At 42.3% G+C, this 144179-nt stretch overlaps 1 protein-coding gene and 2 long non-coding RNA genes across 3 annotated transcripts; all 3 read right to left on the reverse strand.

Annotated features, from left to right (window-relative positions):
• Positions 1-19668: 19668 nt before the first annotated feature.
• On the reverse strand, positions 19669-70823 carry ptar1 (protein prenyltransferase alpha subunit repeat containing 1). Its single transcript, XM_080004500.1, has 7 exons — positions 70732-70823; positions 64837-65006; positions 53629-53695; positions 42062-42166; positions 28112-28361; positions 23576-23901; positions 19669-21784 (listed from the first exon to the last, which is right to left on the reverse strand). The coding sequence occupies exons 1-7, from the start codon at positions 70815-70817 to the stop codon at positions 21391-21393; spliced, it is 1398 nt and encodes a 465-aa protein (XP_079860626.1). The 5' UTR covers positions 70818-70823; the 3' UTR covers positions 19669-21390.
• On the reverse strand, positions 50059-52769 carry LOC307232505. Its single transcript, XR_013844238.1, has 4 exons — positions 52584-52769; positions 51467-51867; positions 51118-51261; positions 50059-50629 (listed from the first exon to the last, which is right to left on the reverse strand). It is a non-coding gene; the product is annotated as an uncharacterized lncRNA (long non-coding RNA).
• On the reverse strand, positions 56034-56722 carry LOC307232403. The gene is made up of 3 exons (XR_013844232.1): positions 56618-56722; positions 56222-56500; positions 56034-56112 (listed from the first exon to the last, which is right to left on the reverse strand). It is a non-coding gene; the product is annotated as an uncharacterized lncRNA (long non-coding RNA).
• Positions 70824-144179: the final 73356 nt, after the last annotated feature.

Raw genomic sequence — 144179 nt, forward strand, 5'->3', positions numbered from 1 at the left:
CAACAGAGGACTATGCTGTGGTAGTATGAATAGATATTGAACGGTTTGAACTGTTGGATTGGGTTTAGAGAGATGATTGTGTTGTTGATAATAGTGATGATTGTGATTAAAGCAGGTTTTAATTTGCTGGAAAGTGTCTTTGGTTCATACAATGCGACTTGGGTAAGGTTAGGAGTATGGTGTTTTTTGTTTTTTTCTTTGGAACTATAGTTTGTGCTTTGTAAATAGATTTTATCGCAAAGCATTCCAAATTGATACAATTAAATTGCTCAATATAAATAAAAGTTAATAAAAGAAATAGCTTCCAATATATGTTTTAAGACATTGCGGAGATGTGAGAGATATGATGCATACTAGCAGCAGAAATGAATTAGTTTTCGGTTTATAAAGAGTTATTCTTTTATAGATCTACTTTATTTTTTCCCTTTTGTGTTCTTGTAATCTGCTGGTTGAAATAAGATAATCCTTTATCTATCCCACAGAGAGATAGGCAGTATAACAGCAGTAACAAATTGGCACAGTGGCACAAAGCATTAGTAAATTGATAATTCTAAATCAAAGGATATGATAAATAACTAAATAGTATAGATTAAACACTATACATTAAATCATGATATTGCATGAGTGAATTGTTAGTTTTGGTGTGATATACAACTGTGTTTGTATGTTTCAAATCCTAACCGGTTACTTTTTGTTTTTCTCAGTAAGGCTGGTGATTGTTTAAGTATAATTAAACAACATTATTAATATTATTAATTTTTATTTTTGTCTTACTCTAGAAGTAATCTCGATTTGGCATTGAATAAGGTAGATGTTAATATACAGTATAAAACTTAACAAGTAGTTTAACAAAGAGGAATAATTGTTTTGTTTTGAATACAAGAGAGGTAATGAAGAAGAAGAAGAACAATCTTTAATCGTCACACCAGTCACATCGCAGTCACATCTACACACCAGTGTAGAGATGTGACTGCATCTGATTGGGAAGACCTGGAGGACTGACAAAGAGACCAGATCAAAGAGAATTGCTCTACAAGACCTTGATTGAATTTAGCTCTATATCCCATATTGAGCTCCATCGTTAAATTTTATAAAAGATATTATGGAGTGCATTATAGAACCAGAATAATTCCTGATTAGTTCTTATTTTAATATGACATTCTAGTTGTCTAGTCTAGTTGTTGAAGCAATGTTCAGAAGCTGAGTTTAGGATTACTGTGTTAACACTCAGGGACACTGTTGTCAGAGCACCCTCGGGTGATCATCTCTATGATACTGCTTCTTACAGTGGTATACCTCTCCTTTCATTTTATGATAATGTATGAGAACATTACATTAAGCACCTTAGGGAACATTCCTACTTTCCTGATATCCTGCTGTGAGACATGCCTACTCCTGCATTTCCGAGAAGCTCTGTGAAAACCTTGTGTACGAGATCCAGTTTGGCCAACATCAGGCTGAATAACTTGGGACATTTTCTGAACAACGAACAAAGTTCTGTTATGGGAAATCAAATGCAAGCGTTGCCTCCTGCTGATCCTTCCCTCCACCAACGAACATGAAGTGTTTGGCCTCCAAGTACAGCAAATGCACAATTGAAAAAGATGTTGTGCACAGGTGAGGAGCCTAATCAACTGTGCTCCTTTGGAACTGCATCCGGTGATGTCACTGTATCAGACAAAACACCAAACTGAATGACTGCAATTGGAATTTCTACCCCAACTGAGAGCTGTGGAATGGCTGACCACCTGAAGTCCTGCTGGAAATGATATCTGTGTGATTACCATGGGGGCTGCTTCTGTGTTTTCTCAGCCATTGTTTTATCAATGCTATCCTGGTAGTACACAGATTATAGATGAAAGTGATTGCTTCATTGATTAAAAAATATGTTATTTATAGCCCTTCTAGGTTTTAGATGGTGTCAATTTGAATGCTTGCTATGTTATTGTCATTATACATATAAATTTGTTTTAAAAAGGTGTTAACTTGATTGGAATGCCAAATAACCTCTCCATTTTTTCTCTAATCAGACTGCAGAATGATGGGACTTATAGTTGAATACTCCCTGTCCAAAGGGTAAGACGAGCAGTTCAAAGCTTAGCACATAATATATTACATTTTTAGGAGTTGAATAACGTAAATTGACCTTGAGATAATCGATAGTTGATAAAATGTTATTTATCAACGCCAGTTAGGCTCCTATTAGATTGATGACTTTAGGGTTCTATTAGATTGGTGACTGCTGACATCTCAGGCTTATTGTTTTCAGTTATTAATTGTACCTTTAAGGGTATAAGTAAGAATAATACAAATAAATAAATAAATAATAAATAAATAATAAACAAATAAATAAATAAATAATAAATACATTATAATAAATAAATAATAAATAAATTTATTTTGACTGATTTTGAATTTATCAATGGATGCACACTTATTAGAATATTGTTGTTTATTGATATGCTTGTGTCGTGGATACACAGGAATTCCTAAAATACTGAGAACAAAATGTTTACAGTTTTTTTTTTCCCTTAAATCTCCAGCCGGCACAAAAGAACGTTCATTATTTGAGTCACAACATTTATTTTATTTTAAATTTGTGTCCTCAGGGTCGCATCCTGGCATGGCCTTTCTAGGCTGCTGTGGTTATTGTTGTTTTTGGATGATGGAATGAGGCAATGCTTGCCTAGCCATTAGACGGAAGAACATTTTGTTGCTTTTCGAGCAAGCTTTTTGCACCAGCTCCATGTTGGTTTGCTGGATTACTTTAACCGTGGATGAATGAGATGGTTTAATGTTAGGCTGTGTTGTTGCAATCTTATGGAGATGAATTACGTCTTGTTGCATACTATGCTCGGTAACTTGGTGCCAGGGTCCTTGGGTTGATTACATGCTGTAGCATTTATTTTGCTACCAAGCAAACTGGCTCGTTTCTCTCAGACATCACCTCTCCATCATCAACATGTGCAACTTTCACATTGCTCACTCCAACTTCTCTTCTTCACTCTTATGGAGATTTATATGATTGCTTGACAGCGATAGCCGTTGTGGCTTTGTCGTGCCCAGATCTTGCTACTGAAGTTCTTGAAAAGTTCAACAACAACGATTTAAACTCATGAGTACAACAAAAGGAGGATTTTTGTTTGGTTTGTTTGTCTGTCTGTCTGTTTTTGTATAGAACAGTGTGTGTCTATCTTTGTACAACCGGTTGTGTTTGTGTTTCTATCTGTGGTAAACTGTTTTTTGTTTGAATTTTTTATTGCATGAAATTGTACAGGCAAGTGTAATACGGTGCGGTGTAGCTGATTTGTGAGACATACAGAACATCTGTTTAATGTTTTGATGTCATAACCCCCCCATTTTGATCTTCCTATTTGTGTTGTTTACATTAATGTACTTGACCCCATCTCTATAGGAAATGTTGGAGCCAATACAGCCAACAAAGCTGCCGTACCCAATATTGCTCTTGTCTAATGATGGTTGTCTCCTCCACAGATGAGGACACAGGCTCACTAATATTGTTCTTTCCTCTAATCAAAGGCATCCTGCAATGAATTATTGTAGTGGCAGAGCCACTTGGTACTGTATATACTGAGCTGTTTTCTCTCCTGCTAGTTTTTTTTTTCCATTGTTTTACTTCTTTGACATATGGTAGGTACCATTTGTCAAAAAAGGTGGGATAGTTAGAGAATTAAGTAAACATAATCATTGTGCTGAGAACAATGCAGGGGACTCATAATGGACTTATGAAGCTGACACTTTGTCATGGTTAAAATATTGTTTAGTGATAATTGACATGTTTTTTCTCAATGGAATCCCAGTAAAGGTAAGCTCTACTGAGTTTCATTCCTGTCATTAGTGATGACAGGAATGCGAGGATGATCACATGGTGTGACAGGGCTGTCCCAGCATGAAGTGATGACCGAGAGACCAATGCCGTAAAGGTCTGTCTTCTGTCGACAAAAGCCACATATGAATTACATCACGTTAACCAGAAGTGATCAGATTGTCCAGTTTAGTATTTATAATTTTTAGATTTACTTTATTAATGGATTGTGAAGATGTGATTATATTGAGGCAACATTCAAGAAATGCGTTCTCGGAAAATTTGAAAAGGATTGCATAATTTACACACTGTCGATTGTTTTGTAGCCTAATCGATATTCTGTGGACATTGTCTCCTACGTATCAGACATTGTGATAATATTATTGTTGTTACACTAGGGTGCATACATACATTTTTGTGCTGAGTCTGTAGACGGTTGTTCAACATAACTGTTTGGGAAATTACAGATTTATTCCACGTACCCTATTTTACATTCATGGACCTAGACCAAACAATGTTTTCAAAATGTGTGTCACTCACCCAAGTTTTTAAGTCTATGTGCCCAGGTCAAAGCAGCCCTACCCATCCCACTTGAAGGACCACTACACCACCTCTGACCCTGGACTGGGTGGCGACATCCGGAGGAAAAGCTGGAAATCTGCCAGATTCCTTGGACCGCTCCAGATCCTCCTCACCATCACAGCAGTAGTTAAGGTGGCAGAACGACCAACGTGGGTACACGCATCTCATTGCAAGAAAGTCTGCAACCTTCAAGAGGACCAGATAAACGACAACAACGGAGAATCATCGGACGTGAACTGAGATCAGGATCCTGGCTGGATATGTGCTAGTAACCTTGGTCTCCGCGAAGAGGATATGCCAGTACAGTATTTCTACTTGAAAAGGATGAGGCCCCATCAACAGGAAAAGATTGGTCACGTCTGTGTGATCATCCTTCTCATCATCATTGCTATCGTTCTGTTAATCATCCAACCCTGGAACACAGTTCCGCAGCGAGACTTAAAAAATAGCAGCTCCCCCGCCCCACTCTCTCTCACATCAGATCCAGAAGAAGAGTCCCAAGCGAGAAATTAACGTTCTGTCACTAATGTAGTCCACCCATGGTTAAATGTTGACTCCACTGCAAATGCATTTCAATAAAATATGTGGTGGAGATTTTCGAATCATTCAGTTAAAGAAGAGTATGGTGTGGATCATTCATGTTATGTATGTAGTAAAATGCCTCACTCAGTGCAAGCACCATTCGCCCTCTCACCTATGTCAACATCATGGGAAGAATCTAGATGTTTAGCAAGGGCTACAAATTTTCCAGCTTATATTAATATGACTGAACCAATATATAATCATATTGATGGAGGTACGACACATTCTGTTGAGATGAAGCAAAACGGTGAACTGATAAAGGTATTCCACTATAATCTTTCTGTAGGACAATTGAATTGCACTAATGTATGGAGAAGATTGATTAGAACTGTAACTGTTGCTCTAGCCTCCTCAACTATAGTCCATTCTCCTGCTGGAATTATTCACCCCTTTTGTTTTCAATCCATTTGTTCGAAGAAGTAACTGTTACCCTGGAGTTCCAGTGGGGATAAAAACTGCATGTAACCAAACTCAGATAATTTATACAATGGGACAAACAACAATTCCTGACATCTATTGGTTATGTGGGCGTATGTAGATCTGCCCAAGAACTGGACTGGCATTTGCACACCAGTTATGTTAGATATGCCAATTTACATCTGTAATCTGACCAAGATCCATTAAGATGTGCGTGTAAGACGATCAGGAATTTGGTATTAGAGGACTGCAGTTGAGGAGAGCCACTAAGAACATTCTTGAGGCCGCAGAAAAGGCCTCACGGTGGCTGTGTATCAGTAGGGGGGATCCGTGGTGCGCGCTACTTGCACACAAGCCGGGGGGTTGATCGCCCCTGGTTGGGTCGCCTGGTGGAGGGTGTCCGATGATTAAAGACCCGAAACACCCTGAGAATCCAGGTCTATCGCTGAAGATGTGTGTCCAAGTATAACCGTAAGGTGTATTAAAGTTCAGGAACATATATGTCCGTGACAGCGGTTCCAGCTGAGTATAGGATTGTAGGTGGAGCAGAACATTTTTTTTTACGTCTGTATTAGCGCCCATAGGTACTTCTACAGCTTTTAAGTGGCTAAATAGTCGAGCTCTAGTGCTGAGGTTGCTGTGTAGTGTATCACTGCTCGTATTGTAGTATTGCAACTTGGACTACTGGATTGACTCTGCACATTTCACTGCTATTTGCTGATCTGCCAACAAGCTTGTGTTCCAGACACACCCTCTATTCAGGTAAGTCCTCTCTTATGTGGGCGTGCTCTTAGCCAGGTGCAACCCTAATCACATGAGCAGCTGTATTCTATCACCTATTTATGGTCCTGCCCTTGAAGCGTTAGCTTCAAGCGTTGGCCCATTTGTAGTCGCTCTCGTGTGAAGACGCTCTGTGTAAAGACGCACGTCTACCTCTGCACGTCAACCGAAGCAAGGACACTGAACAAGGCAAACCTGCCTTCTTTCTCTAACTCCATACAAAATGTGCTACTACCGCATCACTACAACTTCAAGGTCACCCAGAAAGCCTCGTTATACCATACACCGATGCAATCCGGGTAACCTCAGGTCCCTGCAGCAAACATCTTCTGCAAAGACCTCCTTCTCTGTTGGCTTGTGGAATTGTCGATCTGCAGTTAACAAGGCAGACTTCATTTCTGGTCATGCCAACCACCTCTCCTTGGAGCTCCTTGCTCTCACTGAGACATGGATTAAACCGGAAGATAGCGCAACCCTGGCTGCACTCTCCACTAACTACACATTCTCCCACACATCCAGACCATCTGGCTGTTGTGGTGGGACTGGCCTGCTAATTTCCAACACATGGAAATTTAATCCACTGCTGCCTTTAAACAACTTTACCTCCTTTGAATATCACGCCGTCTTGGTGACTGCTCCGGTGAAAGCCTATGTGGTCGTCATCTACCGTCCACCAGGACAACTAGGTGACTTCCTACATGAGCTTGACACCCTGCTGTCATCAATTCCTGAGCATGAGTGTCCCATGCTTGTCCTCGGAGACATGAACATCCACTTGGACAGTGCGAGCTCGGCTGACTTCCTGTCTTTGGTTCGCTCGTTCGACCTAAGACAGGTCCCGACTCCACCGACTCACAAGGCTGGCAAAGAGCTTGATCTCATTCTTGCTCGGAGCTGTACCACGGACAACCTATGGGTCACTTATCTTCATCTCTCTGACCACTTCTTCATCCACTTCAATGTCCAGCTACCAAAACAACCCCCCACCTCCCCACCCATGGTTACTATCCGCAGCAATCTCCGCAACTTGTCTCCCACCCACTTCTCCTCTGTGCTCTCCTCTTCTCTTCCACCCCACAGCACTTTCTCCTCTCTGCAGGTTAATGATGCCACTGACTCCCTCTGCTCCACCTTGACACCCTGTGTCCACTATCCACCAGACCTGCTCAATCAACCCAGTCACACTCTTGGCTGACTGACACCCTCCGGACAACGCGCACTGACCTCAGAGCAGCCGAGAGGAAATGGCACAAATCCAAAACAATTGAGGATCTTGCAAGCTACCAGACACTGCTGTCCTCCTTCTCTTCCAGCATCACTGCTGCCAAGAAGGCCTTCTTCAACAATAGGATCAACGGTGCCACAGACACACGTAAGTTATTCGCCACCTTCAAGTCTCTGCTTTACCCTCCACCACCTCCCCCAGCTACTAACCTCACTGCTGACTGCCTTGCCTCCTTTTTTACAAACAAATTGGCAGCCATCAGCAGCCAATTCACTAAACAACTTACTCACAACCTGTCTTCTCCAGCCCTAGGCTCATCGTTCCCTGGTTTCACCCCCCTCGCTGAAAGTGAGGTATCTAAACTACTAACATGTAGCCGTCCTACTACCTGTCCGCTAGATCCGATCCCATCTAACCTCCTTCAAGCCATATCACCGACTATCACCCCGGCAATCACACATGTGATTAATTCTTCCCTAACTTCCGGCACTTTCCCTTCCGCTTTCAAAGCGGCTCGGGTCGCACCACTGCTCAAAAAACCCTCACTCGATCCCAATTAAGTAGAAAACTATCGGCCGGTCTCTCCTCCCATTCCTCTCCAAAACCTTAGAGAGGGCGGTCTCTAGACAGGTTACAGAGTACCTGTCAAGAAACAACCTTCTTGATACACTTCAATCTGGCTTCAAAAGTGGTCACTCCACCGAAACAGCCCTGTTGTCTGTGACAGAGCCTTAAAAACTGCTAGAGCTGCTGCCAAATCCTCGGTTCTCATTCTGCTAGACTTATCAGCTGCTTTTGACACTGTCAATCATTGCATACTCCTGTCCATACTCTCAAGCATGGGCATAACGGGCAGTGCACTTTCCTGGTTCGAATCTTACCTTACTGGGCGCTCGATCAGTGTGACATGGCGAGGCCAGCTGTCTGTGCCTCACAACCTCACCACAGGGGTGCCCCAAGGCTCGGTGCTAGGACCCCTCCTCTTTGCCATATACACCACCTCACTGGGCCCGATCATCCGCTCACATGGCTTTTCATATCACTGCTATGCGGATGATACTCAACTCTATCTGTCCTTCCCGCCCGACGACCCCACTGTCTCGACGCGGATCTCGGATTGTCTCGCTGACATATCCACATGGATGAAGGATTATCATCTTCAACTAAATCTGGCGAAAACGGAACTGCTGGTCTTCCCGGCCAAACAAGGTATTTATCACAACATTGACATTAAAATCGACTCTCTATCTCTTGTTCCTACCAAGGCTGCAAGGAATCTTGGTGTCATTATTGATGACCAACTGACATTCTCGGACCATGTTGCCGCCGTCTCCCGGTCCTGCCGCTTCGCACTACTCAACATCCGAAAAGTCAGGCCGTACCTGACCCAATATGCCACTCAACTGCTGGTACAAACCTTGGTGATGTCCCGTCTCGACTACTGCAACGCCCTCTTAACAGGCTTGCCGGCCTGTGCGGTGAAGCCACTACAGATGATACAGAATGCGGCGGCGCGATTGGTGTTCAACCAGCCAAAGAGGGCACATGTCACTCCGCTGCTCATCGAGCTCCACTGGTTACCTGTAGCCGCCCGCATCAAGTTCAAGTCTCTTATGCTGGCCTACAGAGTGATTGCTGGGAATGCTCCCGCCTACTTAAATGCTCTTGTAAGAGCACATGTTGCCCCCCGGATGCTGCGCTCGTCAAATGAGCGTTGCCTGGCTCTGCCGGCCATACAGCCACGGCAATCCAGGCTATTCTCATTTGTAGTTCCACGTTGGTGGAACGAGCTGCCAAAAATGACCAGAGCGGGGACCTCCCTCTCTGTCTTTAAGAAGCACTTGAAGACCCAGCTCTTCAGTGAGTACCTCCTGTCCTAACCTACAATTACTTAGCACCACCTTGCAGTATTTATTGTTACACGAATGTTGTTGTTACACTAATCTCTGTCGCAATGTAGCTTGAATGTTATTCTCCCTTGTAAGTCGCTTTGGATAAAAGCGTCTGCTAAATGACTAAATGTAATGTAATGTAAATATCATTCATTATAAGTTGTTACTGTTCATTAATGCAACTATCCGAGCAGAAGAAGCGTTTAAACAAGAATTAACTTCGATCCGTTTAATGGTTCTCCAGAATCGTATGGTACTAGACATAATGAGTGCGGCTCAAGGAGGTGTATGTGCTATGATAGGTGGGTCATGTTGTACATATGTTCCTGACAATGATGTCGAATCAGGAAATTTGTCTTTAGCCATACAAGCTATGAAAGTTCAAGCTGACACTTGAGACCCATTTGCTGGGCTCAGAAATGCACTGGGGCATGGATTTCTAAATTCATAAAGATATTGATACCTGTAGTGATAATGTGTTTAATGATATGTTGCTGTCTAGCATGTATAGTACCTATCCTTCATAAGATGATTACTAATATGGTGATGGGACATTTTGTCTCCATACCAGTAGATGATTTGAAACCACCTTATGATGATGACGGAGATTTTGAGACACTGAAATGTTGAAATATGAAGATGTTTGTCTAATTATGTTAATCCCTACTTATAGGATGTGTAAGTCATTACGTGTACAATGAATTTTGCTGTTGTCATTATTAAGTGATAACCATGGATTAATCTGCATAACATTATGTATTAGTGGAATCTCTATGTTTATTTTGTTTATTTCATAATGTGATTCATCATTTTTTTTGTTTTCTAGTTGGAATTGTAAGATGGCTTCACACAGGATTTTCCTCTGTACGACTAGGGGTTTTTTGTTCTGTGCGTTGTCATAGTATAGTGTAGATAACCCTTACTGGTCTTTTACTCTTCTCTAGCCAAATGTGAGAAGAGAGGTTTGGCCAATTTGAGGTGGAGATATCCTTGAATTATATCTGGAATATTTGGTTATGAGTTTATATAGTTAAATTTAGTATTAGATGTGTGTTTTTCCAGTAGATTCCAATAAGATAGAATTGAAGGATATCTCTGCAGTGTAATTGTATTGTATCCAATTTACATTAAATTTTAGCATAATTGCATTTTTCCTTAAAGTGTTGTTCCGGTAGGAACATAAGGAGGAAAGGTGAGAGAAAAATGCATACGATCAACAATTTGAATGTGGAGAAAAGCCTCAATTCTAAAATGGAAGAACCAGATCACATTTTGTCCTGTTTACCTCTTATGGAGATGAAGAATAACCACAGGGGCGCTTGGAGGTGCATTGTTATTGTAATCCGCGTCTGCCAGGTCAAGTTTACAAGTTCCTGTGAATTCACTGTCTGAGGGTAACATCCAGGGACCAGCTCTCAGTGGCCGATTTCTGAACTTGTCATCATATCTCAAACTACAAGATCAATCAAAGCCACTGGAAAATATCGGGATGTCTGGGATGACTCAAAAACTGGCTTACATTGCATCTCTGTGTTGTTCAGACGTAACAATGGTCAGTGGTAGGTGCCCCCAGCGATTGGGATCCGATAAAGAGATTTGGTTGCTGATATCAAGAACTTGTCTAGAACAGCTAATGCCCTGTACAGACGATACGACTTTCTTCAGGATTTTGCTGTAAACAACATATTTCTGAGATGGATGACAGAAAGCCGTCATCAGTGCCTCATCACAAGTGTGAAAATATTGAAATTGAAAATATCGGGACGTCTGCAATAACCAGCAGCCAATGAGAATGTGAGAGGAAACCAGGGGGAGGAGTAATATATAACTGTATAAGGAATGCATGTAATGCATATTAAAATAATGGAATGAGGTATTTTCGTTACACTAAACTATTTAGGACTTATCGTTTACCTCCAACTCAACAGCCAATGCAGTCTGTGCCTCCCCAATGACTCTCTCCTTCAAATTCTGCATAATGTCCTCTTTTCTTTTGGCACCAAAAAACAACAGCAACTACAACAGCAAGACTTTCTTCATTGTAAAGCCCAGTTATTAAATTTTTTTTTTTATTACTTTTGGCAAAGTTACATGGAAAATTACCTTACCTAAAAAGTTTGTAAAATCTCACGTGTGTTTGCGGGCGAAGGCAGCTGTCTCCTGTCTCTCACAAGTCTGCACACTCTCTTCATCTTGGAAAGCGACATGCAATTTGCTGCGTTTTTGTAACCGGAAGGATTGCTGGATGAAAAAGGACGATGAATTTATTAATCCCGGTGGCAAACATTGGCCTCTGCATTTAAATAGAAACAGTAACAGCATCAGGGGGAAGTGTACCTAACATGTCTTTTGGTGTTGGAACATGGGGAGAACATACAAATTTCAAAGAGAAACGCCCCAGTTGGGTTCAAACAGAGAACCTTCTTAAGCCACCAGGCCACAACCATGTGATAATCTCATTTCTAGTTGCTGAAACGTTAAAAACATCTGATGACTAATTCTACCTTCTACTTTATTTGCATTATATCTCAGCAATAAGGTGCAAAGTTGTCTTATTTGGTGGAATGGGCCTCGGCTCTCCGTGTTGCTCTCCACCATCGGCGCGCATGGAGAGCCATGTTCACGTCTGTGTCCGGGTTCCGATGAGTCACAACATAATGAAATATATATAACATTGAAATGTTATCCCTGTGCATGTTGTAAGTTTAAATATGTTTTATATTGTTATTAAATGGACACTGACTGAAAAAAAATTATCTCAATTGACTGACGGCTTTATGACTGATGATTCGACTCGTCGACTTTCAGAGAGCAGCCATATTTGATAGCAATGCCTTGCTTGTAAATTCAAAGAAATGGAGATAACTTCAGGTTGTTAATAATGACCATCCAACATTTTCAAAGATCATAGGTCATAATCAGAAGTATTCCTGTGAATGGCATGGATCTGAAAAAGCTCTATACAGCATCCATTTATACAAAAAAGATGCAAATGAATGTAAAAGACCAACTCAGCAAGCATCAGGATGCTCTGTGTATTTCATAATTGAAGCATCTGAATTTGTAATAGGATGAATATATAGAAAATAATGATCTGGCATCCACAAAACATGTGTGGGAGAACACAAAAGGTAACAGGTCTGAGTTTGAAGCACTGATTATGTGTCATCTGAGGCGCACCTTGCACATTGTTGCAAATTTCACATCTTGCCTTTTTACGTATGCATTAAAGGGAGAATCATAGACTTATTCTAAAATGGTCCTTTGATGGTGGCATGAGGCTCGAGTTGTTGAAACACTCATTAAAGCTAATTCATTATGCTGTATTTTGTTTTAATATTCTAAATGTATGTGTTTCAAGTTAATTATACAAGCAAAAGTCACTACTTGCATTGCAAATAAGCTGTCACAACAATGCTTCATTCGATTTGGAACGGTTCGACGACACCACTGATCAAGACCTGCTACCAATTTTGAGGAGGTCGATGGGGAAAAAAGATGTCTACAGAGACTGAGAGAGAAAGTGCGTGTCAGATCCCTTCAGAATCCATGATATTAACTTAATCCCAAAGTTAAATCTCACAGGAATGGTTAACTTGAGACACAGCGAGATCATACGTCTGCAGATAGTGGACTTCATGCTGAGGGCTTCACAACATCATGCCACGAGACAGATCTTGTGTATTACATAATATACAGTATGTATGTACTATCATCCAGCATATAGCTTTGAGCTACTTCCCTACAGTACTTTGACGATGGCAACACTGAATAGAAACTTATAAATGTTAAATATTAAATATGGCATTCTGTTTGTTAGGTTTTTTGCATATCATTTCGGCATACTATTGTTCCAGACACACTAAACACTAATTTTCCATACTAAATAGTATACTAGTACACCCTTTTGGATCCAGCCAGTGACTGTGCTTTGAGTGGAAACGGCAGGGGGTCAGACTCAGATTTACACAGCTGTCATCTGAGTAATAAAGCTCATCAGTTGTTCTGTCTTATTTGTATGCAGTTGATGCAATAATAAAAATTTCAAGCTTATGGTCAAAACGTGAAGCAAATCAGCAACCAGACAAAAGAGGAAATAATATTAGCCGACCAGCCAGCAAAGCATATCGTAACACATCCAAATGGCTGCCGAAAATGCATCCTGGTCCGAGTGGTCTTGGTGGAGGAGGAGTGCCGCCGCATCCCAGTAAACGCACCGTAGATGCTCACAACGTGCATGCAGCATGCATACAGCATCCTACGCCATAAGGATGAGGAAACCAACGACTAAACAAATGAGCCACTTGGTTTTAGGTTTTAGTGCTGCAATTAGGCTTAAACAATGGGACATATACTGTTTGATTCGCGTCAAACGAGTAGGCGTCTGCAAAAACCGTCAAAATAACGTAACATATCGCTTTTTTAAAAATAATCATTATTTCTCAAGGGTCACTCCAAAAAAATAATGCATAAAAACTGAAAACCCGACGTTTGATATGAAGCAGACCACCCACAGGAGAATAATAACTCGCAGTTAATTAAAATAAAAGGTTGATTATGATGATGATGACGATGATGACGATGATAACACATGATGACATGGTTTCTGTAAAAAAAAGAAAAAGAAAATACAAAGAATTTCTTACCTGGGTTTTGTAGACGGTGATTTGTGAGCTTGCGATGAGCTGCTGCACCACTCCTCGCAGATCCACCCCCCCGTCTGTCTGCCCCGCCTCGCGACATTAACAGGTAAAAAAGAAAGGTCCGTCTGGACAGACGGATCTATCTGTTTGTTAAAAATATAAAAATACATACACATACATACAAATAATATTATATTATATGATTATTAATTTATTATTATAAGAATATTAATTTAGGAACTATGTGCAGCAACAATCGATATATATATATATATATATATATATATCGATTGTTGTATATATATACACACACACACACACAAACACACACACACACACATATATGTATATTAAAATAAAGAGAAAAAGTTATAATATGATAGATATACAGTACTTTATTGATGGCTGATGATAGCTGATGGCAGTGCCAACCATTATACAGTACTTGACCGGATGGAGGCAGGTTGAACAGTTATAGTTCTTGTGGTATGTATAAAGCCGCTCAAAATCTCAACATTAATTCAAATGTCTTCTAAAAACTATGTATAACAGCACCAACACCAATTCTTCGCCAAGATAAAGTGGCATTCTTAGGGCTGATGTCAGTTCAGTTCACAGTACACTCATAAAGGCGTGATAAAAAGGACCATAATGAAAATACTGAAATGGAAAGCTATAATAAGAGGTCAATTCCATCCCATATTGACATCTCCGGTGGATTTTGATAAAAACTAAAACGTACTATCCAAAACTCAAAAGTCGATTACCAGACTACCATTACCATAATACTGAGGAGAGCCTCAGTATTTACCAGCCACTGGTAAATAACAGGCCTTGTCCTCTAAAAAATAGTCCTGAGACCTTTGACTTAATTTGACTCCCCCTATAGGTGGAGTATATACTCCCCATAAGCCTCTTCGTGGGGTGGCAGAGACTGTGGGGGAGATCTTGGGGGTCATAGAAGATTCCCATATGTGGCATTGTGGGTGCCCAAGATGGTGCTTTCCTTGAGGTAAGGGCACTACAAAGGAGGTGTTCACCTTTTGGATGATAACGAACAGACACACAGCTCCCCTTTCCATGTTTAACGGACAATAGTTTTTGATCTGATCAGTATTTGGATGTGCTGCAAAAATTACAACAAAAAGTGTAATCCGGTTCTTCTGAAAAAGTGGAGACGATCTGGGTGAAGCTGGATCATCTAGAGCCCTATCTATCCCAGACCCTCTCAGGGGGGCCTCTTCCCGTCCCCCATAGGAGCCTTCACTCTCCAAGGACACGAGTCTGGGCGGCAGGCAGATTGTCTCTCACACATAGTGAGACTCTCTAAAGGGGTAAAAAACGATTACAAAAAGACAAAAATACAAAATTTATGTCAGGCCTAATAAACCTAAACCTAAACCTTAACCTAATAAGCTGAAGAGATCTTAAATTGTGTTTGGTTTGTGTTTGACAATCCCATTTAGTTGAAATTGAAGGAAGAGCTGATGGTCATCCTCAGTTAATGTACATGAAAATAATTATCATTATCTTAATCATTGTCTATTGTATTACTATTTAACTAAAATGGAAGCAAGCAAAGCAATACTGGATAAATGCTCTGTCTGATACTCCCTGGACAGGCTGGCGGTCTTCTATAGGTGATGAGGAGCCAGTATTTTGATTCTGTTCTGACCGTCTTTGTGCTGTCAGGATATGTTGATAGGTGGCATGTACTGTATGGCTATACCAGTTGCTGACTGGGATGCTCCCCAAGGCATCACTGGCGGTCACAATAAGTTTCAGAACTGTTCTGAAAGAACAAACTAAAAATTAAAAGGCGATAACGAGAGGTGCACCAACAATCATGCCTCCAACAATCACTCCACGTCACATTTCTTCCCTGTAATGTTTGGCTGAACAACAACTAATCCTATTGACCATATCTGCATGATTTTATGCATTTTGCTGCCACATGATGGCTGATTAGATACTTACATTAAAATAAAGTGGCCACTACATGAGTGTATTCTATTACTGTATATATAGTTCTTGCCAATGGTATGAGCTCCCTTACATTCATACATACATACTTTCACACACTAATATATATATATATATAAATATATATATATTACTCACAAAAAGTTATTTGGCTTTTGGGTGAAATTTATGGAAAATGTCAAAAGTTTACGCTACAATGATATTATATCATGAAAGTAGGGCATTTAAGTAGAAGCATGCAATGGTGATTTCCTCATCTCAAACAATTGATTGAAACAAAAGCCAACAACAGTGGTGGGTATACCACAACAAAAAATGTCAATGTCTCCATAACTTGTCATGTGCCCTCAAGCATCAATCACAGCTTGACGACGACGGCTCATGCTGTTCACAAGTCGACTTATTGTCTGCTGAGGCATGGTACCCAACTCTTCTTGAAGGGCGGCCCTCAGGTCATTGAGGTTCTGGGGTACAGAGTGACGAGCCTCTACGGTGACTCAGCTGATCCCATAGGTTTTCTATGGGATTCAGGTCTGGCGAAAGTGCAGGCCACTCCATTTGAGGTACCCCAGTCTCCAGCAGCCGTTCCCTAATGATGCGACCTCGATGAGCTGGAGCATTGTCGTCCATGAAGATGAAATGAGGCCCGTGTTGTTCATGCATGGGCACAATGACTGGATTAATGATGTTATTCAGGTAGTATGGGCTTGTCACTGTACCATTCACAAAGTGTAGGGCAGTTCTGTATTGACTAGACACACCTGCCCACACTGTAACACCACCACCAGCAAAGGCTCGTCTGGTGACAACAGTGGCTGATGCATAGCACTCTCCTTGACGTCTCCAACATCGTTGGCGGCCATCATTTCTGCTCAACGTGAATCGACTTTCATCAGGGAACAGCACTGAGGCCCAACGGTGCCTCATCCAGCGTAAATGCTTCCTGGCCCATGCAAGACGATGATGCCTGTGCCTGGTGGTGTGGTCAGGTACCTGTGCAGGTCGTCTAGCACGCAGACCACACTGATGTCAACGGTTTCGAATGGTCTGACGTGACACTTGGGTGCCTCTCATCTCCATTAAATGTGCCTGGAGTGGAGTGGCATTCATCATCCGGTACCGCAAGGCACTGTTCACAATGAAGCGGTCATCAGTGTGGGATGTGGCCAAAGGACGTCCACTTCTATGCCTTTCTGTGACTCTCCCAGTCTCTCTGTATCTCTGTTGCAAGATGCCGATGACACTCTGACACTCTAAGCTCAGTGGCCACTTCCCTCCGAGAACATCCTGTTTGAAGGTTAAGAAACTAAAAGGTTGGCGAGGTACTGTTGATCAATTGTTAGGTGTCATCGTGTACTCATGATGTCAAAATGTGAACAGCATGATGAAGAGGACTGTTTAAATACCAATTCTAATTGAACCAGGAAATGTATTGGTCGATTCATGGAACGGTTGGAATGGTTCTGTTGTGAATTTTGTATGCGTTCAAGTTTAGAGAAGGTCAAATTAAGTTCACCTGTAAAAGTTATATTGCATTTTAGGTTCATCCTGAAGTTTCACCCGAAAGCCGAATATCCCTAACTTTTTGTGTTTGTGTGTGTGTGTGTGTATGTATGTATATATATATATATATATATATATATATATAGACACACATCTCTCTCTCTCTAATGTACAATTTCTTCATAAATAATTGGAAATGTAACAACTTTTGGTCATCAGAACATTTTTATTGGATTTTCAAAGAATTAGAAGAAAAATAAATGTTAAATTTTTATTTTTTTTCCCTCTGAAGAAAAAGGGAAAAATTACCTGGACAGTACTAATGCCACCCATTTCTAACACTAAGTTGCACAAGCCTTGGCAATGATAACATGGTGGTGGTGGTATAACCACATCATTGTGGTTATATGAATATGTTGCAAACTGTGGAAAAGGGAGTTGCCAAGGTCTTTGGAGACCACCTTGGAGTCTTTTGAATTTTTATGTTTGATTATAGATTTTTCTGATGTCCTCAGAGAGCTCTTCTCTTCACCATTGTCACAAAGGAACACAGAATCAGAATAGACTGCTTTCGGTCTTTAAATTAACCCTTAGTTAATTTGCATCACGTGAGCACCTGCAATCCACCATAAGCAAGTCTAATTACACTGCACACGAGAATGTAGTTCCTCTAACCAGACTGATTTGAAATGTTCCAAAGGGTGTCAATAATTGTGTCACAGCAACTTTTCAGTTTTTATGCCATTACAACTATCACCGATTTTTTTATTCTCATTGTTTTTATGCGGTGCTATTGTGTATCAAGCAGATTAATGTGTGAAGACCAAAGTTGTTTTTCTAAATATATTCTACATCCTTAAATGCAAGGGTACCATCCATTCATCCACATATACAGTATATAAATGAAATACAGTACCAGTGAAAAGTTTGGACACACATACTCAAAATTATAATATTCAAAACTATAACATGTGGCATGATGGAGTAACCAAAAAAAGTGTTATCCAAATATATTTTATATTCTTCAAAGTAGTAGTAGGTGTGTACAAACGTTTGGCTGGTGTGTGTCAATATATACCACACACACACACACACACACACACACACACACACACACACACACACACACACACACACACACACACACACACACACACACACACACACACACGTCAGTTTTATTCAGTAGGTACATTTACATATACTCGGAATTTGTTCTGGTGAGGTTTGGTGAATCACAGTGCAATCAATTAGCATTGATAAATAAGTGAAGTAAAAATGTAAATAAAAATTACATTTTTAGATATACAAATTTCCCAAAAATACAAAAGAAAAACAGTAAGTCAGATATATAAAGATATACAAAACCAAAACGCAATACTATGAACAGGATAAATTACTATGTGCTAACTAGCTATAACTAGCTGTAACTATTATCCAGTAATGAAAATATACTGTAATATGCTAATAAACACTAAACTACATAATAAACACAGTTTACCTACAGTGCAAAAATGTTACAATTAATGTCTAAATAAACTCAAACTGACCTCCAAACCATATCAACTTAAACACCTTTCTTCAAAGTTTAAAGTAAGATTTATTTATTTATTTATTTTTTTTAAAGGATAGTATCTCTCATAAAAGAATGGAAAAAAAATCCCTTTGAAAAAGTCTGGGAACCTTTTTCTGTATAATTCATTGCGGTGGCATGGTGGCTCAGTTCTTACAGTTAGCACTATTCACACACCTCCCAAGAAGCAGGTTCTGGGTTTGAACCTGCCTGGGGCCTTTTCATGTGGAGTTTGCATGTTCATGTCAGTTTCCTTCTGAAAGGAGGCCAAGAAATTAGAGGTGCGCTCCAAGGAAGAATGGGAAAAAAATCCCCCAAGAATGGGGTGTCCAAATCTTTGCACTACCACAGTATTTACAGTGCAGTCTGAAAGCGGAGATTCAAATATTTTCAGTCCTGGTGCATCACTATTTTAGCCATTTTATGATTCCTTATTCCAATGAAGTAGATAACGTTCTAGTGGATAAAAACATCCACTTTCTTATACAACATTATTGTAAAAGAGCAAGATAAGAAAAACAATCCCAATACAAAGAAGAAATTCTGTATGTAACATGAGGACACAAATATTCCTGATGATTTGGGGAAACTTTCCCCAAACTTTGTTGCTTCATCCCCAATTAAAAATAAACAAACTTCAAAAACCCAATTAATTATAATAATAAAAGAAAAACCCACATTTATTGGCAGGAGTATTTAACAATACAGTGTTTACAGAAAAGGCAGTTTCTTAGTGTTTACTTGGCTAGGTGCAAAATGGCATTCAATACAAGTGTTAAAAAAAAATAAAAAATGTGTATCTACAATTACTAAGGAACACCCTCACAAAACAATAGTCTCAAAATAGCCTGAAGCATTTAGATTTCTTTAACCTGTTGCTACACACTATTAACCGGTACACATCATTACAATAATATTAAAATATTAACGTTAGCGCATAGCACCAGTGAATGTAAATCTCCTACCAAAAATGCCTAAAGAACCTTCACTATTACAATTGTACTGCCCTAAAGAACCTTCACTATTGCAATTGCTGACCCGACTTTGTTTCAAACTACAAAAGGGCACTCAAATCAGCTACTAAATATTTATTGTTCACGAGTAGAACGTTTTGCCTAAAACATTGTTTTTTAATACAAGTTTGAAGGAAAGAAACTGCTGGAAACCCCGGGTAAGTGGTAAAAATCCACTTGAAACAAAATCCCTTTGTAAGGGCAAATTAATATTCTTCATGTCATCTCTGTCCATGTTTCGTTATCACTGTAACAATACTCTGACAGATGTTTTCTGAATTATATTTCATTCAACAGCACTAGCTAGAAAAAAAGTGATTCAGTCTTCATTCAGGTACTATGGGTCTACTCGGAAACCAATCAGCTGCATGACAAATATATGGGCGTACATACTGTATATAGAAACTCCTTGCAATGTGCATGCTCTTCTGTAGTTGGAAGAGATTTGCAAACAAATTGTATCTTTCTCAGATTTATCTGTGTTATTTGTACGACAGCACCTAAATATACAACAAATGGATCAAATGACAGCCTCAAGATATAATGTTGAAATTAAAATAAAAAAAATCTAAATGGGAGAATTGCAATCAAAACTGAGACAAGAACAATGAAAATATAGAGAAAACTACAAGGTTACCAATTTATTGACCTCTGATGATGCTGAAGCTTCATTAAATGAATAGAACACAAACTGAGATATCAATGCAGCATCTATCTTACTTCAAAATTATGTTCCCCATCATCTCCACTGTGGTACATGGAGTTGCACATTATATTCTACTATACAAATATACATTTTTCACACATAGCAACTTTATTGCTAAAATAAAGAGGGAAAACACTTAACAAGCAAGTTAACCTGAACGCCATACTGGTGGAAGTTGAAAACCACAAAGACATAAGGTGGGATATATTGATTACAGAATGCATACGGACCGATTTCAACATGTCAAATATCCTGTCATTTGCCTTCCTACTTAAACCAATATGTGTTGAGTACATCTTTATATTGTTGAAGCATTTGTTGTAGCAGGATTAGCCAAATTAAGACTCTACTGCTGGACACATTTAGTCAAACAAATACATTTCTTGTTAAAAAAAAATAATAATAATAAAAAAAAAATGCTAATATTTATTTTGAAATGTCAGCGGTATCGTTCTGGACAATAAATAGGAATTTGCAAGTTTTTGGGACAATGTCTTAAGGAGAGGCATCGAACCATGTTGAACTTCTGACAATTTAACTGTCAGCAAATGTGTCATTGTATAGAGGCTAGCAATAAGGGAGGAGTAATCAGATCCTGTGTCCTGTGTCCAAAGGCAACTGCATTGCTGAGAAAGGAGACAAGTCCGGCTAATTGTCCTTTAAAACTACTGAATAATGACTGTTTCCAACCACTTCTTGTACGCGAGTGCAAAGCGTCTCTGCTCCAAGCAGCAGCCCTCCAGTATACTGAATATGAAGTTGTGCTCAGATTGCAGGGCAGGTGAGCAAGATATCAGGAAACCTCTCTTCAGACGTTTGATGTCATGGGAGTTTGGCGAGGTCACCCCGTCTACTTCCATGACCTCGCCAACTTGCGGCTGTCCATTAACAGTGTCCCCGCCGCAGCTTTGTTCAGTACTCTTAGACAGACCTGTGCACGGGCCGGAGCTCAGATCCGTGCAGGCGTATTGAGAGTGAGGTGACTTAGTGTCTGTGTTGTTACAGTGGGAATGCTGATGATCCTGCTTCCAGTGGTGCCACAGGAAGAAGATGTGCCTCCTGAATGAGATGAAAAATGACTAGAAGATTATTGTTTAAAAAATAGAAAAAAAAAAGATATCGTTCGACTTAGTTGAAATATTTTTAATCAAGTTTGAATGGAAACAAATTATCACTGAAGATGATTTCTCTATTCTTTCAACATTAAATATGCAAAGACAATTAATTTAAAGCATAAACCTTTTGATATGCATTTTTGTTTTTTCTCTATTTCATCTTTCTGTCTTATATAGTTTGAAGTGAAATACAACATATTTGTGACCCACCGCATACTTTAGGGTCATTTGGCGGCATTTTGTCCACATCGCTTGAAAGAGGAGAATCAGAGCTTCCAAACAAGCAAATATTTTTAAAGCTATGACTAGTTAATGACAAGGGTGTAGCAAACTGTGTTTCTGAGATAATCACCCTTGAAGGTTTGGCCGAGACTTGCCCTCATTCACCTAGCTCCCATAATGCAAATTTGGTAGCCAAAGCCACATGGCAACTTAACATACTGCGAAATGGGCCTTTGTTCTTGTGTTTTGAGGGAACGTTGAATGCATTTTTGTTTTGAAAAAAGCTTATTTAACACTAAGAATATACATGTTTGGAATTGTTTGGAATTTATTTTCCAGTGGTTCTTGAAAATATTTTGTTTGATAGTCACACTTGGGTTGAAATCCGCTGTTTGAAATGTTCTACAAGTCCAGAGTAATCTCATATTTAAGCATCGCTGTCGGAGAACTGACTATCATCACGGAAAATGAAGTCCAGTTTGCGCTGCTTAAACTGACTTGGATCTATCGCACTCAACTCAACACGAAATGATTTAGATCTTCCTCCACCCGCTTCTCCTAATCAACCGGAGTTTTCACAGACAAGTGAAACCGGAGCCTCGTCTTGTTTACGGAAGTGACGGTGACGTCAGTGACACTGTGTCTGTATAAAACACGTAACATTTAAAGGCTGAACTCTATCAAAACGGTTTCACATTGTGACTTCACATCACATGGAAAATGGATCTTCACCTGGACAGTCGCATTAAAGGAAACGATCGATCTGCGTCGTTCAGTGTTGTTTAGCGTCTCAGTAAGTGAACTGCGTTTCCCCATGCAATCTAACGGGAATATTTAACTACACGGTTTAACATTTTCTACTATTTATAAATCAAACTATGTTTTGAAAATACGTTGAGAGATAAAAAAAACACAAAGGAACACGACTCTGGAAAAATCGAATTTTCCTTTGAGAAAGGTTTTTCAACTTATTTGGCTGCTCCTGGCGATTTTAGAAATGCACGAGATGGTGGCTTTTGCTGTGGTGAGTCACATTTTATTAAATAAATTCTTAAATAAAAAAAAAGAAAATTCTAATGTTTTGCATTATATCTTTTGGCCACTGACTCATTGCAGGAAATGGAGCTGTAAAATAATTTGAGCTGTTTGGTCTTCGGCCAATTTAATAGCCAACATCAACAATTGGAGCTTTTCTTCCATTTCAATCTCACAGCTGTCCATTTTCCTGCTGCTTTCATATAACTCTACAGCTGTTAAGCACTACATATCTAACAACAGTGTGAAGTATGGTGCTAACATCAATGCTGATCAAGCAAAACTGGATTAGCGATTCTGCCCCCTAGTATGTATGTATGTATGTATGTGTGTATATATATATATATATATATATATATATATATATATATATATATATATATATACACACACACACACATACATACATACATACATACATACATACATACATACATACACTATTTAATTCTCAAAACTCTGGTGTGAGCAGTCTTACCTGTGACACCACAGTGTCTCATGGCCAGGGAAGGACTGGATCAGGTCTGAGCATAGTTCCATTTCCTGGTGGAAGAGCTGGAGCATAGTCACGAGACCAGACTGCTGTGTCTTCTTATTCCCGTCCTCAGAGACAGAGGTCTCCCTGGAAGCCTGGAGGTGCAGACTTTGGGTTTGGGGTAGGGTATTCATGGCGGTCGACTCTTGACCTTGACAGAGCTCTTTTATTATTGCCTTGAGCAGGAACTGACGGAAGTGAAAGCCACTGTGGTCTGACACATGCATTGACACCCATAGGCGCATGGACGATAACTCGTCAAGGTAAACCTGGGTTGGAGCAACATTGTAGAATAAATTAACAGCAGCGTAATGGATAAATAACAATATAATTTAAATAGCATCATTCAAAACCAAGTTACAAAGTGATCAGACAATAAAAAACAGAAAGCAATAAATACATGTAACAAGCAGATAGAAACAGTAAAATCACACACACATGCAACAAATGGATACAGTACAAATAAGAAAATAACAGGGCCTGATGGCAAAGGCTCTCCCCTGGGCTGAGCCTGGACCTTGGAACTTAAAACGAGGACCTACCAGAAGACCTCCGGCTCATTGGTGGTTACATGGTCTGTGATAGAACTGGAATACAACCAATACAAGCCTTATAATTGATCAATAAAATATTAAAATCATTTCCAAAAGGGAACAGGAATTCAATGCTGAGGTGCAAGGAGTCTGGCCGCTGTATTTTGAATTAACTGAAGTTTAGATATGTTGTGCTGGCTAAGATAGGTGTGCAGTGAATTGCAGGAGTCTTAACATGATGTGATTAAGCCAAGAATATCCATTTCCAGAATCTTGACAGATAAAATTGATTTAATTTGAAAATTTCTTCAAAGCTACAGTGAAATGTTGGCTGTCAAAAATGATGCCAAGAGCTCTACAGTTGGCACTGATCTTCGTTGTGTAGAAAGCAGTATGGGCTAAAAGAACAATAATTAAGGAGAAACTGGTATTGGCTTCTAATAAAAAAACATTAAGAAGCTCAAGGAGCGCAGTCTCCATGCTATGGCCACCTCTTAAACTGGAGTGTAATTTTTTCAAACACAGCATTGACAGGTTATCGCCAGAAAGGAGATAACCTGTACAAACAGACTATTAACTGTGTATCACGCCATTCCACTGGGGAACTCCGACCACCTTCTAATCCACCGGATCATTGCTGACAGGCAAAAAAATCAAACTGTCAAAACCGATTGGAGGTGATCTATAACACCTATATACTGTGGGGCCCACAACACAACTTTTGTGTTAGAAACGGACCATTGGTATTTTGGCTTTTAGCCTACAATGTTAACCTGTCAGAAGGACACTCTCCCACATCCTGGCAGTATTTGATAAGGTGATTCTCACAAGATGGGAAACCTCTTAGTGACCCAGGGCATGGTAAAGGACAACACTTTGAATCTGTGCATGGACATCCAATATACATAATTTCCCCATGAGAGGCAATGTTTAATAAAGACAAGGGACATTTCTTACTTCCCTCTGTGTAGACTTTTCTCCTTAACTTTGCTCAAAAACATACACACCTTTCTCAGAGCTAAACCATCACTTTTCGGAAGCACATACTTTTAGAACGTTTCCACACTGCATTGCATGTTTAAGAACACAACTGTATCCATATGAGTTATTTATTATATCATCCAGTAATCTATTCCGTAATACCCAATTATTTTTACTCATTACTGAAAATGTGAAGGCTCTACGACACCAGACAGAGTTGTCATGGAATTGTGGTGTCATGTATTTTTGCCATGGATCTTTACCACCATCAAGTGGTGGGGATAAGAGGCCCCTTTCACTACCAAGGGCACATTGATAGAATGTGTTTGTTTTACTCAAATTAAGTGTTTTAATACGCTTTCTTTTCACAGGTATGAATTTGTTACATCACATAGTCAAATGTTTGTGTGGATTTATCACAAATTACATGTTAAAATGTGTAAGCGTGTCAGGACGTTTTATTTTATCATATGTTTTTCCTGATAACACTGTTAAAAGTTCATATATGTTGTTTTCAGTCCATGAATTGAAGGTGATGGGAGCTTACATGAGTCTTCTGTGTAAACTATCAAATTAAGTATTTGTATAAAATAAGGATGAACCGCTATAAGCCAGATCAGAAGAACACAACGTCACAGGGCTGCTTCTGAGCGACCCGCCCCTCCTCTTCTACAAGGAGAGCCGACATCTCTTAAAGGTGGCTTTTTCCACCCTGCATCAACTTCTGAACCTTTTCACGTTTTTCTTTAGTCTGCTCATTTAGTTCTTCTTTTACAAATTCTAGTTTTTATCTACTTGAAACTTTCTGGACTGCGAATGCACATCATGAATCTGTTTGTTTTATTTTTATAGTAACCAAAGTTTTATGATAAATTCAGATACTCAGCAACTTGATTTCTCTAGTTAATAGTTGCTTTGTACTCACTGTTGGAAGGCCCCCTACTGTATTTGCAAGTTTATTTTTAAGCGAGCTAGGAAAGTTAAGGACCTGATTTCCTAATTTGTGAAATTTCTTTCGTTCTTAATGGGTTTGAGCCAATTACTCATGTTATGACAAAGTAGGGTTGGTATACAGTAAGTAGCCCTATTTCACAAAAGACCATTATACTGTCTGCACTGTAGTAGATATTATGGCAAGAACAGCTCAACTGAGCAAGGGTCAGTCAATGCAGAAATCCATCCAATCCGGGATCTGCAGTCATGCAGCAGATGTGTCCCGACTTTGAAAAAAAGTATAAAACAAAAAAATATTGATTATTTATCCTATATTTGTCTGACTTGTCACCAAAATAACCAACTAGGCATTATAAATCCATCCATGTTTTTTTACACTCACGTTGAGACACTGACACGGCTTTCCAGGAAGCTATGCTGTGTTCACTGGAAACTCTGAAAACTAATTTGTTTTGAAAGTGGTGATTCATTCACCGGAACTCTGAATAAAAATATAAAAAATGTAATATCATCTTTAAAAAAAAAATGTATCTATCAAAAAGATATTTGGATGTTTATCTTTATTTGTTTGCTTATAAGTTAAATGTTCTCAAATATAGAAACTTTAATAAAATATGTATATATTTTATTAAAGTTTCTATCTTTGAGAACATTTAACTCGACAGTAGAAGTTTTTTAAATTTATTTGAAGATGTTGCACTTTTTGACAAATATCAGTCAAAAAATCTGGCTAGAACTCATTGGACACAAAAATCTGGCATTGGTTGGGCTATTCAGGAGATTGACACTTTTTTGGTTAATACATAATTCCATGTGTTATAGGGCCTTGCGATATGGCCAAAATATTTTATCCCGATAGACAGTAGGTCATTCCATATCTTGATGACAATATATATCGCAATATAACACATTTTAGACAGGTCAGAGTGCCCATGCTGATGTTCACCACCGAAAGCGCCTAAAACAGGCATGGAACAATGGAGCATGGAACAATGGAAGAAGGTGGCCTGGTCTGATGAATCATGTTTTCTTCTACATCATGTGGATAGCTGGGGTTAGGGTCGAATCTGAACGAGCATCTGTGGGATGTGCTGGGACAAGCCCGATCCATGGGGGCCCGACCTCGCATATTACAAGACTAAAAGGATCTGTTGCTAACGTCTGGGTGCCAGATACCACAGAACCCCTTCAGAGGTCATGTAAAGTCCATGCTTGGACTGGTGAGAGCTGTTTTGGCGGCACAAGGCGGAGCTAGACAATATTAGAGGTTATTAGTGGTGGTTTTAATGTTGTGGCTGTTCAGTGTATATCGCACAGCCCTAATGTGTTATTTCATAGTTTTGATGTCTTCTCTATGATTCTACGATGTAGAAAATAAAAATAAAGAGAAAAGTAAACTTTTGACTGGTAAGGCGCGTGCACACACATACACACACACACTTTTAATTTATTGTTTTCAATTTGTTTGGTCATGTAAACATGTTTCCCATGCAAATACAGCCCTTTGAATTCCACTGAAATTGAATACATACACATAGATGCATGGATGTTTTCATATATTATTTTGAAATATTTGATTGATAATTCTATAGTGCGGATAACACAAACCCATCAAGGAGCAAAACTGGACCAGATGGAAAATTGGAGCAAGAGCAAGTCAATATCTCATAGATGACCATGAACACAATAATCTAAATCTAAGTGCCTTAAATTACAATGGAATTGCAACAAACAACAATAAGTAATCAGTCAAATCATTAAAAGGTGTGAAGAAAATAAAATGAAAACAATGACTTTAACCATTTATCCTACACAAATACTTTTTTTCTTAAGTGTATTTTATCTTACAGGAAATTACATCATCGTTATCATATTATTTTTATAAAAAACATAATAGAGTCATAAAGAAGACCTTACATTCTATGCATGGGTATTGCTATTTACAAGCCCTTTATCACTAATGTACAAATGGTAGTACTGCACAATATCTAAATTGAAAAACTCCACATACCTTAATGCTGCGCTTTGCCATGTGCTGCAGCACCCAGATGCGGTGAGACCAGGCATTATAGTTACTGGCGTAGCGGCCTGCAGCATCAGAGCAGACGGTCAATTCCTCGTTAATAATCCTGGCCAGGGGCTCACAGAGAATCTGACCATTCCCTTCCATGGATACACTGGATAAACTTGCTTCCCCTTGCTCTTTCCTGTAGCACCTCTTTGCAGAACACTGCTGGAGGATTTGCAAAAGCACCCAGCGTCTGGTCAGAAAGAGATTTGCAATTAAAATGTCATCAATTCAGACATAACACTGAACATTCAAGTCATGGGCAAAAAAGTTTTTTTTACCCCCATAGGATGGCAAAATATAGAAGCAATGGGGAGAGACGGTCAGAGTGTGTTTTCATTTTAGATGTATTTCAGAGTTTCCTACTTGTATGAACGAAAAACATAAACATAACTAAAATAGTTCCACTCTGTCCCACTGGGAGCGGTCCCGCTGGGCCCCCCAACTGGATGTTTTTTGGTGCTTGTAGCAAGGAAGCTGATAGAGGAGTTGTACATGGCGATCTTGGCTGGCGCGGTTGGTCTGGTGATTGTGCGGCTCCAGTTTATTACATATATAATAGAATGAAAATACCAATAATTCATAACAAAAGGGCTTCTATTGACAGTGGAAACAGCAATATCCATAAATATATCCATAAAGCAAAATATGTCATATTCATGCCTTGAAGAATCTTGTAATATGTTTTAGACACCCCTCAAGTGGACCTCATCATAGCCAGCATTAACTCTATTGTAGCAATTTGTGCTACAGTAGCGATAGCTTCTGTGGGATCAGACCAGGCGGGCTAGCCTTCGCTCCCCAAGTGCATCAATGAGCCTTGGGTGTCCATGACCCCATCGCTGGTTCACTGGTACTAACCACTGAATACCAGGATCACCCCACAAGACCTACCGATGACATTACTTGTCCACTGTCATTTTGCTTTTTTTTTTTTTTTTTTTTATGGAAATAAAACATATTTCGTTAATTTTCGCGTATCAGCGTCCTCTAATTTGTAAAATACTGAGCATTTGGAGTGTCACAATTCTGATTTGAAAATCCATCAACTTTTAACTTTGAAATCACCTGTCTGACAATGCATGTTGCATTGTCAGACAGGTGAATCTAACTGAGAATCCTGCTAGAATGAACTGGAGAATGGCATGGCCTATTCAATTCTACCTCCCTCTGGTGTGGGGCTGGGGCATCACACAGGAGAAAGGGAGAGGACTGGACGGAATCCCCTCGGAAGAAGTGGAGAGGGCAGAACCCCCGAGCCCACAAGGCTGACACCTTGTTTGCAAAGAGAAGCTCTCTTACTTAACCTGCAGCCATCTACAGGTACATCTCATAAAATTTGAATATCATGAAAAAGTTCAATATTTTTTGTCACTCATTTCAGAAAGTGAAACCCATATATTATATAGATTCATTACACAGAGTGAAATATTTCATGCCTTGATTTCATGAAATTTTGATGATTGTGGTTATAGATAATGAAAACCCAAAATTCAGTGTCTCAGAAAATTAGAATATTACATAAGATCAATAAAAAAAGGATACTTTGAACAGAAATGTCAGGCTTCTGAAAAGTATGTTCATTTCTATGCACTCAATACTTGGTTGGGCCTCCTTTTGCATTAATTACTGCATCAATGCGGCGTGGCATGGAGGCGATCAGCCTGTGGCACTGCTCAGGTGTAATGGAAGGCCAGGTTGCTTTGATAGCAGCCTTCAGGTCATCTGCACTGTTGGGCCTGGTGTCTCTCATCTTCCTCTTGACAATACCCCAGATTCTCTATGGGGTTCAGATCAGGCGTTTGCTGGCCAATCAAGCGCAGTAACACCATGGTCATTGAACCAGCTTTTGGTACCTTTGGAAGTGTGGGCAGGTGCCAAGTCCTGCTGGAAATTGAAATCAGCATCTCCATAAAGCTTGTTAGCAGAAGGAAGCATGAAGTGCTCTCAAATTTCCTGGTAGATGGCTGTGTTGACTGTGGACTTCAGAAAACACAGTGGACCAACACCAGCAGATGACATGGCAGCCCAAATCGTCACTGACTGTGGAAACTTCACACTGGACTTCAAGAAATGTGGATTCTGTGCCTCTCCACCTTTCCTCCAACTCTGGGACCTTGATTTCCAAATGACATGCAAAATCTACTTTCATCTGAAAAGAGGACTTTGGACCACTGAGCAACAGTCCAATTCTTTTTCTCCACAGCCCAGGTAAGACGCTTCTGACGTTGTCTCTGGTTCAGGAGTGGCTTGACACGAGGAATACGACATTTGTAGCCCATGCCTAGGATTTGTTTGTGTGTAGTGGCTCTTGATGCGCTGACTCCAGCCTCAGTCCACTCCTTGTGAAGCTCCCCCAAAATCTTGAATGGATTTTGCTTGACAATCCTCTCAAGGCTGGGGTTATCCCTTTTGCTGGTGCACCTTTTCCTACCACACCTTTTCCTTCCACTCAACTTTCTATGAATATGCTTGGATACAGCACTCTGTGAACAACCAGCTTCTTTAGCAATGACCTTTGTAGCTTACCCCCCTTGTGCAGAGTGTCAATGACTATCTTCTGGACATCTGTCAAGTCTGCAGTCTTCCCTGTGATTGTGTAGCCTACTGACCCAGACAGAGACCATTTAAAGGCTCGGGAACCTTTGTAGGTGTTTTGAGTTAATTAGCTGATTAGGGTGTGACACCATGACTTTCCAATATTGTACTTTTTCACAATATTCTAATTTTCTGAGACACTGAATTTTGGGTTTTCATTATCTATAGCCACAATCATCAAAATTTCAAGAAATAAAGGCTTGAAATATTTCACTCTACGTGTAATGAATCTATATAATATATGGGTTTCACTTTCTGAAATGAGTGACAAAATATATTGAACTTTTTCATGATATTCAAATTTTATGAGATGTACCTGAGTGTTTGGAGTGTCACGATTCTGATTTTGGGCTGTACAGTCCAGACCAAATTAAGAGACAGTCGACTTGCTTCCAGCCTCCTGGGTGTGGACCTGGCACCAGCAGAGACTCTCAGAGGTCTTTTATCAGGTGGACACCACACAAGTCCACCCTCAAGGTATTGGTTGGACGCCAGATTGCTACTTGACTTCAAAAGTGATTGCAGGTCTATGCAGGCAGCTATGAGTTGGATCATATGACCATTATAGGGCCCACTATTGCGCTATTCCGCTATTGTCTAATTGTGTCAACTGATGAGACTGACACACATATGGGTCCCAATGGGAATTCCCTCTCCCATCTTACACTGGCCCTGTCCCAAACACTACAGGCCTCTGGTGTAGACCCCTCTTCCTAGAGCAGTTTCAGGTGATGGTAAAGAATAGTTACTGACCCCTCCCTCTGGAATGCCCTACCCAAAAAAATTTGTCTTGAATAACAACCTTCATAAATACACTCAAAATGAATCTCGTCAGGAGTGCTTTTAATCTCTTAGTCTTATTTTCTAACCCCATGTTTTGTTCTGTGTATCCTTTTTTCTGTCTTTTAATTCTACTTCTGCCTTTTAGATTTTAAATATAATATCAATTGTATGTTCATGTTTTCTACTTGTGAAGCGTCTTTGAGTACCAAGAAAAACACTATACCAAATAACTGTATTATCGTGTTTCCAGGTTTTTTCTGCACCAGCCTATTTTGCAAAGGGGCTTCATCTGAGCAGTGTGACTTTTACAATTTCAAAACTACTGACAGTCATAGCCAAAAATATTGGCACCATTGCATTTATTTCAAATAACACACCATATCTTCCAAAAAATGTTGTAATTAAAAAATATTTTGGTATCTACATATGTATATCTTTGGTTTGCAGAGCGACAAAACAACAAAGCTGAAAAAAAATACTGAATCCTGGCTTGTTGTACACAGAAATCCAAGGATGACCTGGACAATATCATTGGCAGCTTTTTATAAGTTGCAAGAAAAAACTGGATTTCAAGCAGATGATTCACCTTAAACTCACCTGTGGTGAGTCACAGGTGCCTGCAATCTAATAATCACTGATTTAACCAGTTTAAATGGAGCAAAGTACTCATTCTGCTGTTTTGTGTCACTGCATGTACCGCACTGAGCATGGAGAAGGAGGTCAGACAGAAGATCATCCTGATCATCGCCCAGCCTGGAAAATTTCTAGGCTACAAACAAGTCCATCTCCAGAAACCTTGATGTTTCTGTGTCCACCGTGCGCAATGTTATCAAGAAGTTGAAGGCCCATGATACTGTAGCCAACCTTCCTGGAAGAGGACACAAGAGAAAAGTTGACCAAAGATTGCGGTGAAGGACTGTTCAAATGGTGGAGAAGGGACCTTGGACAAGTGCAAAACAGATTCAAGCTGACCTTCAGAAACAAGGTACATGTACAACAGTTTCAACTCACACGATCCGTCACCAACTCAATGAAAGGGGTTCTATGCCAGGAGACCCAGGAGGACCCAACTGCTGAGAGAGACACAAGAAAGCCCGGCTGGAGTTTGACAAAACACACCTGAACAAGCCAAAATCCTTCTGGGAGAATGTCCTGTGGACAGATGAGACCAAATTTGAGCTTTTTGAAAAATCTGATAATCCATGTTTACAGAAAAAAAACGCACCCGGTAAAATGTTTTGGGGGTCTTTGCAGTCTCTGGTACTGGGTGCCTTGAATCTGTGTGTCATCATCAAATTGGGAGATTACCAAGGTATTTTGGCTCACAATGTTCCACCTCGTGTCACAAAGCAGCATCTCTGTCAAAGGTCATGGCTCCTCCAGCAGGACAATGACCCAAAACAGACATCAAAAAGCACCCCGGAATGGTTCAGAACAAAATGCTGGACTATTCTACAGTGGCCAGCAATGAGTTTAGATCTAAATCTCATTGAACACCTCTGGAGAGATGTGAAAAAAGCAGTTGGAAGAAGGCACCCTTTAAATATGAGAGAACTGGAGCAGTTTGCAAAAGAAGAGTGGGGAAAACTGCCAGTAGAGGTGTAGGAATCTCAGGGTGTATTTAACCTAGCTTGTTCGGAGCATTTGTTTCCGATTCCTGGTGCATTAACCCCCCAGATCATTTTGTATGGACATATGTGAAGCTGCTGAGGTGTCTTGGAATGTGTGGCGTCCCAAAACAGCCCCACGGTATATGATAATTACTAAGAGACGGTGCCAGGGGTCCTGGTGATAAGGGTGGTGGAATGTGACTGGGACCTATGTAGGGGAACCAGATCATCAACATTGTCTTTGTGCAATGTATAAAAGAAACCGCCTGTGTCTCATTCAACAGAGAATCCTTCCGGCTTGGTTCTCTCCTGGACTTCCTAGGCAAAGTCTGGTCTGATGCTGTTCTTTTGTAATAAATCTATTATTTTACTCAGTCAGTGTCAGCGGTCTCTCCTTCTTCATCAACACATCAAATTCATCAAGAAACTACACTGCCTAGAGAGTGGACTGGCACACTTGCAATTGTTCCACGGAGGGGTTTGTTTGCAGTGAGAATGCAACTGATCCAACAAAAAAATAAACAATTAACTTGCTGTACTGTATATGCTATGCAAGATGGGATGCTTTCGTTAATCAGGGGACTGGTCCGAGGTGCAGACTGTAATGCGACACACACACAGGCGCCTTGCTCACTGCCACACGGTCTGTGTTGCATGAGGAGAGAGAAGCGCAGCGGAGGCATGGACACACAGGATAGATGTTATCCCGAACACTGGTATATCAACAAAAGAATACCAAGAAAAGCAATTGTACACACATGATGCTGGGGGGGGGGGGGACGGACAGACGGACTTGACAAGGCGAACAAAGCTCAAGAGTAGTTTCCTGAAATCCTCCAAAACTTCTCTGAAAATGATGATACAAGTTTTGGTCCACTTTTAAGCAATAGCAATGTGAACACGAATCAAACCAAGGTCAAAGTACAACATCGTTAACACATGATTCTCTGAATCGGAACAAAGCAAATTAATTACAGGTCTGAATACGCCCTCACTGAAGTCGATAGGAAGTGCTTGACAGCAGTTGTTTTCCAAGGCTGTGCTACCAAATGTGTCAATAATTTTGTCAATGCCATATCTGTTTATTTTATGATTTAAAATAAAATGTTGAGTTCTGAATCAAAAAACAAAGTTTTTCTACTATTAACAGTGAAATAAAGAATTGTGAAGACCAAATACTTCTGGCAACTTTTTTTTTTATATGTATATTTAAGGGATTTTGCATTATATACACACATGAACAAACATACTGGACTCATGTAGACATTACGCCATGTTATACCCACCCCTTATCCCTCCCTACCTCGCCTGGGACCAAGAGCGCACTCAAAAGAAAAGAGCAATGAAATTAGGTAGATTATCACAAGTTCAAGGAGAGAGGAAAATAAATAAACAAATAAGTTAATAAAATAGGATGTAAATAATTTAAAAAAAGTTTAAAGGCACTGGTTATAGTAGCAATCAGCTGAGTAAGAGAGACATCAGTCGGGTAGTATGGTATATCAGAGGGTAACAGTCTGTTTACATATTCAATGAAAGGGGACCATACTTTAATAAACTTGTCAAAAGACCCACTCAGTGTGTGTCTAATTTTCTCAAGCTGGAGCAGGGACAGCACCTCTGGTATCCATCTCTTGAAGGGGTGATGTTTGTTGGATTTCAAGTTCATGAGAATTAGTCTGCATGCTATGAGGCTGCTAAAGGCTATTGCTTTTTTGTGCATTTGTAGCATCAATTTCCACTGGTGTTACTCCACAGATGGCGGTGAGTGGTGTGGGTTTAAGGGCTGTACAACATCGCACTGAAAGGCAGTCGAATACAGAGGACCAGAAGTTGACCAGGGATGGATATGACCAGAACAAGTGTCCTAATGAAACTGGGCTGCTGCATCTAGGACAGTTGGGGTTAACAGATCTGCATATTTTGGCTAGCCTGTCATTGGAATAGTGTATTCTAAGGAGTACCTTGAATTTAAATAAACCGTGCCTTAAACAGATTGAGGAAGTATGTATAGCATACTTCCTCAGGGAATACCATTTCTAGGTCGCGTTCCCAAGCTTCCTGTATTTTGGTCCTTGTTGGTGGATCAATATTTTGGATAACGTTGTATGTCTTGGAGATTAGGCCCCTATCAAATGGATTAAAATGTAATAGTTAGTATGTGGAATCTTTATTTGGAGGTTTGGGGTAGGTAGGGAAATGTTTGGATGCAAAGCTGTGAGCTTGCAAATATCCAAAAAAGTGTGATATGTTTATTTGCGTAAAAGTTCAAAAGACATGAATGATTTGTCATCAAATAGGTCATCAAAAAAGATTAATCCGTGTCGGTGCCAACCAGCAAAATTTTAATCTATTTGTGAGGGTGTGAAGAGATGGTTAAGAGACGGGGGAGAAAGGCCATTTATCTGATTCAGATTGAAATGTTTGCGAAATTGTATCCGGATTTTAATGGAGTTAGAGACTACGGGATTGGAGAAAATCGTAGAATTAGTGCATGCTGAGAAGGGAGCAGATAAGGAGATTGGGGAGATTGATTAATGTGAGGTGAGTACCATTGTTACCCAGGCAGGCGCATCTTTATCAGAAAAAGCGGTCACCCTGTAGGTAAGTTTGGAGATATTTGCTGCCCAGTAATAGAGAAGAAAATTAGGAAGACCCAGCCCTCCATTAGATTTAGGTCTTTCCAAGTATATCTTCTTAATTTGGGGGGGTTGTTTAGTTCCATACAAAAGTTGAGATATATTTTCCTAGTTTTACAAAGAATTGTTTTGGGAGCCAAATGGGGAGTGCTTGAAATAAATACAGGACACTTGGTAATATTGTCATTTTGAGGGTGTTAACATGTTCAGCTAGTGAAATCGGGAGGCACGACCACCGTTCTAAATCTGCTTTCATACGTTCTAACATTGCATTGAATTTCCCATTGTGAGAATTTTAAAGGAACTAGTTAAAGTTACGCCTAAGTAACTTGATGTTTAATTCTGAAACGGAATTGGTCATATTTTAGTGATTTACCAATATTATTTGCAGGAAAAAGGAAGCTTTTGGTTAAATGTAACTTATAGCCTGAGAGGCTATAGCAGGCGTAGGAGGTGAGGAATGGACTGTGCTGGGTCTGACAAAATAGAGCAACAGATCAACATATACTGAAACCTTGTGAATTGTATCCCCCTTGTGATGCCCTAAATTCTCTTATCATTCCTGATCGCAATAGTGAGAGGTTCCATGGCTAAATCAAACAGAAATAGCGACAAGCAACAGACCTAGCGGGTATAATGTGAAATAATGTGATATTAGACCATTCGTTTTAACAATTTCCTTAAGACGACATGCAAGTACACCCACTCTATCGAATGCCTTTTCAGCGTTTAGATCACCTCAGGCAGCTGTACTGGATGGGTTGAGTGTAATACATTAAGGAGTCGCCTCACATTAGAGAATGGTTGGTGCCCTGGTATAAAACCTGTTTGGTCATGATGTATGATTGTAGGTATCAACTCATTTAACCAGGTTGCGAGAGATTTGGTGAGTATTTTGTAGGCACAGCATAGGAGACTGATGGGTGTGTAGGATGAGCAGTCAAGTTGGTTTTTATCCATTTTTAACAGTACCGATATAGCTGCTTGCATGAGGGTTGGCGGTAGACTGCCACTTTCTAGTGTTTCATCATACATGCTTTAAGAATGGGTATTAGTTTGGAAGAAAATGCCTTGTAATACTCAATTGGAAACCCAACTGGTCCTGGTGCCTTTTTGCTCTGCATGGAGTGAATAGCAGCTTCTATCTCACTGGCGGTAAGTGATTAAGAGGAGTCTAAGGCTATTAAGTGAGTAAGGGAGGTCTGAGCGTCTGAATTGAGAGTGGGGATATATAGTGCATCTCAGAACGATTGTATTAAACATCTATTTGGTTCTATGTCAGAAAGATATGTCTGAGTAGTATTTCTTAAATTGATTGGAAATAGGCCGCATGTGATTATGTCTGGGTCAGTATTAATCTCCGTAATTTGGTCGCATGTGATTATGTCTGGGTCAGTATTAATCTCCGTAATTTGGGAGTTACTGGATGTTCGTCTGAGTTGATGTGTGAGTAATCTACCTGCTCTGTCTCCATGTTCATAGAATTGGTGTTTTGTTCGAGGTAGATTCTTCACTGTCTGATTGGAGGAGAGTTTATTCAATTCCATCTGTGAAAGGAGAAGCTCTTTGTAGAGTTATGATGTGGGTGATGTTGAATATTTTTTGTCCAGATCAATTATAGATTGTTCCATTTCTAGGAGACGTTTATTCATGTGGGCTGTGTAAGAAATGATCTGACCTCTAATAATGGCTTTGAGTGTTTCCCACAGAGTACGATCTGATATGTTGTCTATATCGAGGAAGAGGTCTATTTGCTGATGGACAAATACTTTAAATTGAGTGCATAACAGTAGCGAGGGGTCAAGCTGCCGTGACCATCGGGGCTGTACATTATCAGGAAAATGTATGTCCATTCACACTGGAGAGTGGTCCGATATAACAATACTATGATATTGTGAATTGGTAACTGATAAGAAGAGATTGTTTTTGGTCAAGAAATAGTAATCTCAAATCTATTGAAAATACTTTTGTGGACTGGAGAGAAAAATTTAAATTGTTTCGTAGCGGGGTTTGATTTCCCCCATGGATCTGTGAGACCATAGGACTGCATGAAAGAGTTAACAGATCCTGCTTTGGATAATTTGCTGCCTGGCTTGGGGTTGGATCAATTCAATTGTGGATTCAGTGTGCAGTTTAGGTTTCCTGCCATGATGAGCTGATGAGTGTCAACATCTGGGATATAGGCTATTCGTTTGATAAAGAATTGTGAGCCATCCCAGTTTGGACCATAGATGTTTACAAGGATAATCGGAGTGTTGCATAGTCTGCCTACCAATATGATATATCAGCCATTAGGATCTTGAATTAATTTTGTTTAGTCAAACTGGATTCTCTCCCTGAAAAGAATTGCTAAGCCCCTTGAGTTGTGGTCAAAATAAGAGCGATAAACCTGCCAGATACAGTTGTTTCTTGATCAGATGTGGTGATTCATCTTTAAGTGTGTCTCTTTTAAAAATATGACGTCTGGATTAAATTATTTCACATGAGAAAAAATTCTGTTGCGTTTGATCGCGTTGCCCATACATCTAATGTTCCAGATGATGAAGCCTACAGAGCCATAAGCTTTGCGTATTTGTCTTTGTGACAGCATGTTATCCTGAGGTTGCAGAGGAATGTCCAACAATTCAGCCATTGCTTACTGTGGAAAAGATACTTGGATCGTGGAAAACAAATATACAGAATAAACCAATGAAGATGACATCTCTTAAAGGGAAAAAGAAACGGAAAAGTGGCTCTTGGTTCCCTTCCCCAGAGGCTATCCACCCCAAAATGTAGGTTGCTCTAACACCAACTGAGCATTCCATCAAACAACAACATGAGGTACCGGACTAGATCCGAATAACAACTGTGCATGACTCAAACAGTGGAAATAAGTATTGAACACGTTAACATTAATCTCAGTAAATATATTTCTGATGGGGCTATTGACATGAAATTTTTGCCAGATTTCGGTAACAACCCAAGTAATCCACACATACAAAGAAATCAAAACACATGTCCAAAAATTATGTTATGTGTAAAATGGAATGAAACAGGGAATAAATATTAAACACATGAAGAATAGGAGATGCAAAAAGGCATGGGAAGCCAAGAAACCAGCTGAAATCTGTCAGTATTTAGGTAGCAATTCTGCCCCCTTTCAGTGCAAATTAATATCAGCTGGTTTAGTCCTAATTGATGGCCTATAAAAAGGTTTCTCATTACCATGGTGTCACACCAGAAGCATGATGGGTAAAACCAAAGAGCTCTCTCAAGACCGTCGCAACCTTATTGCTGCAAAACCAACTGATGGCATTGGTTACAGACGTTTTTCTAAAGTTTTGAATGTTCCAGTGAGCACCACTGGGGCCATAATCCGGAAGTGAAAAGAACATCATTTCACCATCAACCAGCAACGACCAGGTGCTCCTCACAAGATTTCTGACAGAGGAGTCAAAAGAATAATTTGAAGAGTTGTCCAAGAACCAAGGACCACTCGCAGAGAGCTTCAGAAAGACCTGGAAATAGCAGGTACAGTTGTTTCAAAGAAAACAACAAGTAATGCACTCAACCGTCATGGCCTCTATGCACGCTCACCGCGCAAGACACCATTGCTGAAGAAAAAGAATGTTGAGGCTTGTTTAAAGTTTGCTGCACAACATTTGGACAAGCCAATGAAATACTGGGATAAAATAGTCTGGTCGGATAAGACCAAAATTGAACTCTTTGGATGTCGTAGCACACACCATGTTTGGAGGAGAAATGGCACTGCACATCACCCTAACAAAAACCATACCAACAGTGAAGTTCGGAGGTGGAAACATCATGGTGTGGGGCTGTTTTTCAGCATATGGTACTGGCAGACTTCACATCTCACATCTCTTCACTGAAGGAAGGATGAATGGAGAAATGTCCCGAGACATTCTTGATAAGAATCTGCTGCCATCTACCAGGATGCTGAAGATGAAACGAGGGATGACATTTCAGCAAGACAATGATCCCAAACTCACAGCCAAGGAAACTCTCCATTGGTTTCAGAGAGAGAAAATAAAGCTTCTAGAATGGCACAGTCAATTACCTGACTTGAATCCAATTGAAAATCTATGGAAAAACTGAAGATCAGAATTCATAGAAGAGGCCCCCGGAACCTTCATGATTTGAAGACAGTTTGTGTGGAAGAATGGGCAAAAATCACACCTGAGCAATGCATGCGACTAGTTTCTTCATACAAGAGGCATCTTGAAGCTGTCATTACCAACAAAGGCTTTTCTTCGAAGTATTCAATACATTTCATCAAGCGTGTTCAATACTTTTTCCCTGTTTCATTCCACTTTATTACACAACGTAATTTAGGGACATATATATTTTGATTTCTTTTTATGTGTGGAAAACATGTTGTTACGGACATCTGGTGAAAATTTCATGTCAATAGCCCCCATCAGAAATATATTTACTGAGAAAAATGTTGACGTGTTCAATACTTATTTCCCCTGCTGTATATAATACTAGCAATGGCAACAAGGTGATAGTATAAGCAGGTAAACAAACATGTAAACTGAGTCGGAGAAAACACAGTGATTATATTGGCTTTTGTCTACACCATTTGTTAGACTGGTACTAGTCGGCAATAAACTTAGCCTTGTAACCATTGTATCTTTAACCGACTAGTGAAATTAAGGCACATTCACCTTAGGTACCCGAGTCCCTTCACAAATTAGTGATTATGTACTCTTTGGAGGGATTGTCATCTGATCTCGGTTTTCCATTTGGGGATGTGATTTTCAATGTCGCTGGAAACAGGAGGGCGAACCTGGTGTTTGGGCAGTTGCTTAGTAGTCCTCTTACTTCCTTAAAAAACTGCCCGCCATTTCCTTACTGTAGCTGTAAAGTCTGGGGAGATGAAGAACTGCTTGTTATTATGCTGGACTGGCTTGATGCCTTCCTCATAATGTCCATTTTTTCCTGGAAAAAGTGAAATTTGACCACGATCAGTCTCGGGGGATCCACATCCTTTGGTTTAGGCAGTAGACTTCTGTGGGCTCGGTCCAGCGTTCGGGTGTAGTCTCAGCCCAGCGAATCCTGGAGTAGTTTAGCCAGCGACTGTTCCATACGAACATCTCCAAAGTTTTCTTCCGCTCCAATGATCCGACAGTTGTCTCTGCGTTGCATAGACTCCAGATCTTCTGCTTTGGCCGTCAGTTATTTGAATTGGGAAGTTAGTGCGACAGCTGTGATTCAAGCTCCGCGGCCCGGTCAGGGTAGTGGTTAGCCCCCTCCTCTAGGCCTTGTATCCAAGTAGCCTGTAGCTTCATCTGCTGGTTAGCGCTATCAAGAGCTTCGTGAAATTCTGAGCGAACTGGGGTTATTTCTCTTTGATGCTCATCGGAGAGGCTTTCAATTTTTATGTGTAGGTCTTTCGATAGTGTAGCCGCAGTGCTTTCTATTTTTCTCAAAAGTTACTCCGAGGCTATGTTAGCCTCCATTATAGTGTCCAAAACCAGGCCTGGCATGTCCCTAGGTGATCCCACCTCAATCGAGTCCAAGGCTTTGGCTCCTTGTTTCGGCCTCACTATTCAAGCCATCTGCGCGAACGTTGATTGTCATATATATAAATATGAGTGAAAAAAAAAGTTGTTTTGTGTCTGTTATTACGATGTACTTAAGATTTACTTTGTGCAGTTGTAAAGTTCGTTTTTAAGGCTGAAATTTAACTAAATTATTATTTTCACGTAGAGCTCAAATCACATGCGTGTTTACATGTTGCTGCTCACGAGCGCCAGCCTACTTTTGTCAACTCATACTAATTTAAGAACCGCTTGTGAGGTTTTTTGTTTTTTTAATATGACAGGATGCCAATATTTTCGACCACGACTGTAATAGGTCTTGTGTGACCTTTTTCTTTTTTATGTAACAATTTTCTCCTCTTTGGAGGATAATGTGAGCCCACTGTCACTTTCATTCTGCTCGGATCTACTCATCTTTTTTCTCTTTACCCGTCATTGACCACTTTGTTTACTGGTTGCTCAAACAAACTTGTTTTTCATAAGTGGAATGAACTACATCATCCACAGCCTGAAACTGCTGCGTGATTGGCTGCTGTGTACTCTGGAAACCTATTCTTACTTTGTGATGGGCTTGAGTTTTTGGTATTGCTGTGTGTAAAAGGGAACATGTGCCTAAGAAAACAAATCAAATACAACTTCTAGAACATTGTTATACATCATTTTCAATTACATATTTCGTAATGGAGTGATAGAAATCATTGTTATGTACTGTAGTCATACCGGTGGATCCATGTCTCAGGACTCTTGGGAAACCTGGTCAGAGCTAGCTTGCCGAGGTACAGATCCCTTTCTGGGTTCAGCACTCCACACTGGTGCAGTTCCTTTCTGTAACACAGTAGGAAAGTACTTAATTACTTTTGGCATTTATTATATCAAATCAGTTACATCTTGGATTCTCGAAGATAAAAGTCTAGGGGCCAATATTGACTGTCAGTTTTCTACAATCAACAAAACACTGATATATTGCTGTACATACAGTATGGATGGGTCAGCTATAAACACTCAATAAAATGGCTTGTTTTGAAGACAATTTGTCAAACTAGTCAAACTAATGCACCTAATGACATTTAACGGAGATGTATTTGATGTGAATTTAAGCGGAATCACATGGACTCACATGCTGAATCATGTATTAACGCATTGTTTGTACTGTCGGATACGCATCGTACTGTAAATAAGTATCGTACTGTAAGTTACAAACCCAGGGGCTTTATGATACAGTGCAGCTACTGTGTCAGGCATTAAATCTAGCTAATTAAACTCTGATACTCTCCATAGCTTACTATCCGCACCCCTTTAGTTCAATCAGGGCCTGTAAGCTGCTAATAATCTTATTGCCATATTATCATTGATTTCTCATGTCACTATATACAGTATGTCTTTAACAATCTATTTTAATAGCATATTTCTGCATCTGCATATTGCACATCTGTACATCTGTCTATGATATGCCATTCATCAATATGTAAGGCTATGACATACCCTATTTAAATACTTAAACTACAATAACCAAGCAAGCAACAACAAGAAGCAAGTTCCCTGTTTCTTGCCTCCCAAATCTCTTATATCTGTCCTTTTTTTCTTTCGTTTTTTATATTTCTCTCCCAATTTTTCCTCTGAATAATGTTATTTTCTTTTTCCCAACACGATAGGTACAAGATTACACATTTCTTAGCAGTTGACATATTTGTTTGTGATTGTTGTTGTCTGTTGTGAATGTCATTCTACTAACCAGACCACATTTGTCCTCTACTGCTCCCTGGTGGAGTCATGTGTATTACTTTCACAAGAACGTATGAGCGCACGTTTAGTTTGTACAACCAGACATTCGATTTGCAGTGCGTAGACTGTGCATTTGCCGACATAGGACAGGGTTCGACACCATGTTTGGCCCGGTGGCCACCAGGCATTGCAATGTGGCCACCAGAACTAGAGCATTGGGAGCTGAGTGGACTACTGCATTTTTTCTGTGAAAATCTTTACTGGTACTGCAGTGTTTTTTTTTTTTTCAGTGATCACGATGCTGCCCTGGACACCCACAGAAGAGTGGTGGGAATTAGCTCTGCGGAGCCCGAGAGAGTGACTGAAATTCTCCACCATTACAGGACTTCAGGATTCCTTATTTAGAAGTAAAGAGTATTGTCACAAAAAAAATCAAATTTCTACAAAATTAAGTCCCGTAGCAACGGAGCAATGGGGAGATTTTGTTAAGTTGAAGTAGGAAACGGAGGCAAACGAATAAATGAAAACCAAAAATGACTAGCAGATAAATGCCTCGCCAACCAGTCCAGTTTACCTCGATGTTGTCCAGACTCCTAATTTTTTTTAACCTGTGCTGTCACTTTGCTTCGCATACAACACAGAGAGAGGGGAACAACTCCTGTAGCAGCTCCAATAAAAGCACTTTAAGAACTGGCCTTGCTAGATAACAAATAATTGTATTATTTTATTATTTTGATGTACAGGTTTTACTGTCATGCTGCTTATCCAATAAGTAGAAACTTGTTTTTTTTTTCTATGTTCAATTTAAGCTGCGACACCACTAGGGCTGTCGTGGTGAAGACATTTCCCCAGCGATAAAGGGTTGCTCAACCGCGTGGTATGCAGCATTGCCACTATTTATTTTTTTATCTATTCTACAAGGGCTGATGTTTACATTGCTGGATCAGTTAATTGCAATACATTTTTATCAAACGAAAACATAAGCTATACATTATATAAATACAGTAGCAATATCAGTAATCGATCGAAATCTCATTATAATGGAATGCAACGGTATGACAAACACACAAGGCAATACAGTAGATAGAATAAAACTAATTTAAGCAGGCTACAAACTTGATGAATAATAAAGCAATACATAGAAATAAATATAACACTTTTATAAAATGGTTACCAAAGAAATAAAGACAAGACAAACTGTCAATTAAAGTAGGCCTCGTAACTTCCCTGCTGTGAGAATGGTCACGGTAGAACATCTCTTAACAATAGAAAAAGTCTGAAACCATTTTATCATTAAACAATAATACAGAAGTGTAGACAACTATTATACTGATTTAGGCAGGGGTCGTGTCGTTGCGCTCAAGGAAAGCAACATATTTACTTTATGTGGTTTCAGGGAAGATCGGAGGGGGGTAACAATGTTACCGGCAGCACTAAAAACTGTCTGATGGTGTGCTCGTCACACAAATGCACATATACTTGTGGGCGACTTTAGAGAGCAGCGGAAATCTCTTTTCGTTATCGCACCACCAGGTGAGGGGATCTCTGTTGGAGTTGAGGGGCTCCTCCTGTAGGCACTATATTAGTTAGGTATCTGCTCGAGTTCACTTTGGAATGGGCGGTTGGTGATTGCACGTGACTTCAGCATGTCCAGGACAAAGTGTTCTGTTCTTTGCTGCAGGTGGGACCGCTTGCACCTTGCAACTTGTTTGATGGCCAGGATTTGCTCGAAGACACCACTATTATTTGTTTTGTTCCCCAACTTGTCGTGCAGTCCTGCAAAGAATATTGCCATTAATTTATTGCACTGAAATAATTATCTATTTAGTATAGCCTAAATTACAGTGATGCTGTTGGAGTGCAGTGGCAATAGTTATAGCTATAGGCTATCTGATATCCTGCATCTGAGCCATCTGTTTAAATATAAAATTTTCTTTTTATCAAGGCATTATTGATATATTGCTATACATAATAAACTGAGGCTAACTTTATCAGCTGAGCACAACAGTATGAGGCAGTGCTCGGGGACACTGAGTTCCACTTGCGTTTTGGCCAGATCGCTTCTCTTCAGTTGGCTGAGAGACGGCTGTCACCAAGCTGTGACAGAGGCCTATTGGGCAGGATGTGCCGTCTTTCATATTTGTCATGGAGTTGGTCACTGCCAGGTGTAAGTTGTGGCCAAAACAGTTCAGCCACGGTCACTTAAATTTATCCACTACTGCTTCGATGTTTGAACCATTGTTGATCCTCTTGCAGGCCAATTTATTTTCATCAAGGGACCCCTCATCAAAGGCGATGTGGAGCCCTTCCGTGATATTATCAGCGGTGTGGTTCACAGGTAGGAACGAGGTCTCGAGGCACCGGGATTTCAAAACCCAGTCCTTGGTCACATAATGCACCGTAAGGCTTACATATGGAGTCATCTTTATATATATATATATATATATATATATACACATATATATATATACAAATACACATATATACACATACACACACACATATATATATACACACACACACATATATATATATACACACACATATATATATATATACACACACACACATATATATATATATATATACACACACATATATATATATATATTTATATATATATGTAAAAAGTTCACGGTACAGTGATATATCATGAAAGTAGGGCATTTAAGTAGAAGCATGCAATGGTGATTTCCTCATCTCAAACAATTTATTAAAATAAAAGCCAACAACAGTGGTTGGTATACCACAACAAAAAATGTCAATGTCTCAATAACTTGTCATGTGCCCTTGAGCATCAATTACAGCTTGACAACGACGTCTCATGCTGTTCACAAGTCGACTTATTGTCTGCTGAGGCATGGCACCCCACTTTTCATGAAGGGCGGCCCTCAGGTTGAGGGCTGCCCATTGAGGTTCTGGGGGTACAGAGTGACGAGCCTCTACATGGTGACTCAGCTGATCCCATAGGTTTTCTGTGGGATTCAGGTCTGGAGAAAGTGCAGGCCACTCCATTTGAGGTACCCCAGTCTCCAGCAGCCGTTCCCTAATGATGCAACATCGATGAGCTGGAGCATTGTCGTCCATGAAGATGAAATTAGGCCTGTGTTGTTCATGCAGGGGCACAATGACTGGATTAATGATGTTATTCAGGTAGTATGGGCTTGTCACTGTACCATTCACAAAGTGTAGGGCAGTTCTGTATTGACTAGACACATCTGCCCAGACTGTAACACCACCAAAGGCTCGTCTGGTGACAACAGTGGCCGATGCATAGCGCTCTCCTTGATGTCTCCAACATCGTTGGCGGCCATCATTTCTGCTCAATGTGAATCGACTTTCATCAGGGAACAGCACTGAGGCCCACTGGTCCCCCGTCCAGCGTAAATGCTCCCTGGCCCATGCAAGACGATGATGCCTGTGCCTGGTGGTGTGGTCAGGTACCCTTGCAGGTCGTCTAGCACGCAGACCACGCTGTTCTGACGTGACACTTAGGTGCCTCTCATCTCCCTTAAATGTGCCTGGAGTTTAGTGGCTTTCATCATTCGGTTCCGCAGGGCACTGTTCACAATGAAGCGGTCATCAGTGTGGGATGTGGCCAAAGGACGTCCACTTCTATGCCTTTCTGTGACTCTTCCAGTCGCTCTGTATCTCTGTTGCAACCTGCTGATGACACTCTAAGTTCAGTGGCCACTTCCCTCTGAGAACATCCTGTTTGAAGCTTCGCAATGGCGAGGTACTTTTGATCAATTGTAAGGTGTCGTCTTGGTCTCATGATGTCTAAATGTGAACAGCATGATGAAGAGGACTGTTTAAATACCAATTCTAATTGAACCAGGAAATGTATTGGTTGATTCATGGATCAAACACCTGTTTGCTGTTCAGCTCCTTGTTAGAGCAAGGCAACAGCAAGTTGTGCAAAAAGTACTGAAACATGTGCATTCAAAAGTTTAGAGGTCAAATTGAGTTCACCTGTAAAGGTTATAGTGCATTTTAGGTTCATTTTAGGTTCATCCATCAACTTCTCAACCTGCAATGCAACTCTTTATTAATTCTTAAAAAATCAAGAACTGCTGCAATAACTCTGTCCTGTTGATGCTCTGTAGAATGACAAGAGCATAGTTTTGGTTACGGAGAGCCACCACCAACCCCCCTCTTTGGAGAACTATTCATCATGTTTGGGTATATAAACAACTGATCACTACTAAGAGGGGGAGAATCACCACGGTGCGACAAATAAACACAGAAACAACAACAACATTTACACAAAAACATGAACATTGGATGACAACATGAATTGAAAAACTGAATTAGGTCCAGGAAAACTGGAACTACAATTGGTCCCGTGGCCTCTTCCTGTCAAAGTTATGGCAGTAAATGAGGGAGGAAAGGAGAGGAAAGCACCTCCGGTTGCCGGGGTGCACTCCAAGCAGGTGTGCGTGTGTGTCTGTAAGATGTCCACCGGTGAGTGTGTATGACTTATCCCCATTGGTACTGGTGTAGAAGGTCAGCATTGTCTTGCGGCACCTCCAAGCAGCGCAAGGGGCCCCGAAGCTGCCCTAACTCCACAGCCCCACGGACAACCCCCGGCTGCAGGAGATCCCTGGGTACCCCGCCCTGAGGCCACGGAAGACCCCCGGGCCCCCAGAGAAGCCAGAGGGCGGTGGAGCAACTCCCGTGGCCAGCCCGAGGAGCATGACCAAGTCCCAGGGAGCACGAGGAGGCCCTGCGCCCCAGGGGCACACACATACAACCAACCCCCGGGCGCAGGCACAAGACGCAGCCACCGGGACAGAACCCGGGCCACGGGGGCAAGGCACGGACGGCGGGCCCGGATCACGGCCCCACGGTGCCAGACCGACACCCCGCCCGAGCCACCCGCCACACGGGCGGGCCGGCAAGACCCCCACGCCCACCCATGCCCCCCCCCCCCCCCACGCACAAGGGGGGCGCCGCAGTGCGCCCACCTCCCGTACCTGGTGTCAGCCAACCCAGAGCGATCAGCCAAGGGCGCAGTGCGTCCGCCATGCGCCTCCGCCATCTCGGGCAGCTCTGTGCCCACATCAGGTCCCTGGTCAGCCCCCAGCCGCCGAGCATGTGGACTACAGAACAGAGGGCAGCAGACGACACCTCCACCCACAGGCAGACCCCCCAGCGACGAGCACCCTGCGCACAGAGAGCTTCAGAGGGCAGGTACCTCGGCCGCCCGTTGGGATGACAGGAGACCGCCACCCACGAAGGAGGCCACATGGTGAGCCCCGCGCCTAGCACAGCCAGCCAGGTTCAGGACTCAGTTTGACAGGCCCAGACGGAACGCCCAACCAGCCCAAATTCTGTATCGTGTACATGAAAGATGGCTTTTCCACTATGCGGAAGGCACCATCTCATGCTTTGACAATTGGTTTATAAATAAATATTTGTATTAAAGATTGTCACACCACAGAGAAATGTGTTACTAACCACACAACCAAAGTAAATAAAAATATAAAAAGTGGTTTCAAAATAAAAAAATTAAAATTAAAAATAAAAGGCAGTTCTCTCTGCTCTGAGATCTGCATGTCGGCTGAAGCCGCGGCAAATCGTGTTGAATATTTACATTGTAGTAAATTCCATGTTTAAATGTTCTGATGAACCCGGTCCTGTGTCTCAAGTTGCGCACCCTAAAGCGTCGCTGTCTGGCTGCGGGACTCCCCGCTCTCCGGTGCTCCCTGATCGTTTATCCACAGACCAGATCAGTGCTCTGCGGCCTGCTAGCATGAAGCCTATTCTAACTTAACTAAACCCTGCACGGTCAAGCCAGCAGGATGGTTCCTTTTTGTTCTGGCCGCATTTGCACAGATTTACATTTCTGCCGGTGAGGGCTAGCGGGCAGAGAAACAGTTTAACGGTCTAACTCCCCAATTCAGTACTACATCGCTCAGTCTCTTCACATGTTTTCAGCAATTACATGTACTACTTTTTAAAATTACTAATATGTACAGTATGTATTGAGAAGCAAATCACTAAATTCACTTTACAGGGACTTTAATCAAACCACCGTGCTAGTATTTATGTTCTTGTAAAAACCACCAAAATTCCACCTGGGCCAGCAAATTAAATGACCTGGTGGCCAAGGAGGCCAATGGGAAAACAAAAATTTTAGTGTCTACCCTATAGTGCATTGGTTCTCAAACATTTGTCAGGCCCTTCTTTAAAACTAGAAATAATTCCAGGCCCCCCGAGCCTCCCATCATAATCCAATTCTCTACGAATTCTAACCAGTGCTATTCCAAAATGTTGGCACTTAATGTTGAATAATGGAAAAAAGATAAGTTGAAACATTTTATTAAAAAAACAATCCTAGGAAAAAAATCGCATTCAAGAATTTCTTTCAGATTTATATCAGTTTCTGTTGAACAGCTAATATAATACAAAACACGCTAAACTTGTTATAAAAAACATGAACTGAAAAATTGTGATTTATCATTGAATGATTAATAAAGGCAACTAATGTAGCTTTTTGTCACCTAGGCATATTCTTACCTAGATGACAAAAAGCTGAAAGCAAATGTGCACTTTTTTGCAAAACAAATGAAAAAAAAAAAATCAAAGGAAATACAGACATCCCATCAGCTATTAGTGCCTCCAGCATAAAAAATAAATCTTATGAACTATTGTGTTTGTGTGATCATGAATCAACCACCTGCAATGCAAGCATGTCATTAATAATCCACTCGATTTTAGATCTATAAAATATAATTAATTTCCGGTTTCTCACGCAGGTAATACTTCGGAATTAATTTTCATTAATTCAAGACCAATTTTCCAATAACTGAAATTTAAGAAAAAAAACAAAACAAATTGCTCAGGGTTAGAACAATTTTGCCCAAATGTTTATTGCAACATAGAACGGGACTTTTTTGGCCCAGTGACAAAGTAAGATGACCCCATGGACAAGGAAAACAATAACATAAAACAAAACTGAATTATCAGTAAAAAGGCACAATTGGCTGAGAACTATAATTCCGAGAGCTATTCTAATGCATTCATAAAGATTGTCTTTTAAACAACATGCTTGAAAAAAAAAAAAAAAAAAAAAAAAAAAAGTATATCCCTTGCCATTTAACTTGGTTACCCTTTCAGAGCTATGTCATGGCTCTGTAGGCATTTGTCAATTTTGCCTCCACCTGTTTATATTAATAAGTAATTCTGCCATTTTTCCTTTGTACAGCTTTCTTAGCACGTTTGATTTGGTGATGAATTGTGCCATCAGGGTACAAGCCTTTCCCTCAGCTTGTGTGGCAAGCTGATCAGCATCATTCTGCAGAATGTTTGCCACTTCAGACACTTTCTTCTTCTTAAACCCCTTGATATGTTCCACAGCTGCCCTTTTGTTTTATGTTACAATTTCCGTCACTTTCTTTTGCTTCTCCTCATCTAAGTACATCCTGTACCCACATGGTCTCGGTGGGTCGGTAGGAAAGGAAGGTGTCATTTCTAGCCTCAAAAGATATGAAATCACAAAATTGTTGGGTAATCCCCAACAGTTTCATTAGTCACTGTTGGTGATTGGAGTTTTATAGCCACCTGCAACAAATACAAAGGAACACACAAATCAATGAAAATATAAACACTTTATTTTACAGTCACACTAAATACAAGGTAAGAACCAGGTTAATTCATATATTGTAATATGCACTTTCTGGATACTTAACACTTATTTAGATGCCATTTACTTAATATCAGTATGCCTATCACTCTTGGTTCCTTTTACATTCAGAGACACATTGTAATGAAGAAAAAAAAAGATCTGAGAACATCTTTCAAGGGTCCCAACAGGTCACCCGCCTCACAGTGGGATATGTATGTGGGATATATACTGTATATTAAGGGGCTCTTGTCCTCACTTTCATAAGGATGTTGGACATCACCTTGATGCAGTCCCTCCTAAACTTTGGACTGAGTTCTATCTTTTTCTGACTTTGAAGTTCCTGACGGGGATAATGATAATTACCGATAATATTACAACTAGCAAATCCATGTTCTGCTTCCTGATAATTTGAAAGATACTCTACCTTCAGGGCTGATTCTGCATCCAAGCAGATGTTCACTTCCTTAGGATAGACCCAGTTATTTTTGTCAGCAACATCCAGTTTGACCAACTGGAGTGGACTGATGTCCTGTAGGACCTCATTCTTGATGAAACGCCTCAGAATACACTGAACAGAAAAACTAAAAATTTAATCCAACCATATGCATTGAACAAAATATCAGGAGCGCTGTTCATTGCATACTTTTATTTTCATTATCTTAACATTTGACTTTATATCAATGCCATATCACAGTAATACATCCATAATCAAAAGTATAATCAATGAACATAAAATGGCCCTAACCAACTGTACAGTCCTACAATATAATTACCTTCATCAACTCAGCCAAATTGTTTGCATGGAATGGCATCACTGGCTCATCTGTCTGGTATGTTGTCAAAAAAGGACTGAAGGTCCTGGTGACAGACATGTAGAAGTAGAGTTTCGCAAGATGGGAGGATCTTTCTGTGCCGCTTCAAGGGTGTCAAAAGATGATGTTCCTGGATTTGGTAGCTTTGGTGTGTCATTGACCCTCAAAACCTTCTCCAGTTGCAACATGGTCAAACCAGCTTTGCAAGCATTACGTAAGGTGTAGAGGACACAGCTTCCCACCACAATCAGTTGAGCCCCCCATACTGCTATGCCTGTTCTTGCTGCAGTAGCTCAAAATTAACGTTTGGTCCGTCCATGGAGACATAGCAGTTTACGCCTGTCCAGGTCCTTCGCACCCTCCTGAGAATTAAACAATGATTCATGAAGCATGTAACAATTATAATAATTACGAAAAAAAGAATATTGGATTCATATGAGATCCAGTAAAAATTTAGCAAAATGGCAAACAGCATATCTCTGTAATGGATGAGAGGCCAACACAGGTAAGGAATCAACAACAATAATAATAAATATTAATAATAACGACAATTAATAATGAAAAGAAAAACACAATGTGTTCTGATATTGGTCGGACAGAAAAAAACACCTGCCATTCTGGCAAGCGGACCTGTTTTTTTTTTTTTTTTTAACCAACAATTTCCTCACCATCTGCATTAATTTTAATCACAACGCTGTTTCTGTGGTTATGCCATACATTAATGGTGCAAACAAAGAACACACGTGTTAAATGATTGGCTGTTTGCGTGCCACCATTATCGAGGCATATGATAAGCTGTTAATGAGCCAGGGAAGGAGCACAATTCAGTGCTAACAGAACAACTAATGTTCAGTTAGCTGGCTGAGTTTACGCTAACAGCACTACAGCCGTTAGCACAAAGCTAAAGCAGAAACAAGCTAAAGTTACTGTTAAGTTAATAATAGTCAACTATAATGTGTCATTTAACCCCCCCCCCCCATGTCACGTTTCATTCTGAGCCCCGTTATTACTTGGCCTGTGGCTTCCATGTAGTCTAAATGCCTAGTTTAAACATCATCAATTTGTGCTGGCTACTTACTTTGAAATGGCGCAGTACCTCCTGGGCTGTTCCATGTCCCATGAACTGCGATCCCAAATATTTGGACTGGACGTGCTCTTTGCACCAATAGCGGATATGCAGGTCCAGTTGTTTGGTTTTCAAGGTTTGATTGAGACTCTCGTCGAACATTAAAACAAAGGCATCCTTGTTAGCATCCGAAACAAACTGACCTGAGATGTACGGGGCTAATCCAAACTTGCTTATGCAAGAGTCTGGGAACATTGTGCGGAAAAAGTCTCCTGACTTGCTGACTCCTCATTTGACTTGCATGATCCGTCTTTTGTCACTCTCTTAAGACACCACACTACCTCTGCTTTCAGTGTCGGTGTACACCCGAATGTTGTCCGGAGATCTGGTGGTGGTTGGTCTGTTGGAGATCCCTGGTGCTGGTGTCGGAGGTGGGGTGAAAGCGTCGTGGAGGCTAGGGTAGAACAGAACTCGGAAATATCCGGCAATTGTTGGCGGGTTGATGGGGCAATTTTGTGTTTCTTACTCTTCATGTGGGATTCCACTACCTTGAAATCAGCCACGATCAGTTCTCTGTGATACGGCATTAAGGGCTTGCTGTCTCTCCACAGAAAACAAATAGTGTTTTCATTGTAGATGTATTTATTGTAATTTAATGAAACAAAAAAAACACTGTGCGCAACCCTGCGTTATGGTAACACTTTTTCAGTCATTGCTCCCCCTACAACAACGACAATAATATTGTGTATCGCGATATTGCCGGATTGCACAGGTTGCCAAACATGGACAAACTGCATCAGCAAACACAGATGCGGAAATTTATTAATTAAGGCAGGCGATGTACTGGACACATTTGATAGTTATATAATGGGGGTGAAACGTCTGCTATTTGAAAATGGTGTTCCTTTAATTTTGAAAAAGCCTTTGCCCTATTCCTGAAGGAAATTGGTTGCAAAATGAGTTGTCTGCTAAAATCTGAGTACATTTCACAATGACTTATTTTTGTGTGCCACATCAAGAGCGGGTAACATGGGTTAGGGTTTAGTTGTATCCATACCTGACATTCCAAGCTGTGGTGAAATCTGGGTTGAGTAACAAAAGTGTGAAGGTGACATCCACAAGAGCTGTAAAGAAAGAGGCAGAGGGCAGAGGTTAGCCTTTAAGAATAGAATCCCAATTGCAAAGTACTTGGCTTAAAATACCCACTAATTTGAAGGTGTGCATAACAACTATCAAAGGACACAATTGGAATATTCTTTTATCCTTTGTTATAAGGATACAAATGTGACCCACCGCAGACTTTAGTTAGATTTGGTGGCTTCTGACTTTTTTTGCATCATTTGAAAGTGAAGAATCAGAGCTTCAAAACAGGGTGTCACTTGTGCAAATCAAGCAAATACTTTTAAAAATACGACATGTGAAAGACAAGGGTGTGGCAAACTGTGTTTGAGATAATCCCCCTCCAAGTTTTCCCCCACAATCTGCTTCATTCAGCCAGCTCCCAGAATGCAAATGGTTTGGAGGACCAACAAAGCCGCATGGTTACTTGTCACATGGCCACTTGATATCCTGCTGAATGGGGACTTGACACCATGCTGAATGGGGCAGTCTCTGCCTTGTTCTTGTGTTTTGAGGAAATGTTGAACAGCGTCATCGACACACATCTATTTTTTTTTTTTAAAGGCTTTTATTTAACAGTAAGAATATACATATTTTATAAAAGTGGAATTACTTAGGAGTTAAAAAGTGCGGACAACACAACAAAATGTACAGTCTATCAATAACATGAGTCTCTTTATATCAAACTCAGTGTCATTTAATATATAAATATTATTAGACAAATATCATCAAAGGTCTCGGAGTTATATGTGGGCTAACCCCAACCTTACACCAGCTACACTCAGCGCCTGTTTGGGGCTGCCTGTTCCGACTGGTGGTGCTGGGCAGGTGATATGCAGGGCATCGTTATCACAGAACTCTCTGATCTTGTGGAAGAGGTAGCTCTGTCTGGCTCTGTCCAGTCCAGGTGGTGGCATAACAGGAAGTGCATCTCTGGGGGGCAGGGCATGGACGTCACGGAGCAGCTGGAATCTGGTCTCCTCACCTCTAGAAGACACCTTGACCGCAACCACATCAGGATCCTTGGCATCAAAGCTGGAAGACATGAAATAGAATCTCAATCCAAAAATTGTATTTATACATTTATTTGTTTCACCATGACATTAAATATTCAACATTTAAGCTTTGAAGAATCATTACTTACAGTTTATGCCAAGACAGTGATGCACTACCCACCGAAAGTGCTGGTACTGCTTGATCTGTTGCAATGGTCTGAAGTATGGGTTCATGTGTTCTTGCCAGTTAAAGCCTTGCACCAGCACTGTGCCATTGTTGATTGTCCTTACCGTGCTGTTTTGAATAACTGTTGCAATTTCAGCTAGAGTGTTCACCCCAGTCTTTCCGAAATGCTGCTTGATAAGTCCAAAGCACCAGTCTGGTGCTGCTATCAGGAAGTGTAGATCCATGTGATGGTGAAGCTTAGAAAATGTAAGCAAAGCACAGTGCCACAGCAGAACTTGTTTTTGTTCTGTCCACTGCAGTTGTCACAGTGAAGGTCTACCTCGGTCCCCAAGACCATAGTCTTGGAAGGAGTGGTGCAGGTAACTTATCACAGCGTTGCTGCCTTTGCTGGATGACGTACCTTCATCCACCAAGTAGTTGATTTGCTGTGGTATTCCATCAGAGCAGATATAGAGCAGAAAAGGCCACACTTTCAAGGAGTCAAGAAGTACATTGGGTCTGGCTGAAGGGGATCTGATGGATAATGAACCTGAAAAGAAAAACAAAGGCCTTGAGAAAATATGTGAGCAACAGAAAAAGTGCAAAAGCAGTGTTTGATCTGTCAGGTTCTGGAATGTAGTGGGCATGTAGGGTACTTAGCACCATTAACTGCCTTTCACCTAGGAATGTTAATAGTTGACCAACCCATATTTAATTTCTGCTGTAGCCTTTTGTCAACCCCTTTCATGTAACTCTCTGCATACTGAATAGCCTTAGTTTACATTTCTTCTTGAGACCATGTACGAACCTGTTGTGCGAAGTCAAAACTGAAATGCATCTTGATGTGGTTGCTCGCAGGTTGAACACCACCACCCAAAGAGAGGTTGTGGCGTTCATAGGTGTACTTGGAGTCCTTGATCATGGAGTTGTACGCCTCCCACTCTGAGTGCACAAGCTGCACTCAGAGAAGGAGACGGCTCCTGCTTCCTCAGATTGGCACTTCTGTAGGCTTAAAAAGCACAGTAAAAGTTTTTATTATAACATGTAAAAAAAGGCTACACATTTTGTTTTCCAGCAGAGGACAAAGAGCATTTGATGGGAGAAAACAAAATGCAGTTTTATATAGAGAAAAAAAATCTATACCTGATAGTTGTTTTTTGACACTGCCAACATAGATCAGACATGGGTTTGCAGCTTGTGATGTGAGGCAGCATTTTTGACCAGATGTCTCTGAATAATGAAAGCTGCACTGTCCTCTGCTCTAAAAGATGAATAAAACAAACAAAAAAATAGACATTACTTTGAAACACGTCTGTGTGAGCAGGGTGACCTATTTATCTATCTATCTATCTAGGGGCAACTCAACCTACCTGTAGGGATCAGTGCTTTCCTGTAGTTGCACCACAGATGCCTTTGTGACACATCATGGCAACAGCTTTCCAGCAAAGCTTTTCTGATTCGGATGGCGTCCCGGCAATACTACAGCATGGTCCTCAGCAGAGTTTGCGATGAAGGTCACTACTTCTCGTATTTCCTTGTGCTGTAGAAATAGCTTGTTTTCCCGCGGCCCTCTCTCTTACACGAGCCATGATGCCATTCTCTTTCATGTGTCGGTGGATCGCAGGGAGGCGTACATTGCAATTCTGTTCCTAAAATTGCGAAAATACATCACATTTAGTAGGAAATAATGCCAATGGATATGTTAGCTAGAGATGTAGGATTACTGCCTTTAACAGGATGGCACTGTTGTAATAAATGATAATTACTGGTGAATGAAGAGAAACGAAGCTCTGCAGACTTGACCATCCAGAGTACTGGGTCCACTGCTTCTTTCTTTTGGTTGGCGTTTTCTTGTTGGCTGAAGTCATTTAACTGTGTCTCCCATTGCAGAATAGCTGCCCCATGATAAACATGACTGTTTCCTGCTTTGTTAAGGCTGCTATCATGTAGCGTGATCTATAGATAAAATCAGGATTCAGTTTCTTTGTACATGATTCCTGGTCAAGCCTACCATTTTCTTTTCGCCCCTGGCCGCATTTGCAGGTGTAAACTTGAGAATTGTGTCCATTGCTAATTGGTTATAATCTGAATCACAAACCTCAACGGACTTCATCATGTCATCAACTTCTTCCGTTGTAACAACGGGCGTATCATCGGTCTCCTCCAGTGGTTCTCGAAAATCTTCCGTAGCATCACATTCAGGTTGAAATCCGCTGTTTGAAATGTTCTCCAAGTCCGGGATTATGTCAGATACCGCATCGCTGTCGTTCTCTGCGTCGCTGTCGGAGAACTGACATTCATCACGGAGGATGTAGTCCAGAACGAGCTGCTAACACTGACTTGGATCTATCGCACTGGTCAGACTGAGGTCCGAGATATGACCTAGAGTTTCCACCACACGCTTCTCATAATCCACAATGGCACGGAGATGAAAGTTCTCACAGACAAGTGAGACCGAAGAATCCCTATGCTGTGCTTTAACTATCTGTTTACGAAAGTGATGTGAGCTTTTTCTTCTTCGATGTTACGCCCCTTTACAACAATGGATCCAGGTGTGTGTTACAGTACGATTAAGAGGTTGAACTTTATCAAAACGGTTTCACATTGTGACTTCACATCACATGGAATATGGAAGCTTGATCTTCACCTGGACGGTCACATTAAAGGAAACGATCGATCTGCGTTGTTCAGCGTCTCGGTGAGTGAACTGAGTTTCCCCATGTAATCTAATCTAAATTAAATTGAATGTATGATGAACAAAATAAAATAATTATTTTCAATAACTTAAATCAAATCAGTTTGAACTATTTAAATAATCAACTAAATAACAGTAACACAAATCATTATTATTAAAAAAAAAATCACTGGCACTCAGTCCAGCACGGCAGTCCAGTGTCATTTATGGAACAGTACACATATTTATTTAACAAACCTAAAATGAATAATATTTTATTAAAATGTTCTTAATTAGAATTGATTTAAAAAAATTTAAACCACTCATTTTAATTTGTTACTGTGTTTTGGCCTGCCTTTCCCAAACACGTTGAACTATGATGACACAAGACACAGTGGCTTCACAAACTATTCAGTCAGACCACTTTCCCTTTTTGCACCCTTTGTGTAGGTGTCATTTTAAATGGATAAAATTGCCACTTTTGGGAGAAGGACCTGGATGCAGGCAAAATGGCGGACCTCCACATGAGGCACCCCCGCAGTCTGACCCTCAGCAGCAGAGGTTTGCGTGAAGATCACAAAAATGCATTGCGCATTGTGCATAGTCCACGGAAAAAGTTTGCGTGAACATCTGCATCGTGCATGTGCAAGAGTCTTTCCCAAAGTTGGTTCGCTTTTCTAAGGCTTTATACAACGTTGTCTATCAAACTTTGATATATCGAAGAATCCAGCGAGCATTGGCAACTCTCACGTTCAGTGGGTCTGACCTCAACTTACCATCTATAGTGTAGGGCCTGGCTTAATTCACTGTCCGGGAAAACAGCTCATAACGTAGGCTATGTCAGACCGACCAACCTTGGGAATATATTTTGAGTACCACAATTGTGTAACAGGGGGGCGTTTGAGTTAGTGGAGCTAAATCACTCCATCAGTTAGTAGCCGACGCTGTAGCCGTCTCATAACGAGGCAATTCACATTGTATGCGAGCTACTACGGCTAGCTATATTTACAAATTTATCGAATAATGATATAGCCCTTGAAATGCATCATCTCGTGAAGTTACCAAACATGTCTACCAACTAAAGATGCTCTGATTGCAATTTTCATGGCCGATTCCGATTCCTGATTTTTTCCTCAAGTCTCACCTGCCAATTCTGGCCAATTCTGATTTTCATTAAATTGTATGTTCATAATAAAACATTGACTATTAAATCTCTTTGACATTGTCGTCCGATCATTTAGAGTATATATCCGTGATTGGATGATTCAAATTGATCAAATTTTCTAATCATTTGGTCTCACTCCGTACATTTTCTTTGTGTGAGAGCAGACATGCTTTGCTCTCCGCTTTGTTTTGCTCTAAGCTCTGCTTTTAAGTTAACCGCACTCTTTTCCTGCTGCAATGCTTAAAGAAGAAACAGCGGCTCCATCTAAAAAAAGGGACACTTTTTACAACTGTTTATAGAGGATTACTACCAGCACCAGCGGACATGGCTCCACTCACTTCAGTAAACTAAGCTAAGCTAATTAGCAGCAAGATGTCCCCCCTCTCCACAGACTACTTCCACAAACTTCTACAGAAGCTTGCAGGGCTGGAACCCAAAATTCACCGGTTAGAAGTGAACGTGGAAGCGAATAGAATATGTTGGAACGACTCCACTTAACCCTGGACTCAAATCAGTGGACAAGATAATCCTGGATCTCCATCTGATGCAATGAAAAGACACTAACTTAAAGTAAAAGGCTACAGGGAAAGCTAACCACTAGGCCTAAACTCTGATTGTGGGTAACTTTGCTGTAAAAGATGTAAGAAGCATGTGCGGTAAGAACACCAAAATATTCTGCTTTTCCTACGACATGGTCTCTGATATGACAGAAAGAATCCGGCATATCGTGGCTGCACATCCAACTGTGAAAACCATCACAGTGCACATAGAGACCAATGATGTTGTGAGACAGTCTGAAGTGCTGAAACAGACTTTGTTGATCTGCTGAACAGTCAGCTCCTTGAATTCTGAGGTGTTATTTAGTGGCCCTCTACCACCAATTCGAAGAGAAGTTGAGAGATTCAGATTGTTGGCACTGAACACATGGCTTACACCTGCATGTTTCACCAGTTCTGTGTAATTTGTTGCCAATTTCAACTTTTTCTAGGTGCGCAATCATCTTTTTTTTAAGGCAGACCTATTTTAACCTATTTTAGTTTCAGCATCATACATCTGTTCCCTCTTCCAAGGACAAGAGGAATCAAAACAAGACAAAGTGAAAACTTTAAAAGTGAGCCACCTCAATTTTATCGGGGGTGCGCGTGGTGCAGTTTGCATGCACATTAGAATGTAATGTGGCAAATGCTCCCCGTTCCAGAAGTGTAGGATATATTAATTACAAGTAAAATATTTATACAAAAATATCCAGTTTTTACTGAATTAAGTCCCAAAACAACCAAAAGCAATGGGGAGATGACGTTCCCACTGTCCCAACAGCACGTGCCCCATGGACCCCACGGGTCTGTGGTAACTTGACATTTCACTGCATACATGTATGGAAGTATGTCTATGTATGTGTCGAATAAATCTCTTAAGTCTTGAATCTAACTTCTGCCTTGAAAAGACCACTCCGCAACTTTATAATGCTCACTTAACAACTATAACATGTTGATGTTGTTAAGACTCTCTTATAATATGTCCTATGATCTCTGCAGAGACTAGCTTAAACAAAGTCTTGCAGTTATTCAATTAAAAAGTATTAAAAAAGTTTTTATAGTCAACAGCCATAAATAACTTAATATAAATGAAATGTGAGCTACTATATGTGAGCTGAGAACTGTAATTGTTGAAATTGGTCAGTGGGATATGTTCTGTATTGCATTACTTCTACATACACTACTCACAAAGTTAGGGATATTTGGCTTTTGGGTGAAATTTATGGAAAATGTAAAAGGTTCACGCTACAGTGATATTATATCATGACAGTAGGGCATTTAAGTAGAAGCATGCAATGGTGATTTCCTCATCTCAAACAATTTATTGAAACAAAAGCAATAACAGCGGTGGGTATACCACAACAAAAAATGTCAATGTCTCAATAACTTGTCATGTGCCCTTGAGCATCAATTACAGCTTGACAACGACGTCTCATGCTGTTCACAAGTCGACTTATTGTCTGCTGAGGCCTGGCCCCCACTCTTCTTGAAGGGTGGCCCTCAGGTCATTGAGGTTCTGGGGCACAGAGTGACGAGCCTCTACACGGCGACTCAGCTGATCCCATAGGTTTTCTGTGGGATTCAGGTCTGGAGAAAGTGCAGGCCACTCCATTTGAGGTACACTAGTCTCCAGCAGCCGTTCCCTAATGATGTGACCTCGGTGAGCTGGAGCATTGTCGTCCATGAAGATGAAATTAGGCCTGTGTTGTTCATGCATGGGCACAATGACTGGATTAATGATGCTATTCAGGTAGTATGGGCTTGTCAATGTACCATTCACAAAGTGTAGGGCAGTTCTGTATTGACTAGACATACCTGCCCACACTGTAACACCACCACCACCACCGGCTCGTCTGGTGACAACAGTGGCTGATGCATAGCGCTCTCCTTGACGTCTCCAACATCGTTGGCGGCCATCATTTCTGCTCAACGTGAATCGACTTTCATCAGAGAACAGCACTGAGGCCCAACGGTGCCTCATCCAGCGTAAATGCTTCCTGGCCCATGCAAGACGATGATGCCTGTGCCTGGTGGTGTGGTAAGGTACCCTTGCAGGTCATCTAGCACGCAGACCACGCTGACGGAAATGGTTTCGAATGGTCTGACGTGACACTTGGGTGCCTCTCATCTCCCTTAAATGCGCCTGGAGTTGAGTGGCATTCATCATCCGGTTCCGCAGGGCACTGTTCACAATGAAGCGGTCCATCAGTGTGGGATGTGGCCAAAAGACGCTTCTATGCCTCTCTGTGACTCTTCCAGTCTCTCTGTAGCAACCTGCTGACGACACTCTGACACTCTTAGCTCAGTGGCCAATTCCCTCTGAGAACATCCTGTTTGAAGCCTTGTTCAGTTGTTAGGTGTCGTCTTGGTCTCATGATGTCAAAATGTGAACAGCATGATGACGAGGACTGTTTAAATACCAATTCTAATTGAACCAGGAAATATATTGGTCGATTCATCAGAGTTTCCAAACAAGGTAACACTTGTGCAAATCAGGCAAATATAAGCTATGACTTGTTAATGACAAGGGTTCTGAGATAATCACCTTGAAAGTTTCGCCGAGACTCGTCTTCATTCAGCTAGCGCCCAGAATGCAAATGGTGTAGCCAAAGCCACATGGCTAATTAAAATACTGCTGAATGGACCAATCACTGCTTTGTTCTTGTGTTTTGAGGGAACGTTGAACGTATTTTTGTGAAAAAGCTTTTATTTAACAGTAAGAATATACATGTTTTCTCCCAGGTCAGAATTTTAGGCTGAAAGTGCGAGGATCCTATTGTTTTTGCAGAGATTTTTATTATTGGAGCCCGAGCATGAAAGCACAGGACCAAGCGGTCCACGGCAAGGTGATTATTTGTTACATTGCGCGCACACATGGCGAACACCACACACACACACACACACACACACACACACACACACACACCAGACACACCAGACACACCAGACACACCAGACACACCAGACACACTTTTTGCTTTTAACCATTCATGGCTTGTCCTTCCTCCGGGGGGCAGCCAATAGCTACAAACCTATTGTTTTTGTAGAGATTCTTATGAGGGCTGAGCATGAAAGTGCAGGGCCTGAAGGTCCCTGGTACTGATCATCACCTGGCTAATACTATCTCTAAGGTGAAGCATGGTGGTGGCAACATCATGCTACCACGGTGCTTCTCAGCAGCAGGGAGAGGAAGACTGGTCAGAATCGAGGGAAGGGTGAAGGCAGTCAAATACAGAAAGGTCCATGAAGAAAACATGCTCCAGAGTGCACACGACCTCAGACTGGAAAGATGGTTCACCTTTTTGCACGACAATGACCTGAAGCAAACAGCCAAGAGAACGCTGCTGTGGCTTCGATTCAAGTCTCTTGACTGTCCTTGGGTGGCCCATCCAAAGGGCAGACTTAAACCCCATTGTACATCTGAAGACCTGAAGATGGCAATTCACAGACCCTTACAATCTAATCTGACGGAGCTTGAGAGGATCTGCCAGGAAGAATGGGATAAACTTCCCAAATCCAGGTGTGCAAAAGTTGTAGACTTACCCAAGAACACTCTAAGCTGTAATTGCTGCCAAAGGGGCTTCTACAAAGTACTGAATATTTTTCTTTCGGCTGCTTCTGTTAGGGGTCGCCACAGCAGATGATCTGCCTCCAATGCCTTCTGTTCTGCGCAGCTTCCTCACTTACACCAACCGCCCGCATGTCCTCCCTCATCACATCCATAAACCTTCTCTTTGGTCTTCCTCTTTTCCTGTTGCCTGGCAGCTCCATCCTCAGCATCCTTCTCCCAATGTAACTCATCTCTCCTACACACGTGTCTAAACCATCTCAATCTCGCCTCTCACTTTTCCACCAACTGTCCAACCTGAGCTGTCCCTCTAATCATTCTTAATCCTGTCCAACCTTGCCACTCCCAATGAAAATCTCAACATCCTCAACTCTGCCACCTCCAGTTCAGCCACCTGCCCTTTTGTCGGTGCCACCGCCTCCAAACCTTAAGTACAGTTTTTAAGTACAGCTCCACACAGTACAGAGACAAATGGGGAATGAGCAACATAAGGGACAGGAAGAATGACTGAGGAGTCAGACTGAAAATGTATGTCCCACCAGAGAGATGGAGCAGGTGTGAGTTTGACAGCACACAAAGGGGCATCAGGACAGAATAGTTTGTATATGGAAAAAATCGATGCCATTTCGTTGATTGGTTTGACAACCAATTAGGGCAAAGTGTTTTAAGTGTTGAAGTGTTTTACAGAACAAATGGAAAGCAAAGTTATATTTGTCTCCCTATTTTTATTTTTTTTGTTGATCCCAAAAATGATCCGATCCATGACTCAAATCTGTGATGTAGGATATGATTGTATGAATTTTTTTCTCACCACGGTGAAAAGCAACGTATAACTTGCAGGGGGGAATTTTTCCTTTTGTCAGTCATTGTGCATTACAATAACGAAAATAAAAAATAAAATAAATATATTTTTATGTGTGAATCGTCCGCATCCGGACACAGACACAAACACAGCTCTCCGTGTGCCATCTCTCCATTCATATTCGCATTGAATAGCCGAATCCGATTCAACTTACAAAATTCTGAGATGGGTGCAGCAATGATTGTGTTTGTATTTCATATCTTCCTGTAACTTCTACCAGCAAAAGACTGAAATACAGTTTACCAGCACGCACTCTTAAACCACTGCAGATGATTCAGAATACAGCAGCGTGCCTCTTTTTCAACCAGCCAAATCGTGCACGTCACACCTATCGTGATCTCTCTCCCCACTGGCTCCCTGTAGCTGCCCGCATCAAGTTAAAATCCTTGATGCTGGCCTACAGGGCAGCCACTGGATCTGGCCCACAGTTTTTATTTTAGATCTATTTATTCTCTTTTGTTTCCTACACGCATGAAACACAAAAATTATAAAACACAACTGAGTTAAGGGACTGCTCACGCCAAAAAAAGCTGTCTCTGCTGTCCAACGCATGTCTCCCCGTTGCTACGTGACTTAATTTAGCAAAAACTGGATGCTTTGTGTAAATACTTTACTTGTAAATAATAAACCCTGCACTTCTGTAATGGGCAGACCACATTTTCCACATTGCATTATGTTCTATGCACACTTGAACCCCTGCAGTCTCACGGCTACCCCCCTTCCTGATAGAATTGTCAATCGCTTCCCCCCAGTGATCGCCAGTTGGAATTTTGCATGATCGCCCAAGCTTACTAGCTGTTAATTTGTTATTAGACATAATGCAATAAGATGAGAAAAAAGAGGAAAAAATTAAAATAACGCACTAACAAAAAACTAATGACACTTTTTATTCTGATTTCTTATAGCATCTTGCACTTGAAACTGGTTGAATTTAGAAACTTAAATTGCACTTAAATTCGATGTCGCTCCTATGGTTGATGTATGCTTTGTTTCTAGCTTCATGTCACGCTTTGGACAAAAACGTCTGCTAAATGAATAAATGTAAACAGTAAATGTAATAAGGTTCATACTGAATGGGTTTACATTATTGTATTTTTTTAATCTTAAAATAAATGTGAATCTAATCTTGACATTTCTGTTGGCCTGAAAGGGAAACAACATAGAATTTGTTAAGATTTACCTTCTCTATCCAGCCAGTGTTTGCGTTGGCGGTACAGCAGAAGTTTGTTATGGACGTAAGGCAGCAGGAACTTCACACACCAGCTCTCCACGCCGAGCTTTGTCTCTACTAACATGACAGGGCTGCGGTTGTAGCGTGGCTCAGAACAGGGGATGACGCCAATCTCATCACTGTAGAGAAGACAAGAGTAAATGGGTGTAAACCAGTCTTTTCTACAATATGACACCATTTTAATTCTGACTGGGAAGGCCACATGCCTCACAGCATATCATTTTAACCAGAACTACATGTTCCTCTTTTTGCCATCAGTCTTTCTAACCACTATCACACCAAAATATTAACAATGCATAGGTTTTATTTTCCAATACACTTGCATCTTTATCGGTAGACATTTAGCAGTATAGTTTTACTGAATTTCCTGCAGACACTTTAGTTTAACCATGTAATGTTATGTTCAATCTTTCTTTTAGTTCCAGTGAATTAATTTGTCAGTAATCCATACACACATATACACACATACATCAGGCACAACATTAAAACCACCTGCCTAATATTGTGTAGGTCCCCCTCGTGCCCCCAAAACAGCTCTGACCCGCCAAGGCATGGAATGAAGACCCAAAGGCGTCCTGTGGTATTTGGAACCAAGACGTTAGCCACAGATCCTTTAAGTTCTGTAAATTCAAGGTGGCCACCAGGGATCGGGCTTCTTGTTGTGCTACAGTAGCTCTTCTGTGGGATCGGACCAGAGGGGCGAACCTTCGCTCCCCACATGCATCAATGAGCCTTGGGCGCCCATGACCCTGTCACTGGTTCACCGGTTGTCCTTCCTTGGACCACTTCTGGTTGGTACTAATGATTGCATACCGGGAACACCCCACAAGACCTGCCGTTATGGAGATGCTGTGACCCAGTCGTCTCACTATCACAATTTGAGCAACCCTTCTAGAAGTTGCTCAGATCCTTACACTTGCCTATTTTTCCTGCTTCCAACACATCAACTTCAAAAACTTGCTCATTTGCTGCCTAATATTTCCCACCACTTGACAGGTGCCATTGGAACATGATGATCAATGTTTATCCACCTCGCCTGTCAAGCACGCGCACACACACACACACACACACACACACACACACACACACACACAATTGCCTCCTGTCACCAGATCTCAAACAACTCTAGTACATTTGGGATGTGGCAGTTTGCATGTGTAACGAGAAGCCATCTGGACTTTGAGAAAGAATATGCTCCCCCCACAGTAAGACAATGATCTTGGAGGATCAAACCAATTCAACAGTTGGAACTGGCCAAGAGAGCAATCTCTGGCCTTTGTCTCCAGAACCCTTCCCTTGCTGTTCACAGCAAGGGACCCCAGCCAAAATGGCTCGACCAGCGAAAAATAACATGACCTGAGCTCTCTTTCACCAAAAAGGATATTGGATTCAAAATGTATCTTAATCAATGTGTAACCACTTTAACATTTTCCCTTAGGTGATTGTGCAAAAAATAACACCACTCCCAACTTTGGGGGATGTATATTGACTAAGTAAATCACAGTATTATCAATCTGTTAAAGTGCCCTTCCTTTTTGCTGAGCACCGACACCCCATAGTGGCAACCGTTGGTGTTACCCCAAGCACAGATTCCCATCATGTACAAATAATATTTATACCTTATTCCAAAGATTCATTCACGTATGTGCTGTCAGATTCTTGCATTCGAAAGATGTATTTACGTGTGCGATTTAATCTTTTTATTTCAAGATGTATGACCAACAAAAACTTAATACGGAGATTGAAAAAGATGGGTTGTAAGATTCATATTATAGGGTTTTGAACGCCTCACAACAAAGAGGAACAAACTGAAAGAGAGCCTTGCAAGGATTCCCCAAACAATGGCCATCGAAGAAAGTCACGTTCGGTTCCGCCCCCATGAAAGACTTAACTCCAGAACGCAGCCACTCTTTAGTTCCTTTGCTACCAAGGATCTCGCTCTCTCACGACCATTACCTGAAGGGATGATCCTTCTATCTACCTGGTGCGATGGCAAGTCGCCTCCCTTTCCTTGTTTTTTTTCCCGAACCGTGAAACTCAGGTACGCATCATACTTTGAAATCTTTTCTCCGTTTACCTTCCCCTTAATCTGGTTGGAGAACCACCGTTTAAAGATCCATCCTTCTGGCTTGAAGAACAGTTTTGGACAGTCAGTTTTCCTGCGTTGAAGGAACGCACGAGATCCACCGAAGCAGCTGACAAACCACCCAACCACTACACGCCAAGCCCTGAATAACTACTGCAGAACAAAGGCAAACTACTCACTGCCAAATTCCAGGCAAGACGAACCGATGATCCCCGGAACTCAGGTAAAACATGGCGAAGTGATGGTGGTTGGCATGGTGATAATCTATTTCATTATTCAATTTAGGAAACGTAGTTGTGCCTTGGAGTGCATTTATATACAATCCCTCTAAGTCAATCTCTACCTCTTTTCATAGCAACCACCATTTCATTCTGATTTCCCGTTTTAACCTACTTTAACTTTGTTTTTCTACCTCAATCCTTTTAAACCTTATTATAGAACTGTAGAACCTACCCCTGAGATATACAGACCTCTGCCACTGCCCGTGCGACCATAAACCAAATAAAATTTTTCCAGGTTATAGCAAAGATCTGGTGGCACTCAATTAAAATATTAATATTAATTATAGGTCCCTATCTATGCGACACGTGATTCACAGCATGAATGTACAGCCGACAAATCTGTGCCAATTGTGTGATGCTGTTAACATGGACCAGAATCTTTAAGGAATATTTCCATAATCTTGTTGAACATCCTAGTACCACTCAAGTGGCTCCTCCCCCCACACGCGCAGCACATCATAGGCCTTATTGACTGCTTCGGCCCGCTGCTGCGACACGTCAGCGTCACCCCCTGTAAACAAATACAATTAAACGGGGAAGCTGCAGTATACGATAACGTTTACTTTTCTCAACCGATTTCAATGAGTCGTTTTTATATTCTACATGGATCAGCATGGAGTACCGTAATTTCCGGACTATAAGCCACTACTTTTAACCCACGCTTTGAATGACTATGTATATGACAAATATTCTCTTGTACTTGAACCTAATCTATGGATTTTTCCCGCTTTCACAAGTTCATGCCACCAAAAAACTGAGCAAAATACACATTGTGACGGCGCTCAGTATTTTGGCGGCATGAAGCTTTCATTAGGCCAATGAAATTGCCGAACGGGTTAAGGTGAAACAATGTAACTGTTTAGATTAAATCGAGCGTGCTCAAACTTCCCATCATTTACAGTAGTCATTTCGTCACCCTCATCATGGCAAGGACAGAAAGAAATGCATATGATGCAGCTTTCAAGTTGAAGGCGATTGATCTGGCTGTTGGAAAAGGAAATAGAGCTGCTGCATGGGAGCTTGGCCTTAATGAGTCGATAAGACGTTGGAAACAGCAGCGTGAGGAACTGACTCGGTGTAAAAGACAACAAAAGCTTTCAGAGGGAAGAAAAGCAGATGGCCAACACACAGAGCAGACGGCCGAGGTGTTTCAACTGTTCAGATCCGACTGAAAGCCAAAACAATCGCCACCGCAATGAAGTTTGAGGATTTTAGAGGTGGACCATCGTGGTGTGGGGGCACAAAAAAGTGCATACTTTCCAGGAATCACAGCCAGGAATCACAGCCACTCGACATCAGTATAAATCGTGCATTTAAGGTGACGCTCCGTGTTCAGTGGGAGGCTTGGATGACAAGTGGGGAGAAATCCTTCACTAAAACGGGCCGCATGCGAAGAGCAACTTATGGTCAAGTCTGCCAGTGGGTACTGACAGTGTGGAGCATTGTCAAAAAATCCACTATCATCAACAGGTTTCAAAAGGCTGGACTGCTGCGTGTTGAAGAGGGCAGCATGAGCTCAGCGGGGAATTTGCCTCCGGATGTGTCGAGTCAAGTGACGAGAGGGACAATGAAAACGATCCAACATCGGATGAAGCAATTCTGAGGCTATTCAACTCCGACACCGAAGGTGATGACTTCAGTGGTTTCAGTGCGCAGGAGGAGGAAGATAGTGACCAATGACTTTATCGGTAGGCTACTGTTTACCGCTATTTTTTTTATTTTTTTTACAAGCCGTGTTTCATTAAAGCCTGTGTAAAGTTCATTTGTTGCAATGTACCGGTAAGGATGTACATGTGCGGCTTATTTATGTTCAAGATAAATATTTTTTAAAAATTCAGTGGGTGCGGCTTATATTCAGGTGTGCTTAATAGTCCGGAAATTACGGTAGAAAAAATCTGGTATTGGAATTAGTATCACACATATGTATCGGAACTGAAAAAAAGTTGATTGGTGCATCTCTACCCAGTACTAGAAAGGTTTACCAAATAAAGTGACAAGACAAGTGCCAAGTAGGCTTGGGCAGATTCATGATTAAATAGTCAATAGATTCCATCGATCGCAATTGACATTGTAAACGATACGGCTAGGGTCTTAGTGGCATTTTTAAAAAGTAAAATAATACAAATTAAGAATAATACCTGTCTCCGTAGAGATTGGACATGTTTCAGTTTCTCGTCTTTGCAGCACCACGGTTCAGATTTGCCATTAAAAAAAAAATAAAAAATCTCCCAGAAAATAAATATTCTTAAAATATTTGTACGAAATAAGTATTCGTTAAAACACCACTATTTGTGCTTTGCCAGTATTTGGCTCCATCCCTACCTTACATTCTTTCTGTTTATAATAAGAGGCCAATTATTGCATTTCAGACAATTTCTGATTTGTGAAAGTATTATCCTATTTGTGACAACAGGAACAAGTAGGATTTTACTGTCTTTTTGAACTGTAAGTTAAAACTGACTGGAAAGCTGCGAATCTGAAGATAATTCAGCATTATGTTACTCTTAACTTTCCCCTTAACTGCCGAATCAGAAGCTGCGAATAGGAGCTAACTTCAGCGTTGTGCGACTTTTACAGAATATCGACACCAGCTCCCTTTCCCACATACCGCCAATATGGAACATTGCTAGTGGATTAACAGCTTTCGGTGCAAATGGGAAAGGGGCTTCAATCCCTCATTAAACATTTACATGTATCTGTACCTTTGCATTCTTGTTTGTGCATTTTACTGAAAAATAATTTAATTCTCCTTTATTTTTGGATTTTATATTCATGTTGGCGCCTGTCCGGAGAGAAATTACTTATGTATCTTGCACTTAGCGAAATAAGATTCTGAAAATTTGCTGCAGGTTCCATTACTCGGCCCACCTGGGTTTGGTAGCCTCGTTAACCGCGAGGGCGAAACACAAACTCCAGGAGATATCAACATTTGTTAAACCAGCAATTCCTCTTGAGCGCACATTTCATTATGAACCCGTGCTCAACAAACGAGGGTGCACAGTTTCAAATGCGGGCAAAAAAACTACCTTATATAGTGTACCAGAACCTCCCTTTTCAATACCACTACTCAGAGGATTGCAATATAAACCATCGGTCTTCAAATGTCACAATATCTTGAAACCTCCGATCATAATCATAATTAATAATAATGTCATGAAAAATTATGCATCAAATGGCAAAGGGGGGTAGTCTATAAATATGGTCTCAATTGTGTATTTATATTACAAGCAAACTTTATTTAAGAAGCGGGGTGAATTTGAAAAGAAGAATACCGTAAAATTCTAGTAACACGCTTCACAAAGAAAGATTTGAAGTGAAAATAGAATTAAAAAAAAAAAAAAACTTTCCACCGCTAATTTAACAGTTAGCCTGTTTGGCTAATGTGTTAATATCGTCCAAGGGTCGACTTGTAAGTAACCACAGAACAACTTTATTTTTTATTTTTTGCTTTAACTTGTAAAAGTGAAGACGACTTACATATTTGGGTTTTTCTTGAAGGCATTTGTAATATCTTTGACAACTCTGTGAACTAAGACGTGCACTTCTTCCTCTAGGTCAGCCATTTTTACTCTTCCTGTCCCAACTCGACCCCCCCACCCAACGTCGGACATGTACTGCGCATGTGCCTGGACGTGCTACGGCGCACCAGTGGTGCCAAAACTCAAAAAATAAGCCCGACAATTCTGAGGAAACGCAAACTTCTACAAAACAAATACCGCTGCCTTCAGATACAAACGAAACTAGAGAAGAAGATGTGAAGTGTGTTTGACAACAGACCTTATATTACTGTTAGTATTCATTTCTCATAAATCATAACAATTGAGAGAACTGTCAATTACAACTTCCCTAAATGATTATAACTGTGTCAACAGTTCAGCTATTACACACAAATTATATTTGTTGTCAAGATCCATACATTTTGATATTAATAAGTATGTATTTTTAGGTACATGTTATGTACAACATTAATTTGTACCTCTTTTTGTCTTATTGTGTATGCAAAATGTTTTGTGCCAACCAATATAAGATAATAATTGTTCCAGAAAGCTTTCCCCCAAGGGGTATTATTCATATTCCTAAAGAATTCACTGTGTATATGCTTATTGTTATATTTAACATTTTCTATATCAATACCATCAACCATCAACATAGATTCGACCCCAGTGGCCTGTTAAAATTCAAGATGACTTTTCATCAGAAATGACAATCCACAAGGAATGCTATTAAAAACTAAGTCATAACAAAGTATAGGTCAAAATGTATCAAAAAATGTCCCTAACCAACCTACCTCGATCCAATTTTGATTAAATATATTAACATTTTTGACAACTTTGATTGGAGATTTGGAATGAAATACCAAATACAATTTGGATGCTACAAACATTCCTTCTTTAAATGCATTGTTATGCTCGTGAGGTTTAATAACTCAAATCCACCCTCTTTTTTGTATCCTGACGGAATTGCTTTTTTTTCAGGTGAAATTTGCAAGTATGCTTTTGATAACCTTGGAAGTAGAATCTTTGAGAAATCATGACAGAGTAGGATAAACATGTCTAGATATACCAGCTTTGGTGAAAAGAACCCTTCAAATTTTGGACAAATGTCATTGAAACCACATGTTCATGATAAATTTATTTTTCTTCAATCTCTCATTTCTTCAAAGAGAAAGTTAAGTTGTTTACTATTAGTAACAAATACAGTTATATTATCTGCCAACTGTGTTATTCTAATTTCCCAATTAAATATAGACAAACCATCTTATTTTGGACTATTTAAAAAATTGACAGAAAGTAATTCAGCAACAATCAAAAATAAAAAATGGGACAACCTTGGTGAACAACTCTATGAACTGAAATTATTTTTGCAGTGTAGGATAAACCATTATACAACTATAAATATTATTATATAACATCATATAATAATTATCACTGAGATAAATTTTTTTTACCAAGCCCAAGCCAGCTAAGACCTTATATTGATACAGTAGAACTGACCGTTCTATTGTATCAAAGCTTTGTAGAAATTAAGAAATAAAATTAGGGCCTGAGAATAGTACAAACTTGGATACCCTGAGAAATCGCACAACTCAAAATTATCTTATATTATTGCCAATATGCTGGTTTAAAACCAGTTTGGGTTTAATTTATAATCTCTTAAATTTGTAATGTCCTTTTTTTCAATCATATAGCTAGCAAATACTATTGCTAACAGTTTATTGTGGGCGTCTCTGCCCAACAGAAAGGGTTTAGGGAGGCTGGCACTTCTCTGACCACTGGAATTGATCTGGAGCACCCTTTCAAGTTAAGTCGGTCAAGGGGCTGGTTAGCTCTGAAATGTTGGGGACAAACCTCCTATAGTAGCCGGCCAGCTCCAAGGACTGTCTCACCTCCTTCTTGGTCTTGGGTCCTGGCGTGTTTGCGACCGCAGTGGTTTTATCAAGCCGAGGTTAGACCGGGCCTTTACCCAAGTGGTAGCCACTTGGGTAAAGGCCCACTTAGATACCGTACCTCCCACCGTCCCACGGCACACTTCTTTGTGTTGGTTGTGAGCCCAGTCTACCTCAGGGACTCAAGCACAGTGCCCACATTCTGCATATGCCGCTCCCAGGTGTCGCTGTGAATGATCATGTCATCTAGGTAGGCAGCGGCATATGCTACATGTGGACGCAGAATGCTGCCCATGAGTCTCTGAAAGGTGGCTGGGGAACCGAACAACCCAAACGGAAATGTGCGAAAAGTGGTATTAGCCAAACGGCATGGAGAATGCCAATTTTTCCTTGGACTCCTGAGACAAGGGAATCTGCCCGTAGCCCTTGGTTAAATCCAGTGTTGTGAAAAAAAGAGCTGTACCTAACCGGTCGAGAACTTCATCAACCCTGGGCATCGGGTACGCGTCAAACTTGGACACCGCGTTCACCTTTCGGTAGTCCACGCAGAACCGGACTGACCCATCGGGCTTAACCAACAGCACGACGGGACTAGACCAGTCACTTGTGGACTCCTCTATTAAGCCCATGTCCAACATGGCCTCTGATTCCGCCTGAACGATCTTGCATTTGTGTTCAGGCAGGCGATACGGCTGAGAGTGCAACTTCACCCCCAGGGTCACTACATCCGCCCTCTGGGACGGAGAGAGATGGTCACTTAACAGGGCCGCGGTACGATCGGCCGCTTTTTGAACCTCCAGCCCCAACCCATCCCGCTCAATGACCGGTGTGACAAGAGCCATGGATGCCCCCTCCCTCTATTCTTTTAAGAGGTTTAGATGATAAATCTGTGTTGCCCCCTGCCTGTCAGACCGTTCAACCTCATAATCGACCTCGCCAATGCGCCGTGTGACAACAAAAGGCCCCTTGGGGCCTAGCTGGACTAGGGAGCAACACTAACACCTTGGCTCCCAATCATATAAGAGGCGTTGAAGTTCCTAAGCCTGTTCCTAAGCCGGGAATAAATTCTCCCGTGATAACGGACAAATCAGTGTGAGTAACTTTGCTCTCAGGTCCATAACATACTGTATTCATTCTTACTGGTGGTAGGACTGTTACAGAAATTAAAGGGTTGCTTTAATCTGCAGTTCTTCAATCGGTAGTCTTAAATAAAGAGGCAGACAGACGTTGGTTTTACTTGTACAAGGGTCGGATCAGAGACATGCTAAGGAGCTCTGAGTTGAACGGTTTATTTTGAGAAGTCAGAAACAATATATATTCAGTTTGGCATTTCTGGTCACTGGTGAACTATGCAACAAAAGTTGTTCTCGCTCTCTGCAGCTGCGTCAGGGTGAAGCCTGAACAATGATAGCTGCGTCTGAGACTCTAAGGCTTGGATATCTGTGGAAATTATGTGAATAATGGAAAATATGTGACTGGGGTTCTATGAAGTTGTGTTCGTCATTATGTGTGTGCATATACGTATACAGTATGTGATTACAGAGATTTATATATGTATATATTGTGACATTATTTTCTTACATTCCACGATTTAATCATATAAACATAAGGATAATAAAAAAAACCTATGGTAAATGTAAATACTAAAACATGAAATGTGAAACATCACAACAACTAAAAAACACAACAAATGCAAGACAGAGAGAAACCTCAAACCAAACCAACAACAATAGGTACATGTAAATGTATACTAAGAATAAAGCGGGAACAAATGTAATAAAACAAATAATCGTAACACGAGAAATAAACGGTATGTCAACAAATAACAGGTTGTATATGGTTATCAGAAAAAACCTAGACCTTGATGTCCGGTAAAACCTAGTGGGAAACCCAGGAAGTCCTTTTGATGGAAGGGTGAAGGAAAAAGATGACCATATAACAAGGTGGGGAGTGGCCAGGCTAGAGGGGGATCGGACTGGTGGGGCGTGGGGTCATCTGGTTGAGTGTTGAGTTCTTCACCACCTCCACATCTAACTCGGGAGGAGCTCCATACTTGTAGTGGACTTGTCTCATAGGGGGACCATGGACCGCAGCCCACAGCCAGATCTCCATTTCCAGCTCGGCTAGGGGGTGAGGGTGTATCTAAGGAGGTAAGCAAAGAGGAAAATTCAGGTTGCGCCAAAAATGCCATTTGCTGCACCCCCACAGCCTTCAAAATCATAGCACGGATGATCGGAGCATGCTGGTCATAGATTCTGAAGGGCAGGTACCTTTGAATAAAAGATGCTTCAAAGAAACGCAGAATAAAACAAATAACAATGAAATGCAGAAATGCATAACATAATGAAAAACACATCCCAAAACCACACAAAATCCGATGCACATCAAAATGAAAGAAAATTATCATTATAATAAATGCTTTGGATAGTAGGACTCCCCATTTGCCGAACATTTTGTCCAGCCAGGCAGTATTCCACTGAAGTTGCGTCTAGTTGCTCACCGAGGGCCTTGAACAATTGAAATGTGTAATTGGCAAAGGGTTCACCCAATCAACATTTTTGTCAATTGTTCACCAGGGACAAAATATAGACGCAAATCCACCTGAAATTTGGTTTTGTGCTTTAAATTTGTGAGGGGAACCCCCCTTGGAACTCCGAAGGCATAGACACCGGGGGCGTTTACAGATTGTGTTATTTTTCACTTGACATGGGTGCAGTGTATCATGCAGTCCCTGACGTATGGGGATGTGGCCATGTATACTCCATTGGTTGTGGGGTCGTAGGTTATAAGACCCCATTATCTTTTAGCGGTTGGTCATCTGGGTTTGGGACTCAGGTCGTTTCTGTTGATCTATTTTGCGGTCTTTGTCCCTTTGGTGCGTCTCATAGGCGTGTTCAGCGTGGAGGACGGTGTCAGCAAAGATTTCCGTCTTCCAGGTGACAAACATGAGTGTCAACAAGTCACCAAGTGATCATATTTCGGACCTAGGTCAATAGGTGGTCTTAAATAAAGAGGAAGACAGACGTTGGTTTTACCTGTACAAGGGTCAGACCAGAGACGTGCTAAGGAGCAGCTCTCTGAGTCGAACGGTTTATTGTGGAAAGTCAGAAACAACTGGGTTATCTCCTCTCCTGTCTGAGTGTCACGGCTCACTCGATATGTGACCCACCGCGTACTTTAGGGTCATTTCGCGGCTTTCGAGATTTTTTGACATCATAAGAAAGTGGAGAATCAGAGCTTCCAAACAAGGTGTCACTTGTGCAAATCAAGCTTTTCCAAAGTTTTCCCCACACCAGGTTTATTCGTTTATTCGACGTATAGTCGGTGTCCTCCGGTGGTTCGTGAAAATATTGATGATTCAGAGCTTCCGCCACCTGCTTTGCATTATCCATAACGATACGGAGAAGAAAGTTTTCACAGACAAGTGAGACCGAAACACCCCCATGCTGCACTTTAACTGTCTCTTTACGGAAGTTACGTAGGTGCGAGACGCAAAGGGTTTTTCTTCTTCCCTGTTTCACAACAGTGTCTCCGTGTGTAAGAGAAGTACGATTTAAAGGTTGAATTCTATCAAAACAGTTTCATATTGTGACTTAACATCACAAGGAATATGGATGAATGATCTTCACCTGGACGGTTTTTAGGAAACGATCGATTTGCATTATTCAGCACTGTTCCGCATCTCGGTAAGTGAACTGCGTTTCCCCATGTAATCTAACGGGAATATTTAACTCCACGGTTTAACATTTCTCTACTATTTATAAATCAAACTCGGTTTTGAAAATACGTTGAGAGATAATAAAAAACCCACGAGGAAACACAAATTTTTTCAACTTATTTGGCTGCTTTTGGCGATTTGAGAAATGCGCAAGATGGCGGCTTTTGCTGTGGTCTGTCACATATAACCTGTCCTTAATCACCGAAAAATATGAGTGAGCTGACCTTGCATTCACCGCACCCACTGATGACCGCTCCTGTCACCCCGCGCCACGCAACCCTCACATTTACCTATTGGATGTGAATGCACTCCCCCAGCCTCTCTCATCAATGCGTGAAACCCTGGCCAATCGGTGGTTAAAATCAGGGAGTGCGACAGGCGGGAACTAACCGCAGCCTATACCCTATGCTTTTTTCCCTTGTGAGGAATTTCGAGCTGGACCATCGGATATGTGTGAATATGCAACTTGCACACAACAAACCTCCACCTGTGACTCCTCCACCAAAGCCCTGGGTCTAACCAGGCGTGGCTGGACCATCGTCTGCGACAGCCCAAGTCCAGAAAAGTCTGATGTCTACCCCTATGTAGCTTAACCAGTACTTGGTAGGCCCCTTTCCGACCAGGGGACGTGTCCGGCGGGCCGGCAACCCGGACCTCCGGCCGAGTTCCATCCGAGGACAGTTGTGGCGGTCGTGGCTGGGCTGCCCGCAGTGTCCGCACCCCTGCCCAGACGTTTGCGCAGCTTCCTGATTTCCCGCGGCAGCACTGCCCTGGGAGCTGAGGGGGGACAGAGAGGGGACAGCACGGAAGGGGAGTAGAGCATCTCACGGCACCACAGAACCCTGCAAATCCCGCATAGGTCTTGGGGTTGGACGTAGTGACGCCAAGCTCGGCTACACCTTCACGATACTGTCACGAGTGCTGTCTTGTGAATCCAAATGCAGGACACAATGGAAGCTCAGGAGTAAGTGCAAAGGATCAAGTTCATTGCAAAAAACAAGCAGGGGTCAAAACCAGGAGATCAGTCAGGGAAGGTAAACTTTTCCGGCAAGGTACAGGCAGAGCATCAGGGTCCAGGGAAACAGACAGAGAATCAGATAATTCAGGGAGTTAAACAACCCCTCAGGCGGATGGCCCGGGCACTAGATACCCACCCGAGTAAACAGGGCAGACGGAGCCCTTCTGAAGGGGCGACCAGGGGGCAGGCCAGGGGAGCAGGACTGCTCGGGAGGTCGACCTGTACTCGGGGCAGAGGAGCGGAGCTGTTCCAGAGGACGACCACGTTGGCGGCACCAGTTTGAAGGGTGGCGGAGAGGCTGGGAGACAGTAGAGAAGGCCGATCGCTGGAGGTCTGGCCAGAAGTCAGCAGAGATAACCGACCAGGTGACCAGCCAAGAAACTGATGTAGCCAGGGAAACAGGTGACCACTGCATCTGCATCTAGAAAATCCTGCTTCGGGAAAAAAAAAAACTTTTTGAAAAACTTGGAACTTCGAAAAAGAAAAGATGTTGCGGGTCCTTACTGTGTTAAAGGCCACTGTTACAAATCATTCATCTTGGTGCATATTGCCAGGATAAGGAGGATCCTAAAGTGTGTGATTTAATTTCATGAATGGAAAGTTACAGTATGTGGCTTCATTATTTGGAGGAGAGCTCCAAGTGAGCATGTGCTGATGTCAGCATCTTGCAGGAGATTGGAGCCCCAACTTTTTAAACAAAGCTCCAGTCTGAGCCCCAAGGTGCTCTGCCATTGCTGCTGCTGCTGCTGTGAGGCTGCTGAAAGGGGCCGCGCACCAATCAACTATTGGGTGAATCCACTTGGTTGAGCTTTTGGACAACTGATCACTACTCCAAGAGGGGGAGAATTTAATACCGCTGTGTTTATGACCCGAATAAATGCGGATTCGAGCCAAAAAGGGACAGTGTGAGTCTTATCCTTAACACAATGCATGAGAGAGAGAGAACATTGCCACTACATGAGTAAATTATAGAGAGCAATGAATAAATATTTCACTCAATACACCTGTTCAGCCTTTAAAGTGTTTGAAAATGCGTTTTTGCCCAAGTGCACACATGAAGATGAAAATAGAAGAACAATCTTTATTTGTCACACAGCACACCACACTACAACACATGCTTGCACACACATGCTTTGGATGGTGGCCGGTGAAATGAGGCCTCTGCATTTAACCCATCGTTGGCTTGTCCTTCCTCCGGGGGCACAGCCAGGAGCATTGGGCAGCATATGTGGATGAGTGTCCATCGCTGGTCAGACAGTGATGTGTGCATGTTTTTGGGGGGGGTCCTTACTGACATTAGGTGGAGGAAACCCCATGTGAGCACATGCAAACTCCACACAGAAAGGCTCCTATTTGGGAGATAACCCGCCCAGAGCACGGTGCCAACAGCACCTCAGGCGGGAATCGAACCCAGGACCTTCTTGCTGTGAACTTGAGAAATACATGTTAGATATGCCGAAAACTTTGTGGCAAACAACACTTTACCAAGCAAGTTACACAGAGCAATAAATGAATCTTTCACTCAAAATGCCTTTTCAGCCTTTTAATTGGCTGAAAGTGTGTTTTCGGGCAAGTGCACGTGCATGAATCGGGGTTTTACCTGTTGCTCTTAGATTACTAACGAGCAACACGTATAATGCCACACTGATCCTGGTCCCAATTACCGAGACACAGGACAGGTGTGGCTGCTCAAACCACACCATCCCTACACCAAATGTTATATTTGTGTTTGTAACATAGACTGTTAATGAAGCATGACTGATAAGGTTACAGATACTTAAAGGTTAAAGTAAAATAAATTATTTAATTTCAACATTGGACTGAGACAAGAAATCCTAGCGGAAACCCTGGTTTGGCTGTGTTATAAAAGTTGTCGTCTTGCTCGTTTTTGATCATAAGCAAAGTGAGCCCATTTCACGGCCCATTTTTCAGTCTGATCATGCAATTTTTCAAGACGTAACATAACACTGTTGTGTTATCCAACATTGTTATGACGTTACAGAAACCAGGGATTCCATCTTGCCAGTCTAGTTTCACCTTCACATTGGTGTACACTAAATTTCATGGTATTTACAGCTGTCGCTATAAACATACTGACTTGGCCCTTTTATTCAAGCTATCAAAAGCGGCAGGTAACATCTTCTCCCAGCAAGGGACACACACAACCACCATTGGTGCCTGTATCTAGCATTACTGAAGAGTCCGACTGTGATAGGTAAGTTTTCCTGGACTAGCATTTCTAAACCAGTCTTTCAAGACAAGTTGTGAATACGACCTCTTTTCTTTATCTTTTGAATCAGGGATGAAGAGTTTCCTATCCAGGATTTTCAACCTTTAGGCAAAGAAACAGAAGAGGTTGGTGTGTTAGAATCCAGGTGAGCTCGCCTTACATCTCAGGCTGTGAAACATAGTTTTGTTTTTTTATGAATATATATTTTTTTGTCATATAATTTTTTTTTTTTAACTCTTGCTGCAGCATGCTTCCCTGGGTATTACTGATGAAGAGCAGCGTGACTCTTGATGAGAAGGAGGTCAGTCATTCGAGGAATAGCATGTAAGTATTGCACACTAATCCATCTTATTTAATTTTTTTCTACTGACATGTCATTCCAGCCTATGGTGTTTATGTGTGTTGTTCATATACAGTATGGATATGAATGATGACTGGGAGGATGTTGGTAAGAATGCAGGGAAGAATATGGGGACAGCTCTGATGAGGAATGTGGCGGACCAAGTAGCGTGGTTAAGCAGACGGCAGTGCGGCTTCCTTCCCGCAGCCACACAGCTGTCCGAATGGGGCCAATTAGTGCCCGAGCAGTGCTGATTGGTCGGATTTGGGACAGGAAGCTTTCTTGATGTTTATGTGTCAGAGGGGGATCGACGCACAGAGCTCATCAGCTGACCTGGAGCTACAGTGAAGCATCATTCCTCCTGTTCCTAGACTGATTGTTGTTATTATTATTATTATTGTTTATTATTTATCGTTTTGGGAAGCAAGCTTTCTGTTCCTGTCTCAAATAAAAAACTCATGCCATGTCGGCACCCCATGTTTCACTTACAACTTACATTTCAAGTAGAAGTATTATTAGGGTGTTTACAATGACAAATAATTTGTTTTGTCAAGTAAAAACAATATTTTGGGTGAAAAAATGACGTAATAGTTCAATGTACATGGCCTGGGCCAGAAAAAGTCTGGATCTCTGGATTATCTGTTCTGGTCTCAAAAAAATGGAAGAAAAACACAGGAACCTAGCAGAGTCTGATGCTTTTATGATGGGTTTATTGTGTACCCGAGAGTCAAGTACAACAATTAACAGTGAGTGGGCTCCAGAGAGCGACTGACTAACTGCACTGTCGGACCTTCTTATATACCCAAAATGTTTTCCGTTTTGGTACCTGCCCTGCCCTGCCCTCCTCGGTTCAGGGAACCAGTCACAGTCTTGTGGGATGTCTCCCAAAAAAAATCGATGCACAGTCTTTGGGATGCATCTTTTTTTTCAGGGAATCCTCCGGGGACCCTAAAGTAATGGTGTCTGTGTCTGGGCTTGTTTTCAAGGGTAATGGGTTTTCCTGCCCTTTCCTTGACAACAGTTTTTTCGGGATTTCCTAGCGAATATATTTTTTTTTTTACGGTTTTTAATACACACAAATGACCATTAATGGATGTATCACTTAACTCTACATGTAATTAAGTTATTTGGTTATATGGGGTTTTAATTTGGTTACATGGATCATGGTTTATTGGTTTACGGCTTAATGTAGCAGTCAGCAGGTCTTTGTCATGTGGATTCATGTAAGGGTGATTGTGCAGCTGCTTCTGGCTCAATTGGATATGTCATTAAGTCTCCTGTCTGTTAATGGCTTCCTTAAACATGTCTTGTCCTAGAGGTCATGTGGAGGTTGTCATGCAGGCTATATGGTTGATTATAATTAACCACAACATGATGGTGCCTCATCTAAAATCTCCCACATCAACCATCTTCAAAGCATGGATGAAGCTGTGTGGCAACCCCAATCCTCCAGATGAGGACATAGAAGTCATTCCCGACAAACAAAAACTTCTTTGTGAGGGTGACTTGGTTGGGAAAACAGCCAGCATGGGACATGACAATCTGCATAAACTCACCATGTTCCTGCAGTTACCAATGCAGATGTGTCACCCAGTGACCGGGGCGGCATGCCCTGGTTAACCACCGCTTCAGGTCACCCTGAATTCTCTGGGAACTGGAGTCTTATTGGAAAGATGAGAATGATTATTCCAGTGTGCTCTATGTGTATTGCTCTCAATAGGCTGAAGGACCACCCATTTTTGTAACTTATTGTAGACTGTACAAGGAAACTTTTAATGAAGAAATTAAAGATTTGACATGATCCCCCAAGAAATTGTGAGCATCAAACACTTGATTTCCTGCATTGTGGTGAATTTTTATGCACCAATTTGTACTTTTTCTATATCAGTTTATGTTGGAAATGTCTTTATTTATGTAAAGGTAAACACACGATTAAGGCACCAGTGTTTTTACTGGGGGGGACAAATGCACATGTTCTAAATATTGAGGGGGACGTATCCCTGGTGCACCGCCCCCATGCCAAAATCTACGCCTATGTAGAAACAGTATATACATTAGATTACATGAGATTCAACTTTATTGTCATTGCACAGATTACACATACTGAGATAACACAATGCATCTAACTAGAATGCAAAAATAAATAAAGTGCAAAGAAATGAATAGAACAAGTAGAATAAATAGACGAGGAAAGCGTTTGCTAGATATGAACGGTATTAACAGCAAGAACAGTAAGAACAGTATGAACAGTAGAAACAGTATAGACAATGGATATGGGTATGCTATATATATATATATATATAGATACACACACACTCACCGGCCACTTTATTAGGTACACCTTGCTAGTACCTTGGACCCCCTTTTGCCTTCAGAACTGCCTTCATTCTTCGTGGCATAGAGCCACGAAGAATGAAGCGAATGAATGAATAACATTCCTCAGAGATTTAGGTACATATTGACATGATCGCATTACGCAGTTGCTGTGGATTTGTCGGCTGCACATCCATGATGCGAATCTCCCGTTCCACCACATCCCCAAGGTACTCTATTGGATTGAGATCTGGTGACTGTGGAGGCCATTGGAGTACAGCTAACTCATTGTCATGTTCAAGAAACCAATTTGAGATGATTTGAGCTTTGTGACATGGTGCATTATCCTGCTAAAAGTACCCATCAGAAGATGGGTACACTGTGCTCATAAAGGGATGGACATGGTCAGCAACAATACTCAGGTATGTTGTGGCATTTAAACCATGCTCAATTGGTACCACCAGCCTGAACCGTTGATACAAGGCAGGATGGATCCATGCTTTCATGTTGTTTACACCAAATTCTGACCCTATCATTTGAATGTCGCAGCTGATATCGAGACTCATCAGACCAGGCAACGTTTTTCCAATCTTCTAAGTCCATTTTTGGTGAGCCTGTGCCAATTGTAGCCTCAGTTTCCTGTTCTTAGCTGACAGGAGTGGCACCCGGTGTGGTCTTCTGCTGCTGTAGCCCATCTGCTTCAAGGTTCCATGTGTTGTGCGTTCAGAGATGGTATTCTGTATACTTTGGTTGTAACGAGTGGTTATTTGAGTTACTGTTGCCTTTCTATCGTCTCAAACCAGTCTACCCATTCTCTCTGACCTCTGACATCAACAAGTCATTTTCGTCTACACGTCTATATGGGACTACACGCTCACTGGATATTTTCTCTTTTCCGACCATTCTCTATAGACCCTAGAGATGGTTGTGCGTTAAAATCCCAGTAGGTCAGCAGTTTCTGAAATACTCAGACCAGCCGTCTGGCACGAACAACCATGCCACATTCAAAGTCAGTTAAATCCCCTTTCTTCCCCATTCTGATGCTCGGTTTGAACTTCAGCAGGTCAGCCTCACCATGTCTACATGCCTAAATGCAATGAGTTTCTGCCATGTGATTGGCTGATTAGCTATTTATGGTAACCAGCAATTGAACAGGTGTACCTAATAAAGTGCCGATGAGTGTATATTCACACAAAATGAACATGTACCGCAGTTGTAGTAGGCAAAAATAAATTGTGCAGATAAGTACAAGTGTAATGTAGTGGCTATAGTATATTATAGTGAGTTTAGGTACTGTGCATGTGTCGAGAGGACGCTGGCATGTTTTGTTGCTGCTTCTCACCTGCGTGTTTATGTGTCTGTTTTGTTGTTTCTCGTCTCCCCGAACTTTTGGCCATCGTTAATTCTGTTTTGGCCCACTGCTGCAACTACCTGAGGCTACTTATTCTACTGTTTTCCGCTGAAACTGGATCGGCGGCTTCCCGTCTGCTAGCCACTTGAAAGGTGCTATATAAATCCCAGTTATTATTATTATTATTATTATTATTATTATTATAAGACAGATGTGGACTTGTCATTGTGACTTGGACTAATATCTCCTTCCGTCTGCCACATCATTGAGAAAGCACCATCTGTGAGTTGGGCAGAAGAGTTGTAGAAATCCATGAATGGTGCCATAGTGCAATTTGAGATTTCTATATGAAATACAAGTTGATGTTTAGAAAGTTGTAAGTTGTAAATAAGGGACAGTGTTTTATTTTATCTTCCATGAGAAGCTCTGTGTGCCATGATTGCTCTGCGAAGTGCTCCATGCTTGTTTGTATTCGCTCCCACGTGCAGATAACGTAAAGCGTGGTGCCGATGATTTGCGACATAGTGATAAAAACGGTATAAAAAAATTATTTTACCTTTTTGACCACATCGGGATAGGCAGTTATGCAGCCGATGTGTCACGATCTTTAAATAAGCAATAATAAACAAAAAAACAATGATTGAGGTGTCCTGGCGATGGTGTGCGCCATCCGCAGACAGCTTGTGGACAGCCTTGATGGCAGGGAATGGAGTACCGGTGATGCATTGGGCAGTTTTCATCACCCTCTGCAGTGCTTTCTGGTCAGACAGAAGACAGAGGAGTAGCCATACCAAATTGTGACAGTCACTGTCACAAAGCATTCAAGATTCAAGATTCAAGATTCAAGATTCAAGATTTTTTATTTGTCACATACATATACATACTTTCATACATATATGCAGTGAAATGTACTGCAACGCACCCGGTGATAGCACACAATATGTCCTAGGAAAAAAAAATAAAAAAAATAAAAAGTCGAAAATTCCTTTCATAGACCGACTAACTGATTCCTAAAACGTAATACAGTAAGTGGAATACTTATAGAATAAGATAAAAATATATAGAATAAAATACAATAAAAATAAATTGAAATAAAATGGAATTGATAGAAGGAATATGCCTATGTATATACAGATATGTGCCTTTAAAGTGGCATGTGAATTAAAGTGGCATGTGAATGTGAATAGAGTGAGGTAGTGTTTGGGATAATACAGCACAGTATACAACAGTACGGCGCAGCAATACGGCATCACGAACAACCCTGAACAGTGATACAGTATGCGGTACAGTATGCTCATTACAGTACAGTAGGTAGTGGAGCCTAGTGTATGGCTCAGTTAGGACCCCTGGTGAGGTCAGCGTTGACAGTTCTAATGGCTTGCGGGAAAAAACTCCGTCTCAGTCTCTGTTCTCGCTGTGTGACTGTGGAGGCGCTTGCCTGACCGCAGCAGCTGAAACAGTCCGTTGTTGGGGTGATGAGGATCCTTCATGATCCTACGGGCTCTGCAACTACACCTCCTGGTGTATAGCTCCTGCAAGGGGGTGAGGGTAGTTCCAGTAGTACGTTCAGCTGAACGCACCACCATCTGCAGGGCCCGCCTGTCCTGGGCAGTACAGTTCCCAAACCAGGCAGTGATGTTGCCTGTCAGAATGCTCTCCACTGCTCCAGAGTAGAAGGACTTGAGGATCCTCACCGAGACCCGGAATTTCCTCAGCTGCCTGAGGTGGTAGAGACGCTGCCTCGCCTTTCTCACCAGAGTGTCTGTGTGAACAGTCCATGTTAAGTCCTCTGTGATGTGGACTCCCAGATATCTGAAGCTGCTCACCCTATCGACAGAAGTCCCATTAATCCACAAGGGCGCGTGCGTCCTCGATTGTGATCCACGCCTAAAGTCCACAATCAGCTCCTTGGTTTTGCTGACGTTCAGGTGGAGGCTGTTGTCCTGGCACCAGAGTGACAGGTCAGCCACCTCCTCGCGGTAGGCCTTCTCATCGCAGTCGGTGATCAAGTCCACGACCACGGTGTCGTCAGCAAACTTGATGATGGTGTTGGAGCTGGACCTGGCCACACAGTCATGTGTGTACAGGGAGTACAGTAGGGGGCTGAGGACGCAGCCCTGGGGGGATCCTGTATTCAGGGTGAGGGAGCTGGACATGTACTTCCCCACCTTGACCACCTGGGGGCGGCCTGTGAGGAAGTCCAGGATCCAGGTGCACAGCGGACCATTCAATCCGAGCTCCATCAGCTTGACAGCCAGTCTGGTGGGGACTATGGTGTTGAAAGCTGAACTATAATCGATGAACAGCATTCTCACATAGGCCCCCTTCTGGCCATCCAGGTGCGTGAGCGTGGTGTGCAGTACCTGGGAGACCGGGTCATCCGTGGATCTGTTTTGCCGGTACGCAAACTGCAACGGGTCCAAGGTGCGGGGAAGGGAGGCGCAGATGTAGTCCTTAATCAGCCTCTCGAAACACTTCATGACCACCGAGGTGAGAGCCACCGGACGGTAGTCATTCAGGCAGGTTGGAGAGGCGATCTTCGGGACAGGAACGACGGTGGACCTCTTGAAGCAGGACGGGACCACTGATTCAGCCAGGGAGATGTTGAATATTGTAGTGAACACCGGAGCTAGCTGGTTAGCACAGGTCTTCAGTACTCGCCCAGATATGCCGTCTGGGCCCGCAGCTTTCCTGGTGTTCACCCGCATCAAAGCCCTCCTGACCTCGTGCACGGACACTGAGAGTGCGCGCTCATCTCCAGCGGTGTAACTCCAATTAGCCGGCGAGCTAGCGGTGTTGCTGCCAGACTGGAATCGCGCATAAAAGGAGTTCAGTTCGTTTGCTAGGGAGGCGTCCACACTCGTGGCTGGGGAGGAGCTGCTCTTGTAGTTTGTTATTGTTCGCAGCCCCTCCCACAAGCGTCTTGTGTCCCCCCGCTCCATCTGCAGCTCCACGGTCTCTCTGTACGTCCGTTTGGCGTCCTTCACCGCCCTCCGCAGATTGTACGACGCCGCTTTGTAATTGTCCATGTTACCAGATACAAGACCGTCGTTGTAAGCGGCCGTGCGCGCATTCAGAGCGCAGCGGATGGATTTATCAACCCATGGTTTCTGGTTTGGAAATATCCGAACTTTCACCGTGGGAACGATTTCATCCGCGAGCGTAGCCACGAAACTTACTACAGCCTCCGTAAACTCGCTGACGTCACTTGAACTTGTTTGGAACATGTCCCAGTCTACGTCAGTCAGAGCGTCCTGAAGTGCAGCCTCCGATTGGTCCGTCCACCGCTTCACTTCCCTCGTCATCACCAGATCCTGCGCGATCAGAGGCCTGTAAACAGGAAGCAGCGAGATCGCGGCGTGATCTGATTTCCCGAAAGCAGGGAGCGAGACGGGCTTGTATCCGTAAGTGTGGAGTGTCACATGGTCCAGAGTTCTGTCTCCCCTGGTGGCACACGTGATGTGTTGGTGGAAATTCGGCAGAACTTTTTTAAGGTTGGCCCTGTTAAAGTCCCCAGTCACCACCACAGCCGCGTCGGGATGTCTGTTCTGAAATCCGCACAACACATCGTACAGAACCGACAGAGCTGCATCGGTGTCCGCTTGCGGTGGGATATAAACGGCTGTAATGATGACCGTGCTGAATTCCCGGGGGAGATAAAATGGACGGCATAGTATGGTCAGGTCCAGGTTCGGCGAGCAGGAGTGGGAGAGGAATTTGGTGTTGTTGGCGTTACACCAGCGGTTGTTTACCATTAGGCAGACGCCTCCACCTTTGGATTTCCCCGACTCTCCCGTTCTGTCGCCGCGGAACACGGAGAAGGCCTCGGCTGGACGTATGGCTTCATCCGGCACCAGTGGGTTCAGCCATGTTTCTGTCAGGCAGAGGATGCAACAGTTCCTCGTGTCTCGCTGGAATTGAATCCTCGCTCGAAGTTCATCCGTCTTGTTCTCCAGGGACTGGACGTTAGCAAAAAGATGCTTGGCAGAGGTGGACGGTAAGGTTGCATCCTCATTCTGACCCAAATGCCGCCGCGTTTACCTCGGTGCTTCCTCCGTGGGCCCGCTCGTGGAACAGCGGCTCCATTTTTGTTGTCGTTGTTGTTGTTGCGAGTGTTCCCGCGTAGGATTTCCGCCGGCCACTCTGCTCCCACGGATAAAAAGTCCAAAAGTTGTTTGTTTAGGGAAATTTTTATAACCATGAGTGCATCGCGGTCGTATGAGTTAATTGTTGATGTTTTTTTGGCGAACATTATGATAAAAAAAGGAAAAAAATACTAAAAAGTAAGAAAGTAACCGGAGCGCTGGCGCAGGCGACCGCTAGGGGCGGCGCCACTATCGCCTCCTTTCATCCGCAGCATCCGGAATCCATTTATTCAAGTCTGGTGCAGTTGTTTCTGCCATATTGTGTAGATGTGCCGCTAAAACCTCAAGTGTGCAACTTTTGAGCAGTTTTACAGCAATGGATGTGTGTTTAGTGATGGATCGAGACATCCCTTTCCCCCCAAGGCTGATTAACAAAAACAACAGTTTCACAATGGTAACCATTGCAATTTTCCAAGTAAATCCCCTGTTTGGACAAATACCTATTTCTGGAACTATATTCTAGCCATCGGTCATCATTGTATGTAAAGACATTAACTACTAAACAATCGGCCGTTGCCTGAATTTCAACTGCGGTTGCCCAGTTGCCAACCTGATACATTTTTGATTTGTTTATGTACTCTGCCATTGAAGAAAATTCATTTCTCAAAATGTTCTCTTATTGCACTTTTTTCTTGCTAGTTGTTTAACAACACCTAGTCTGATTTTCCTGTGGTTGTTCTGTGTGCCACTCAATAGCTTGGGACATTGCTTGAAAGAAACAGTTCCCATCAGCCACTATGTTGTCATTCTTGCATGGCGTTCCCAACAAACCAACTGCTGTAGACATTGGTGCATCAAGTTTCTCCAACATCACATTCAACTGTGTACAGAAAACTTGTGCAACTTCTGTACAAATAGAATCAAACTGCAGCTCTTTAGAAGTCACATCACTGACAAACAACATGAGACTTAACTACATCACCATTTACATAGTCATTACCATATTGAAACTTAAAGTCCTCTCAATCTGTGTTGTTTAGGTCATTCATGGAGACACAACAAAATTTGCCCCCTTCCGATCTCATCAGTGTCTCATAAATACAACTGGTCACCGGACAGCAGAATCGTGTGCAGATCTTCTATTTGCCATGCAAAAACACTTTGAAGCCTATGTTTTGCTGGGCTTGCCAAACCTATTGCCATACACTGTACTCCTGCATATGTAAACATATGATTCCCCTGATGAAATGATCCCCTGAGAGAACTGGCAACACCTATTCCCCTGACAGAACTGCAACCCTCAAGCCCAGCTGCAACATAGGAAAAAACACTCTAGCACTGTCCATATGCTTCTCCTTGAACTGGCACAGCACTGGCATGTGATGGCTTTGTAGACACCTCCAAAACAGTTGGTGCTGCCTTCCCCTACCAAAAAGCAATAATGAGAAATGCATGAACAAAATAAAACTACAATTAAGTACTACCATCAAAAATGTCATTGCTGACTGTCTACTCAAACTGTCCAACAAACATTTCCAAATAAGTGTAATATTGCACACAAAAAAAAGTAAAATAAAAAGTAAAGAACCGAACAAAGCAAACCTGCTACTTTCTCAGTGTCCTCTTGGAGTCAATGGCTTTCTGCTGATGTCCCAACATGGCTTTCTAATGTAAGCAAAGTAAAATTAACTTGTTGAAGCCATATTTCGGTCAAAGCTAATTTTGGACAATATAAGCAGTCACTATTTATTTACAGTGCAGAATGAAGAAGGAATCACTTCATAAGATACAATTTGCATGCCAACTTACCTCTTTGCCATTTGGAACATCTTCACACTGGACAGGGCTTGCGAGATGCGATGGAACAAGTTGATCCATCGCATCCAACATTGCACTGCTGAACCAAAAAGGAGATAGCGGTATGGACCATTCCGGGGACGCTACTGATGTTGTGTCCACCTGTGAAATCAAGATGCAAAATTAAGATTTGAGACAATATGTTGAAAGGTAAACTATAAACATATCAAAATTGTTTAAAGATTAATAGGTACACTTGGAGTGAATATTAGAGAATATTGCAGTTTCCAGAGGGTCTTAAAACAATTACAGTGTGTAACCCATTACCTTTCTGTTATGTCCAAGGTGTCTACTCAAGAGGGTTAGGTGAAGGATGAGGCACAATGATCTCTCCCTTAACAACCACTTTTGGAGAGACTGTTGGAAGTGACCTGCTGGGAGAAACATTCAACTTCGATGCTGTTGGTGGTGCTGTTGTCTCCATTTGGCGATAAGCAACATTCCATAGCAACGTCATAAGGATCTTCATCCCCTCACCATCACTGAGGCTTACTTGCAAAAATAATAATTGAAAGATGTGGTGGATGGGATGGCTTGAGCGGCCACACCTGAAGCTCGTTGGTTGGGCTAACGAGCGGCAGGTTTTAAAAACCTCATCCACACATGCACTTGGAATAGGAGCCTGTGTCCTGACATGTTCAATCTGTTCCTGGCTAATTCCACCTAGCGTTCTCTCTACAATAAACTGGTGTTAACAACCCCCCATCGTCTGTGTCTCTGAAAAAGTCACTTGGGTGGTGTGTGGTGGTGAAACTGCCACAAAAGATTAATGCACACAGAAGACTGACATCATTAGGGTATATATTATTTCAGTTACACTAAACATGTATCTGCCATGGAAAGATAAGTACAAACTGGAAACTGAAAGTAATTTTTTTAGTATAGTATAGTATAGTAGTGTTCATAAATGATCAAACAAAAAAACCTGCTTATCTGGAGACTGCGGGAATAACCAGCTTTTGGCTTCATCCGGTCATGGTCAAAATTGGCCGCAGGCACACTTTATGGCCATCACCGCGACCTGTTTATTTATAGACAAAAAAAAATTAATACTATTGAACCTTTGCAAAACCCGAATTATGTAAACACAATTAGAAAATCCTCCTGCTTAATGCAGAATAAAAAAAGACGAGGGGAGCAGTTTACAGTCCTGTAATGAATGGTTTGCTACATACGTGCAGAAGTGGCCGTACGGTGCTGAGGTTCAATGGACACAGAACATTTGAAATTCCTCCATAACTTATAACATAACAACATAACTTATTATGTACTGTAATTTAAAGCATTCAAAAAACCTTACTGCTGCCTGTTTAGGTCAAACAACTGTTTTTCTACTGATTGGTCTATAGACAATTATATTTGTAAAAAATAAAACAAAATTGACGACCGTTTCATTCTTTCTAATTTCATAATATAAACACATTGAATAAACAAGGCGTAAAACAGAGTGTCCACCCGGACACCTCTTACAACAGAACAGTTGGCAACATGCTAGGCTCAGCTCAAGCTTGATGGCCATCTGTCCAGGATCTCACTGCTGTGCATCCATATGGTCAGTACTGAGTATCACTGATCTAAAAACAGTGACAGTGTGTTATTATCGTAACAATCCACAATGTGGCTGAACTTTAGAAAGGAAAACAATGACATGGCAAAGCGCAATGGATAAAAAATAAATGTGTTCTGGGTGGTTCAATAGCTGTATGCAATGTGTGAATGGTCAATTATGACCTCAACGGGTGCGAAGGATTTCATATTTATGATTCACCTTAGTTATAATTTTTTGCTGAAATATTATACCTGTGCACTTACGACTGTTGAACATGAAGTTTGAAAATGCATTGCCAGAGAAAGGTGCAGTTGACGAGAGCGCAGTTTTTGAGTTAAGGATGGGAACGTCATCAACGTAGCAGTTGTAAAAATGGGGGTAGAATATAATGGGGGTTATTTCTTAAGATTCTGTCAAAGCGCAATGTCAGCCTGTGTGATGACTGACATTGCCATCACCAGCGGCTCGGAGTCACAAAGCAACAAAAGCGATTCGAAACCACAAGCCCCAATGCCCATCATAATAGCCAGGATTAAATTATACAAATCTTTATTAGAATCTCAATATATTAGATTTACATATAGAGCAGGTAAGGGCACTCCAATGGCACGATAGGCATTTGGAGACATATTGTGACACCAGGTGTAACAGGTTCACTTAATGCATCACCCAAGAAGCATGTTATTGCAGAGTGTAAACAGGGCCTGAATCAATCACCAGCAGCAATCCACAGTGACTTAAAGCAGTCAGACATTGTTGGTCATTCACAGAGCTCAACCTTCACCAGTCAGGTGGGCCACCTGGCTTTTGTTGCTTTCCGCATCGCCGTCAGTCGGTAGAAAACTACAAATGAACGCCATCGTTGAAGAGATAGGGTTTCGTCTATGAAGGCTGTGATTAGCTGGCTGAGAAGTGACATCAGAGGACAGCTAAACAAAGAGACAAGACTATGATTGGCTCAAAACACATTCAGAAGAAGAAACAGTCTTTATTCGTCACGCAACACACCACACTACAACACATGCTTGCACACACACACACACACACATGCTTTTGATGGTGGCCGGTGAAATGGATTCTCTGCTTTTGACCCATCCTGGCTTGTCCTTCCTCCGGGGGCACAGCCAGGAGCAGTGGGCAGCATACGTGGACGCGCCCGGGGACCAGGTGATAAATGTCCATTGCTGGTCAGACAATGATGGGTGCATGTTTTTGGTGGGGGTCCTTACTGACGTGAGGTGGAGGAAACATGTGAATGAATGAACCCAGAAATTACTATGATGACAGTACTATGATGAACCCAGGACCTTCTTGCTGTGAGGCAGCAGTGCAATGCACTGCGCCACCGTGCCACGGTTATGATTATGATTACGGTTATGATGTAATGGATAAGATATGTAAATGGGGAAAACGCTGCGCCGTGATGATAAACATATGAGAACAAAAGAAGAAATAAGTTTGGGTTTCGCGAAACCCACTCTGAGTTTTGTTGGTGTGTCTGTACTTATCTCATACACAAAAAAACTTGTACGCCTCAGCTTCTGTTCTGTTCAGTTTTTTTTTCCAAGTTTTTTGCAAGCTTCTAGCTGAGACCCAGTTCTTTCAAAACTCGGGCTGAATCTTTAACAATCCCGAGATGCAGGCTCTCTCCTTCACAGGCCTCGATTGTGAATCTTTTTGACGGCAATAATTCCCAGACCTCGGCTTGAATCTTTTTGATGATCTACAGGCCTTGAACTGAATCTACTGACTACAATAAAATCACACACTTCAGCCCAAATCTCAGCCAGGAGAGAACAAGGACTGAGACCTGGAGACCTGGTGAGGAGCAGACCTGCATATTGGGAGACACAAGCAGCCAAAAAAAAATATTTTAAGGTAAGCAGAGCCTTTTCTTTTTCTGCTAATTAGATTTTTGTGTGTCTGAGTGCAGGAGCTCCACCAAGGTCATCAGGTATCAGAAAAGTCTCTTCTCTAAGCGAACCTAGAATGTCGACCTTGCAAAATTAAATAAATAATACTAGTGTAATTACAAAAACGGAACCTTAACAGAAACTGATGTGAATAACCAATATGCATGTGTATTTAGAACAGCCCATGGTGTGGAAAAGAATGACTTTTTGAGTCTTTGTTGAATGCCGCTATAATTAGTTGTGGTTTGTCTCATATATACGCTGGAGGATTGATGTCTGCCACCCAACATATGGAATAACCATAAAGGAAAAGTGTAAGATAGCACACTCAACTGCAAGATTACTGCGTATATTGAGTAGTATACAAAAGTTAAAAAAAAAAAAAAGTTTAATAAATTGTCTCGGCAGTAGACGATCAAATTTAATATATCGTCTCTGTGAGTAGATGATCGAGTTTAATAACAGTTTAATGAATCGTCTCTGTGCGTAGACGATTGAGCTTAATAAATTGTCTCTGTGAGTAGATGATCAAGTCTAATATATTGTCTCAGTGAGTAGATGATCGAGTTTAATAAATCGTCCAAGTGTGTAGACGATCGAGTTTAAAAATTGTCTCAGAGAATGGACAACCACGCGCGCCACTAGATTATACGACACTTGGCCAAGGAAATGTATATAAGCGCTTGTAAATACTGCTATTATAAACTGTAAAATATGTGTGTCTGTAACTTAGTTAAAAACGTATACATGACCCGCCTGGAGTAAGGAGAGTCAGGAAAATATGCAGAGAAAAAGACCTGACACAGACACAAGAAGGGACCATCCGAGCAGCATACACACATCACACACACACACACACACACACACACACACAAACACACACACACCACAATCACACACACACACAATAAGAACGAACCACATACACATTTTATATATATATATATATATATATATACATACGTATGTACATACATACATACCAACATACATATATATATATATATATATATATATATACATATATACAACCACATACTAGTTCCTAATAATAATTAAACCTCAATGCTTTACTGCAACGTTCTGAATCATTCACCGCTAAAGAGACAATGGTTTGGTGTTTCTCTGATTCAGATGGAGAGCTATCCGTCCAAAGATCTGAAAATGCTCATAACTTGACAAATACATGTTTTGTTTTTTTTGTATTTTTTTTACTAGATTATTACATTACATTGCATTTAGCAGACGCTTTTATCCAAAGCAACTTACAATTATTCAAACACCGACGGACGCAGCCAACAGGAGCAATTAGGGGTTAAGTCTTGCTCAAGGACACTACAGCATGCTAGCAGGAGGAGCCTTGGATCGAACTAGCAACCATCATAGAATATAATAGTATTTATAATGTCTGACACTGTCACACAGAGTAATGACTGAAGCTTTCAACCTGACCGCCATTTAAACGTTTAAATCGCTGAAAATGTGTTTTTTCCCACATGTGCACACTTTGATGAAAATAATCATAACTGCAGAAATACATATTTTTTTCTTGAGAAATACATTTTTTTTTCTTTTTTTTTAATAAATTTATTTACAGTAGAGACAATGCAAAGAAAACATTTTAAACAGTTGGGAAATACATGTTTTTCTTTTTTTTTTTCTTTTTTTTGCCCTTTTTATCCTCTCAAAATGCGAAGGAGAGAGTTTGGCATTCTGTTTCCTGTAACAGGGTAGTGTGTTGTATAAATTGTCCAATAAAGAGGTCTTTGTTTCCTTCATATAGCAGCGTAAGATGGGCTTTTAATGAGTTTTCAAAGAGTCTTTGTATACTCACGTCCATCCTTTCGTACAGCGCCAAGTTCCTTCTTGTCCAGGTTGCATTCCTGGCAAATGCCAACACAGTATTTGTCAGTATGTTCTCCGTTGGACTCTTTTTGGGGGGGGAGCCCAAACAGGTAGGTCCAGTTCCATGTAGCCCCTGCTAGTCCACTAAGGCCACAATGCTCCATCAGGAGGCCCTTAACCCTCTCTCTATAGTTTAGAGGGACGCGCACCTGAGGAACAGGTGCTCAATATTCTTGTACTCTACCATGCAGACCACACACTCCCTCTTGTGCAAGTCTTTGTGTATTTGATGCAGGATGGTGCCAGTAAAAATCCTCCTATGCCTTACCTTAAAGTCCAGATGAAAGATGGCTGATGTAAAGGGGGTTTCTATGTTCTTCCATAGATCACTAATTGTATGGCCAGGAAATGTCCTTGACCAGGCATTCTCTGAAGCTGGAGTTTTCACAATCCTGGAGATGAGCAACCCATACCAGTCCTTGGTTTTAACTGATTGGATGGTGGAATGTTTCTTGTCAAGGCACAGGGGGAAGCTCAGGGCACCACCTTGTATCTTGGGCCTTTTCTCTTTGAGTAGGCCTCGCCACTTGGGTCGTAGCCTCCGCTCAAATTTCTCCCCTAAAGAGACAATAAGTTGTTTTCTACATTGCACATTCTGTCTGTCTAGCTCCCACAACACACTCCCTATGTCAAAGTCCCCTTTATAGTCGATCACCTGTCCCACTCTTGTGAGTCCAGCCGCCGTCAAGTGACTGCTGACTAGGTTTCTCCCCCTATAGGTGAAGCATGGATTAGAGAGGAAAGGTTACTGCAGCACATGCTCTTTCTTACTGCACTCAGGTCTGAGGTGGAGCAGTATCCTTCCCCATGCCTCCAGAACCTCCTGGTAGAAACCTGGCAGGCCACTGTAGGCCTTTCTGGGGTAGTGGACACAGAGATTGTATATGCTCCTCTCCTCATACTCTGCCAGGTAGCCTGCCAGTGGGTCCTCCCAGGGATACAGCCTGGTCGAATCCAAGAACTTCCCTATCAATTTCACCCTCACTGCATCTCTTTTGGCACCAATGTCAATCAGCGCTAATCCCCCCTTCTGTTTATTAGCAATTAACATCCTGTGGGCGATCACATTTCCCTTTCCCCTCCAAAGAAAGGAGGAGATCTCACCGTTCAGCAGTATTCGGATTGCTTAGGGCTCTGCAAGCAGGGTGTAAAACAAAGCCGAGAGGGGGCATCCCTGTCTCACCGACCTCTCAATCCCAAAGTGGTGAGAAGCCCATTACATTTCACCCTGCTACTCGCACTATAACAACTTAATCCAATCAATAAACTTCGGTCCAAATCTAAACTTTTCCAGCACGGACCAAAGGGACGGATGCTTCACCCTGTCAAATGCTTTTTCCAAGTCCACTCCAAGCAGCAGGCCCCTCTGCACAGTCATTGTTCTCACTGTGTCTCTTATTATATTAATGGAGTCAGCAATGTCTCTGCCTGGGATACTGTAAGTTTGTGTGTTATGATGATGATGATGTTATGATTGAGCCTATTACTACTTTAAGCCTGTTTGCTAAGATTTTGGCTAAAATCTTGTAATCTGAATTAAGTAAGTTAATCAGCGTATAATTTTAGAGTTGATTCCTGCAACCTTTATTCTTAAATGCTATTGTAAGGCAGCATTTTGTGAGGGAGTCTGGAGATATCTGGTTTAATCCAATATTGGTGTAAAGTTTTAGCAGCAGGGGGGCAAGCTGGTCCTTGAAGCTCTGGTAGAACTCTGCCGAGATTCCATCTGAGCCTGGGCTTCTGTTTTATTAAGTCCATCTATTGCCTGTTCTACCTCTGCTAATGAGATTGCAGTATCGCACCCTGCTTTGTCGTCCCTATTAATTTTTCTCTCAAAACATTCCAGCGTTTCCTTAGTCTGCTCTGGACTGGAGCTGTTGCTGGTGAAGAGGTTCTCATAATACTTACTTATATAGTACTTCGTCCAGTATGTCCTCCTGCTCAGTTACTACTACCCCTTTACTGTTTTCAATCTTTTCAATTATGGCTTTGTTTTGCATTTTTTCTCTTGGCCAAGGAAAAAGGCAATGCATTTCTCCCCTTCCACTCCTGACAGCTGCAGATTTGCATCTTCTTGTTTCAAAAGAGTGAAGTTTTATTTCATATTCTTCAAATTTTGCACAGCTTCTGTCAGGGTCCTGATCTAGTAACACAAGTTCCTTTGCAAGGAGGTCCCTTAAAGTTCTCTCCTCCATCCCTTCCCGCCATCTTTTCTCTTTACTATAATTTATACAGGATCTCTTAATTCATCCTTTTATATAGTCCCCTGATTTAATGCAGTTCTCTTCCACATCTAGTTCATCTGTTATGTTACTCAATAAATTCCTCATCATTTTTGAAAGCCTTGGTCCTCAAGGAGACTGGTATTGAAGCACCAGATGCCCCTACCCCTGGCCCCTTCATCGTGCCCTAATTGCCACTACAAAGACGCATGATCACTCCAACTATTAAACACGTACTTGATTTTGTTAATGTTCCTGACAACGCTGGAGGAGGCCAGGCAGAGATCCACCCTGGACTGCTTCAGGACCCCTTTTACAATCTGTCTTCTCGATAAACCCCGCTTCAAAGGGTTTGAAACCCTCCACATTTCTAGTAGATTGTGGTCGCTTATCAGGTTCATTAAGGCTGTTCGACTGGTGTCACTCTTGAAAGTGTTGTTCACTGACACAACCATTCTTGTTAGAGCCACATTAAGGTCTCCAATTATTACTACATTGTTGCTGTACCATTTCTTTAGGTTAATGAAGAAGTGTTTTCTATGGCTATCATTGTTTGGTGCGTATATATTAATTATTCTATATCGTTGTTTGTTAGATGAGACATCGACAATTAACACCCAGCCATGATCGTCTTTATATATTTCTTCAGCGTTTATAACTGAAGCTGTCTTAAATATAATTGCCACCCCACATGATCTAGCTGTCCCGTGGTTTGAGCTGCTTATTTCTCTAGTTTGCCACTTAATCGTGACACTCCTGATCCCACCAAGTTTCCTGCAGGCACACCACATCCGAGTTCAGAGATAGTAATACAGTATCTATTTTTGATTTTGTGCAGAGACCGTTGGCATTCAGAGAAGCAAGGCTGATCATAAGAGTCGCACTGGAGAAAAAGTATGGCTGTCGTCACCTAGTTATTGCCTCTGTCTTTGATCCTCTTACTTCTCCTTCTCATCTTTTTTTCACTTTGCCTTTTCCCCCTCTGCTCATATGGCACATGTCAACCTCCGAGTCAGCATCACTTGCGCTTGAGATCGAGGCAACCAAAGGCTGCAGCTGGGAGGGCTACCGCTGGGCGGGCTGGGACTGAGACGACATCCTATTCATAATTTCCAACTCAGCTGCAGGATCTCTGATTCGATCCCGCAGTGGCGGGATGGGAGAGGGGGTGGGGCCAACTCACGAGGCAAGCACCGCCCCTCCCACCTCCACCACCAGCTCCGCCCCTCGTGGCCAGAGCTCAGCTCCAGTCTCACTGCGCTTGCTCGATCCATACTAACCGCCACTGCAGGTTGAGCCTCAGCCCTCACATCTGCCTGCCCCATCTCAGTCACCACATCGTTTTCTTCCTCGCTACACGGTTCACCTCCCCCGTCGGTTGGCGCGGCTGTCACCAGCGGGGCGCTACCATCCTCATTCCGAGTATTATGGCACAGGTCACATTTCATAGCACTCTTACACTCTCTTGCGAAGTGCCCTTACATTCCACACTTGCGGCAGCAAAACTCCGGACATTCACGTAAGACATGTCCAGGCTGTATACAGAGGCGGCAGACCTTCGCCTGTCTATCGTGAATAACACGCACTATAAAGAGACAATGGTTCAGTGTTTCTCTAATTCAGAAGGAAGGCTATCCTTCCAAAGTTCTGAAAATGCTACTGACTCGACAGTTACAAGATGGGCCTTAAACTGTTTGACAGCACATACTAGTTTATAATAGTATTTATACTGTCTGACACCGTCACACAGAGTAATGATGACTGAAGCTTTTAACCTAACCACCTTTTCAGCATTTAAATTGGCTGAAAATGCATTTTTTCCCACTGGTGCAGACTCTGATGAAAATTATCGTAACTCGACAAATACATGTTAGATGGGCCTAAAACTGTTAAGCGAACAACACTTTAGCAGCACATACTAGTTTAGAAAAGTATTTATACTGTATGACACTGTCACAAAGAGTAATGACTGAATCTTTAACCTAACCGCCTTTTCAGCATTTAAATCGGCTGAAAATGCACTTTTCCACAAATGTGCACACATTGATGAAAATGATCATAACACGACAAATACATGTTGGCTGGGCCTAAAACTGTGTGACAAACAATACTTTACCAACTCATACAACCTTGTAATAGTATTTATACTGTCTGAAGGTCCTGGGTTCGATTCCTGTCTGGGGCGCTGTTGGCACCGTATTCTGGCGAGTTATCTCCCAATAAGGAGCCTTTCTGTGTGGAGTTTGCACATTCTCCCCATTCTCACATGGGGTGTCCTCAATCTAACATCAGTAAGGACCCCCACTTAAAACATGCACAACATCATCGTCTGACCAGCAATGGACACTTGGAAGCAGGTCCCCGGGCGCGTCGTCAAATGCTGCCCACTGCTCCTGGCTGCCCCCTCGGAGGAAGGGCAAGCCAGGATGGGTTAAATGCAGAGGCCACAGTTAACTGGCCACCATATGGTGTGTCATGTGGCAATTAAAGATTATTCTTCTAATGACTGAAGCTTTTAACCGAACCGCCTTTTCAGCCTTTAAATCGGCTGAAAATGAGAGAGACAATGGTTCGGTGTTTCTCTGATTCAGATAGAGAATTTTCTGTCACATGTTTTGAAAATGCTCTTAACTTGATAAATACATGTTTGACCCTTTGTCTGACCCTGTCACACAGAGTAATGAGTGAAGCTTTGATTTCATTTATTTATTAATTTTTTTAACCTGTGCTGTCAGCATGCTGGGCATACAACAAAGAGTATTTGTATGCCATTGCATCTAGGACAGAGTTTGTCTGCAAGTGGAGTTCAAGAATCAAATTGCAATGCAACTATTAATTCTTAAATCATCAAGAACTGCTGCAATAACTCTGTAATGTGGATGACCTGTAGTATGACAAGAGCACCATTTTTGGTCATAGAGAACCACCATCATGCTTGGGTCTATAAACAACTGATCACTACTCCAAGAGGGGGAGAATCACCACCGGTGAGACAATCAAACATGGAACGAAACAACATTTACAAAAAAACATTGGCAGCAACAAGTATTGAAAAACAATTGATTAGGTCCAGGAAAACTGGACTTACAACTGGTCACGTGGCCTCTTCCTGTGATAGTTATGGCAGTAAATGAGGGAGAAAAGGAGAGGAATGCAACCAGGTGGGTGCTGGACTGCATTCGAAGCAGGTGTGGTGGTGTGTGCGTGTGTGCGTGATGGGACCGCCTGTATGTGTGTATGTGTGTGTGTGTGTGTGTGTGTGTGTTTGTGTGTGTGTGAAAGGTGTCCACCGGTGAATGTACATGACTTATCCCATTTGGTACTGGTGTAGTAGGTAGGTATTATGTCGTGGCGCCTCCAAGCAGTGGAAAGGGCCCCAAAGCCTCTCAAACTCCGCAGTCGCGTAGACACCATGCGGCTGCAGGAAAGCCCCGAGAACCCTGCCCTGCAGCCACAGAAGACCCCCGGGCCCCAGGAGAAGCCAGGGGGCCATGGAGCAACCCCCATGCCCGGCCCAGAGGAGCATAACCCAGTTCCAGGGAGCACGAGAAGACTCCGCACCCCAGGGACGGACTCATACAATCCACCCCCAGGTGCAGGAACAAGATGCAGCCGCGGCACAGAACCCCGGCCACAGGCGCAAGGGATGGACTGCAGGCCCGGATCCCAGCCAGTGGCGACAGACCGACACCCCACCCGAACCGCCGCCCCGCAGGCGAACCAACTGGACCCCCATGCCCACCCACGCCCCGCGTAAGGGCGAGGCCCGCCCCACCGCAGTCGACCAGACACCCCACCCATCCCGCTTGGACGCCACCCATCCCGCAAGCCCTTGGTCAATTGTGTGGTGTATGTGCTGAGTATGACTTTTGGCACTGGGAGAGATAGGCGAATCGCGACCAGATCGATGCAAGGGCGAGGCAGGCTGGGGAGCAACCATGCAGAGGGCGGCAGACGGCACCCCACCCACAGCCCTACCTCCCAGTGACGAGTGCCCCATGCACCAGGTGTGCCAGAAGACAGGTACCCCAGCAGCCCGGTGTGACAACAGGAGACTGCCCCCCCACCAAAGGAGGCCATATGGTGAGCCCTGCGCAGAGCACACCCAGCCAGGTTCAGGATCCTGGTCTGGCTGAAAATGCATTATCTTCTCTCTTCTCTCCTCCTTTCCCTCATGAAAATGAGGGAGTGGGGGAAGGTAGGGTGTACAGCCGGATCCGGCGGGGGAGAGTCCTAGTCCAAACAGACTTCTCTACTTGCCTCTATCTTCCTCTCCATATATACATTTTTCTCTCCCATTCTTGCTCGAAAATTAACCATCCCAACCCGAACCCTAACTCCTAAACCTAATCTTATCCAACCCTTACCTTAACCTAACCCAATCCGCAACCTAACTCTAACCCTGATGCTAAAGAAAAAAGTAAAGGAAGTTTATGAAAATGAAAGATGAAGTTCCTTAAAACCCATCCCCAAGTTAACTGGAGTTAACAAAGCCAATTAGGATTTTTATTGGAAGAAAACAAAGAAAATAAAAGGAGTTTATTCCAAAAAATGGGTGGAGCTATGCCCTATAAATTCAGATGTGCCGAGGAGCTAACTTCATTCTGAACGTGCAGAAGACCCCGACACAAGGTAAGAACAGAAGACACCTCTAAATACTTACCTTTTTAACTTAACCTTTTATTTTTTTAACTTACCATACCAACCTAGACATGGCATAATTGCATGAAGCATTAGTAAATTGGTCATTCGAAACTAATGTTTAGCAAAACTCTTTGCCTACCCTCAAAAATCGAGCAAAACCCAAATTTAACTCCAATTGGCTATGGGACACACTCCGAGGCTTGATCAACCTCAGAAGGGCCTTCCTCAGGTGAGGGTGTCTCGTGATAATGGCCAAAACACCCCATGATCCTGGGGTCCGCTACTGATGATGTGTCCCAAAAATTCAGACGCAATCCTGATATAGAAATACAGTTTCAAAACCAACTTAAAAGCCATACTACCATACTTGGATCATAGTATGATATCAGAGCAGTCATCGACAGATCGAGGCACATTCAGCCAATCTGATCACGTCCATGACCTGGATAAACATCTCTTCCATCAGCCTCTTGACTGCCTTTTAGGAAGCACAATCTGTGAGTTAATTCATGTTATTGTTGTATGTATACAATTTGGGAGCTATGACAATGTATTAACAGGTTATCTACATCTGCACAGAGATTGATCGTCTATCTGCATATTTCTGTTTTGTTCCACAGTTTTTCCCTTTCATTAAAGATACCAAAAGTGAGCTCCTGTCTCTGGGTACTTATTGGAAGAGTATTTAGCTTGCTGTATAGCCAAGTAAAGCTACACGTGGTGAGGGCTTTAGAGAAAAAGATTCACCACAAGGCATTGCTGAGAGCAATGATCTCAGAACACCCAGGCCCCAAGGAACCCTCAGACCCCTCGGAACCCCGAGGCTTCATGGAACCCCTGGGCCCAAACGGACAGCCAGGCTTGGAGGAACGGGCAGAAGTCCTGGACCCCAGTGGCAGTACAACTTTGACTGCCCAAAGTGGGCTTGACAACTCATCCAGCAGGTCCTTCAAGTCGGCCAACAAGTCCATTAAGTCGGGCCTATAACTCCTTTAAATTGGCCAGCAGGTCCATCAAGTCCAATGGGTGAAACATCAGTGCGATCGCAGTGGCCCACGCAGGAGCCACAGTTGCACATATATGACCCACAGCGTTCTTTAGGCTCAGTTTTTTTGTCACTTGTGCACATCAAGCAAATATTTTTAAAGCTATGACTTGTTAATGACAAGGGTGTGGCTACAAAAACGGTTTCACATTGTCACTTCATATCAGATGGAATATGGAGGGATGATCTCCACCTGGATGCTCGTTTAAAAGGAAATGATCGATCGGCGTTATTCAGCGCTGTTCCGGGTCTCGTAAGTGAACTGCGTTTCCAAAATTGAGTACCTCGAGGATTATATCGATCTTTTTTATAAAGCCTACATGATGGAAGAAGACCAGGACTGCAATAATCCCGCGAAAAGAAAGAAGACCGACTCAGCAATAGACACTGATGATCTCATACCGGGTGCCGTAGAGGTTAGTGTCTTGGATGAGATTAACAAGAAGCTGGACATGCTCAGTCCACTTCTCCGAGACATTACCGAGATCAAAGCCAGTCTTGATTTCCTGCATCGCACGGTCGGCGAGATGCAAAAAGACAACGCGGATCTGAAAACCTCCGCGAAGCGTCTCACAGCAGAGATGGAAGCTGAAAAAAAAAAAATAATAATAATGAAAGAGACCATCCTGGATATTCAATCCAGATTATGCGGGACAAACTCATCTTTTCTGGGATCCCAGAGAACGAGACAGAGTCCCCAGAAAATATGGTGAAAGAGTTTCTCCGCACCGCCCTGAAACTCCCGACGGACACCGTGAAGCAGATCACCTTTCACCGAGTTCATCGACTGGGACACCACGTGGGGAACCGTCCCAGCTCCATCATTGCTAAGTTTGAACACTTTAAGCACAAGGAGCTGGTTAAAAGCAAAGGATGGGAACTGAAAGGAACCACGCTGGGTATGAACGATCAATTCCCCCGGGAGATCAACGACCAAAGAAAGGTGCTGTATCCTGTCCTGAAGGAGAACCGGCAGAAGGGTAAACGCGTATGGATGATTGTTGACAAATTATATATAGACGGTCAGTTATACCAAGACTCCTCCACCACACCCTGGTTATTCTGGTCATAATGTATGTATTCTTGTAATTCCAGTTATTATATACTGCAAGATGTAGGAATAGGCATGCTATCTATGTCAGGATTGAAAATATCACTCGCTCTCATCTCACCTCCCTAATTCCCCCTCCATACTTCCCTCATCATCTCACCCCCTAATCCCTCTCTCCTTACTTCTCCTATCACTCTCACTCTATACTGTCTTTCACTTTATGTATGTGTAATCTGGCAATGTTCTGGGTTTTACTTTGTCTACTCGTCAGTTGTTTGATTAGTTATGTATCCCTACAAACTTCCTGCAATACTATGGCAATGAAAAGGAATATAAAGGAGGAAACCCAAGACTTATCTATGGGAAAGCATGGGAACGGTAGTATAGCTATTGCCTTGCATGCACTATGCCATCACCCCCTAACTAACTTCGATGACACCCATTAAGTTTGTTAGTTGGAATGTGAGAGGCTTAGGATCACCTGCTAAAAGTAGCAAAATCCTAACTCACCTCACTAAGATGAACCCCAGCTTCTGTGTACTGCAAGAAACCCACCTCACTGCATCTGAGCACCTCAAACTCAAAGCTAAATGGGTTAATCAGATGTTTTCTGCATCATACAACTCAAAAAAAAGAGGTGTATCTATATTGATAAATAAAAGTATCCCATATCAAAATAAAACCAAAATATCAGACCCAGAAGGGTGTTTCATAATGATTAATGGGATTTTAGGTAACATCAAAATAACCATAGCTAATATTTATGGCCCCAATGAGGATGACCCAAATTTCTTTCACAATATATTTTCAAAACTTTTAAAATTTTCTGAATCAATTATCATATTGGGAGGAGACTTCAACACAGTACTGGATCCAAATTTAGACCGCTCTCAAACCAGAAATATTTCTAAATCCTGCCGTTCGCCGGACACTATAAAACAATACATGAGTGATCTTGCTCTTGGGGATTGTTGGCAATCAAATAACCCACATTCTAGAGAATACACATATTATTCACCACCCCACCAAAGTTTCTCTAGAATCGACCTTTTCTTCACAAGTAACTCTGCACTGTCCAAAATCACTAATCCAGAAATCCACCCTATTGTAATTTCCGATCTAGGCCGATTAGTTTCAACCTGATAAATGAAACAAACTGGAACCCTCCTGGCAGGTGACGTTTAACACCTCGCTTTTGACAGATAAAGAATTTAATCATTTATTTTCAAGAGAATGGACTTCCTTCATTGAACTGAATAACTCCCCAGAAATATCACCATCCACCAACAGCGACTAAAGGAGTTGCATTCCCAACAAGCCCACTCATCTGCTGAGCAAATCCCAAATGAGATCAGGACAATTACATCTCAACCTGAAACTATCATCCATCAAAAGACACAATTCCTTATGACACGGACAAATGCAAATTATTTTAAATTCAATGACAAATCTGGGAAATTTCTTGCCAATCAATTGAAACGTGAGAAAAATCACTTATTACAGCCATCAAAGATTCACAGGGTAGAATACAAACTCTCCGCAAGACATCAATAACATATTTAGAGACTTTTATAAGAACCTATATCACTCGGATAATGAATCGAATATATCAAACATTCACTCATTCCTTGATGATATTGACCTTCCTAAACTTTCAGCAGAACAGGCTACCACCTTAGATCAACCAATTACTCTTGAAGAACTCAGGAAAGTGCTCTTCTCCATGCACAACAATAAATCACCTGGATCAGATGGCTACGCAGTGGAATTGTATAAACACTTCTGGCCACTTATCTCCCCATTATTCATCAGAATGGTTACAGAGGTCAAGTCAACCTCAACCATGCCTCCGCACATGAAGACTGCTCTTAGCTCGGTTTTGCAGAAACCCAAAAAGGACCCAACCCTCACCTCCAGTTACAGACCCATAAGCCTTATTAATTGCAACCTTAAGATAATAAGTAAAACACTATCCAACAGAATTGAAAAAGTAATCCCATTTATAATTCACCCAGATCAAACAGGCTTTGTCAAAGGCAGACACTCATCCAGCAATATGCGTAGTTTATTCAGTCTGATGAGCATATCTAAAAGGAACAACTTAAATACTATCATTGCCTCTTTGAATGCCGAAAAAGCATTTGATAGAGTGAATTGGACATATCTCTTTTCAATCCTCAACAAATTTGGCTTTGGAGAGTCCCTCATTCAATGGATCAGAATCCTCTACAACTCTCCATCTGCTTCTGTCATAACCAATGGTTACACCTCACAGCGTTTCGCTCTACAACGCGGCACAAGACAAGGATGTCCGCTCTTCCCTTTACTATTCGCCATCTTTATTGAACCCCTCGCGGCGGCTATCCATCAAAACAGTAATATTGTAGGCATACAAACAGGAAACTCTGTTCACAAAATCAGTTTGTATGCAGACGATGTCCTGCTGTACATACGGAACCCAATATCATCCCTACCGGAGGTGTTCAATCTTATATCTAAATTCTAAGCTATCTCAGACTATTTAATAAATTGGACTAAAACCAGTCTTACCACTCATTGGGGGGACTGTAATGCTGCAACCCAGAAACTTCACTCAACCATCACAACGGGCAATATTAGATACCTTGGTATTGATATCTCCCCCAATCTATCAGATTTGTTTACCCTTAACTTCACTCCATTGCGCAAATCCATTGAAGAAGACCTCATTCGATGGAACAACCTACCCATCTCACTAATTGGTAGGATGGCAGCAGTGAAAATGAATAAACTTCCAAAAATAAACTATGTATTTTCAATGACCCCAGTGCAACCAACAGTACATTGGTTTAATACTCTCGACTCAATAGTCAACAAATTTTATTGGAAATACAAGAAACCAAGAATTAAACTAGCAACACTACAGAAAAAACAAAGACTTTGGAGGCCTAGCAGCCCCAAACTTAAGATACTACTATCTAGCAAACCATCTTTAATTTATAATGAAATGGTTACAACCAGAGCAACAATTGGCTCATGGATGGCGAGACATTGAACAATCTGAATGTCAGGAGTTATCATTATCTGATCTCCCATTCCTTACTGAATCTATAAAGAAACATAATTGCTTTAAAAACCCACTTATCGCAACAACTCTGTCAGCCTGGTGGAAATTCCTCAAACTCAGTGGTCACACTCTATCTCCAAACAAAATCACGCCAATCTGTCACAACTCAGATTTCCTCGATTAAAACAGACCAATAATCTTTAGGTCTTGGAAAAGACAAGGAAATACTCGTCTGGAACACATTTTTGAAAACAATTCGCTTATCTCCTTCCCAACCCTAACCCAAAGGAATAATATCGGTGGCCACGGCTTCCTATTATTCCTTCAATTACAGCAGCCTCTAAAAGTTAAAATCAAATTGACGAACAACATCCTACAACCACCTGAAATGATTGAACATCTCACTCATATCGGTCCGTTGAAAAATCCCTTTTCCAGAATATACAAACTTTTACAAAAAATCGATGACACCTTATCTTTACCTACAATGAAATGGGAAAGGGACCTTGCTGTTCCCACCGATATAAACACCTTTTCTATGACCCGCAACTCCAAAATGCAACTCATCCAATATCCGATTTTGCACGGAGCCCATATCACGCAACACAAAATGTTCAAAATGGGTTTTGTGGATGAAGACATTTGCTCTCAATGTTCCCTTGAGACCAGAGATGACTACTTTCATGCCTTCTGGCTCTGCCCACCTATCCTAGCATTCTGGACCAACATCACCAAGAAGCTATCAACCCTTCTGGGCCGCAGCATTCCATTCTCCCCGTCTATATGTCTTCTCGGTGACCTCTCATCAGTCGACCCGTGGCCCGGGTTCTGTGCCGGCGGCTGCGTCTTGTGCCTGCGCCTGGGGGTTGGTTGTATGTGTGCGCCCCTGTAGTGCAGGGCCTCCTCGTGCTCCCTGGGGCTTGGTCATGCTCCTCGGGCTGGTCACAGGAGTTGCTCCACGGCCCTCTGGCTTCTCTGGTGGCCCGGGGGTCTTCTGTGGCCGCAGGACGGGGTACCCCCGGGGATCTCCTGCAGCCGGGGGTTGTCCGCGGGGCTGAGGAGTTCGGGGGTCTTCGGGGACCCTTGAGCTGCTTGGAGGCGCTGCAACATAATACCGACCTTCTACACCAGTATCAATCGGGATAAGTAATGTACACTCACCGGTGGACATCTTACACACACACACACCCACACACGCACGCACGCACACATGCACACACGCACACCTGTTTGGAGTGCACCCCAGCAACCGGGGGTGCGTTCCCTTCCTTTCCTCCCTTATTAACTGCCATAACTTTGACAGGAAGAGGCCACGGGACAAGTTGTAGTTCCAGTTTTCCTGGACCTAATTCAGTTTTTCAATACATGTTGTCATCCAATGTTCATGTTTTTGTGTAAATGTTGTTTGTTTCTATGTTTATTTGTCTCACCGTGATGATTCTCCCCCTCTTGGAATAATGATCAGTTGTTTATAGATCCGAACATGATGAATTGTTCTCCAAAGAGGGGGGTTGGTGGTGGTTCTCCAAAACCAAAACTGTGCTCTTGTCATTCTACGGGGCATCCACAGGACAGAGTTATTGCAGCAGTTCTTGATGATTTAAGAATTAATAAAGAGTTGCATTGCAGGTTGAGAACTTGAACTCCACTTGCAGAATAACTCTGTACTGGCTGCAAATGCCCAGCATGCTGACAGCACAAGTTTAAAAAAAAAAAAAATTCAAGGAAATGATCAATCTGCGTTTTTCAGCGCTGTTCCGCGTCTCGTAAGTGAACTGCATTTCCCCATATAATCTAACAAGAATATTTAACTCCACGTTTTAACAATTTTCTACTATTTATAAATCAAACTCGGTTTTGAAAATAAATTGAGAGATGAAAAAAAACCCACAAAGGAACACACGATGGAAAAATCTAATTTTCCTTCAAGAAAGGCTTTTTCAACTTATTTGGCTGCTCCTGGTGATTTAAGAAATGTGCGAGATGGCGGCTTTTGGTGTGGTGGGACACATATGAAGGCCGTGCACTGTGAGAGAAAAATGCACATGATGTTTTACATGTTTTAGACAAGACAATAGCCTTTTGTATGTTACGTAGTTAGCACACTAATACAATATTGATGGTTGATTTATCTGCTTGTGTGGTGGAAACAAAGGACTTTCCAAAATACTTTTTTCCATTATAACTCCAGCTGGAACAAAAAAAGTTTCATTATTTGAGTCATGATATATTTTTAATTTAATGTGGAATGAGGCAATGCTTGCCCAGCCATTAGACTGGAGAATGTTTTGTTGCTTTTCAAACAAGATTTTGCACCAGCTCCATGTTGGGTTTGCTGGATTTCTTTAACTGTGGATGAGGGAGATGGTTTTATGTTAGCTGTGCTGTTGCCATCTTATGGAGATGAATTCAGTCTTGTTGCATACTATGCTCAGAAACTTGGTTCCGTGGTTAGTGGGTTGATTACATGCTGTAGCCTTTATCTTGATACGGAGCAAACCTGCTAATTTCTCTCCGGCGACACCTCCCCATCATCAATGTGTGGAACTTTCACTTTGTTGACTCCATTTTCTCTTCTTCCCTCTTATGGAGATTCACATGTTTGCATGACAGCGATAGCCATTGTGGCGTCACCCCACCCAGATCTTGCTACTGAAGTTCCTGAAAAGTTCAACTACGATGATTTAAACTTTAAATGAGTACAATGAGGGTTTTGATTTGGCTTGTCTGTCTGTCATCTGTTTTTTGTTTCAAACAGTGTTTGTCTATCTTTGTAGAACTGCTTAGTATTTGTTGTAAACTGTCTTTTGTTATATTTGGTTGCATGAAGATGTACAGGCAAGTGTGACTTGGTGTGGTGTAGCTGACTGATGAGAAATACAGAACATCTGTTTTATGTTTTGATGTCATATCCCCCCATTTTGATCTTCCTGTTTGTGTTGTTTACATAAATGTATTTGACCCAATCTCTATAGGAAATGTTGAGCCAATGCAGCCAACAAAGGCGCCATACCCAATATTGCTCTTGTCCAATGATGGTTGACTCCTCCATAGATGACGACACAGGATTCCGTACTAATCTTGTTTTTTCTCTACTCAAAGGCATCCTGCACTGAATTATTGTAGTGGCAGAGCAACTTGGTACTGTATGTACTGAGCTGTAGCTCTCCTGCTAGTTTTCATAGTTTTGTTGTTTGACATATGGTAGGTACCATTTAATGTGCCATTAGTGATGACGGGAATGCAAGGACAATCACATGGTGTGACCGGACTGTCCCAGCATGAAGTGCTGACCGGAAGACCAATGTGGTTAGGTCTGTCTTCTGTCGACAAAAGCTTCATATGAATTACATCATGTAAACCAATAGTGATCAGATTGTCCAGTTTAGTATTTCTCATTTTTAGATTTTACTTTATTAATGGATTGTGTAGATGGGATTATGTTCAGGCAACATTTGAGAAATGCATCGTAGGAAAATATAGAAAGCCTTGATTTACACACTATTTATTTTGTACCCAATTCTACCTTCTATGGACATTATCTCCTACATAATAGACATTGTAATAATATTATTGTTGTTACACTCGGGTGTGTGCATACATTTATTTTGTACTGAGTTACAAATGGCAGTCGGCTTTCAACTGTTTGGGAAATCACAGAATTATTCCACGTACCCCATTTTACAATAAAACAATAACAAACAATGTTGTCATAATGTGTGTCGCTCACTCAAGTGTATAAGTCCATGAGCCCAGGTCAAAGCAGCCCTACCCATCCCACTTGACCTTCAACAACCAGGTGACTGGGTGGTAAGACAGCAACTTCCAGAGGAAAAGCAGGAACTCTGCCAGATTCCTGGGATCATTCCAGAACCTCTCCGCCGTCGCAGCAGCAGTTAAGGTGGCAGAACGACCAACGTGGGTACCGGAATCTCATTGCAAGAAAGTCTGCAACCTTCCAAAGGACATGAACTGAGATCACGATCCTAACGGAGTATGTGCTCGTAACCTCTGTGTTCAAAAAGAGGATATGCTACTACAGTACTTGTACTTGAAAAGGATGACGCCCCGTCAATAGGAAAAGATTGATCACGTCTGTGTGATCATCCTTCTCATCATCATTGCCATTGTCCTGTTGATCATCCACCCCTGGTGGAAAGTTCCACAGCAGGACTTAAAAAATAGCAGCTACCCCGCCCCACTCTCACTCACATCAGAACCAGAAGAAGGGCCCCAAATGAGAAATGAACATCCTGTCATGAACGTATTCCACACATTGATAAATGTTTACTCCACTGGACATTTATTTCAACAAAGTATGTGGTGGAGGTTTTTGAATCATTCAGTTAGAGAAGAGTATGGTGCGGATCATTCATGTCACGTATGTACTAGAATGCCTCACTCAGTGCAAGCACCATTCCTTTCTTCACCTATATCAACGCCATGGGAAGAATCTAAATGTTTAGCATGGGCTACAAATTTTCCAACCAATACTTATATGACTAAACTAATATATGATCCTATTGATATAAATACCCATTTACTTGGCTAAGAAATGCACTGGGGCCAAGGATTTCTACGCTAAAAATATTGATTGAAGTGTTTGGTGCTATGTCGCTGTCTAGCAGGTATAATATCTATCCTTCGTAAGATGATTACTAATATGATGGTGGGACAGTTTGTCTCCATACCACTAGATAAGGGGTCTGGCTAACTTGTCAACAAACACCACCGGAAGCTGTCACGAGCCTAAGCTATGGTAGCCCATAAGTGATAAAAAAAATACAAAAAGCCCAGGGCAACGACTCGTGCAACGACTCGGCAATAAGGTGCGTGTGAGAAAAACGTGCGGGCCGCACTAGCACTAAACTTTGATGTCAAGTAGGGGGCCCTACTAGATGATTGGAAAAAACCTTATGATGATCGGACACTGAGATGTTAAAATGTGAAGATGTTTGTCTAATGATATTTACCCTAACTTATGGGATGTGTTAGTCATTTTTCACAATTAATTTTGTTGTTGTGATTATTGAGTGATAACCATTGCTTAATCTACATAGCATTATGTATTTGTGGAATCTTTACATGTTTATTTCATTTACTTCATAATGTGATTCATGATTTTTATGAAAGTAGAGTGTAGATAAACCTTAATGGTCTTTTACTCTTCTCTAGTTAAATATGAGAAGAGAGGTTTGGACAATTTGAGGTGGAGGTATCCTTGAATTCTGTCTGGGGTATTTGGTTATGAGTTTATTAGTATTAGATGTGTGTTTTCCCAGATGATTCCAACGAGATAGAATTCTTAAGAATAACTCTGCAGTATAAGATAAACCTTTATTAGTCCCACAACGTGGAAATCTGCAATATAATTGTATTGTATTCAATTGATATGTCATTTTCTTATCTTTTTGCCTCAATTCGCTGAAATTTTAGAATTATTGCATTTTCCGTGAGGTGTTGTTCCAGTAGGAACATAAGGGAGTGTGAGAGAAAAATGAACATGATCAACTATTTGGATAATGTTTTACATGTTTTATATAGGACAACAGCTTTTTGTATGTTACGTAGTTTTAAAACTCATTGGCTCTGGGTTTTAATGAGTCTCTCAGAGTTTATATGAAGAGACTGTTCTGTCTAAACAATGTCAATTGTAGTATTGGAAAAACCAGACCACTTTCCATAACCTTGTGTGGAGACAAGGGGGGCTTAAAAGAGCGTTGTGTTGTGTGTTTTATCGCATAGTAGGTTTGTGTCTGTGGCTGGAGTTTGACTGTTAAATCACTGTTTGGTAGTAACACCCAGGGATATGATTGAGGGTCAAAGTGTTGCAACCGCCTGGAGGATTATATATCTTGGAAGGGGAGCTTCCGCAATGCCACAGAAGGATTGAAGCTCAAACCCAGCGAGGAGTTAAAAATTCTTACCAGGTGGCTCTCGGGGCGGGCACTAGAGTATGTCGAGAGGGCAGCCCACGTCAATGATTCAACCGCCAGCCGAAACAGAGCATGGCGGAAGTTGGTTGAGGTTTATGGCACGCCAGAGGTAATAGAGTGGTCACTGTTTGCAAGGCTAGACAACTTCCCAGTGCTAGGGGTATCTGACTGGCCTCTTGATTCGGCCAAGGGGATGCGCCCCATTGCGAGGAAAAAATATGCCCTCCAAGAGGCGTGGACGTTTCAATGCATGGACTACAAATGGACACATGGTGTATCTTACCCGCTGTTGTCATTCTTTGTGGAGTTTGTGGACAGGCAGACTTATCTTCTCACAAGGTTGAGTGAGGATGTAATGGTATCTGATTGTTCAGCACCACAATAGGCATTGTTTAGAAAACATATAGTCTCTTCATATAAACTCTGAGAGACTCATTAAAAACCCCAAGGCAATCTGGTTTAAAAGTTACGTAACATAAAATAGGCTATTGTCCTATATAAAACATGTAAAACATCCATCACAAGATTGGTCATGTGCATTTTTCTCTCACACTCCCTCATTTTGTTCCTATTGGAGCAATACCTCAATGAACACTAAAAATTCATATAATACAGGCAAGTAAAGGAACTTTATTACAATGAAAGAAAGTTAAACCCCATCCCCAAGTTAACTGGCGGTAAGAAAGCCAATCAGGATTTTTTTTGCAAGAAAAAAGAGAAAGAAAAAGGAGTTTATCCCAAAAAATGGTTGGAGCTATGCCCAATAAATTCTGACGTTCCGACGGGCTCACTTCATTCTGAACCTCCAGAAGACCCAACACAAGGTAAGAACACAAGACACCTCTAAATACTTACATATCTAACTTTTCCATTTTTTTTTACTTACCTTACCAACCTAGACTTGCCTTTTAAATCAATGTTTAGCAAAACTCTTTACCTACCCTCAAAAATCTAAAAACTCCAATTTGCTATAGGACACATTTCGAGGCTTGATCAACCTCGGGTGAGGGTATGTATTGATAATGGCCAAAACACCCCATGATCCTGGGGTACGCTACTGATGATGTGTCACAATCCTAATGCAGAAAAACACTTTAAAACCGACTGAAAATCAATGATGTACCTGATGTTATCCAGACACGGAAACATATGTTTTATGAAACAAATTCTGATTATAAGGCTCAGATGCATTCCAGATATAGAAATACATTTCTGAAACCTGAAATGAAGCCTTCAGATCCAATCCAGCTGCAAAAATAATTTGTTCAAGAATCAGAGACAATCCAACTATGGAAATAAAGCCTTTTTTTCCCAAATCTGACTTAAAATACGGATAGCTACGTTCACAAAAATGGTGTTAAAAACCTTAAAGTCAGAACTTCAATGCTCTTTGCTTGAGCAACTGATGGACACAAAATACATGCTGAAGACGTCCGCCGGCCTGTGCATTGCCTTTGGCACCCTAGTTCAACTGCCCAGTTGTCGGATGAAGCGGGGGATGTCATCGAGATAACTGCTACTAACCTAATCCGCCAGTGCCTCTGAAGAACAGGCTCTCCCTAACGTCAAGTTTGTACTACCCTACCAAATATTGTAAATGTAAACGTAATTTACAATATAAATGACTCCAGCCCAGATCTTATTCTCCATTTTAGACAGATTCCAAATAACACCTCAATAGGGATCTTTATCTTGTCTCTTCTTTCCTCCCTTCCCTCATGAAAACAGGGAAGGGATGAAGGTGTACAGCCGATCCAGCGGGAGAGAGTTTTCGTCAGAATAGACTCCTCTCCTTGACTCTAACTTCCTCTTCCTATATATATTTTTCCCTCCCTTGCTTTTTCAAAAATTAACTATCCCAACCTGAACCCGAACCCGAACTCCTAAACGTAACCTAATCACACCCTTACCTAAACCAAACCCAATCCAGAATCTAACCCTAACCCCGATGCCAAAGAAAAATCATGTAAAGGAAGTTTATCAAAATGAAAGAAAATTAAGTAGGTTAAAACCCAGCCCCAAGTTAACTGGAGTTAACAAAGCCAATTTGGATTTTTATTGGAAGAAAAAAAAGAAAAATTAAGGAGTTTATTCCAAAAAAAATGGGTGGAGCTATGCCTCATAGATTCAGACATGCCGAGGAGCTCACTTCATTTTGAACCTGCAAGGTAAGAACACAAGACACCGCTAAATACTTATCTATTTAACATAAGCTTTTCATTTAAAAACTTCCCTTACCAACCTAGACTCGCCCTTTAACCTCAAAAATCGAGCTTAACCCAAATTTAAATCAGATTGGCTATGGGACACATTCCGAGGCTTTATCAACCTCAGGCCTTTCTCGGGTGAGGGTGTATAGTTATGGCCGAAACACCCCATGATCCTGGAGTCTACTACTTATGATGTGTCCCAAAAATGTAGACGCAATTCAGTGTTTCCCAGCAATAGCAGAGTGCAGTGCTCCGGACTAGTCCTCCAACTAACGGGTTAGATCTCTAGCCTGCCAGGTTTTACATCTGTACAGGCTTCTAAAGATTGCTTAGACTAGGTAGCGAATAGACTGACCCAGGTGCTAACTATCTCCTTCCTGAAGCCTCACCTGTTTTAGCCCTGAATAATAACCCCTCAGTAACCCTGAAAACCAAAGGATATAACTCAAAACACCACTCCAGTTGACAACAGCTCTATTCTAATGAGTGCCAGTTGGTGGGGTTGGTGGGTGTTTATTTTATTTAAGACAAGTATAATTTTGTCCTAAGGAGATGCGCTCTTCTTAACTTTTTACCATCTACAAGGAGGGTACTCAGGCTTAGGTGACTTGTTTCTTTAAACTAAAATAATAACTAAAACTGATACTTTAAATGCAGGTAAAGTATTTATTAATGTAGTACAAAAGGGTAATTAATCATAACATGATACAGACAAATCGTAATTATTGGTGTAGATATAATGGAAACAATCAATCTGATCAAAATCTGTAAAAAAGGGAAGGAAAAGAAAAGAATAAAAACATACATTAATGCTTTCCCTCCCCTATTCTAATTTGGCCTAATTTCAGTTTCGGAGCTAGCCGAAGGATCTGATCGGGAAGTTCCAAGCTGACTTTTCCAGCTGCAATAGTAGTAGCAATGTCCTCCAGAACAGCCCACCTCCCAGTACAAGGAGCCCAGGCCTCACTATAGTCGAACAACCGCTGCTCGCTGGGTGGATTCGTGACAAAGTCACAGATTCCAAGTTGCTTCTTGGTCCAGCGTTGTAATCCTCTTTCAGTTCTTGTTGTGTCTTCTCCGGAGCAAAGAATCCCAATATATTCGGCTCGTCATCTCCTTTTATAACTTCTGCCAATGTCTCTCTTTTACAAACACACGATGTGATTCATGCTTCTTAGGAAAACAGCTACCTTGCTGACCTCACTTGTTGACGTTACTTGCTGACATTATTCTCTCATTACATCTGCAAAGATAACGTGTTTTGGTATATTTTTCACTTGACTCATCCCCCTGAGATTTCTCCGACATTTTGGGTTTTCTCCTGAATTAGCCGTTCCAGGTCAGCCCACATAAAGCCCCAGATTACATGTAAAATTATATTTTACCATAACTACATTAACTAATTTTTTCGGACTTCCCCAGGATATATATTTATATTTTCTTTATTGTACAATTCTCTTTCCCAAATTCTTACACATCATCATTACATTAATCACAACATTTCTTTCTCACATTAAACCATTTGTGACCCACCGCAGCAAAACCTGCTAGCTTGCGCATTTCTAAAATCGCCAGGAACAGCCAAATAAGTTGAAAAAGGCTTTCTAAAAAAATTTGATTTTTCCAGATTCGTGTTCCTTTATGGGTTTTTTTTATCTCTCAACATATTTTTAAAACCAAGTTTGATCTATAACTAATAGAAAAATGTTGCAGAAGCACTGAACACTGAACCAATTGATCATTTCCTTTAAAACGACAGTCCAGTTGAAGATCATTCCTCCATTATCCATGTGATGTGAAGTCACAGTGTGAAACTGTTTTGATAGAGTTCAACCTTAAAATCATACTACTTTTACACGCACACACACACACACACACACACACACACACACACACACACACACACACACACACACACACACACGGACACATCATTGCGGAGGGGGCGTAAACCAATGAAGAAGTCATGCTGACGTAACTTCCCTGAACAAGTAGAGGTTCCAGTTTCAGTCGCCTGTGAAAACTTTTGTCTCCATGTTTTAATGGATTACGAGAAGCAGGTGGTGGAAGATCTAAATCATATCACAGACCTTAATCTGACCAGAGCGACCGATCCAAGTCTGTGTAAGCAGCGCATACTGGACTTAATTTTCCGCGATGATAGTCAGTTCTCCGACAATGACGCAGAGAATGACAGCGATGCTAAAACTGATATCGCCGTTATCCCAAACTTGGAGAGCATTTCAAAGAGCGGATTTTAATCTGAATGTGACGATGAAACCAAATATTTTCAAGAACCACCGGAGGAGACCGATGATTGCCCGTTGTTGTTACAACGGAAGAAGTTGATGACGTGATGAAGTCCGTTGAGGTTGGTGATGCAGATTAAGTAGTAATGCACTTGATTCTCAAGTTTACCTGCAAATGCAGTCAGGGGCGAAAAGAAAATGAAAAGAGGCCCCATAAAGGCTCTCAGAGTGTAGCTGGGGTAGGGTTGGGGTTAGCCCACATAATAACTCCAACAACTTTGAAGATATTTGGCATACGCACATTTATATATTAAATGACACACCGAGGCTGATGTATAGAGACTCATATTATTGATAGACTCTACATTTTGTTGTTGTTGTCTGCACTTTTAAACTCTTAAATAATTCCACTTTTCTAAAACATGTATAACTGTAAAATGGCTGTCGATGACCAGACGACTCTGGCTTCTTGTTCCAGACGGTTAGTATAAAAGTTTCAGTCATTTCTCTGTGTGACATGGTCAGACAGTATGTATACTATGAGGAACTAGTGTGTGCTGGTAAAGTGCTGTTTGTCACACTGTTTTAGTACCATATACCATTTATTTCTCAAGTTAGGTGAATTTTCAGAACATGGGACGGATAGGTCGTCATATGAATCAGAGAAACACCAAACCATTTTCTTTTTATAGGTGAATAAAATGGTAAATAAGGGAGGAAAGGAGAGGGGTGCAACCAGGAGGGTGCTGGGGTGCATTCGAAGCAGGTGTGGCGGTGTGTTCGTGTGTGTGATGGGACCGCCTGTATGTGTGTGTGTGTGTGTGTGTGTCTGTAAGGCGTCCACCAGTGAATCTATATGACTTATCCAGTTGGATCTGGTAGTGTTCCGCTGGAACACATTTATGTACTTAACGCTAAACGTTTTACAAGACACAAGGACGCGTTAGCATGGGGTACGCCACGTGAAAACCCCAGCATGCAACGTGGGGATACCTTCCTATTGCTGTCTATTATTTGTCCATGTTTTGTTGTTAATTGTTTATATTATTGTTATTTCTCTACATTCTGCTGGTACTTGTAGAGTTAATTGACTAACCATTATGATAGTCTATAGACCAATCAATATAAAAAGTTGTTTAACCTAAACAGGCAGAAGTACGATTTTTGGATGCTTTATATTGCAGTACACTTGTTCTAGAAAATTATCAGTTTCTAAGTTATGGAGCCATTTCAAAATGTTATTGTCAAATTAGTGTCTTGTGCTTTCCTTGTTTATCTATTGTGCCTACACACTTTTAGATGCCTCGTGGAAAGTCCTACTGTTATTTCCTCTTTGTTTTTCCTACAACGCTGACCGTCTGATTCCCCAACATAGGTTACCGTTCACATTTTCACTTCCCTTATCACCGGGACCCCTGACAGTGGGCTCTCTCTCTCTCTCTCTCTTGAGACCCCTGGCCCCTGGGTACCTGGGAGACCCCTGGGTACTGTCTTGGGATGCCACATATTCCAAGACACCTCACAGGTCATGCACACACACACACATACACACCACACACACAGAATCAGACGAAGAAACAAAGAAGAAATCCTTAGCCTAGGAAATTCAGATATGATGTTAAATCTGTACGAACAGAAACCCTATGTGTCTTTAATCGTAGGAGATAAAAAGATCACTTTCCTTTGCGATTAGGGTTAGGGTTAGATTGATACAATAGCCCTACTTAAGTTCTTAGCAGAGCAAGGACATAAGACGAGTATACCAAAACTCCAACTCTGGGAACAGGCAAGCAAAAGCTCCAAAACCACAAACTAAGAAACAAATGATGTCCTTCCTGGGAATGACAAATTTCTGTTGACAATGGATTCCAAACTATGCAGAAATGGCGCAACCACTACAAGACCTATTTTATGGGCAAACAATATGGGCACAAGACCAAATCGTATGGACAAAAACAGCAGCTGAAGCTCTTGTGAATCTAATATAAATCTTGGTAAGCTCTGCAGTTCTCGAGTTACCGGACTATAAGAAGACAGACATGTGACACCCAAGAGGGCTTGATCAACTATTCATTATTTCACGGTCAATTTACGACCAACTCCTAAAAATCACATATATTGTGTGGTAGGCTTTGAACTGCTAGTCTTACCTTTCGGCCAGGGAGAATTAAACTATAAGTCACATCATGCTGCAGTCTGATTAGAGAAAAGATGTGAGGTTATTTGGCATTTCCAATCAAGTTTGTCAACACCTTTATTAAAAAAAAAAAAAAATATATATATATATATATATATATATATATATATATATATATATATATAATGACAATAACATAGCCGGCATTCAAATTGAGACCGTATAAACTCTAGAGGGGCTATTATTAGTTAGTTAGTAGTTAGTAGTTAGTTCCTCCCGTTCCTTCTGGAACATTGGGCGACGAGTCCCCTCCATTTGCTCCGGTCCCTGGCGACCCTTCTTGCTCCATGCCAGCTGACACCCATTTCATTTAGGTCTTCCTTGGCTGTCTGTCTCCATGTCTTCTTTGGCCTCCCTCTCTTCCTCTTTCCACCCTCTGGCATCCAGTCCATTGCCACACTTGCCAGGCTCTCTCTTGGCAGTCGGAGTACGTGCCCAGCCATTCTCTTTCTCCTAGCAGAGACAATATCGGACAGGGCTGCCACCCCTGCCCTTTTCATCACCTCCTCGTTGGTGATGGATCTCTCGATGAGATCCTCAAGATGGATCTGAGGCATCGTCGGTGGAAGACATCCAACTTGTTGGTGATGCTGGCTGTCTTTATCCACGTCTCACAGACGTAGGTCGCTGTTGGGATGACCACCGACATGTAGAGGCGTAGCTTGGTGACTGTAGTGATGGCCTTGGACGACCAGATGTTGCGGAGCAGTTGGAATACTCCTGCAGCTTTGCCGATTCTAGTTTGTACATCTTTCGCCACGTCTCCTGTATTTGATGTTACTTCCAAGGTATATGAAGTTATCAACGTACTCTACGTCATGTTTGCCTACAGTGAGAGGTGGAGGGTGTTGGTCCTGACCGACGGTCATGGCCTTGGTCTTTTCTTGGCTTATCCATAGGCCGACCTTTTCCCCGTACTTATGGAGGTTGTTGGTCATCTCTTGGAGTGCAAGGTGGGTATGACTGAACCGATCCGCCTTTTCGACGTTTAAATCGGCTGAAAATGCATTTTGTCCCACATGTGCAACGTTGATGAAAATAATCATAACTCGACAAATACATTTTATATGGGCCTAAAATTGTTTGACAAACAACACTTTAGCAGCACATGCTAGTTCATCATAGTATTTAAACTGTCTGACACTGTCACACAGAGTAATGACTGAAGCGCTTAACCAATCCGCGTTTTCGACGTTAAAATCGGCTGAAAATGCGTTTTTTCTCACATGTGCAGACGTTGATGAAAATGATCATAACTCGAAAAATACATGTTAGATGGGCTTAAAACTCTGTGAGAAAGACTTAAGAAGCACATAATAGTTCCTCATATAAATTAAAGTTCCATGGTGTAATGCAGAATTCTGAATCATTCACCTATAAAGAGAAAACGGTTCGGTGTTTCTCTAATTCAGCTAGACAGCAAACCGTCCAAAGTTCTGAAAATGATCATAACTCGAAAAATACATGTTAGAAGGGCCTAGAACTCTGTGAGAAAGACTTAAGAAGCACATAATAGTTCCTCATATTAATTAAAGTTCTATGGTGTACTGCAGCATTCTGAATCATTCACCGATGAAGAGACAATGGTTCGGTGTTTCTCTAATTCAGCTAGACAGCAAACCGTCCAAAGTTCTGAAAATGATCATAACTCAGAACATGGGACGGATAGGTCGTCATATGAATCAGAGAAACACCAAACCATTTTCTTTTTATAGGTGAATAAAATGGTAAATAAGGGAGGAAAGGAGAGGGGTGAAAAATACATGAAGCACATAATAGTAAGAAGCACATAATAGTTCCTCATATTAATTTAATTTCGATGGTGTACTGCAGCATTCTAAATCATTCACCTATAAAGAGACAATGGTTCGGTGTTTCTCTAATTCAGCTAGACAGCAAACCGTCCAAATTTCTGAAAATGCTCATAACTCGACAAATACATGTTATATGGGACTAAAATTGTTTGACGAACAACACTTTAGCAGCACGTACTAGTTTATCAAAGTATTTAAACTGTCTGACACTGTCACACAGAGTAATGACTGAAGCGTTTAACCAAATCCGCCTTTTCGACGTTTAAATCGGCTGAAAATGCGTTCCCACATGTGCAGATGTTGATGAAAATGATCATAACTCGAAACATACATGTTAGATGGGCCTAGAACTCTGTGAGAAAGACTTAAGAAACACGTAATAGTTCCTCATATTCATTTAATTGCTATGGTGTACTACAGCATCCTGAATCATTCACCTATAAAGAGACAATGGTTCGGTGTTTCTCTAATTCAGCTAGACAGTAAACCATCCAAAGTTCTGAAAATTATCATAATTCGAAAAATACATTTTAGATCGGCAGAGAACTCTGTGAGAAACACTTAAGAAGCAAATAATAGTTCCTCATATTAATTATTGTTCTATGGTGTACTGCAGCATTCTGAATCATTCACCTATAAAGAGACAATGGTTCGGTGTTTCTCTAATTCAGCTAGACAGCAAACCGTCCAAAGTTCTGAAAATGATCATAACTCGAAAAATACATTTTATATGGGCCTAAAAATATTTGACAAACAACACTTTAGCAGCACGTACTAGTTTATCATTGAATTTAAACTGTCTTTGAGAAAGACTTACGAAGCACATAATAGTAACTCATATTAATTAAAGTTCTATGGTGTACTGCAGCATTCTGAATCATGCACCTATAAAGAGACAATGGTTCGGTGGTTCTCTAATTCAGCTAGACAGCAAACCATCCAAAGTTCTGAAAATGATCATAACTCGAAAAATACATTTTATATGGGCCTAAAACTGTTTGACAAACAACACTTTAGCAGCACATACTAGTTTATTATAGTATTCAAACTGTCTGACACTGTCACATAGAGTAATGATTGAAGCGTTTATCCGATCCGCCTTTTCGACGTTTAAATCGGCTGAAAATGCTTTTTTTTCCCACTTGTGCACACTTTGATGAAAATGATCATAACTCGAAAAATACATTTTATATGGGCCTAAAACTGTTTGACAAACAACACTTTAGCAGCACATACTAGTTTATCATAGTATTTAAACTGTCTGACACTGTCACATAGAGTAATGATTGAAGCGTTTATCCGATCCGCCTTTTCGACGTTTAAATCGGCTGAAAATGCTTTTTTTCCCACATGTGCACACTTTGATGAAAATGATCATAACTCGAAAAATACATTTTATATGGGCCTAAAACTGTTTGACAAACAACACTTTAGCAGCAAATACTAGTTTATCATAGTATTTAAACTGTCTGACACTGTCACATAGAGTAATGATTGAAGCGTTTAACCGATCCGCCTTTTCGATGTTTAAATCGGCTGAAAATGCTTTTTTTCCCACATGTGCACACTTTGATGAAAATGATCATAACTCGAAAAATACATTTTATATGGGCCTAAAACTGTTTGACAAACAACACTTTAGCAGCACATACTAGTTTATCATAGTATTTAAACTGTCTGACACTGTCACAAAGAGTAATGACTGAAGCGTTTAACCGATCCGCCTTTTCGACGTTTAAATGGGCTGAAAATGCGTTTTTTAACTGGACAAATACATGTTTGACCTTTTGTCTGATCCTGCCACGCAGAGTAATTCGTGGAGATTTTATTTTTTATTTATTTATTTTCAACCCGTCCTGTCAGCATGCTGGGCATACAACAAAGAGTGTTTGCATGCCATTGTATCTAGGACAGTTAGTCCGCAAGCGGAGCTCAAGTTCTCCACCTGCAATGCAACACTTTATTAATTCTTAAATCATCAAGAACTGCTGCAATAATTCTGTCCTGTGGATGACCTGTCGATTGACAAGAGTACAGTTTTTGGTCAAAGAAAACCACCACCAACCCCCCTCTTTGGAAAACTATTTATCATGTTTGGGTCTATAAACAACTGATCACTACTCCAAGAGGGAGAGAGTCACGGCCGGTGAGACAATTAAACATAGAACCTGAAAACATTTACACAAAAAAATAAACATTGGACGACAACATGTAATGAAAAACAGTTGATTATGTCCAGGAAAACTGGAATGACACCTGGCCTCTTCCTGTCATAGTTATGGCAGTAAAGCATTAGTAAATTGGTCATTCAAAATGAATGTTTAGCAAAACTCTTAACATAAATCATTCTAAATCAATGTTTAGCAAAACTCTTTGCCTACCCACAATCGAGCATAACCCAAATTGAACTCCAATTGGCTATGGGACACACTCCGAGGCTTGATCAACCACGGGAGGGCCTTCCTCAGGCGAGGGTGTCTAGTGATAATGGTCAAACACCCCATGGTCCTGGGGTCCACTACTGATGATGTGTCCCAAAAATTCAGACGCAATCCTGATACAGAAATACAGTTTCAAAACTGATTTAAAAGCCAGATTAAAAAAATCAGTTCCAATACAAACACAGAAATACAGTTAAAAACCAACTTAAAAGCCATACTAAAAAATTTAGATGCAACCAAAGCACGGTTGTTCTGCCTCCCGGTGCGCCCCCCGCGCAGTCAGAATTGCAACATCATAGCATTTGGAAGATAGTATAATAATATAATAGTATAATTAGAACAGGCATAGACAGATCAAGGCACACTCAGCCAATCTGATCATGTCCCAGACCCGGATTAACATCTCTTCCATCAGCCTCTTCACTGCCCTTGAGAAAGCACAATTTGTGAGATAATTCATGTTATTGTTGTATGTATACAATGTGGGAGCTATGATATATATATAAACATGTATTTTTCTCATTTTTAAATTTTTTCGATACTGATAATCCAGCAATATGCGACTTACTTTCTAACTAGTTTCAGTAAGTTTTGAAAAGTTAGGGAGAGGACAGAGTTCAAGGGTCCATTGTGTGATTTGTATTTTCAGTGATACACATGAATCCTGGGTGATTGAAATGGTGTTTGAGGCGTGTGACCACCTGGCCGATGGATCACTCTGGAGCACGTATGGATGAGATGAGTTCGGAGACATTTTATCAGTGTCTCGGGGTATGTTTAGCTACCTGGCTGATGAAAATCGCGATTAAAAACAAGCAAATGTATAAATGTGAGATACAGTAAGCATAGTATGTGTGTTGTACACAAAATGTCAAACTAGTTTCCCACATGAGTCCTTGGTTTAAAAGTAGCGTTATAATCTAAATATCTGGTAGGATTTCTGGAAAGGATACTGTAAGGCTTTAAAATTTATTTGAAAAAATTATAACAAGGCGAGAGAGCTGTAAAGTTAGTTGACAGGCTGAAATGATTATGGAAGTTGAAGTGAAAGACAATGAAAGTGGGAAAGTTAGCATATGATGCATTTGGGATTCTTTGTTAAGGATGGAACTTGGAGCAAAGAGAGTTGTAAAAGTAATTTTAGTAAAATATTGGTTCAGCAGAGGAACCTAGCTAACTTACGAGTTAACCCGGACTAACTTCCGGGTGCGCCGTAGTATGGACGCACCGGCAATGGCTCTGCATTCAACTCGTAGTTTTGTGTTTATTACTATTTGTATTATTCCTAATTTGCATGCAGTGCACTGTCGCTATTACAATATGAACGACAAGCACAAGTCTGTTCAACACTTCATACGGACTTTTTCGCAACTTACCGGAGTACGTGCTAAGATCCCTTTGTCCTGCCTCCGCTGTTTTTACCAAAACGCCGACGGAGGAGAAAGACAAGAGGAAAACCTGCCGGAATTCTATGCAGATATCAGACGAGATACTAAAAAAGTGAATAGGTTTGATCTTGAGCGTGTAACGTTTTGTGATTTTTCGAGTTTCTTAAGGCCCCAAAAGTCACGTTAACACTTCAATTCAACGCAGTGCCATGCCCACATTGTGTGACGAAAGCCAATGTTTTAATAAATTTAATCCCCAAAGTGTCTTGTAGACACTCGCCAACTTTGAAGTCGATCTGATGAATCCCCTAGGAGTTTGCGAAATACAAAGCATGAAAACGTCCGAAAAGTGATTAAAATTACACATTAAATCCCCCATAAAGACCCCATCCCCCAGACCTGGCACCAGTGAGATTCGTATTGAAGCTGTAGCTGAGCTCAAGAACAGAACAGAGCCAAAGTTTTTCAAGTTGCTTGAGAAACTTGGAAATTCCATAAATATGAACAAAAATGGATCAAAGCAGGGTGGTGGCCGAAAGACACTACACCGACAGCAGAAAACCGCACCAAGGTGATAGAGGAAGAAAAAAGACTGCTGGCTGAAGCAGGAGTGGATGCAAAAAACAACCCTGGATTAATGGGGCTTGAAAGCGCAAGTTAAACAAGCAGCGTGCACAATGGGCGCTGGTTCAGCACATAATGACGGCATGGATTCGAGCGGGAATGATTGTCGAACGTCGCAATAAAATCAGAAATGCCGCAACCAAGGCAGTGGTAGAAGCCCAGAAGGAACCCTACCCCCCACAAGAAGACAAGTTACCGCCCCTCCCCGAACCCATTCCCCAAGGTCACACCCCACTCCAACCACACACCACCCCATCCCTCTACCCCTCCCTGCTGGCCGATGAAGAAACACATCGGAACCCCCCCCTCTCCGTACAACCCTAAGACCGAGCACACACCTGAAGCAACAGCGCCCCCTGTGCTGAGCAACCAGATAATAGCCACCCCAACCCCGCCAGAAATACAAGCACCCGTATTAGTAATGGAAGGCCCGATCCAAATCCATTTCCAAGTACAGCCCTCCCCAAAGCCATCTGACAGTGAGAACAAGGACAATGATCAGACATCGCCCCCTAACGATCAAACAGACACAAAGAGTTTCTCTCCTCTAATACAGAGGACGACGAATGCACTTGCCAGTCCTAAAAACCACAAAAAGACATCAAGAAAGGAAAAAGAAATGTACCACAAGGGTTAGCCACGCAACTGTCACACTGACTGGACAATGTGGCCCACTACCAGAGGATGCCAACACAACCCATGTTCATCTCATAGCACCTCCTGCAGACGCTACAGCCAAACAACAACCCAAAGAAAAACAAAAGACCCGAAGCCAGCCCACACCTTCACCTACCCCTGTAGTCCCCAAATACACCTTTAAGAAAACAAAACAAAGACACCCCACCCCCCTCCGCTCCTGGGAAGAAGAACCCATGTCAGACCACGAGACTAAGACAAAAAAGTGGTCATTCAAAAACAGTGGCAGCTCCCGGGGAGAGTACACAAACGACAACAGAAGAAAAGGAACCCTTATAGCATCATCCAAAAGCCAGGCCAGAAGATCGTCAGCAATAGGGATAGTTACCCGCTCGAAAATTAGACAACGAGAGGAGGAACAAAAGCAGTCCGCCAAAAGAGAAACATTTGTTCCCTGGTACCACCGCGACATGCAGGCCCTCAAAGGCAACCTATCAGCGTTGGACAAAGGAGCTGCAGCATGGATCCGAATCTTCGAAAACCACACAGCGGCTGACACACTAGCCCTAAGAGATGTGCGAGCCATTCTCCGCGCCACAGCAGGAAACATCACCCTGACCTCCCTGGAAAGAGAAGTTAGAACCCTCACCATGGCACACGAGCACCCATTCGACCACATGCGGAATGACATATGGACAGCCATGAGAGAAACCTGGCCGACCAGACGCAACACAGTGGCCCTGGCAGGCCTGAGATTTAAAAATGGGGAAGAACCACACGCCTATCTCACATGAGCAAAGGAGCTCTGGAGTGATAGCACTGTAGAACGTCATGACCCCTGCCTAGTGGGTCTCCCCATGTACATGCAGATGCCAAATGCCAAAATGGCCTCCCAGGAGATGTCAGGCTGTAGCTCGCAGACACAGTTTGTCTGTCAGACATGACCGAGAGACAGTGGGAGAGCCATCTCATCCATCACCTGGAAAGACACATCAAAAAGCAAGAAGACGAATTCCTGGAGAAAGATTCCATACAAACCAGACTACTAAAAATGCAGGTAAAAAAACTGGAAGATGAAGTCAATACGGACAAAAAGAAGAAAGCAACTGTGCAAGCAGTAGTCACCACCCCTGAAGCACAGGCCCCGCCCCAAACCGCGCCACTACAATGGACAGGACCACAGCCCCTAACTGTAACCCCCGCCTACCCACCAGCCCAGCACCTACCCCAATGGCAGCAGGCCTGGACTCCCTATGAATATCCCCAGCGGCAGTATCCAGGGGCCCCCGCACCCTCATACCCCCAAGGCCCCCCCCAATGGCAGCAACTGAGAGGGAGAGGACAATTCCAATCCTCTAGAGGATGGGGAGGACCCGAGAAAACTACAGGATGTTTCATCTGTGGCCAAAGTGACCACTGGGCAAGGAAATGCCCCCAGAACCAACAACCCCAGCAATTATATAGAGGATCCTACCGCCCCCCTCAGAGAGGAAGAGGAGCTTCCTCGAGAGGAAAGGGAGGACCCCGCATGGACACCCCGCCATGGCATGGAGCATAGAGGCGCCCAGGGGACATGGAAGTGGTGGTACAGACAAAAATAAATGCCGAACCAGTAGTGCCATGTACAATCCAAGGAATCACTGTCAATCCAAGGAATTACTGTCACTGTCACTGTCACGTGTCTTGCTTGAAGAACCTGGCCGGCAACATACTACGTACTACATACAACTATCCACTCGGAAATTACGGACTGTTGGATTCTCTGGGACGACACAAGTCCAACCCTTCACCGCACCCCTCCCTACCAAGATAGGTCCTCACAAAGTCAGACACCAATACCTCTACTCACCAAGCTGCCCCACCAACCTAATGGGAAGGGACCTTCTCCGAAGAACAGGGGCATCTGTGATATGTAACCTCCACGGTCTGGAAGTTAGTTTCTCTGAGCCAAAAGAAGAGCTAATACCCCTCGAACGTATACTCGTCTTAGGTGGAACTCCTGATACCACCCCCGACCCCACACTCACCGGCTGGTGGCATTTTGTAAACCTACCAACTCTGGAAAAAGTCGATGCTGGACCCGTACACTGCACTCTCTGTTTCACACGCCACCGTGATGACATCTATGACGAAGGCTGGGAAGCGAAAAAGGAGGGACGACAAGAACGACTCCAGACAACAGACTTCTATCTGGGCCACGAAGGAGTTGCAGCAGCGGTCCGCCTGACACCAGACCAACAATCCTGGTATCTACTTCACGACACCGCAGTTCCACATGTGACCCTAGCCGTAGAAGCCAACCATGCAGCCAAACAATTGGGCCCCATGGTCAAAAGAGCCCTCGCCAACCCACCTGGGTCCCCACAACGAACCCCCTGTTGCAACACACGCCAGACAAATCGGTTTGGAGAATAGGACACAACAGCTACGAACAAGGCATATATGAAAGAAATGTCCTGGAAAGAACTTATCAAGGAAGCATCGAAGAACACCCCCTGGCAGCAGAAATGTTCGCCCAACTACCGCCAACCCTCTGGACCACCGGCCCCTATCACGTTGGCTGCACACCACACCACAATATACACATCAAAGTGAAAGCCCACGCTGTGCCCATTTGGCAAGGTCAGTACAAGGTCAAGCCCGAGGCAGCTGCTCGGCAAAAACAACAGGCAATGCTCCAGTACCCTAAACCCACCACCGTGCAGCAAATGCTAGCATTCCTGGGACTCACTGGCTATAGCAGACACCACATAGCTGATTATGTGGACCACACTGTTCCCCCACGCGAACCCATTGCGGAAGCTGGCCATCGGAACGTCAAGGCACCACTCAACTGGACCACAAGTGCGGAGGAAGCGTTCATAAGATTGAAACAACTCATGGGGAAGGCCGAACACCTATGCACCCCAGACATCTCTTCCTCGTTCCATTTGGACGTTACTGAAAAGCACGGAATTGTCAAGCTGTGCTCTGGCAGCCTCGACACGGTGAGCGCGCGATCCTGGCTCACCACAGTTGCAAACTCGACACAGTGGAACATGGACTCTCCGGATGTGGACGACACACGGCTGCCATCGCACACGCCCTACGAGAACCGACCACATTACTTTCTACCACCCCACCATCGTGCATACCACTCATGGAGTCAAATCCTACCTCGATCAAACGGATTTCACCTTTACCACACCAAAACACAAGATGCGCTTGCATGTCACCCTGGAAAGAGACAATGTCTTGTACACAGCCGATGGAATCAACTTGGCCGGCGGACTACAGTATGCAGATGGCACCCATGACTGCGTACAGCTCATGAAACTGGAAGCAAAGGGCCGCACAGACTTGGATGGAACATCTGACCCCGATGCAGAAATTGTCCTGTTTATAGATGGTTGTTGTTTCAAAGAAGAAGAGGGAAATAGAGCATCATACGCAGCCATTCAACAAATTAATGGACACCACGTCACCCTAAGAAGTGGGATGATAGAACAACCAGCATCAGCACAAAAAGCAGAACTCGACGCCTCGGTGAGAGCATTAAAAATCTCAAAAAACAAAAATGCAAACATATTCACCGACTCAGCATACGCACACGCTGCAGCTCACGTGGATGTAGCCATATGGATGAAAAGAGGACTCCAAACGTCAGCAGGAGCCCCGGTAAAACACAAAGACCTCATACTCGCCCTCCTGGAAGCTATACATCTCCCCCGAAAAATCCAGATCATCAAATGCAAAGGACACTCCAAAGGAAATTCAAACGCAGCCGACACAGCAGCAAAAGAAGCAGGAGGGAACCTAAAAGAAAGCGCAGCAATGATGATTGTATTTACTGAAGACAACGCCCTCAATTTGTCAGAGGAACATCTGAAAGAAGTGCAGAAAGAAGCGAAATGGAACGAACACTCGCAGTGGCAGAAGAAAGGAGCCACATGCACCAGCGGCCTATGGAGAAGCCACGATGGGCGCCCAGTAGCACCAGCCGCACTCCTGGTCTACCTCATCAAGGATGCACATGGACAGACTCATGAAGGACCCAAAAGAACCACCAACAGGCTCAAACAGGACTGGTGGCATCCCTACCTGGAGGAAATGGTGGCCAACCATATTGCAGAATGCGTCGTCTGTCACGAGCTAAATAAGAAGACAGTCTACCAAAGACCTTTGGGAACATTCTCAGTGCCCCCCTACCCCTTCAGAGAAATATGCATAGATTACACCGGCATGGGCAGGGACAACAGAGTACAAGGGTACAGATACCTACTCGTGATGGTAGATCGATTCTCCAAATGGGTAGAAGCAGTCCCTTGCAAAAGAGAGGATGCAGTATCTGTGATTAAATGGTTATGGAAAAAACGCATTCCTCGGTGGGGTTACCCCACAGTTATCTGCTCGGACAATGGATCTCATTTTACCAGCGATAAAAAACTCAGCCAGGTAGAACAGGCATTAGGTATCTCCCATAGATCTGGTTCAGTCTATCACCCCCAGTCAAAAGGCCTAGTTGAAAGTGCAAACCAGACGTTGAAAGAAAAAATGGCCAAGGTGCTGATAGAGACAAAACAGCAACTCAGTATGTCTCTACAGAACATCACAAAAACGACTAAACTAACGTGGGTAGATGCCCTACCCCTCGCATTAATGTCCATGCGAGACCTCTCCCCATAGTCAAACACATCTTAGCCCACACGAGATATTAACAGGCCGCCCCATGCCAGGTCCTCACAACCTACCAGCTAAATCACCCGCTTTTGATGATTTCCAGGAAGGTTTACCTGAATATGTCAAAGCACTAACCGCAGTATCTCGAGTTTTGTATTCACAGGTCAAGAACACTGCCCCAGACTGCCCCACACCCTGGTGGTCAGCCCCGGAGACTGGGTCCACATCAAGGTCCACAAACAGAAGTGGCCTGAGCCAAGGTGGACTGGACCTTGGGAGGTAGTGTTGGCCACCTCACATGCAGTAAAGCTCAAAAATAAAACTGGTGCTCCCTGTCACCACCTCTCCCACTGCGCCCCTGTCACCCCACCCGCAAGAACTCTCACAGAAACAAGGATCCAGCTGAAAGACGTAAGCATTCTGTAATTAACCATGTAAAAAAAAAATAATATTTTTTTTGTTTACCCTAGGAGAAGTCCTGGACCCTACACAGTATACATATTCTTACCAAGTGGGACCCCAATTATCGTATGACCAGTATATGACAAAGGTCAAAGAGTGGGGCCGAATGAAAGAAACAGTTCTTGTCATTTATGCCTATGAAGGACAAATCCTGGCATTCAATGTTGATTTCTGTTCCATAATAAAGTGTGATTCCACAGGGTAGGAGCAGTACCAGTGGAATGAGAAATATGCGTGGTCCACCAACCCTAGACTAACAAGTGACTGGTGGCTGGACGAGGTTTAAGGTACCCATATTGATTGTGGGGCATGGAGTAATGTGCTTATAAACACAGGAACCAGTAGGAGGAATTGCTACTCCACTCACGGAGCGTAGAACTAAAAGAAAATGCAGGAATGGATGATCACATCACTGGTTGGTTGGACTCTATGTTTTCCAAATGAAAAGGCCTCATTTTATCATGCATAATCAACGTTGCTATCATTGCTGCTCTGTTAATTGTATGTGGATGTTGTTGTATACCATGCATTTGTAATCCAGTGAAAAATGCATCATGACTGCGTTGGGAAAACCAGAAATACAAGCGTACATGGCATTGAGACAGAAGGAATATGGCGACACCTATGTTGCTATAGGTATGGGCCTCCTTTCCCCAGCACCAGGACCCCGACATCCTCATCCACGATAACTGCATCTAGTTGATCATTTTGACACGCCCATGTATAGGACCCATAGAATATTAAATGCCACACTGGGACTGAAGAGTGTGCAAAGTTTTGCAATAATTTTGTAGTTTCTCAAGGCCCCAAAAGTCACGTAAACTGTTTTTTTGAACATAAAATTCAACGCGTTGCCACACCCGCATCGTGACGAAAAAAAAATGTTTTAATAACTTTTAATCCCCAATGAGTCTCAATCCAAAAAATCCCCCAGGAGAAGTTCACGAAAGTACAAAGCATAAAAAGTGGATAAAATATTACAAAAACACAGCTTTTTTTGGAACACGAAATCCAACGCTTTGCCACGGCCACATCGTGTGACAATTATTATTTTTTTTAATATCTTTTAATCGTGAAGGTGTCTTGTAGACACTCGCCAAGTTTGAAGCCAGATAAATGGCCTCGGAGGAGTTTACGAAAGTACAAAGCGAGAAAATGAACGGAAAGTGACTAAAATTACACATTTAATCCAAGAAGTTACAAAAGTGTCCCGAATTTTGTGAATTTCATGGTAAAAAGTGAATAGGTTTGATGTTTTGAAATTTTCAACAGGGTGTGTCGGGCCATTTTGCCACGCCCATGCAGGCAACTCATACAATATCAATTGCCACACTGGGACTAACAAGTGCGCAAAGTTTCGTGAATTAGTATCTTTGGAACATGAAATTTTACGTGTTGCCACGCCACCCTAGAAAATAAAATAATAATTTTCTGACCTATTCACCTTTTTCCACGTAAACTCCCAAAATTCGGTACACATTTGTAACCTCTCTAGACTTGGAAAAAATATATATTTCCGCCATGACGGAAACCCAACAGGAAGTCGGCCATTTTGAATTTTCCTGACTTTTTAGTCATATTTATGCTTTGTACTTTCGCGAAACTCCTCCTTGGCGATTTATCGGATCGACTTCAAACTTGACGAGTGTCTACAAGACACCTTCACAGCTAAAACTTATTAAAATACATATATATTTTGGCACACAATTTCATGTTCCAAAAGATACTTGGAAATTCACAAATCTTTGCACACTCGTCAGTCCCAGTGTGTCATTTGATATTCTAGTAGTGCCATGCATGGGCGTGTCAAAATGGCCGCCTATTATCTCCTACATATTAGACATTGTGATAATATTATTCTGTTGTTACACGAGTGTGCATACATTCATTTTTGTACTGAGCCTGTAGTCTGCTATTCAACTATTTAACGCCCATTTAACAATCTTGGACCTATACCAAACAATGTTGTCAAAATGTGTCTCTCACCCAAGTGTTTAAGTCTATGTGCCCAGGTCAAAGCAGCCCTACCCGTCCCACTTGAAGGACCTCTACACGGCCGCTGACCAGGTGAATGGGTGGTGATCGCGACTTACAGAGGAAAAGCTGGAACTCTGCCAGATTCCTAGGACCTTTCCAGCAGGGTTAGGGACCCGCACCACTGCAGCAGCAGTTAAGGTGGTAGAACGACCAATATGGATACATGTATCTCATCGCAAGAAAGTTCCTACTCCCCTCTAGGTACTCGTTGAGGAGACAACGTGAGTGTACGCTGAACGCTGCTCACCCTGCAACTGCGATGGAACCACTTCAACCATACCTACATAGGCTACTTGGGTTACTGCCATTCCCCTTACCACAGCCGAAGAAATGTGTGTTTTGGAAGCAGTTATCGAAGGGGCTTTCTACACCAACATTGGCGCCCCACAGACGGCTCCACCGCTGGACTTCTGCTCCACATTTGATTACACCTGGCCACTTCCCACCTTGTTATATGGTCATCATTTTCCTTGGCCCCTCCATCAAAAGGACACAGATAAAACAATATCTCTGTATAAATGTATTGTACTCAATTTATACATCATTTTCTGATCCCTTTGCCTCAATTATATTATACTTAAGCATTATTGCATTTTCCTTTTGTATCATTCCACTGGGAACAACAGAAGGGAGTGTGAGAGAAAAATGATGATCAATGTTAATGAATGATATAATTCTACCACCAAGTGATGTCTGAATGCTGAGGCATATGTTTGTTTGGTGACGCCCGACTCTTTCACAGGAGATCTTACATTCCTGTATATCACTGTCACGAAAGTTTTAGTCGTTATCTCAGTTTTTCTAGATCGTAAAAGGACCATTTGTGTAAACACTCAACGTATGCTTTCCCGGCACTGAAAGTGTTCTACGTTTTTCTTTGTTAAAAAATGTTCTCAGCTATCACCTGTTCCGCTGATAGAAGTGACATCAATTGTTCCCATGACAGAACTGCTAGCGTCAAGCTCTGCTGCAACATCAGAAAACACTGTAGCACTCTCCATATCAGGATAATAAGGAGCAGCATCACTCTGACCTTTGACAAATGTTTGAGAGCGCTGCTATTCCTTCACAAGAACTGGCACATCACTGGCAGGTGTGGCTTTGAAGACACCTCCACAACGGTTGGTGCTGCCTTCCCCTAAAAAAAAGCAAGAGAATGAAATGCATGGACAAAATAAAACTAAAATGAAGTACTACTATCAAAAATGTCATTGAAAAAAGAAGAAAAACAACGAACAAAGCAAACCTGCTCCGTTCCCAGTGTCCTCTTGGAGGCAGTAGCTTTCTGCCAATGTCCCACCGTGGCTTTCCCATGTAAGCAAAGCAAAATTTTCTTGATATAAAATTGATATACAATTGTTGATATAAAAACAATATAAAATTCTCCACACTGGACAGCGCTAGAAAGATGCGATGGAACAAGTTGATAACGGGATGGATCATTCCGGCGACGCTACTGGTGTTGTGTCCACCTGTGAAATCATAGAGCAAAATGTCGATTTAAGACAATGTCTTGACAAAAGGCCAACTAAAAGCACTAACTACTAAACTTAACTCAACTAAACTACTAACTAAAAAGAGAATAAAAAAACCAACAAACTGCAGAAAATCTCCTGGATACAAAACAATAGAGGACGGTTGAGGGGAGCCGACAGCAGAATCAACTGTAGCCCGGAGCGCTCACTGGTAAGTTGTTCAGTTAATTAAAGTGTGTTAGACATGTGTGTGTGTGTGTGTGTGTGTGTGTGTGTTAATGTCCATATGTTTCATAACAAACATATTAAAATTGTTTAATGAAAATCGGTACACTTTGAGTGAATATCAGAGACTATCACAGTTTCCAGAGGGTCTTACCCCAACAATAACAGTGTGCAACCGATTATCTTTCTGCCCCTTCCAACCAGTCTCCACTCAAAAGGGTTAGGTGAAGGATGAGGCACGATGAGCTCTCCCTTCACAACCACTTTTGGAGAGAATGTTGGAAGTGACCTGCCGGGAGAAACCTTTGACTTTCGTGCTGTTGGCGGCGCTGTTGTCTCCAGTTGGCGATAAGCAGCATTTCACAGCAATGTCACAGGGCCATGGTTTCACAACATAGCAAAGTTATTCATAAAATAGCCATCACGTGACATGACAACAAATTGTACAATTGTACTTACACCATCTCTGCTTCACAGCTCTGGGTGGTTCAATGGGAAGTGGTTGGCTGCAGAAAAGTACTTGATGCCTTAAAACAACAATTAGGACGAATAGAAATATGCATACATAGATGTCAACTTTGTTCATTAGAAATATTTATTGAATTGGTTTGTCTAAAAATATATACTCCGTTATACATTTAACTGTACTAAAATTAAAATATGCTTCCCATGCATGCCGCCACAGGATGGTATTCCTCACGGAGCAAATAGTCAGACGCGGAAGGAAGTCCAGGACAAACACCTATACAAACACACAAAAAAAAAAAGGTGTTTATTACAGTACATTTGTTTTCAAAATGTAAAATATGTTCTGCAGAGCTCACAAAGCAAAAGTATTAATAGTACCAATACTACCAAAAATGTACTAAACATGAAGCGTAACTTTGGCCAGCGACTGCAGACACTGACCAGGAGGCTGCGAAAGTCTACTGCTGCCTCGTCGATGGTCCTGCTGGCCGTCAAGTCGCTGCTAGGGGCTACAACACAAACTGCGTCAGGTCTCCGAGACAAAAAAGCATTCAGTACCTCGGTCCCCTGGCATCTTCACAAATCCATCCACAATGCTCCGTAGATGGGAGTCACCAACAAGAAGTACAAACTAGAAACATAGAAAGTCTTTTTTTTTCATGAAAATCACAACTTTTGTCTTCAAGTATTGTTCATAAATAATCAAACAAAAATACCTTCTTATCTGGAGACTCTGCTGTAATGACCAGCTTGTGGCTTCGTCCAGTCACGGTGGAAATTGGCTACAGGCGCACTTTCTGGTGATCACCTGTTTCTTAACAGACAAAAACCCAAAATAAATACTACTGACTTTCCACGAGGCTTCTAAAAGTGTTGAGGCACAATAGATAAATAAGAACAGCACAAGACACTAATTCGACAATAACATTTTGAAATGGCTCCATAACTTAGAAACTGATCATTTTCTAGAACAAGTGTACTGCAATTTAAAGCATCCAAAAACCTTACTGCTGGCTGTAAAGGTGAAACTATTTTTTCTATTGATTGGTCTATAGACCATCATATCGGTTAGTCAATTAACTCTACAAGTACCAGCAGAATGTAGAGAAATAGCTGTAGCTTGAATGTTATTCTCCCTTGTAAGTCGCTTTGGATAAAAGCATCTGCTAAATGACTAAATGTAAATGTAAATGTAAATAACAAGAATATAAACAATTAACAAAATGCGGACAAATAATAGACAGGAATACGAAGGTACGCCCCCCATTGCATGCTGGGGTTTTCACGTGGCATACCCCATGCTAACGCGTCCTTGTGTCTCGTAAAATGTTTAGTGTTGAGTACATAAATCACGGATCATTTTTTGATGATACAAAAACTACTTTAAAAAATGATAACCCTCAAAAAGATTTTAGACCTGAATTTTTGAGCCTCATGGGAACCCCACCTGACTTTTTGATTACACAGGGGACCCACCATGTTATGGTCTATTGACATGCAAACTTTGACACTGAACACTTTTTTTAATCAATAGGTCAGATTCTGATTGAAAAATATAAACCTTCCAAAAGTATAATTATTAATTTGAAAGGATATACAACCAATTTAAGAAATCAGGCCTCAGGCCAACACCACTTAAACATATCAAAAATTGGAAAGTAAAGATTATTTTTCTACCTAAGCACGCTGTAAGTAAATGTAGTAAATTTGAGCATATTATGCAGATCATTTTCGACTTAAATACCGGTTCATCAATTGATTTCCAGATAAGTATGACAAATACCACATATACTTTAAAAGAGAGCACAGAATCAATTGTTATTGAATTTGATGGTTTTGACAGTATAATATTTTCTTCCAAACGTAATCGAACGGGGAATAAACCTACACCCACTGTACAAAAGGTAGATAAAAAATTACAATTATTTATTATAAAATAAAAAGGAGCAGATGGCACAAGAAAACAAACAAGGGCTCACACAGGGCTCAGTAAGTCTCCTGATATGCTTTGTAACAAAGAAAAAGTGCAATGTATTCACGCGGGGGAAGAGTAGTATGGTGGTAAACCCTGACCTTTGGCCTTTGCCTGCACCTAACTATCCATTTTCAATTAATCTGCTGATAAAAACCTACCCTACGGTGGTCGGCAGGAAAACTCACTGCAAATAGACAAAACACAAGCAAATTCAGAAAACATCATCATCAATTTGACAACACAGGCAAGAGATGCAAAACAATGGAAACATTTGCACAGAAACAAACTTAAAAGCAATTCACCACGGACACTTCATTTGGGGAATATATCAGATATGATACACAAACATTTCTTGATGTTTTTATTTTAAGTTTGTTCCTTCGTGAACTTTTCCATTGTGTTGTTGCCTGTGTTGTCAAATTGATGATGACATTTTCTAAATTTGCTTGCGTTTTGTCTATTTACATGTATTTTCTTTAGTTGCAGAGTTTTCCCGTTGGCCACCGTAGAGTCAGTTGTTATCAGCAGATGAATTGACTTGCGGCCTTTGACTGCACCTAACTACTAATTATCAATGTTTTCGCCTGATAAAATCAATAACTAGTTGAACTCCAGTGTATACCTGGGTACTCAGGATGCCAACGAACAACACAAACATCATCAAAAATGAAGTTGCATCAAATGAACCAACATTTTTGAGCAACGTGAACCAACATGTTTGAGCAAATGCTTTAACAACTCTATTAATAAATTCTTCTCGCACTTTCGCATTGGATGGCAGTGATACGATTTTTTACATAGTACTTCAATGCAGTCCAGCTTCGCTGGTTTAGAGCTTCAGGTGAAGCTCTAATACATGCATCACACTCAGTCCTTCCCGGCACTTTACCACTTTCAATGAAAGCCTTCAGGTTCTTTTCCACCGCATGGACCTCCTCAGGTAACCACCTCCTTCTCTCAGAGATTTCTAAGATAGAAATAGAAATGTAAAAGGACAAATACAATTAGGAGTGTAGACCAGGTCTTTCAATCGCTGTATCTTTTGGTTACTCTATTCTCAATTCAGAATCAGAAATGGAAAAAATGGGGTATGAGTGGTTTTCAAATTTTGCTTTTTTGGAGATACAAAAATCAAAATTGAAAAATTATTTTTCCATTTCATGACCAAAGGATGAGTGAAATTTAAAATCAGGTTTGACTTTCATTTTTTTTTATTTCAATAGGAAAAAATAAAATCACAACAACATCATACAACAACATACACACCGATCAGCCACAACATTAGAACCAGTTACAACTATTTAGGACTCCAAAATTCAGTGGTACATTTCTAATGCTGCTAAATCACCTCCATACAGCAATGTGTATGAACCAGCAAAATGGGATGCTGTGATTGTTCCAGATGTCCCACATGATCGCGACTTTATAAATGTTATCTTTTACTGTTTATCCTTAAAGTCAGGCACTGCCCGAGGATAACAGATATCATTGCAGAAAATATTCTATTTCAGCAGGCAACCACTTGTACAGCCGGCCCACCCAAATGACAGAGAGCACATATTGCTTTCATAAGTTAAAAAACAAAAAAACAAAATGCACAGCACAAACACAGTAAATATGAAAAAAAAAATCGATAAGCCACGAACAACGTGCACACACGATGTAGGTCGCCCGCTGACTGACGCCGACGCGCCAACTACAAATTTCCACGGTCGTATCTTGGAGCAGTCAGTCGTAAGACGATGCTAATTTTCGCGACTATCGTATCTTGGATTAGTAAGTAGATGCAGTCATAAGTCGAGGTACCATTGTACCTTCAAATAAAGTCTAAACTGGCAAAAAACAGTCCGGACTCTCTCAGCACGCTTTGGTGGAGAACCGATCAAGTGAAACTTAGCTAGCGGGTCCGTCTGTCTGTTTGAAAACCGTCTCTCTCTCACAGTACCGTCTCCCTGCCCCAACACACAGTAAACTAAATCTAAATGCTAGTTAACACTCCACTCCAACACACATTTAACTAAAGCTAGATACTGTGCATGTTAAAAACGGCTTTATAAAATAAAACAAAGTCATTAACTTTTGCATGCATAATCTCTCCGTGTTATATCGTGTTATAACACAAAACTGCTAGCATTTAACAGCAAAAACGTGTAAGAATTGAAAAGTTAACTTTCTAAAACATTTTTTTTTCGTGCACTTACTCTATATCCATTTTATTGCCCCCGTTCTTCTTCTGCTGTTTCAATATTGGGCACAGTCACGGCATGAGGAGATAGGGTAAATATAGTGTGCTTCTCTCAGACGTTCTCCTCCCGCAATGCGGAAGCTTCTCCAAAAAATTACTCCATCCAAATAAATTATTTTAATATATTTTAATAATGCATTCCCAAAATTATTATTACATCATGCTAATGTGATCGTACAAAATATACCATTAAGATATTAAAAAAAACGTCTATAATGACGCATTTTGATAACCAAATTATTATTTATTATTATGAATACGTGGATTATTCTTTGTAAAGAAGAACGATTGGGCATTAATTTAATGAGATTAAGTTTATCGCTGTTCGGCATAATTATTAAAATTACTACTATTCATTGTAGGATAAGATAGTAATCTTTATTAATGAGGGCATCAGACTCCCTGGACTCCTGCCGAAACGCTGACGGAGGGAGAGCGAGGGGTAACGCAGGTAGCCGAGCTCGCTAATGATCCTTCCCCGTAAACACCCCGTGGAGGTGATTTAGCTACGTCGCCTTCAGCCGTGCGCCACATTTCCCGGCCCCGCTCCTTGTAAAGCTCTGAGTCTGCCTACCCCCACCACCCGACTCCACTACCGCCGCCAAGCTTGCACGTCAATGCCGGGCTTCGTCATCGTCGACAGGTGAACCCAACTTGGCCCCTGTAACCCGTGAGATTGTTCCGCCACACACACACTTTGTTTATCCCCCCTATTATAAAAAAAAAACAACACAACGGGCCGTGTCGGCCAGGGGATGTGTGCAGCGGTGGACTCTGGCCACACACAGAAGCAGGATGGCAAGCTCCCTGCTAAAGGGGGGGGGGGGGGTCAGAAGGACCCTGGATGGCAGGGGAGCTCGGAGGGTGGGGGCAAACGAGCGTCCGCCCGCTGAACGTTGACAGCCTTTAGCAGCAGAACAACTGCACGGCAGCTCTGCTGGGACACGAGGAGCTGCTGGAGAGCTACTGGAGAGCTGAAGGCTGCGGCATGAGAGGAATTCATAACACAAGGCGGCTTCAGCTGTGTTGATATGACTTGCATCATTGTGTGTGTGTGTGTGTGTATGTGTGTGCCGGGACGGTTTGTTATGTGAATGTGTGTGGTGGGAGAGGATATACACAGTGCTGTGAGTGCATATGGGTAGTACGTAGTCCTGTTTAAACCACAGTGTATAGGTTAACATGACTGTGTGTGTATACATACTGGATGTACTGTCACGACCAGAACAGGGAGGAACCCAAACGCACGACACAGGGACACGGGAGGCAGGCAAATAATAAAGTGATGTTTATTAACCGGGACGGTGGAGCTGGCCGGGGGGACCTGGTCGGGGGGGGATGGAGCAGGGCAGGACAGGGACGATGATGACCAGGAGATGGGGTCCAGGATCCGGGTGGAGAGACGGGGAACCAGGCTGGGTGGAGAGTCCTGGTCGACCAGCGGAGACAGACAGGTGAAGGGAAGGCGAGACAACAAGACATAAACTAGGAACTTGGAACTTGGAACTGGGAACTAGGAACTAGGAAGGGAGCCAATCGCTGACGCGGCTGACGCGGCTGACGCGGCGATGCAATTGGGGAAAGCTAGTTGCTAACCTCCCGTTAATTAGGGCCTGGAAGACCGCTGGGGCATTTGACAGCCCAAAGGGCATAACAAGGTACTCAAAGTGTCCGAGCGGGGTGTTAAAGGCAGTCTTCCACTCGTCCCCTTTGCGGATGCGGACCAGGTGGTAAGCGTTGCGGAGGTCCAGCTTGGAAAAGTGGGTGGCCCCCTGGATGGGGACGAAGACTGAATCCATCAGGGGCAAGGGGTACTTGTCTTTGATCGTGATATCGTTCAGTCCCCTGAAATCGACGCAAGGACGGAGGGTCTTGTCCTTCTCCGCAACAAAGAAGAACCCTGCGCCTAGCGGAGAAAACGAGGGACGAGTAATCCTGGCAGCGAGAGAGTCGCGGATGTGAGTCTCAATGGCCTCCTGTTCAGGCCGGGAGACGTTATACAGGCGACTGCAGGGGAGGGGGGCGCCTGGCAGGAGGTTGATTGCGCAGTCATAGGGGCGATGAGGTGGTAAGGATAGCGCCTCCTGCTTGCTGAAGACCGGGGCTAGGTCCAGATATTGAGATGGGACCGAGGGCAGGTCAGGGCTCCTGGGGACCCCGGCGGCGCGCCCAGCGGCGCACCCCGCAGCGGGGTTGGGGCCGAGCCGAGGCAGTGGGCATGACAGTGTGTGCTCCAGGAGCTCACGCTGCCCGAGCGCCAGTCCATCTGAGGGTTATCGGTCTGGAGCCAGGGGTACCCCAGCACAACGGGATTCAGTGGGGAATCAATAAGGAAGAACCTTAAAGACTCATGGTGGTTGCCGGAGAGTAGCAGCTTGAGGGGAGCTGTCTGGTGGGTAATCCGGGTCAGATGCGACCCATCCAGCTCCTTGACCTCGAGCGGTGCGGGGAGAGGAACGGGTGTCAGCCCTAGCTGGCGTGCTAGTCCCTAGTCGAGGAAACTCGCATCTGCCCCGGAATCTATGAGAGCAGAGGAAGAGAGTGTTATATTTCCCCAAGAGAGGGTAGCTGGGAGCAGCGGACGGGAGAGAGGGTCGGTGCTGGAGCGGCCGGAGCGTAGCCCTACCGAGGAGTCGCCCTCTCGTGGCCGGACCGGGCAGGTGGCTCAGAGGTGTCCCAGCCGACCGCAATACAGAGAGGCACCGGTCTCTAGGCGGTGTGCTCGCTCCTCTGGGTAGATCCGGGAGCGACCAAGCTGCATTGGCTCGGCATCGGAGAGAGTCGGGGGACTTGTGCGGCGCCCAAGAGTAGCGGGCGCTGGAGACTGGGGCGTGGCCGCCCAGGTGGGAGGCACGGACTGGAGGCTCGCCCCCTCCCTCTCGCGCTGGCGCTCCCGTAGCCGGTTGTCCAGGCGGATTGAGGTCTCCACTAGTTGGTCCAGGTCCGTGGGCTCGTCCCGCCGTGCCAGCTCGTCCCGCAACTCGTCGTTCAGGGCACGCTGGAACACGTCCTGCAGGGCTCCGTCATTCCAGCCGCTTTCCGCGGCTAGAGTCCGGAACTCGACGACGAGGGAGGCGACGCTACGGGAACCCTGGCGGAGGGAGAGGAGTCTTCTGGCGGCCTCCTTGCCGCAAACTGGGTGGTCGAAGACTCTCCTCATTTCGCGGGTAAACAGATCGTAGGAGAGACTCACGGGACCCCCCTGACTCCAAACCGCGGAACCCCAGCTGAGAGCCGCCCCTCTCAGGCAGGAGATGAGGAACGCGATGTGGGCACTATCGGAGGCGTACGACGACAGCCGCTGTTGGAAAACCACCGCGCACTGCACAAGGAAGGCGCGGCAGGTGCCGAAATCGCCGTCGTAAGGCGCTGGAGCCGGAACGTGGGGCTCAGGGGGAACGAGAGAGGCGCTGGGAGCCCTGGTGGGGGAAGGAGGGCAGGTCGGAGGAGCAGGGGAGGCCACGGGGGCCGGAGGGCCCTGCAGGCTGCTGACGGCCGCAGAGATGGTCCGGAGGTGTTCCGCGATGTCCCGGAGGACCCGGTCATGTTGCCCAAGCAACACTCCTCTGTCCCGGAGTGCGCGGCGGAGCCCTTCTGTGTCGGCTGGGTCCATGTTTTCCTGGCCAGACCGTACTGTCACGACCCGAACAGGGAGGAACCCAAACGCACGACACAGGGACACGGGAGGCAGGCAAGGGATGTTTATTAACCGGGACGGTGGAGCTGGCCGGGGGGACCTGGTCGGGAGGGGATGGAGCAGGGCAGGGCAGGGACGATGATGACCAGGAGATGGGGTCCAGGATCCGGGTGGAGAGACGGGGAACCAGGCTGGGTGGAGAGTCCTGGTCGACAAGCGGAGACAGACAGGTGAAGGGAAGGCGAGACAACAAGACATAAACTAGGAACTTGGAACTGGGAACTGGGAACTAGGAACTAGGAACTAGGAACTAGGAAGGAAGCCAATCGCGATGCAACTCGGGGAAAGCTAGTTGACGGTCTGGCAAGGAATGGCTAGGAAGCTGGGGCTAAATACAGTGCGGGTAATTGATCCCAGGTGTGTGCAATTGGGTCTGAGTAGGGAGCTGCAGATGGGGCAAGGGCGGCCTCTAGTGGCGCTGGGAGGCCGTGGGCCTAACATGTACGGGTACATTTATTCCTGTGCTAGTGTGTGTGTGTGTGTGTGTGTGTGTGTGTGTGCATGTACGCATGTG

This window comes from Zeus faber, assembly GCF_960531495.2.
Source record: "Zeus faber genome assembly, chromosome: 7".
Classification (NCBI taxonomy): domain Eukaryota; kingdom Metazoa; phylum Chordata; class Actinopteri; order Zeiformes; family Zeidae; genus Zeus; species Zeus faber.

Bases quoted from the DNA above. Each gene is read 5' to 3' on its own strand.
- ptar1 (XM_080004500.1), bottom strand. From the start codon at position 70,817: ATGGCTGACCTAGAGGAAGAAGTGCACGTCTTAGTTCACAGAGTTGTC. The intron at 53,696-64,836 runs GTAAATCTTAAC...CTTTCTTTACAG, and splicing joins ACACTGGCTGGATAGAGAAG to CTCTTGTGGATGTCACCTTC. The intron at 28,362-42,061 runs GTATGACTACAG...CTTTCTGACCAG, and splicing joins CCTGAGACATGGATCCACCG to ACGCTGGGTGCTTTTGCAAA.